The sequence below is a fragment of the Notolepis coatsorum genome (genome assembly GCF_963971535.1).
Source record: "Notolepis coatsorum genome assembly, chromosome: 6".
Lineage (NCBI taxonomy): Eukaryota > Metazoa > Chordata > Actinopteri > Aulopiformes > Paralepididae > Notolepis > Notolepis coatsorum.
The window spans coordinates 28,910,692-29,054,870 of NC_140170.1; the positions used below are offsets into that span (position 1 = coordinate 28,910,692).

Here is a 144,179-nt window from a genome sequence, read left to right on the forward strand (position 1 = left end):
AGTTACATGTTTTACATCCTGACAAGGGGCACAGACTCCCTAGTTACATGTTTTACATCCTGACAGGGGGCACAGACTCCCTAGTTACATGTTTTACATCCCGGACAGGGGGCACAGACTCCCTAGTTACATGTTTTACATCCCGGACAGGGGGCACAGACTCCCTAGTTACATGTTTTACATCCTGGACAGGGGGCACAGACTCCCTAGTTACATGTTTTACACCCTGGACAGGGGGCACAGACTCCCTAGTTACATGTTTTACATCCTGGACAGGGGGCACAGACTCCCTAGTTACATGTTTTACATCCCGGACAGGGGGCACAGACTCCCTAGTTACATGTTTTACATCCTGGACAGGGGGCACAGACTCCCTAGTTACATGTTTTACATCCCGGACAGGGGGCACAGACTCCCTAGTTACATGTTTTACATCCCAGACAGGGGGCACAGACTCCCTAGTTACATGTTTTACATCCTGGACAGGGGGCACAGACTCCCTAGTTACATGTTTTACATCCTGACAGGGGGCACAGACTCCCTAGTTACATGTTTTACATCCTGACAGGGGGCACAGACTCCCTAGTTACATGTTTTACATCCTGGACAGGGGGCACAGACTCCCTAGTTACATGTTTTACATCCCGGACAGGGGGCACAGACTCCCTAGTTACATGTTTTACATCCTGACAGGGGGCACAGACTCCCTAGTTACATGTTTTACATCCCGGACAGGGGGCACAGACTCCCTAGTTACATGTTTTACATCCTGGACAGGGGGCACAGACTCCCTAGTTACATGTTTACATCCTGGACAGGGGGCACAGACTCCCTAGTTACATGTTTTACATCCTGGACAGGGGGCACAGACTCCCTAGTTACATGTTTTACATCCCAGACAGGGGGCACAGACTCCCTAGTTACATGTTTAACATCCTGGACAGGGGGCACAGACTCCCTAGTTACATGTTTTACATCCTGACAGGGGGCACAGACTCCCTAGTTACATGCTTTACATCCTGGACAGGGGGCACAGACTCCCTAGTTACATGTTTTACATCCTGGACAGGGGGCACAGACTCTCTAGTTAAATTTTTTACATCCTGACAGGGGGCACAGACTCCCTAGTTACATGTATTACATCCTGACAGGGGGCACAGACTCCCTAGTTACATGTTTTACATCCTGGACAGGGGGCACAGACTCCCTAGTTACATGTTTTACATCCTGGACAGGGGGCACAGACTCCCTAGTTACATGTTTTACATCCTGGACAGGGGGCACAGACTCCCTAGTTACATGTTTTACATCCTGGACAGGGGGCACATACTCCCTAGTTACATGTTTTACATCCTGGACAGGGGGCACAGACTCCCTAGTTACATGTTTTACATCTCGGACAGGGGGCACAGACTCCCTAGTTACATGTTTTACATCCTGACAAGGGGCACAGACTCCCTAGTTACATGTTTTACATCCTGACAGGGGGCACAGACTCCCTAGTTACATGTTTTACATCCCGGACAGGGGGCACAGACTCCCTAGTTACATGTTTTACATCCCGGACAGGGGGCACAGACTCCCTAGTTACATGTTTTACATCCTGGACAGGGGGCACAGACTCCCTAGTTACATGTTTTACACCCTGGACAGGGGGCACAGACTCCCTAGTTACATGTTTTACATCCTGGACAGGGGGCACAGACTCCCTAGTTACATGTTTTACATCCCGGACAGGGGGCACAGACTCCCTAGTTACATGTTTTACATCCTGGACAGGGGGCACAGACTCCCTAGTTACATGTTTTACATCCCGGACAGGGGGCACAGACTCCCTAGTTACATGTTTTACATCCCAGACAGGGGGCACAGACTCCCTAGTTACATGTTTTACATCCTGGACAGGGGGCACAGACTCCCTAGTTACATGTTTTACATCCTGACAGGGGGCACAGACTCCCTAGTTACATGTTTTACATCCTGACAGGGGGCACAGACTCCCTAGTTACATGTTTTACATCCTGGACAGGGGGCACAGACTCCCTAGTTACATGTTTTACATCCCGGACAGGGGGCACAGACTCCCTAGTTACATGTTTTACATCCCGGACAGGGGGCACAAACTCCCTAGTTACATGTTTTACATCCTGGACAGGGGGCACAGACTCCCTAGTTACATGTTTTACATCCTGGACAGGGGGCACAGACTCCATAGTTACATGTTTTACATCCTGGACAGGGGGCACAGACTCCCTAGTTACATGTTTTACATCCTGGACAGGGGGCACAGACTCCCTAGTTACATGTTTTACATCCTGGACAGGGGGCACAGACTCCCTAGTTACATGTTTTACATCCTGGACAGGGGGCACAGACTCCCTAGTTACATGTTTTACATCCCGGACAGGGGGCACAGACTCCCTAGTTACATGTTTTACATCCTGACAGGGGGCACAGACTCCCTAGGTACATGTTTTACATCCTGACAGGGGGCACAGACTCCCTAGGTACATGTTTTACATCCTGGACAGGGGGCACAGACTCCCTAGTTACATGTTTTACATCCTGGACAGGGGGCACAGACTCCCTAGTTACATGTTTTACATCCTGGACAGGGGGCACAGACTCCCTAGTTACATGTTTTACATCCTGGACAGGGGGCACAGACTCCCTAGTTACATGTTTTACATCCCAGACAGGGGGCACAGACTCCCTAGTTACATGTTTTACATCCCGGACAGGGGGCACAGACTCCCTAGTTACATGTTTTACATACCGGACAGGGGGCACAGACTCCCTAGTTACATGTTTTACATCCTGGACAGGGGGCACAGACTCCCTAGTTACATGTTTTACATCCCGACAGGGGGCACAGACTCCCTAGTTACATGTTTTACATCCTGGACAGGGGGCACATACTCCCTAGTTACATGTTTTACATCCCGGACAGGGGGCACAGACTCCCTAGTTACATGTTTTACATCCTGACATGGGGCACAGACTCCCTAGTTACATGTTTTACATCCTGGACAGGGGGCACAGACTCCCTAGTTACATGTTTTACATCCTGAAAGGGGGCACAGACTCCCTAGTTACATGTTTTACATCCTGGACAGGGGGCACAGACTCCCTAGTTACATGTTTTACATCCCGGACAGGGGGCACAGACTCCCTAGTTACATGTTTTACATCCTGGACAGGGGGCACAGACTCACTAGTTACATGTTTTACATCCCGGACAGGGGGCACAGACTCCCTAGTTACATGTGTTACATCCTGGACAGGGGACACAGACTCCCTAGTTACATGTTTTACATCCTGGACAGGGGGCACAGACTCCCTAGTTACATGTTTTACATCCTGGACAGGGGGCACAGACTCCCTAGTTACATGTTTTACATCCCGGACAGGGGGCACAGACTCCCTAGTTACATGTTTTACATCCTGACAGGGGGCACAGACTCCCTAGTTACATGTTTTACATCCCGGACAGGGGGCACAGACTCCCTAGTTACATGTTTTACATCCTGGACAGGGGGCACAGACTCCCTAGTTACATGTTTACATCCTGGACAGGGGGCACAGACTCCCTAGTTACATGTTTTACATCCTGGACAGGGGGCACAGACTCCCTAGTTACATGTTTTACATCCCAGACAGGGGGCACAGACTCCCTAGTTACATGTTTAACATCCTGGACAGGGGGCACAGACTCCCTAGTTACATGTTTTACATCCTGACAGGGGGCACAGACTCCCTAGTTACATGCTTTACATCCTGGACAGGGGGCACAGACTCCCTAGTTACATGTTTTACATCCTGGACAGGGGGCACAGACTCCCTAGTTACATGTTTTACATCCTGACAGGGGGCACAGACTCCCTAGTTACATGTATTACATCCTGACAGGGGGCACAGACTCCCTAGTTACATGTTTTACATCCTGGACAGGGGTCACAGACTCCCTAGTTACATGTTTTACATCCTGGACAGGGGGCACAGACTCCCTAGTTACATGTTTTACATCCTGGACAGGGGGCACAGACTCCCTAGTTACATGTTTTACATCCTGGACAGGGGGCACATACTCCCTAGTTACATGTTTTACATCCTGGACAGGGGGCACAGACTCCCTAGTTACATGTTTTACATCCCGGACAGGGGGCACAGACTCCCTAGTTACATGTTTTACATCCTGACAAGGGGCACAGACTCCCTAGTTACATGTTTTACATCCTGACAGGGGGCACAGACTCCCTAGTTACATGTTTTACATCCCGGACAGGGGGCACAGACTCCCTAGTTACATGTTTTACATCCCGGACAGGGGGCACAGACTCCCTAGTTACATGTTTTACATCCTGGACAGGGGGCACAGACTCCCTAGTTACATGTTTTACACCCTGGACAGGGGGCACAGACTCCCTAGTTACATGTTTTACATCCTGGACAGGGGGCACAGACTCCCTAGTTACATGTTTTACATCCCGGACAGGGGGCACAGACTCCCTAGTTACATGTTTTACATCCTGGACAGGGGGCACAGACTCCCTAGTTACATGTTTTACATCCCGGACAGGGGGCACAGACTCCCTAGTTACATGTTTTACATCCCAGACAGGGGGCACAGACTCCCTAGTTACATGTTTTACATCCTGGACAGGGGGCACAGACTCCCTAGTTACATGTTTTACATCCTGACAGGGGGCACAGACTCCCTAGTTACATGTTTTACATCCTGACAGGGGGCACAGACTCCCTAGTTACATGTTTTACATCCTGGACAGGGGGCACAGACTCCATAGTTACATGTTTTACATCCCGGACAGGGGGCACAGACTCCCTAGTTACATGTTTTACATCCTGGACAGGGGGCACAGACTCCCTAGTTACATGTTTTACATCCTGACAGGGGGCACAGACTCCCTAGTTACATGTTTTACATCCTGGACAGGGGGCACAGACTCCATAGTTACATGTTTTACATCCCGGACAGGGGGCACAGACTCCCTAGTTACATGTTTTACATCCTGGACAGGGGGCACAGACTCCCTAGTTACATGTTTTACATCCTGACAGGGGGCACAGACTCCCTAGTTACATGTTTTACATCCTGACAGGGGGCACAGACTCCCTAGTTACATGTTTTACATCCTGGACAGGGGGCACAGACTCCCTAGTTACATGTTTTACATCCTGGACAGGGGGCACAGACTCCCTAGTTACATGTTTTACATCCTGGACAGGGGGCACAGACTCCCTAGTTACATGTTTTACATCCCGGACAGGGGGCACAGACTCCCTAGTTACATGTTTTACATCCTGACATGGGGCACAGACTCCCTAGTTACATGTTTTACATCCTGGACAGGGGGCACAGACTCCCTAGTTACATGTTTTACATCCTGACCGGGGGCACAGACTCCCTAGTTACATGTTTTACATCCTGGACAGGGGGCACAGACTCCCTAGTTACATGTTTTACATCCTGGACAGGGGGCACAGACTCCCTAGTTACATGTTTTACATCCTGGACAGGGGGCACAGCCTCCCTAGTTACATGTTTTACATCCTGGACAGGGGGCACAGACTCCCTAGTTACATGTTTTACATCCTGGACAGGGGACACAGACTCCCTAGTTACATGTTTTACATCCTGACAGGGGGCACAGACTCCCTAGTTACATGTTTTACATCCTGGACAGGGGGCACAGACTCCCTAGTTACATGTTTTATATCCTGGACAGGGGACACAGACTCCCTAGTTACATGTTTTACATCCTGGACAGGGGGCACAGACTCCCTAGTTACATGTTTTACATCCTGGACAGGGGGCACAGACTCCCTAGTTACATGTTTTACATCCCGGACAGGGGGCACAGACTCCCTAGTTACATGTTTTACATCCTGACAGGGGGCACAGACTCCCTAGTTACATGTTTTACATCCTGGACAGGGGGCACAGACTCCCTAGTTACATGTTTTACATCCCGGACAGGGGGCACAGACTCCCTAGTTACATGTTTTACATCCTGACAGGGGGCACAGACTCCCTAGGTACATGTTTTACATCCTGACAGGGGGCACAGACTCCCTAGGTACATGTTTTACATCCTGGACAGGGGGCACAGACTCCCTAGTTACATGTTTTACATCCTGGACAGGGGGCACAGACTCCCTAGTTACATGTTTTACATCCTGGACAGGGGGCACAGACTCCCTAGTTACATGTTTTACATCCTGGACAGGGGGCACAGACTCCCTAGTTACATGTTTTACATCCCAGACAGGGGGCACAGACTCCCTAGTTACATGTTTTACATCCCGGACAGGGGGCACAGACTCCCTAGTTACATGTTTTACATACCGGACAGGGGGCACAGACTCCCTAGTTACATGTTTTACATCCTGGACAGGGGGCACAGACTCCCTAGTTACATGTTTTACATCCCGACAGGGGGCACAGACTCCCTAGTTACATGTTTTACATCCTGGACAGGGGGCACATACTCCCTAGTTACATGTTTTACATCCCGGACAGGGGGCACAGACTCCCTAGTTACATGTTTTACATCCTGACATGGGGCACAGACTCCCTAGTTACATGTTTTACATCCTGGACAGGGGGCACAGACTCCCTAGTTACATGTTTTACATCCTGAAAGGGGGCACAGACTCCCTAGTTACATGTTTTACATCCTGGACAGGGGGCACAGACTCCCTAGTTACATGTTTTACATCCCGGACAGGGGGCACAGACTCCCTAGTTACATGTTTTACATCCTGGACAGGGGGCACAGACTCACTAGTTACATGTTTTACATCCCGGACAGGGGGCACAGACTCCCTAGTTACATGTGTTACATCCTGGACAGGGGACACAGACTCCCTAGTTACATGTTTTACATCCTGGACAGGGGGCACAGACTCCCTAGTTACATGTTTTACATCCTGGACAGGGGGCACAGACTCCCTAGTTACATGTTTTACATCCCGGACAGGGGGCACAGACTCCCTAGTTACATGTTTTACATCCTGACAGGGGGCACAGACTCCCTAGTTACATGTTTTACATCCCGGACAGGGGGCACAGACTCCCTAGTTACATGTTTTACATCCTGGACAGGGGGCACAGACTCCCTAGTTACATGTTTACATCCTGGACAGGGGGCACAGACTCCCTAGTTACATGTTTTACATCCTAGACAGGGGGCACAGACTCCCTAGTTACATGTTTTACATCCCAGACAGGGGGCACAGACTCCCTAGTTACATGTTTAACATCCTGGACAGGGGGCACAGACTCCCTAGTTACATGTTTTACATCCTGACAGGGGGCACAGACTCCCTAGTTACATGCTTTACATCCTGGACAGGGGGCACAGACTCCCTAGTTACATGTTTTACATCCTGGACAGGGGGCACAGACTCCCTAGTTACATGTTTTACATCCTGACAGGGGGCACAGACTCCCTAGTTACATGTATTACATCCTGACAGGGGGCACAGACTCCCTAGTTACATGTTTTACATCCTGGACAGGGGTCACAGACTCCCTAGTTACATGTTTTACATCCTGGACAGGGGGCACAGACTCCCTAGTTACATGTTTTACATCCTGGACAGGGGGTACAGACTCCCTAGTTACATGTTTTACATCCTGGACAGGGGGCACATACTCCCTAGTTACATGTTTTACATCCTGGACAGGGGGCACAGACTCCCTAGTTACATGTTTTACATCCCGGACAGGGGGCACAGACTCCCTAGTTACATGTTTTACATCCTGACAAGGGGCACAGACTCCCTAGTTACATGTTTTACATCCTGACAGGGGGCACAGACTCCCTAGTTACATGTTTTACATCCCGGACAGGGGGCACAGACTCCCTAGTTACATGTTTTACATCCCGGACAGGGGGCACAGACTCCCTAGTTACATGTTTTACATCCTGGACAGGGGGCACAGACTCCCTAGTTACATGTTTTACACCCTGGACAGGGGGCACAGACTCCCTAGTTACATGTTTTACATCCTGGACAGGGGGCACAGACTCCCTAGTTACATGTTTTACATCCCGGACAGGGGGCACAGACTCCCTAGTTACATGTTTTACATCCTGGACAGGGGGCACAGACTCCCTAGTTACATGTTTTACATCCCGGACAGGGGGCACAGACTCCCTAGTTACATGTTTTACATCCCAGACAGGGGGCACAGACTCCCTAGTTACATGTTTTACATCCTGGACAGGGGGCACAGACTCCCTAGTTACATGTTTTACATCCTGACAGGGGGCACAGACTCCCTAGTTACATGTTTTACATCCTGACAGGGGGCACAGACTCCCTAGTTACATGTTTTACATCCTGGACAGGGGGCACAGACTCCATAGTTACATGTTTTACATCCCGGACAGGGGGCACAGACTCCCTAGTTACATGTTTTACATCCTGGACAGGGGGCACAGACTCCCTAGTTACATGTTTTACATCCTGACAGGGGGCACAGACTCCCTAGTTACATGTTTTACATCCTGGACAGGGGGCACAGACTCCATAGTTACATGTTTTACATCCCGGACAGGGGGCACAGACTCCCTAGTTACATGTTTTACATCCTGGACAGGGGGCACAGACTCCCTAGTTACATGTTTTACATCCTGACAGGGGGCACAGACTCCCTAGTTACATGTTTTACATCCTGACAGGGGGCACAGACTCCCTAGTTACATGTTTTACATCCTGGACAGGGGGCACAGACTCCCTAGTTACATGTTTTACATCCTGGACAGGGGGCACAGACTCCCTAGTTACATGTTTTACATCCTGGACAGGGGGCACAGACTCCCTAGTTACATGTTTTACATCCCGGACAGGGGGCACAGACTCCCTAGTTACATGTTTTACATCCTGACATGGGGCACAGACTCCCTAGTTACATGTTTTACATCCTGGACAGGGGGCACAGACTCCCTAGTTACATGTTTTACATCCTGACCGGGGGCACAGACTCCCTAGTTACATGTTTTACATCCTGGACAGGGGGCACAGACTCCCTAGTTACATGTTTTACATCCTGGACAGGGGGCACAGACTCCCTAGTTACATGTTTTACATCCTGGACAGGGGGCACAGCCTCCCTAGTTACATGTTTTACATCCTGGACAGGGGGCACAGACTCCCTAGTTACATGTTTTACATCCTGGACAGGGGACACAGACTCCCTAGTTACATGTTTTACATCCTGACAGGGGGCACAGACTCCCTAGTTACATGTTTTACATCCTGGACAGGGGGCACAGACTCCCTAGTTACATGTTTTATATCCTGGACAGGGGACACAGACTCCCTAGTTACATGTTTTACATCCTGGACAGGGGGCACAGACTCCCTAGTTACATGTTTTACATCCTGGACAGGGGGCACAGACTCCCTAGTTACATGTTTTACATCCCGGACAGGGGGCACAGACTCCCTAGTTACATGTTTTACATCCTGACAGGGGGCACAGACTCCCTAGTTACATGTTTTACATCCCGGACAGGGGGCACAGACTCCCTAGTTACATGTTTTACATCCTGGACAGGGGGCACAGACTCCCTAGTTACATGTTTACATCCTGGACAGGGGGCACAGACTCCCTAGTTACATGTTTTACATCCTGGACAGGGGGCACAGACTCCCTAGTTACATGTTTTACATCCCAGACAGGGGGCACAGACTCCCTAGTTACATGTTTAACATCCTGGACAGGGGGCACAGACTCCCTAGTTACATGTTTTACATCCTGACAGGGGGCACAGACTCCCTAGTTACATGCTTTACATCCTGGACAGGGGGCACAGACTCCCTAGTTACATGTTTTACATCCTGGACAGGGGGCACAGACTCCCTAGTTACATGTTTTACATCCTGACAGGGGGCAAAGACTCCCTAGTTACATGTATTACATCCTGACAGGGGGCACAGACTCCCTAGTTACATGTTTTACATCCTGGACAGGGGTCACAGACTCCCTAGTTACATGTTTTACATCCTGGACAGGGGGCACAGACTCCCTAGTTACATGTTTTACATCCTGGACAGGGGGCACAGACTCCCTAGTTACATGTTTTACATCCTGGACAGGGGGCACATACTCCCTAGTTACATGTTTTACATCCTGGACAGGGGGCACAGACTCCCTAGTTACATGTTTTACATCCCGGACAGGGGGCACAGACTCCCTAGTTACATGTTTTACATCCTGACAGGGGGCACAGACTCCCTAGTTACATGTTTTACATCCTGACAGGGGGCACAGACTCCCTAGTTACATGTTTTACATCCCGGACAGGGGGCACAGACTCCCTAGTTACATGTTTTACATCCCGGACAGGGGGCACAGACTCCCTAGTTACATGTTTTACATCCTGGACAGGGGGCACAGACTCCCTAGTTACATGTTTTACACCCTGGACAGGGGGCACAGACTCCCTAGTTACATGTTTTACATCCTGGACAGGGGGCACAGACTCCCTAGTTACATGTTTTACATCCCGGACAGGGGGCACAGACTCCCTAGTTACATGTTTTACATCCTGGACAGGGGGCACAGACTCCCTAGTTACATGTTTTACATCCCGGACAGGGGGCACAGACTCCCTAGTTACATGTTTTACATCCCAGACAGGGGGCACAGACTCCCTAGTTACATGTTTTACATCCTGGACAGGGGGCACAGACTCCCTAGTTACATGTTTTACATCCTGACAGGGGGCACAGACTCCCTAGTTACATGTTTTACATCCTGACAGGGGGCACAGACTCCCTAGTTACATGTTTTACATCCTGGACAGGGGGCACAGACTCCATAGTTACATGTTTTACATCCCGGACAGGGGGCACAGACTCCCTAGTTACATGTTTTACATCCCGGACAGGGGGCACAAACTCCCTAGTTACATGTTTTACATCCTGGACAGGGGGCACAGACTCCCTAGTTACATGTTTTACATCCTGGACAGGGGGCACAGACTCCCTAGTTACATGTTTTACATCCTGGACAGGGGGCACAGACTCCCTAGTTACATGTTTTACATCCTGGACAGGGGGCACAGACTCCCTAGTTACATGTTTTACATCCTGGACAGGGGGCACAGACTCCCTAGTTACATGTTTTACATCCTGGACAGGGGGCACAGACTCCCTAGTTACATGTTTTACATCCCGGTCAGGGGGCACAGACTCCCTAGTTACATGTTTTACATCCTGACAGGGGGCACAGACTCCCTAGGTACATGTTTTACATCCTGACAGGGGGCACAGACTCCCTAGGTACATGTTTTACATCCTGGACAGGGGGCACAGACTCCCTAGTTACATGTTTTACATCCTGGACAGGGGGCACAGACTCCCTAGTTACATGTTTTACATCCTGGACAGGGGGCACAGAGTCCCTAGTTACATGTTTTACATCCTGGACAGGGGGCACAGACTCCCTAGTTACATGTTTTACATCCCGGACAGGGGGCACAGACTCCCTAGTTACATGTTTTACATCCTGGACAGGGGGCACAGACTCACTAGTTACATGTTTTACATCCCGGACAGGGGGCACAGACTCCCTAGTTACATGTTTTACATCCTGGACAGGGGGCACAGACTCCCTAGTTACATGTTTTACATCCTGGACAGGGGGCACAGACTCCCTAGTTACATGTTGTACATCCTGGACAGGGGGCACAGACTCCCTAGTTACATGTTTTACATCCCGGACAGGGGGCACAGACTCCCTAGTTACATGGTTTACATCCTGGACAGGGGCCACAGACTCCCTAGTTACATGTTTTACATCCTGACAGGGGGCACAGACTCCCTAGTTACATGTTTTACATCCTGACAGGGGGCACAGACTCCCTAGTTACATGTTTTACATCCTGGACAGGGGGCACAGACTCCCTAGTTACATGTTTTACATCCTGGACAGGGGGCACAGACTCCCTAGTTACATCTTTTACATCCCGGACAGGGGGCACAGACTCCCTAGTTACATGTTTTACATCCTGGACAGGGGGCACAGACTCCCTAGTTACATGTTTTACATCCTGACAGGGGGCACAGACTCCCTTGTTACATGTTTTACATCCTGACAGGGGGCTCAGACTCCCTAGTTACATGTTTTACATCCTGAACAGGGGGCACAGACTCCCTAGTTACATGTTTTACATCCTGGACAGGCGGCACAGACTCCCTAGTTACATGTTTTACATCCTGGACAGGGGGCACAGACTCCCTAGTTACATGTTTTACATCCTGGACAGGGGGCACAGACTCCCTAGTTACATGTTTTACATCCTGGACAGGGGGCACAGACTCCCTAGTTACATGTTTTACATCCCGGACAGGGGGCACAGACTCCCTAGTTACATGTTTTACATCCTGGACAGGGGGCACAGACTCCCTAGTTACATGTTTTACATCCCAGACAGGGGGCACAGACTCCCTAGTTACATGTTTTACATCCCGGACAGGGGGCACAGACTCCCTAGTTACATGTTTTACATCCTGGACAGGGGGCACAGACTCCCTAGTTACATGTTTACATCCTGGACAGGGGGCACAGACTCCCTAGTTACATGTTTTACATCCTGGACAGGGGGCACAGACTCCCTAGTTACATGTTTTACATCCCAGACAGGGGGCACAGACTCCCTAGTTACATGTTTAACATCCTGGACAGGGGGCACAGACTCCCTAGTTACATGTTTTACATCCTGACAGGGGGCACAGACTCCCTAGTTACATGCTTTACATCCTGGACAGGGGGCACAGACTCCCTAGTTACATGTTTTACATCCTGGACAGGGGGCACAGACTCTCTAGTTACATTTTTTACATCCTGACAGGGGGCACAGACTCCCTAGTTACATGTATTACATCCTGACAGGGGGCACAGACTCCCTAGTTACATGTTTTACATCCTGGACAGGGGGCACAGACTCCCTAGTTACATGTTTTACATCCTGGACAGGGGGCACAGACTCCCTAGTTACATGTTTTACATCCTGGACAGGGGGCACAGACTCCCTAGTTACATGTTTTACATCCTGGACAGGGGGCACATACTCCCTAGTTACATGTTTTACATCCTGGACAGGGGGCACAGACTCCCTAGTTACATGTTTTACATCCCGGACAGGGGGCACAGACTCCCTAGTTACATGTTTTACATCCTGACAAGGGGCACAGACTCCCTAGTTACATGTTTTACATCCTGACAGGGGGCACAGACTCCCTAGTTACATGTTTTACATCCCGGACAGGGGGCACAGACTCCCTAGTTACATGTTTTACATCCCGGACAGGGGGCACAGACTCCCTAGTTACATGTTTTACATCCTGGACAGGGGGCACAGACTCCCTAGTTACATGTTTTACACCCTGGACAGGGGGCACAGACTCCCTAGTTACATGTTTTACATCCTGGACAGGGGGCACAGACTCCCTAGTTACATGTTTTACATCCCGGACAGGGGGCACAGACTCCCTAGTTACATGTTTTACATCCTGGACAGGGGGCACAGACTCCCTAGTTACATGTTTTACATCCCGGACAGGGGGCACAGACTCCCTAGTTACATGTTTTACATCCCAGACAGGGGGCACAGACTCCCTAGTTACATGTTTTACATCCTGGACAGGGGGCACAGACTCCCTAGTTACATGTTTTACATCCTGACAGGGGGCACATACTCCCTAGTTACATGTTTTACATCCTGACAGGGGGCACAGACTCCCTAGTTACATGTTTTACATCCTGGACAGGGGGCACAGACTCCCTAGTTACATGTTTTACATCCCGGACAGGGGGCACAGACTCCCTAGTTACATGTTTTACATCCCGGACAGGGGGCACAAACTCCCTAGTTACATGTTTTACATCCTGGACAGGGGGCACAGACTCCCTAGTTACATGTTTTACATCCTGGACAGGGGGCACAGACTCCCTAGTTACATGTTTTACATCCTGGACAGGGGGCACAGACTCCCTAGTTACATGTTTTACATCCTGGACAGGGGGCACAGACTCCCTAGTTACATGTTTTACATCCTGGACAGGGGGCACAGACTCCCTAGTTACATGTTTTACATCCTGGACAGGGGGCACAGACTCCCTAGTTACATGTTTTACATCCCGGACAGGGGGCACATACTCCCTAGTTACATGTTTTACATCCTGACAGGGGGCACAGACTCCCTAGGTACATGTTTTACATCCTGACAGGGGGCACAGACTCCCTAGGTACATGTTTTACATCCTGGACAGGGGGCACAGACTCCCTAGTTACATGTTTTACATCCTGGACAGGGGGCACAGACTCCCTAGTTACATGTTTTACATCCTGGACAGGGGGCACAGACTCCCTAGTTACATGTTTTACATCCTGGACAGGGGGCACAGACTCCCTAGTTACATGTTTTACATCCCGGACAGGGGGCACAGACTCCCTAGTTACATGTTTTACATCCTGGACAGGGGGCACAGACTCACTAGTTACATGTTTTACATCCCGGACAGGGGGCACAGACTCCCTAGTTACATGTTTTACATCCTGGACAGGGGGCACAGACTCCCTAGTTACATGTTTTACATCCTGGACAGGGGGCACAGACTCCCTAGTTACATGTTGTACATCCTGGACAGGGGGCACAGACTCCCTAGTTACATGTTTTACATCCCGGACAGGGGGCACAGACTCCCTAGTTACATGGTTTACATCCTGGACAGGGGCCACAGACTCCCTAGTTACATGTTTTACATCCTGACAGGGGGCACAGACTCCCTAGTTACATGTTTTACATCCTGACAGGGGGCACAGACTCCCTAGTTACATGTTTTACATCCTGGACAGGGGGCACAGACTCCCTAGTTACATGTTTTACATCCTGGACAGGGGGCACAGACTCCCTAGTTACATGTTTTACATCCCGGACAGGGGGCACAGACTCCCTAGTTACATGTTTTACATCCTGGACAGGGGGCACAGACTCCCTAGTTACATGTTTTACATCCTGACAGGGGGCACAGACTCCCTTGTTACATGTTTTACATCCTGACAGGGGGCTCAGACTCCCTAGTTACATGTTTTACATCCTGAACAGGGGGCACAGACTCCCTAGTTACATGTTTTACATCCTGGACAGGCGGCACAGACTCCCTAGTTACATGTTTTACATCCTGGACAGGGGGCACAGACTCCCTAGTTACATGTTTTACATCCTGGACAGGGGGCACAGACTCCCTAGTTACATGTTTTACATCCTGGACAGGGGGCACAGACTCCCTAGTTACATGTTTTACATCCTGGACAGGGGGCACAGACTCCCTAGTTACATGTTTTACATCCTGACAGGGGGCACAGACTCCCTAGTTACATGTTTTACATCCCGGACAGGGGGCACAGACTCCCTAGTTACATGTTTTACATCCCGGACAGGGGGCACAGACTCCCTAGTTACATGTTTTACATCCTGGACAGGGGGCACAGACTCCCTAGTTACATGTTTTACACCCTGGACAGGGGGCACAGACTCCCTAGTTACATGTTTTACATCCTGGACAGGGGGCACAGACTCCCTAGTTACATGTTTTACATCCCAGACAGGGGGCTCAGACTCCCTAGTTACATGTTTTACATCCTGGACAGGGGGCACAGACTCCCTAGTTACATGTTTTACATACCGGACAGGGGCCACAGACTCCCTAGTTACATGTTTTACATCCTGGACAGGGGGCACAGACTCCCTAGTTACATGTTTTACATCCTGGACAGGGGGCACAGACTCCCTAGTTACATGTTTTACATCCTGACAGGGGGCACAGACTCCCTAGTTACATGTTTTACATCCTGACAGGGGGCACAGACTCCCTAGTTACATGTTTTACATCCTGGACAGGGGGCACAGACTCCCTAGTTACATGTTTTACATCCTGGACAGGGGGCACAGACTCCCTAGTTACATGTTTTACATCCTGGACAGGGGGCACAGACTCCCTAGTTACATGTTTTACATCCTGGACAGGGGGCACAGACTCCCTAGTTACATGTTTTACATCCCGGACAGGGGGCACAGACTCCCTAGTTACATGTTTTACATCCTGGACAGGGGGCACAGACTCCCTAGTTACATGTTTTACATCCTGACAGGGGGCACAGACTCCCTTGTTACATGTTTTACATCCTGACAGGGGGCTCAGACTCCCTAGTTACATGTTTTACATCCTGAACAGGGGGCACAGACTCCCTAGTTACATGTTTTACATCCTGGACAGGCGGCACAGACTCCCTAGTTACATGTTTTACATCCTGGACAGGGGGCACAGACTCCCTAGTTACATGTTTTACATCCTGGACAGGGGGCACAGACTCCCTAGTTACATGTTTTACATCCTGGACAGGGGGCACAGACTCCCTAGTTACATGTTTTACATCCCGGACAGGGGGCACAGACTCCCTAGTTACATGTTTTACATCCTGGACAGGGGGCACAGACTCCCTAGTTACATGTTTTACATCCCAGACAGGGGGCACAGACTCCCTAGTTACATGTTTTACATCCCGGACAGGGGGCACAGACTCCCTAGTTACATGTTTTACATCCTGGACAGGGGGCACAGACTCCCTAGTTACATGTTTACATCCTGGACAGGGGGCACAGACTCCCTAGTTACATGTTTTACATCCTGGACAGGGGGCACAGACTCCCTAGTTACATGTTTTACATCCCAGACAGGGGGCACAGACTCCCTAGTTACATGTTTAACATCCTGGACAGGGGGCACAGACTCCCTAGTTACATGTTTTACATCCTGACAGGGGGCACAGACTCCCTAGTTACATGCTTTACATCCTGGACAGGGGGCACAGACTCCCTAGTTACATGTTTTACATCCTGGACAGGGGGCACAGACTCTCTAGTTACATTTTTTACATCCTGACAGGGGGCACAGACTCCCTAGTTACATGTATTACATCCTGACAGGGGGCACAGACTCCCTAGTTACATGTTTTACATCCTGGACAGGGGGCACAGACTCCCTAGTTACATGTTTTACATCCTGGACAGGGGGCACAGACTCCCTAGTTACATGTTTTACATCCTGGACAGGGGGCACAGACTCCCTAGTTACATGTTTTACATCCTGGACAGGGGGCACATACTCCCTAGTTACATGTTTTACATCCTGGACAGGGGGCACAGACTCCCTAGTTACATGTTTTACATCCCGGACAGGGGGCACAGACTCCCTAGTTACATGTTTTACATCCTGACAAGGGGCACAGACTCCCTAGTTACATGTTTTACATCCTGACAGGGGGCACAGACTCCCTAGTTACATGTTTTACATCCCGGACAGGGGGCACAGACTCCCTAGTTACATGTTTTACATCCCGGACAGGGGGCACAGACTCCCTAGTTACATGTTTTACATCCTGGACAGGGGGCACAGACTCCCTAGTTACATGTTTTACACCCTGGACAGGGGGCACAGACTCCCTAGTTACATGTTTTACATCCTGGACAGGGGGCACAGACTCCCTAGTTACATGTTTTACATCCCGGACAGGGGGCACAGACTCCCTAGTTACATGTTTTACATCCTGGACAGGGGGCACAGACTCCCTAGTTACATGTTTTACATCCCGGACAGGGGGCACAGACTCCCTAGTTACATGTTTTACATCCCAGACAGGGGGCACAGACTCCCTAGTTACATGTTTTACATCCTGGACAGGGGGCACAGACTCCCTAGTTACATGTTTTACATCCTGACAGGGGGCACATACTCCCTAGTTACATGTTTTACATCCTGACAGGGGGCACAGACTCCCTAGTTACATGTTTTACATCCTGGACAGGGGGCACAGACTCCCTAGTTACATGTTTTATATCCCGGACAGGGGGCACAGACTCCCTAGTTACATGTTTTACATCCCGGACAGGGGGCACAAACTCCCTAGTTACATGTTTTACATCCTGGACAGGGGGCACAGACTCCCTAGTTACATGTTTTACATCCTGGACAGGGGGCACAGACTCCCTAGTTACATGTTTTACATCCTGGACAGGGGGCACAGACTCCCTAGTTACATGTTTTACATCCTGGACAGGGGGCACAGACTCCCTAGTTACATGTTTTACATCCTGGACAGGGGGCACAGACTCCCTAGTTACATGTTTTACATCCTGGACAGGGGGCACAGACTCCCTAGTTACATGTTTTACATCCCGGACAGGGGGCACATACTCCCTAGTTACATGTTTTACATCCTGACAGGGGGCACAGACTCCCTAGGTACATGTTTTACATCCTGACAGGGGGCACAGACTCCCTAGGTACATGTTTTACATCCTGGACAGGGGGCACAGACTCCCTAGTTACATGTTTTACATCCTGGACAGGGGGCACAGACTCCCTAGTTACATGTTTTACATCCTGGACAGGGGGCACAGACTCCCTAGTTACATGTTTTACATCCTGGACAGGGGGCACAGACTCCCTAGTTACATGTTTTACATCCCGGACAGGGGGCACAGACTCCCTAGTTACATGTTTTACATCCTGGACAGGGGGCACAGACTCACTAGTTACATGTTTTACATCCCGGACAGGGGGCACAGACTCCCTAGTTACATGTTTTACATCCTGGACAGGGGGCACAGACTCCCTAGTTACATGTTTTACATCCTGGACAGGGGGCACAGACTCCCTAGTTACATGTTGTACATCCTGGACAGGGGGCACAGACTCCCTAGTTACATGTTTTACATCCCGGACAGGGGGCACAGACTCCCTAGTTACATGGTTTACATCCTGGACAGGGGCCACAGACTCCCTAGTTACATGTTTTACATCCTGACAGGGGGCACAGACTCCCTAGTTACATGTTTTACATCCTGACAGGGGGCACAGACTCCCTAGTTACATGTTTTACATCCTGGACAGGGGGCACAGACTCCCTAGTTACATGTTTTACATCCTGGACAGGGGGCACAGACTCCCTAGTTACATGTTTTACATCCCGGACAGGGGGCACAGACTCCCTAGTTACATGTTTTACATCCTGGACAGGGGGCACAGACTCCCTAGTTACATGTTTTACATCCTGACAGGGGGCACAGACTCCCTTGTTACATGTTTTACATCCTGACAGGGGGCTCAGACTCCCTAGTTACATGTTTTACATCCTGAACAGGGGGCACAGACTCCCTAGTTACATGTTTTACATCCTGGACAGGCGGCACAGACTCCCTAGTTACATGTTTTACATCCTGGACAGGGGGCACAGACTCCCTGGTTACATGTTTTACATCCTGACAGGGGGCACAGACTCCCTAGTTACATGTTTTACATCCTGGACAGGGGGCACAGACTCCCTAGTTACATGTTTTACATCCTGACAGGGGGCACAGACTCCCTAGTTACATGTTTTTCATCCTGGACAGGGGGCACAGACTCCCTAGTTACATGTTTTACATCCCGGACAGGGGGCACAGACTCCCTAGTTACATGTTTTACATCCTGGACAGGGGGCACAGACTCCCTAGTTACATGTTTTACATCCCGGACAGGGGGCACAGACTCCCTAGTTACATGGTTTACATCCTGGACAGGGGCACAGACTCCCTAGTTACATGTTTTACATCCTGGACAGGGGGCACAGACTCCCTAGTTACATGTTTTACATCCTGACAGGGGGCACAGACTCCCTAGTTACATGTTTTACATCCTGACAGGGGGCACAGACTCCCTAGTTACATGTTTTACATCCTGGGCAGGGGGCACAGACTCCCTAGTTACATGTTTTACATCCCGGACAGGGGGCACAGACTCCCTAGTTACATGTTTTACATCCCGGACAGGGGGCACAAACTCCCTAGTTACATGTTTTACATACTGGACAGGGGGCACAGACTCCCTAGTTACATGTTTTACATCCTGGACAGGGGGCACAGACTCCCTAGTTACATGTTTTACATCCTGGACAGGGGGCACAGACTCCCTAGTTACATGTTTTACATCCTGGACAGGGGGCACAGACTCCCTAGGTACATGTTTTACATCCTGGACAGGGGGCACAGACTCCCTAGTTACATGTTTTACATCCTGGACAGGGGGCACAGACTCCCTAGTTACATGTTTTACATCCTGGACAGGGGGCACAGACTCCCTAGTTACATGTTTTACATCCTGGACAGGGGGCACAGACTCCCTAGTTACATGTTTTACATCCTGACAGGGGGCACAGACTCCCTTGTTACATGTTTTACATCCTGACAGGGGGCTCAGACTCCCTAGTTACATGTTTTACATCCTGAACAGGGGGCACAGACTCCCTAGTTACATGTTTTACATCCTGGACAGGCGGCACAGACTCCCTAGTTACATGTTTTACATCCTGGACAGGGGGCACAGACTCCCTAGTTACATGTTTTACATCCTGGACAGGGGGCACAGACTCCCTAGTTACATGTTTTACATCCTGGACAGGGGGCACAGACTCCCTAGTTACATGTTTTACATCCCGGACAGGGGGCACAGACTCCCTAGTTACATGTTTTACATCCTGGACAGGGGGCACAGACTCCCTAGTTACATGTTTTACATCCCAGACAGGGGGCACAGACTCCCTAGTTACATGTTTTACATCCCGGACAGGGGGCACAGACTCCCTAGTTACATGTTTTACATCCTGGACAGGGGGCACAGACTCCCTAGTTACATGTTTACATCCTGGACAGGGGGCACAGACTCCCTAGTTACATGTTTTACATCCTGGACAGGGGGCACAGACTCCCTAGTTACATGTTTTACATCCCAGACAGGGGGCACAGACTCCCTAGTTACATGTTTAACATCCTGGACAGGGGGCACAGACTCCCTAGTTACATGTTTTACATCCTGACAGGGGGCACAGACTCCCTAGTTACATGCTTTACATCCTGGACAGGGGGCACAGACTCCCTAGTTACATGTTTTACATCCTGGACAGGGGGCACAGACTCTCTAGTTACATTTTTTACATCCTGACAGGGGGCACAGACTCCCTAGTTACATGTATTACATCCTGACAGGGGGCACAGACTCCCTAGTTACATGTTTTACATCCTGGACAGGGGGCACAGACTCCCTAGTTACATGTTTTACATCCTGGACAGGGGGCACAGACTCCCTAGTTACATGTTTTACATCCTGGACAGGGGGCACAGACTCCCTAGTTACATGTTTTACATCCTGGACAGGGGGCACATACTCCCTAGTTACATGTTTTACATCCTGGACAGGGGGCACAGACTCCCTAGTTACATGTTTTACATCCCGGACAGGGGGCACAGACTCCCTAGTTACATGTTTTACATCCTGACAAGGGGCACAGACTCCCTAGTTACATGTTTTACATCCTGACAGGGGGCACAGACTCCCTAGTTACATGTTTTACATCCCGGACAGGGGGCACAGACTCCCTAGTTACATGTTTTACATCCCGGACAGGGGGCACAGACTCCCTAGTTACATGTTTTACATCCTGGACAGGGGGCACAGACTCCCTAGTTACATGTTTTACACCCTGGACAGGGGGCACAGACTCCCTAGTTACATGTTTTACATCCTGGACAGGGGGCACAGACTCCCTAGTTACATGTTTTACATCCCGGACAGGGGGCACAGACTCCCTAGTTACATGTTTTACATCCTGGACAGGGGGCACAGACTCCCTAGTTACATGTTTTACATCCCGGACAGGGGGCACAGACTCCCTAGTTACATGTTTTACATCCCAGACAGGGGGCACAGACTCCCTAGTTACATGTTTTACATCCTGGACAGGGGGCACAGACTCCCTAGTTACATGTTTTACATCCTGACAGGGGGCACATACTCCCTAGTTACATGTTTTACATCCTGACAGGGGGCACAGACTCCCTAGTTACATGTTTTACATCCTGGACAGGGGGCACAGACTCCCTAGTTACATGTTTTATATCCCGGACAGGGGGCACAGACTCCCTAGTTACATGTTTTACATCCCGGACAGGGGGCACAAACTCCCTAGTTACATGTTTTACATCCTGGACAGGGGGCACAGACTCCCTAGTTACATGTTTTACATCCTGGACAGGGGGCACAGACTCCCTAGTTACATGTTTTACATCCTGGACAGGGGGCACAGACTCCCTAGTTACATGTTTTACATCCTGGACAGGGGGCACAGACTCCCTAGTTACATGTTTTACATCCTGGACAGGGGGCACAGACTCCCTAGTTACATGTTTTACATCCTGGACAGGGGGCACAGACTCCCTAGTTACATGTTTTACATCCCGGACAGGGGGCACATACTCCCTAGTTACATGTTTTACATCCTGACAGGGGGCACAGACTCCCTAGGTACATGTTTTACATCCTGACAGGGGGCACAGACTCCCTAGGTACATGTTTTACATCCTGGACAGGGGGCACAGACTCCCTAGTTACATGTTTTACATCCTGGACAGGGGGCACAGACTCCCTAGTTACATGTTTTACATCCTGGACAGGGGGCACAGACTCCCTAGTTACATGTTTTACATCCTGGACAGGGGGCACAGACTCCCTAGTTACATGTTTTACATCCCGGACAGGGGGCACAGACTCCCTAGTTACATGTTTTACATCCTGGACAGGGGGCACAGACTCACTAGTTACATGTTTTACATCCCGGACAGGGGGCACAGACTCCCTAGTTACATGTTTTACATCCTGGACAGGGGGCACAGACTCCCTAGTTACATGTTTTACATCCTGGACAGGGGGCACAGACTCCCTAGTTACATGTTGTACATCCTGGACAGGGGGCACAGACTCCCTAGTTACATGTTTTACATCCCGGACAGGGGGCACAGACTCCCTAGTTACATGGTTTACATCCTGGACAGGGGCCACAGACTCCCTAGTTACATGTTTTACATCCTGACAGGGGGCACAGACTCCCTAGTTACATGTTTTACATCCTGACAGGGGGCACAGACTCCCTAGTTACATGTTTTACATCCTGGACAGGGGGCACAGACTCCCTAGTTACATGTTTTACATCCTGGACAGGGGGCACAGACTCCCTAGTTACATGTTTTACATCCCGGACAGGGGGCACAGACTCCCTAGTTACATGTTTTACATCCTGGACAGGGGGCACAGACTCCCTAGTTACATGTTTTACATCCTGACAGGGGGCACAGACTCCCTTGTTACATGTTTTACATCCTGACAGGGGGCTCAGACTCCCTAGTTACATGTTTTACATCCTGAACAGGGGGCACAGACTCCCTAGTTACATGTTTTACATCCTGGACAGGCGGCACAGACTCCCTAGTTACATGTTTTACATCCTGGACAGGGGGCACAGACTCCCTGGTTACATGTTTTACATCCTGACAGGGGGCACAGACTCCCTAGTTACATGTTTTACATCCTGGACAGGGGGCACAGACTCCCTAGTTACATGTTTTACATCCTGACAGGGGGCACAGACTCCCTAGTTACATGTTTTTCATCCTGGACAGGGGGCACAGACTCCCTAGTTACATGTTTTACATCCCGGACAGGGGGCACAGACTCCCTAGTTACATGTTTTACATCCTGGACAGGGGGCACAGACTCCCTAGTTACATGTTTTACATCCCGGACAGGGGGCACAGACTCCCTAGTTACATGGTTTACATCCTGGACAGGGGCACAGACTCCCTAGTTACATGTTTTACATCCTGGACAGGGGGCACAGACTCCCTAGTTACATGTTTTACATCCTGACAGGGGGCACAGACTCCCTAGTTACATGTTTTACATCCTGACAGGGGGCACAGACTCCCTAGTTACATGTTTTACATCCTGGGCAGGGGGCACAGACTCCCTAGTTACATGTTTTACATCCCGGACAGGGGGCACAGACTCCCTAGTTACATGTTTTACATCCCGGACAGGGGGCACAAACTCCCTAGTTACATGTTTTACATACTGGACAGGGGGCACAGACTCCCTAGTTACATGTTTTACATCCTGGACAGGGGGCACAGACTCCCTAGTTACATGTTTTACATCCTGGACAGGGGGCACAGACTCCCTAGTTACATGTTTTACATCCTGGACAGGGGGCACAGACTCCCTAGGTACATGTTTTACATCCTGGACAGGGGGCACAGACTCCCTAGTTACATGTTTTACATCCTGGACAGGGGGCACAGACTCCCTAGTTACATGTTTTACATCCTGGACAGGGGGCACAGACTCCCTAGTTACATGTTTTACATCCTGGACAGGGGGCACAGACTCCCTAGTTACATGTTTTACATCCTGGACAGGGGGCACATACTCCCTAGTTACATGTTTTACATCCTGACAGGGGGCACAGACTCCCTAGTTACATGTTTTACATCCTGGACAGGGGGCACAGACTCCCTAGTTACATGTTTTACATCCTGGACAGGGGGCACAGACTCCCTAGTTACATGTTTACATCCTGACAGGGGCACAGACTCCCTAGTTACATGTTTTACATCCTGACAGGGGGCACAGACTCCCTAGTTACATGTTTTACATCCTGGACAGGGGGCACAGACTCCCTAGTTACATGTTTTACATCCTGGACAGGGGGCACAGACTCCCTAGTTACATGTTTTACATCCTGGACAGGGGGCACAGACTCCCTAGTTACATGTTTTACATCCTGGACAGGGGGCACAGACTCCCTAGTTACATGTTTTACATCCCGGACAGGGGGCACAGACTCCCTAGTTACATGTTTACATCCTGACATGGGGCACAGACTCCCTAGTTACATGTTTTACATCCTGGACAGGGGGCACAGACTCCCTAGTTACATGTTTTACATCCTGACCGGGGGCACAGACTCCCTAGTTACATGTTTTACATCCTGGACAGGGGGCACAGACTCCCTAGTTACATGTTTTACATCCTGGACAGGGGGCACAGACTCCCTAGTTACATGTTTTACATCCTGGACAGGGGGCACAGACTCCCTGGTTACATGTTTTACATCCTGACAGGGGGCACAGACTCCCTAGTTACATGTTTTACATCCTGGACAGGGGCACAGACTCCCTAGTTACATGTTTTACATCCTGACAGGGGCACAGACTCCCTAGTTACATGTTTTTCATCCTGGACAGGGGGCACAGACTCCCTAGTTACATGTTTTACATCCTGGACAGGGGGCACAGACTCCCTAGTTACATGTTTTACATCCTGGACAGGGGGCACAGACTCCCTAGTTACATGTTTTACATCCTGGACAGGGGCACAGACTCCCTAGTTACATGTTTTACATCCTGGACAGGGGGCACAGACTCCCTAGTTACATGTTTTACATCCCGGACAGGGGCACAGACTCCCTAGTTACATGTTTTACATCCTGGACAGGGGGCACAGACTCCCTAGTTACATGTTTTACATCCCGGACAGGGGGCACAGACTCCCTAGTTACATGTTTTACATCCTGACATGGGGCACAGACTCCCTAGTTACATGTTTTACATCCTGGACAGGGGGCACAGACTCCCTAGTTACATGTTTTACATCCTGACAGGGGGCACAGACTCCCTAGTTACATGTTTTACATCCTGGACAGGGGGCACAGACTCCCTAGTTACATGTTTTACATCCTGGACAGGGGGCACAGACTCCCTAGTTACATGTTTTACATCCTGGACAGGGGGCACAGACTCCCTAGTTACATGTTTTACATCCTGGACAGGGGGCACAGACTCCCTAGTTACATGTTTTACATCCCGGACAGGGGGCACAGACTCCCTAGTTACATGTTTTACATCCTGACAGGGGGCACAGACTCCCTAGTTACATGTTTTTCATCCTGGACAGGGGGCACAGACTCCCTAGTTACATGTTTTACATCCTGGACAGGGGGCACAGACTCCCTAGTTACATGTTTTACATCCTGGACAGGGGGCACAGACTCCCTAGTTACATGTTTTACATCCTGGACAGGGGGCACAGACTCCCTAGTTACATGTTTTACATCCTGGACAGGGGGCACAGACTCCCTAGTTACATGTTTTACATCCTGGACAGGGGGCACATACTCCCTAGTTACATGTTTTACATCCTGACAGGGGGCACAGACTCCCTAGTTACATGTTTTACATCCTGGACAGGGGGCACAGACTCCCTAGTTACATGTTTTACATCCTGGACAGGGGGCACAGACTCCCTAGTTACATGTTTTACATCCTGACAGGGGGCACAGACTCCCTAGTTACATGTTTTACATCCTGACAGGGGGCACAGACTCCCTAGTTACATGTTTTACATCCTGGACAGGGGGCACAGACTCCCTAGTTACATGTTTTACATCCTGGACAGGGGGCACAGACTCCCTAGGTACATGTTTTACATCCTGGACAGGGGGCACAGACTCCCTAGTTACATGTTTTACATCCTGGACAGGGGGCACAGACTCCCTAGTTACATGTTTTACATCCTGGACAGGGGGCACAGACTCCCTAGTTACATGTTTTACATCCTGGACAGGGGGCACAGACTCCCTAGTTACATGTTTTACATCCTGGACAGGGGGCACATACTCCCTAGTTACATGTTTTACATCCTGACAGGGGGCACAGACTCCCTAGTTACATGTTTTACATCCTGGACAGGGGGCACAGACTCCCTAGTTACATGTTTTACATCCTGACAGGGGGCACAGACTCCCTAGTTACATGTTTTACATCCTGACAGGGGGCACAGACTCCCTAGTTACATGTTTTACATCCTGGACAGGGGGCACAGACTCCCTAGTTACATGTTTTACATCCTGGACAGGGGGCACAGACTCCCTAGTTACATGTTTTACATCCTGGACAGGGGGCACAGACTCCCTAGTTACATGTTTTACATCCTGGACAGGGGGCACAGACTCCCTAGTTACATGTTTTACATCCCGGACAGGGGGCACAGACTCCCTAGTTACATGTTTTACATCCTGACATGGGGCACAGACTCCCTAGTTACATGTTTTACATCCTGGACAGGGGGCACAGACTCCCTAGTTACATGTTTTACATCCTGACCGGGGGCACAGACTCCCTAGTTACATGTTTTACATCCTGGACAGGGGGCACAGACTCCCTAGTTACATGTTTTACATCCTGGACAGGGGGCACAGACTCCCTAGTTACATGTTTTACATCCTGGACAGGGGGCACAGACTCCCTGGTTACATGTTTTACATCCTGACAGGGGGCACAGACTCCCTAGTTACATGTTTTACATCCTGGACAGGGGGCACAGACTCCCTAGTTACATGTTTTACATCCTGACAGGGGGCACAGACTCCCTAGTTACATGTTTTTCATCCTGGACAGGGGGCACAGACTCCCTAGTTACATGTTTTACATCCTGGACAGGGGGCACAGACTCCCTAGTTACATGTTTTACATCCTGGACAGGGGGCACAGACTCCCTAGTTACATGTTTTACATCCTGGACAGGGGGCACAGACTCCCTAGTTACATGTTTTACATCCTGGACAGGGGGCACAGACTCCCTAGTTACATGTTTTACATCCCGGACAGGGGGCACAGACTCCCTAGTTACATGTTTTACATCCTGACAGGGGGCACAGACTCCCTAGGTACATGTTTTACATCCTGACAGGGGGCACAGACTCCCTAGGTACATGTTTTACATCCTGGACAGGGGGCACAGACTCCCTAGTTACATGTTTTACATCCTGGACAGGGGGCACAGACTCCCTAGTTACATGTTTTACATCCTGGACAGGGGGCACAGACTCCCTAGTTACATGTTTTACATCCTGGACAGGGGGCACAGACTCCCTAGTTACATGTTTTACATCCCGGACAGGGGGCACAGACTCCCTAGTTACATGTTTTACATCCTGGACAGGGGGCACAGACTCCCTAGTTACATGTTTTACATCCCGGACAGGGGGCACAGACTCCCTAGTTACATGGTTTACATCCTGGACAGGGGCCACAGACTCCCTAGTTACATGTTTTACATCCTGACAGGGGGCACAGACTCCCTAGTTACATGTTTTACATCCTGACAGGGGGCACAGACTCCCTAGTTACATGTTTTACATCCTGGACAGGGGGCACAGACTCCCTAGTTACATGTTTTACATCCTGGACAGGGGGCACAGACTCCCTAGTTACATGTTTTACATCCCGGACAGGGGGCACAGACTCCCTAGTTACATGTTTTACATCCTGGACAGGGGGCACAGACTCCCTAGTTACATGTTTTACATCCTGACAGGGGGCACAGACTCCCTTGTTACATGTTTTACATCCTGACAGGGGGCTCAGACTCCCTAGTTACATGTTTTACATCCTGAACAGGGGGCACAGACTCCCTAGTTACATGTTTTACATCCTGGACAGGGGGCACAGATTCCCTAGTTACATGTTTTACATCCCGGACAGGGGGCACAGACTCCCTAGTTACATGTTTTACATCCTGGACAGGGGGCACAGACTCCCTTGTTAGATCTTTTACATCCTGGACAGGGGGCACAGACTCTCTAGTTACATGTTTTACATCCCGGACAGGGGGCACAGACTCCCTAGTTACATGTTTTACATCCCGGACAGGGGGCACAGACTCCCTAGTTACATGTTTTACATCCTGGACAGGGGGCACAGACTCCCTAGTTACATGTTTTACATCCCGGAAAGGGGGCACAGACTCCCTAGTTACATGTTTTACATCCTGGTTTTACGTCCCGGACAGGGGGCACAGAATCCCTAGTTACATGTTTTACATCCTGGACAGGGGGCACAGACTCCCTAGTTACATGTTTTACATCCCGGACAGGGGGCACAGACTCCCTAGTTACATGTTTTGCATCCTGGACAGGGGGCACAGACTCCCTAGTTACATGTTTTACATCCTGGACAGGGGGCACAGACTCCCTAGTTACATGTTTTACATCCTGGACAGGGGGCACATACTCCCTAGTTACATGTTTTACATCCCGGACAGGGGGCACAGACTCCCTAGTTACATGTTTTACATCCTGACATGGGGCACAGACTCCCTAGTTACATGTTTTACATCCTGGACAGGGGGCACAGACTCCCTAGTTACATGTTTTACATCCTGACCGGGGGCACAGACTCCCTAGTTACATGTTTTACATCCTGGACAGGGGGCACAGACTCCCTAGTTACATGTTTTACATCCTGGACAGGGGGCACAGACTCCCTAGTTACATGTTTTACATCCTGGACAGGGGGCACAGACTCCCTGGTTACATGTTTTACATCCTGACAGGGGGCACAGACTCCCTAGTTACATGTTTTACATCCTGGACAGGGGGCACAGACTCCCTAGTTACATGTTTTACATCCTGACAGGGGGCACAGACTCCCTAGTTACATGTTTTTCATCCTGGACAGGGGGCACAGACTCCCTAGTTACATGTTTTACATCCTGGACAGGGGGCACAGACTCCCTAGTTACATGTTTTACATCCTGGACAGGGGGCACAGACTCCCTAGTTACATGTTTTACATCCTGGACAGGGGGCACAGACTCCCTAGTTACATGTTTTACATCCTGGACAGGGGGCACAGACTCCCTAGTTACATGTTTTACATCCCGGACAGGGGGCACAGACTCCCTAGTTACATGTTTTACATCCTGGACAGGGGGCACAGACTCCCTAGTTACATGTTTTACATCCCGGACAGGGGGCACAGACTCCCTAGTTACATGTTTTACATCCTGACATGGGGCACAGACTCCCTAGTTACATGTTTTACATCCTGGACAGGGGGCACAGACTCCCTAGTTACATGTTTTACATCCTGACAGGGGGCACAGACTCCCTAGTTACATGTTTTACATCCTGGACAGGGGGCACAGACTCCCTAGTTACATGTTTTACATCCTGGACAGGGGGCACAGACTCCCTAGTTACATGTTTTACATCCTGGACAGGGGGCACAGACTCCCTAGTTACATGTTTTACATCCTGGACAGGGGGCACAGACTCCCTAGTTACATGTTTTACATCCCGGACAGGGGGCACAGACTCCCTAGTTACATGTTTTACATCCTGACAGGGGGCACAGACTCCCTAGTTACATGTTTTTCATCCTGGACAGGGGGCACAGACTCCCTAGTTACATGTTTTACATCCTGGACAGGGGGCACAGACTCCCTAGTTACATGTTTTACATCCTGGACAGGGGGCACAGACTCCCTAGTTACATGTTTTACATCCTGGACAGGGGGCACAGACTCCCTAGTTACATGTTTTACATCCTGGACAGGGGGCACAGACTCCCTAGTTACATGTTTTACATCCTGGACAGGGGGCACATACTCCCTAGTTACATGTTTTACATCCTGACAGGGGGCACAGACTCCCTAGTTACATGTTTTACATCCTGGACAGGGGGCACAGACTCCCTAGTTACATGTTTTACATCCTGGACAGGGGGCACAGACTCCCTAGTTACATGTTTTACATCCTGACAGGGGGCACAGACTCCCTAGTTACATGTTTTACATCCTGACAGGGGGCACAGACTCCCTAGTTACATGTTTTACATCCTGGACAGGGGGCACAGACTCCCTAGTTACATGTTTTACATCCTGGACAGGGGGCACAGACTCCCTAGGTACATGTTTTACATCCTGGACAGGGGGCACAGACTCCCTAGTTACATGTTTTACATCCTGGACAGGGGGCACAGACTCCCTAGTTACATGTTTTACATCCTGGACAGGGGGCACAGACTCCCTAGTTACATGTTTTACATCCTGGACAGGGGGCACAGACTCCCTAGTTACATGTTTTACATCCTGGACAGGGGGCACATACTCCCTAGTTACATGTTTTACATCCTGACAGGGGGCACAGACTCCCTAGTTACATGTTTTACATCCTGGACAGGGGGCACAGACTCCCTAGTTACATGTTTTACATCCTGACAGGGGGCACAGACTCCCTAGTTACATGTTTTACATCCTGACAGGGGGCACAGACTCCCTAGTTACATGTTTTACATCCTGGACAGGGGGCACAGACTCCCTAGTTACATGTTTTACATCCTGGACAGGGGGCACAGACTCCCTAGTTACATGTTTTACATCCTGGACAGGGGGCACAGACTCCCTAGTTACATGTTTTACATCCTGGACAGGGGGCACAGACTCCCTAGTTACATGTTTTACATCCCGGACAGGGGGCACAGACTCCCTAGTTACATGTTTTACATCCTGACATGGGGCACAGACTCCCTAGTTACATGTTTTACATCCTGGACAGGGGGCACAGACTCCCTAGTTACATGTTTTACATCCTGACCGGGGGCACAGACTCCCTAGTTACATGTTTTACATCCTGGACAGGGGGCACAGACTCCCTAGTTACATGTTTTACATCCTGGACAGGGGGCACAGACTCCCTAGTTACATGTTTTACATCCTGGACAGGGGGCACAGACTCCCTGGTTACATGTTTTACATCCTGACAGGGGGCACAGACTCCCTAGTTACATGTTTTACATCCTGGACAGGGGGCACAGACTCCCTAGTTACATGTTTTACATCCTGACAGGGGGCACAGACTCCCTAGTTACATGTTTTTCATCCTGGACAGGGGGCACAGACTCCCTAGTTACATGTTTTACATCCTGGACAGGGGGCACAGACTCCCTAGTTACATGTTTTACATCCTGGACAGGGGGCACAGACTCCCTAGTTACATGTTTTACATCCTGGACAGGGGGCACAGACTCCCTAGTTACATGTTTTACATCCTGGACAGGGGGCACAGACTCCCTAGTTACATGTTTTACATCCCGGACAGGGGGCACAGACTCCCTAGTTACATGTTTTACATCCTGACAGGGGGCACAGACTCCCTAGGTACATGTTTTACATCCTGACAGGGGGCACAGACTCCCTAGGTACATGTTTTACATCCTGGACAGGGGGCACAGACTCCCTAGTTACATGTTTTACATCCTGGACAGGGGGCACAGACTCCCTAGTTACATGTTTTACATCCTGGACAGGGGGCACAGACTCCCTAGTTACATGTTTTACATCCTGGACAGGGGGCACAGACTCCCTAGTTACATGTTTTACATCCCGGACAGGGGGCACAGACTCCCTAGTTACATGTTTTACATCCTGGACAGGGGGCACAGACTCCCTAGTTACATGTTTTACATCCCGGACAGGGGGCACAGACTCCCTAGTTACATGGTTTACATCCTGGACAGGGGCCACAGACTCCCTAGTTACATGTTTTACATCCTGACAGGGGGCACAGACTCCCTAGTTACATGTTTTACATCCTGACAGGGGGCACAGACTCCCTAGTTACATGTTTTACATCCTGGACAGGGGGCACAGACTCCCTAGTTACATGTTTTACATCCTGGACAGGGGGCACAGACTCCCTAGTTACATGTTTTACATCCCGGACAGGGGGCACAGACTCCCTAGTTACATGTTTTACATCCTGGACAGGGGGCACAGACTCCCTAGTTACATGTTTTACATCCTGACAGGGGGCACAGACTCCCTTGTTACATGTTTTACATCCTGACAGGGGGCTCAGACTCCCTAGTTACATGTTTTACATCCTGAACAGGGGGCACAGACTCCCTAGTTACATGTTTTACATCCTGGACAGGGGGCACAGATTCCCTAGTTACATGTTTTACATCCCGGACAGGGGGCACAGACTCCCTAGTTACATGTTTTACATCCTGGACAGGGGGCACAGACTCCCTTGTTAGATCTTTTACATCCTGGACAGGGGGCACAGACTCTCTAGTTACATGTTTTACATCCCGGACAGGGGGCACAGACTCCCTAGTTACATGTTTTACATCCCGGACAGGGGGCACAGACTCCCTAGTTACATGTTTTACATCCTGGACAGGGGGCACAGACTCCCTAGTTACATGTTTTACATCCCGGAAAGGGGGCACAGACTCCCTAGTTACATGTTTTACATCCTGGTTTTACGTCCCGGACAGGGGGCACAGAATCCCTAGTTACATGTTTTACATCCTGGACAGGGGGCACAGACTCCCTAGTTACATGTTTTACATCCCGGACAGGGGGCACAGACTCCCTAGTTACATGTTTTGCATCCTGGACAGGGGGCACAGACTCCCTAGTTACATGTTTTACATCCTGGACAGGGGGCACAGACTCCCTAGTTACATGTTTTACATCCTGGACAGGGGGCACATACTCCCTAGTTACATGTTTTACATCCCGGACAGGGGGCACAGACTCCCTAGTTACATGTTTTACATCCTGTATAGGGGGCACAGACTCCCTAGTTACATGTTTTACATCCTGGACAGGGGGCACAGACTCCCTGGTTACATGTTTTACATCCTGGACAGGGGGCACAGACTCCCTAGTTACATGTTTTACATCCTGGACAGGGGGCACAGACTCCCTAGTTACATGTTTTACATCCTGACAGGGGGCACATACTCCCTAGTTACATGTTTTACATCCTGGACAGGGGGCACAGACTCCCTAGTTACATGTTTTACATCCTGGACAGGGGGCACAGATTCCCTAGTTACATGTTTTACATCCCGGACAGGGGGCACAGACTCCCTAGTTACATGTTTTACATCCTGGACAGGGGGCACAGACTCCCTTGTTAGATCTTTTACATCCTGGACAGGGGGCACAGACTCTCTAGTTACATGTTTTACATCCCGGACAGGGGGCACAGACTCCCTAGTTACATGTTTTACATCCCGGACAGGGGGCACAGACTCCCTAGTTACATGTTTTACATCCTGGACAGGGGGCACAGACTCCCTAGTTACATGTTTTACATCCCGGAAAGGGGGCACAGACTCCCTAGTTACATGTTTTACATCCTGGTTTTACGTCCTGGACAGGGGGCACAGAATCCCTAGTTACATGTTTTACATCCTGGACAGGGGGCACAGACTCCCTAGTTACATGTTTTACATCCCGGACAGGGGGCACAGACTCCCTAGTTACATGTTTTACATCCTGGACAGGGGGCACAGACTCCCTAGTTACATGTTTTACATCCCTGACGGGGGGCACAGACTCCCTAGTTACATGTTTTACATCCCGGACAGGGGGCACAGACTCCCTAGTTACATGTTTTACATCCTGGACAGGGGGCACATACTCCCTAGTTACATGTTTTACATCCCGGACAGGGGGCACAGACTCCATAGTTACATGTTTTACATCCTGACAGGGGGCACAGACTCCCTAGTTACATGTTTTACATCCCGGACATGGGGCACAGACTCCCTAGTTACATGTTTTACATCCCGGACAGGGGGCACAGACTCCCTAGTTACATGTTTTACATCCTGGACAGGGGGCACAGACTCCCTAGTTACATGTTTTACATCCCGGACAGGGAGCACAGACTCCCTAGTTACATGTTTTACATCCCGGACAGGGGGCACAGACTCCCTAGTTACATGTTTTACATCCTGGACAGGGGGCACAGACTCCCTAGTTACATGTTTTACATCCTGGACAGGGGGCACAGACTACCTAGTTACATGTTTTACATCCTGGACAGGGGGCACAGACTCCCTAGTTACATGTTTTACATCCTGGACAGGGGGCACAGACTCCCTAGTTACATGTTTTACATACTGGACAGGGGGCACAGACTCCCTAGTTACATGTTTTACATCCCGGACAGGGGGCACAGACTCCCTAGTTACATGTTTTACATCCTGACAGGGGGCACAGACTCACTAGTTACATGTTTTACATCCTGGACAGGGGGCACAGACTCCCTAGTTAAATGTTTTACATCCCGGACAGGGGGCACAGACTCCCTAGTTACATGTTTTACATCCTGACAGGGGGCACAGACTCCCTAGTTACATGTTTTACATCCCGGACAGGGGGCACAGACTCCCTAGTTACATGTTTTACATCCTGGACAGGGGGCACATACTCCCTAGTTACATGTTTTACATCCCGGACAGGGGGCACAGACTCCCTAGTTACATGTTTTACATCCTGACAGGGGGCACAGACTCCCTAGTTACATGTTTTACATCCCGGACAGGGGGCACAGACTCCCTAGTTACATGTTTTACATCCTGGACAGGGGGCACAGACTCCCTAGTTACATGTTTTACATCCCGGACAGGGGGCACAGACTCCCTAGTTACATGTTTTACATCCTGGACAGGGGGCACATACTCCCTAGTTACATGTTTTACATCCCGGACAGGGGGCACAGACTCCCTGGTTACATGTTTTACATCCTGGACAGGGGACACAGACTCCCTAGTTACATGTTTTACATCCTGGACAGGGGGCACAGACTCCCTAGTTACATGTTTTACATCCTGGACAGGGGGCACATACTCCCTAGTTACATGTTTTACATCCTGGACAGGGGGCACAGACTCCCTAGTTACATGTTTTACATCCTGGACAGGGGGCACAGACTCCCTAGTTACATGTTTTACATCCTGGACAGGGGGCACAGACTCCCTAGTTACATGTTTTACATCCTGGACAGGGGGCACAGACTCCCTAGTTACATGTTTTACATCCTGACAGGGGGCACAGACTCCCTAGTTACATGTTTTACATCCCGGACAGGGGGCACAGACTCCCTAGTTACATGTTTTACATCCTGGACAGGGGGCACAGACTCCCTAGTTACATGTTTTACATCCCGGACAGGGAGCACAGACTCCCTAGTTACATGTTTTACATCCCGGACAGGGGGCACAGACTCCCTAGTTACATGTTTTACATCCTGGACAGGGGGCACAGACTCCCTAGTTACATGTTTTACATCCTGGACAGGGGGCACAGACTACCTAGTTACATGTTTTACATCCTGGACAGGGGGCACAGACTCCCTAGTTACATGTTTTACATCCTGGACAGGGGGCACAGACTCCCTAGTTACATGTTTTACATACTGGACAGGGGGCACAGACTCCCTAGTTACATGTTTTACATCCCGGACAGGGGGCACAGACTCCCTAGTTACATGTTTTACATCCTGACAGGGGGCACAGACTCACTAGTTACATGTTTTACATCCTGGACAGGGGGCACAGACTCCCTAGTTAAATGTTTTACATCCCGGACAGGGGGCACAGACTCCCTAGTTACATGTTTTACATCCTGGACAGGGGGCACAGATTCCCTAGTTACATGTTTTACATCCCGGACAGGGGGCACAGACTCCCTAGTTACATGTTTTACATCCTGGACAGGGGGCACAGACTCCCTTGTTAGATCTTTTACATCCTGGACAGGGGGCACAGACTCTCTAGTTACATGTTTTACATCCCGGACAGGGGGCACAGACTCCCTAGTTACATGTTTTACATCCCGGACAGGGGGCACAGACTCCCTAGTTACATGTTTTACATCCTGGACAGGGGGCACAGACTCCCTAGTTACATGTTTTACATCCCGGAAAGGGGGCACAGACTCCCTAGTTACATGTTTTACATCCTGGTTTTACGTCCCGGACAGGGGGCACAGAATCCCTAGTTACATGTTTTACATCCTGGACAGGGGGCACAGACTCCCTAGTTACATGTTTTACATCCCGGACAGGGGGCACAGACTCCCTAGTTACATGTTTTGCATCCTGGACAGGGGGCACAGACTCCCTAGTTACATGTTTTACATCCTGGACAGGGGGCACAGACTCCCTAGTTACATGTTTTACATCCTGGACAGGGGGCACATACTCCCTAGTTACATGTTTTACATCCCGGACAGGGGGCACAGACTCCCTAGTTACATGTTTTACATCCTGTATAGGGGGCACAGACTCCCTAGTTACATGTTTTACATCCTGGACAGGGGGCACAGACTCCCTGGTTACATGTTTTACATCCTGGACAGGGGGCACAGACTCCCTAGTTACATGTTTTACATCCTGGACAGGGGGCACAGACTCCCTAGTTACATGTTTTACATCCTGACAGGGGGCACATACTCCCTAGTTACATGTTTTACATCCTGGACAGGGGGCACAGACTCCCTAGTTACATGTTTTACATCCTGGACAGGGGGCACAGATTCCCTAGTTACATGTTTTACATCCCGGACAGGGGGCACAGACTCCCTAGTTACATGTTTTACATCCTGGACAGGGGGCACAGACTCCCTTGTTAGATCTTTTACATCCTGGACAGGGGGCACAGACTCTCTAGTTACATGTTTTACATCCCGGACAGGGGGCACAGACTCCCTAGTTACATGTTTTACATCCCGGACAGGGGGCACAGACTCCCTAGTTACATGTTTTACATCCTGGACAGGGGGCACAGACTCCCTAGTTACATGTTTTACATCCCGGAAAGGGGGCACAGACTCCCTAGTTACATGTTTTACATCCTGGTTTTACGTCCTGGACAGGGGGCACAGAATCCCTAGTTACATGTTTTACATCCTGGACAGGGGGCACAGACTCCCTAGTTACATGTTTTACATCCCGGACAGGGGGCACAGACTCCCTAGTTACATGTTTTACATCCTGGACAGGGGACACAGACTCCCTAGTTACATGTTTTACATCCCGGACAGGGGGCACAGACTCCCTAGTTACATGTTTTACATCCTGGACAGGGGGCACAGACTCCCTAGTTACATGTTTTACATCCCGGAAAGGGGGCACAGACTCCCTAGTTACATGTTTTACATCCTGGTTTTACGTCCCGGACAGGGGGCACAGAATCCCTAGTTACATGTTTTACATCCTGGACAGGGGGCACAGACTCCCTAGTTACATGTTTTACATCCCGGACAGGGGGCACAGACTCCCTAGTTACATGTTTTGCATCCTGGACAGGGGGCACAGACTCCCTAGTTACATGTTTTACATCCTGGACAGGGGGCACAGACTCCCTAGTTACATGTTTTACATCCTGGACAGGGGGCACATACTCCCTAGTTACATGTTTTACATCCCGGACAGGGGGCACAGACTCCCTAGTTACATGTTTTACATCCTGTATAGGGGGCACAGACTCCCTAGTTACATGTTTTACATCCTGGACAGGGGGCACAGACTCCCTGGTTACATGTTTTACATCCTGGACAGGGGGCACAGACTCCCTAGTTACATGTTTTACATCCTGGACAGGGGGCACAGACTCCCTAGTTACATGTTTTACATCCTGACAGGGGGCACATACTCCCTAGTTACATGTTTTACATCCTGGACAGGGGGCACAGACTCCCTAGTTACATGTTTTACATCCTGGACAGGGGGCACAGATTCCCTAGTTACATGTTTTACATCCCGGACAGGGGGCACAGACTCCCTAGTTACATGTTTTACATCCTGGACAGGGGGCACAGACTCCCTTGTTAGATCTTTTACATCCTGGACAGGGGGCACAGACTCTCTAGTTACATGTTTTACATCCCGGACAGGGGGCACAGACTCCCTAGTTACATGTTTTACATCCCGGACAGGGGGCACAGACTCCCTAGTTACATGTTTTACATCCTGGACAGGGGGCACAGACTCCCTAGTTACATGTTTTACATCCCGGAAAGGGGGCACAGACTCCCTAGTTACATGTTTTACATCCTGGTTTTACGTCCTGGACAGGGGGCACAGAATCCCTAGTTACATGTTTTACATCCTGGACAGGGGGCACAGACTCCCTAGTTACATGTTTTACATCCCGGACAGGGGGCACAGACTCCCTAGTTACATGTTTTACATCCTGGACAGGGGGCACAGACTCCCTAGTTACATGTTTTACATCCCTGACGGGGGGCACAGACTCCCTAGTTACATGTTTTACATCCCGGACAGGGGGCACAGACTCCCTAGTTACATGTTTTACATCCTGGACAGGGGGCACATACTCCCTAGTTACATGTTTTACATCCCGGACAGGGGGCACAGACTCCATAGTTACATGTTTTACATCCTGACAGGGGGCACAGACTCCCTAGTTACATGTTTTACATCCCGGACAGGGGGCACAGACTCCCTAGTTACATGTTTTACATCCCGGACAGGGGGCACAGACTCCCTAGTTACATGTTTTACATCCTGGACAGGGGGCACAGACTCCCTAGTTACATGTTTTACATCCCGGACAGGGAGCACAGACTCCCTAGTTACATGTTTTACATCCCGGACAGGGGGCACAGACTCCCTAGTTACATGTTTTACATCCTGGACAGGGGGCACAGACTCCCTAGTTACATGTTTTACATCCTGGACAGGGGGCACAGACTACCTAGTTACATGTTTTACATCCTGGACAGGGGGCACAGACTCCCTAGTTACATGTTTTACATCCTGGACAGGGGGCACAGACTCCCTAGTTACATGTTTTACATACTGGACAGGGGGCACAGACTCCCTAGTTACATGTTTTACATCCCGGACAGGGGGCACAGACTCCCTAGTTACATGTTTTACATCCTGACAGGGGGCACAGACTCACTAGTTACATGTTTTACATCCTGGACAGGGGGCACAGACTCCCTAGTTAAATGTTTTACATCCCGGACAGGGGGCACAGACTCCCTAGTTACATGTTTTACATCCTGACAGGGGGCACAGACTCCCTAGTTACATGTTTTACATCCCGGACAGGGGGCACAGACTCCCTAGTTACATGTTTTACATCCTGGACAGGGGGCACATACTCCCTAGTTACATGTTTTACATCCCGGACAGGGGGCACAGACTCCCTAGTTACATGTTTTACATCCTGACAGGGGGCACAGACTCCCTAGTTACATGTTTTACATCCCGGACAGGGGGCACAGACTCCCTAGTTACATGTTTTACATCCTGGACAGGGGGCACAGACTCACTAGTTACATGTTTTACATCCTGGACAGGGGGCACAGACTCCCTAGTTACATGTTTTACATCCCGGACAGGGGGCACAGACTCCCTAGTTACATGTTTTACATCCTGGACAGGGGGCACATACTCCCTAGTTACATGTTTTACATCCCGGACAGGGGGCACAGACTCCCTGGTTACATGTTTTACATCCTGGACAGGGGACACAGACTCCCTAGTTACATGTTTTACATCCTGGACAGGGGGCACAGACTCCCTAGTTACATGTTTTACATCCTGGACAGGGGGCACATACTCCCTAGTTACATGTTTTACATCCTGGACAGGGGGCACAGACTCCCTAGTTACATGTTTTACATCCTGGACAGGGGGCACAGACTCCCTAGTTACATGTTTTACATCCTGGACAGGGGGCACAGACTCCCTAGTTACATGTTTTACATCCTGGACAGGGGGCACAGACTCCCTAGTTACATGTTTTACATCCTGACAGGGGGCACAGACTCCCTAGTTACATGTTTTACATCCCGGACAGGGGGCACAGACTCCCTAGTTACATGTTTTACATCCTGGACAGGGGGCACAGACTCCCTAGTTACATGTTTTACATCCCGGACAGGGAGCACAGACTCCCTAGTTACATGTTTTACATCCCGGACAGGGGGCACAGACTCCCTAGTTACATGTTTTACATCCTGGACAGGGGGCACAGACTCCCTAGTTACATGTTTTACATCCTGGACAGGGGGCACAGACTACCTAGTTACATGTTTTACATCCTGGACAGGGGGCACAGACTCCCTAGTTACATGTTTTACATCCTGGACAGGGGGCACAGACTCCCTAGTTACATGTTTTACATACTGGACAGGGGGCACAGACTCCCTAGTTACATGTTTTACATCCCGGACAGGGGGCACAGACTCCCTAGTTACATGTTTTACATCCTGACAGGGGGCACAGACTCACTAGTTACATGTTTTACATCCTGGACAGGGGGCACAGACTCCCTAGTTAAATGTTTTACATCCCGGACAGGGGGCACAGACTCCCTGGTTACATGTTTTACATCCTGGACAGGGGACACAGACTCCCTAGTTACATGTTTTACATCCTGGACAGGGGGCACAGACTCCCTAGTTACATGTTTTACATCCTGGACAGGGGGCACATACTCCCTAGTTACATGTTTTACATCCTGGACAGGGGGCACAGACTCCCTAGTTACATGTTTTACATCCTGGACAGGGGGCACAGACTCCCTAGTTACATGTTTTACATCCTGGACAGGGGGCACAGACTCCCTAGTTACATGTTTTACATCCTGGACAGGGGGCACAGACTCCCTAGTTACATGTTTTACATCCTGACAGGGGGCACAGACTCCCTAGTTACATGTTTTACATCCCGGACAGGGGGCACAGACTCCCTAGTTACATGTTTTACATCCTGGACAGGGGGCACAGACTCCCTAGTTACATGTTTTACATCCCGGACAGGGAGCACAGACTCCCTAGTTACATGTTTTACATCCCGGACAGGGGGCACAGACTCCCTAGTTACATGTTTTACATCCTGGACAGGGGGCACAGACTCCCTAGTTACATGTTTTACATCCCGGACAGGGAGCACAGACTCCCTAGTTACATGTTTTACATCCCGGACAGGGGGCACAGACTCCCTAGTTACATGTTTTACATCCTGGACAGGGGGCACAGACTCCCTAGTTACATGTTTTACATCCTGGACAGGGGGCACAGACTACCTAGTTACATGTTTTACATCCTGGACAGGGGGCACAGACTCCCTTGTTACATGTTTTACATCCTGACAGGGGGCACAGACTCACTAGTTACATGTTTTACATCCTGGACAGGGGGCACAGACTCCCTAGTTAAATGTTTTACATCCCGGACAGGGGGCACAGACTCCCTAGTTACATGTTTTACATCCTGACAGGGGGCACAGACTCCCTAGTTACATGTTTTACATCCCGGACAGGGGGCACAGACTCCCTAGTTACATGTTTTACATCCTGGACAGGGGGCACATACTCCCTAGTTACATGTTTTACATCCCGGACTGGGGGCACAGACTCCCTAGTTACATGTTTTACATCCTGACAGGGGGCACAGACTCCCTAGTTACATGTTTTACATCCCGGACAGGGGGCACAGACTCCCTAGTTACATGTTTTACATCCTGGACAGGGGGCACAGACTCACTAGTTACATGTTTTACATCCTGGACAGGGGGCACAGACTCCCTAGTTACATGTTTTACATCCCGGACAGGGGGCACAGACTCCCTAGTTACATGTTTTACATCCTGGACAGGGGGCACATACTCCCTAGTTACATGTTTTACATCCCGGACAGGGGGCACAGACTCCCTGGTTACATGTTTTACATCCTGGACAGGGGGCACAGACTCCCTAGTTACATGTTTTACATCCGGACAGGGGGCACAGACTCCCTAGTTACATGTTTTACATCCCGGACAGGGGGCACAGACTCCCTAGTTACATGTTTTACATCCCGGACAGGGGGCACAGACTCCCTGGTCATGTTTTACATCCTGGACAGGGGGCACAGACTCCCTAGTTACATGTTTTACATCCGGACAGGGGGCACAGACTCCCTAGTTACATGTTTTACATCCTGGACAGGGGGCACAGACTGCCTAGTTACATGTTTTACATCCTGGACAGGGGGCACAGACTCCCTAGTTACATGTTTTACATCCTGGACAGGGGGCACAGACTGCCTAGTTACATGTTTTACATCCTGGACAGGGGGCACAGACTCCCTAGTTACATGTTTTACATCCTGGACAGGGGGCACAGACTCCCTAGTTACATGTTTTACATCCTGGATAGGGGGCACAGACTCCCTAGTTACATGTTTTACATCCTGCACAGGGGGCACAGACTCCCTAGTTACATGTTTTACATCCTGACAGGGGACACAGACTCACTAGTTACATGTTTTACATCCTGACAGGGGACACATACTCACTAGTTACATGTTTTACATCCTGACAGGGGGCACAGACTCCCTAGTTACATGTTTTACATCCCGGACAGGGGGCACATACTCCCTAGTTACATGTTTTACATCCTGGACAGAGGGCACAGACTCCCTAGTTACATGTTTTACATCCTGGACAGGGGGCACAGACTCCCTAGTTACATGTTTTACATCCTGACAGGGGACACAGACTCACTAGTTACATGTTTTACATCCTGACAGGGGACACAGACTCACTAGTTACATGTTTTACATCCTGACAGGGGGCACAGACTCCCTAGTTACATGTTTTACATCCCGGACAGGGGGCACAGACTCCCTAGTTACATGTTTTACATCCTGGACAGGGGCACAGACTCCCTAGTTACATGTTTTACATCCTGACAGGGGGCACAGACTCCCTAGTTACATGTTTTACATCCCGGACAGGGGGCACAGACTCCCTAGTTACATGTTTTACATCCCGGACATGGGGCACAGACTCCCTAGTTACATGTTTTACATCCCGGACAGGGGGCACAGACTCCCTAGTTACATGTTTTACATCCCGGACAGGGGGCACAGACTCCCTAGTTACATGTTTTACATCCTGGACAGGGGGCACAGACTCACTAGTTACATGTTTTACATCCTGGACAGGGGGCACAGACTCCCTAGTTACATGTTTTATATCCCGGACAGGGGACACAGACTCCCTAGTTACATGTTTTACATCCTGGACAGGGGGCACAGACTCCCTAGTTACATGTTTTACATCCCGGACAGGGGGCACAGACTCCCTGGTTACATGTTTTACATCCTGGACAGGGGGCACAGACTCCCTAGTTACATGTTTTACATCCTGGACAGGGGGCACAGACTCCCTAGTTACATGTTTTACATCCTGGACAGGGGGCACAGACTCCCTAGTTACATGTTTTACATCCTGACAGGGGGCACAGACTCCCTAGTTACATGTTTTACATCCTGGATAGGGGGAACAGACTCCCTAGTTACATGTTTTACATCCCGGACAGGGGGCACAGACTCCCTAGTTACATGTTTTACATCCTGACAGGGGGCACAGACTCCCTAGTTACATGTTTTACATCCCGGACAGGGGGCACAGACTCCCTAGTTACATGTTTTACATCCCGGACATGGGGCACAGACTCCCTAGTTACATGTTTTACATCCCGGACAGGGGGCACAGACTCCCTAGTTACATGTTTTACATCCCGGACAGGGGGCACAGACTCCCTAGTTACATGTTTTACATCATGGACAGGGGGCACAGACTCACTAGTTACATGTTTTACATCCTGGACAGGGGGCACAGACTCCGTAGTTACATGTTTTACATCCTGGACAGGGGGCACAGACTCCCTAGTTACATGTTTTACATCCCGGACAGGGGGCACAGACTCCCTAGTTACATGTTTTACATCCTGGACTGGGGGCACAGACTCCCTAGTTACATGTTTTACATCCTGGACAGGGGGCACAGACGCCCTAGTTACATGTTTTACATCCTGGACAGGGGGCACAGACTCCCTAGTTACATGTTTTACATCCTGGACAGGGGGCACAGACTCCCTAGTTACATGTTTTACATCCTGGACAGGGGGCACAGACTCCCTAGTTACATGTTTTACATCCTGGATAGGGGGCACAGACTCCCTAGTTACATGTTTTACATCCTGGATAGGGGGCACAGACTCCCTAGTTACATGTTTTACATCCTGACAGGGGACACAGACTCACTAGTTACATGTTTTACATCCTGACAGGGGACACAGACTCACTAGTTACATGTTTTACATCCTGACAGGGGGCACAGACTCCCTAGTTACATGTTTTACATCCCGGACAGGGGGCACAGACTCCCTAGTTACATGTTTTACATCCTGGACAGAGGGCACAGACAACCTAGTTACATGTTTTACATCCTGGGCAGGGGGCACAGACTCCCTAGTTACATGTTTTACATCCTGACAGGGGACACAGACTCACTAGTTACATGTTTTACATCCTGACAGGGGACACAGACTCACTAGTTACATGTTTTACATCCTGACAGGGGGCACAGACTCCCTAGTTACATGTTTTACATCCCGGACAGGGGGCACAGACTCCCTAGTTACATGTTTTACATCCTGGACAGGGGCACAGACTCCCTAGTTACATGTTTTACATCCTGACAGGGGGCACAGACTCCCTAGTTACATGTTTTACATCCCGGACAGGGGGCACAGACTCCCTAGTTACATGTTTTACATCCCGGACATGGGGCACAGACTCCCTGGTTACATGTTTTACATCCTGACAGGGGACACAGACTCACTAGTTACATGTTTTACATCCTGACAGGGGACACAGACTCACTAGTTACATGTTTTACATCCTGACAGGGGGCACAGACTCCCTAGTTACATGTTTTACATCCCGGACAGGGGGCACAGACTCCCTAGTTACATGTTTTACATCCTGGACAGAGGGCACAGACAACCTAGTTACATGTTTTACATCCTGGGCAGGGGGCACAGACTCCCTAGTTACATGTTTTACATCCTGACAGGGGACACAGACTCACTAGTTACATGTTTTACATCCTGACAGGGGACACAGACTCACTAGTTACATGTTTTACATCCTGACAGGGGGCACAGACTCCCTAGTTACATGTTTTACATCCCGGACAGGGGGCACAGACTCCCTAGTTACATGTTTTACATCCTGGACAGGGGCACAGACTCCCTAGTTACATGTTTTACATCCTGACAGGGGGCACAGACTCCCTAGTTACATGTTTTACATCCCGGACAGGGGGCACAGACTCCCTAGTTACATGTTTTACATCCCGGACATGGGGCACAGACTCCCTGGTTACATGTTTTACATCCTGGACAGGGGGCACAGACTCCCTAGTTACATGTTTTACATCCTGGACAGGGGGCACAGACTCCCTAGTTACATGTTTTACATCCTGGACAGGGGGCACAGACTCCCTAGTTACATGTTTTACATCCCGGAGAGGGGGCACATACTCCCTAGTTACATGTTTTACATCCTGGACAGGGGGCACAGACTCTCTAGTTACATGTTTTACATCCTGGACAGGGGGCACAGACTCCCTAGTTACATGTTTTACATCCCGGACAGGGGGCACAGACTCCCTAGTTACATGTTTTACATCCTGGACAGGGGGCACAGACTCCCTAGTTACATGTTTTACATCCCGGACAGGGGGCACAGACTCCCTAGTTACATGTTTTACATCCCGGACAGGGGGCACAGACTCCCTAGTTACATGTTTTACATCCTGGACAGGGGGCACAGACTCCCTAGTTACATGTTTTACATCCTGACAGGGGGCACAGACTCCCTAGTTACATGTTTTACATCCTGGACAGGGGACACAGACTCCCTAGTTACATGTTTTACATCCTGGACAGGGGGCACAGACTCCATAGTTACATGTTTTACATCCAGGACAGGGGGCACAGACCCCCTAGTTACATGTTTTACATCCTGGACAGGGGGCACAGACTCCCTAGTTACATGTTTTACATCCTGGACAGGGGGCACAGACTCCCTAGTTACATGTTTTACATCCTGGACAGGGGGCACAGACTCCCTAGTTACATGTTTTACATCCTGGACAGGGGGCACAGACTCCCTAGTTACATGTTTTACATCCTGGACAGGGGGCACAGACTCCCTAGTTACATGTTTTACATCCTGACAGGGGGCACAGACTCCCTAGTTACATGTTTTACATCCTGGACAGGGGGCACAGACTCCCTAGTTACATGTTTTACATCCCGGACAGGGGGCACAGACTCCCTAGTTACATGTTTTACATCCCGGACAGAGGGCACAGACTCCCTAGTTACATGTTTTACATCCCGGACAGGGGGCACATACTCCCTAGTTACATGTTTTACATCCCAGACAGGGGGCACAGACTCCCCAGTTACATGTTTTACATCCCGGACAGGGGGCACAGACTCCCTAGTTACATGTTTTACATCCTGGACAGGGGGCACAGACTCCCTAGTTACATGTTTTACATCCTGGACAGGGGGCACAGACTCCCTAGTTACATGTTTTACATCCTGGACAGGGGGCACAGACTCCCTAGTTACATGTTTTACATCCCGGACAGAGGGCACAGACTCTCTAGTTACATGTTTTACATCCTGGACAGGGGGCACAGACTCCCTAGTTACATGTTTTACATCCCGGACAGGGGGCACAGACTCCCTAGTTACATGTTTTACATCCTGGACAGGGGGCACAGACTCCCTAGTTACATGTTTTACATCCCGGACAGGGGGCACAGACTCCCTAGTTACATGTTTTACATCCTGGACAGGGGGCACAGACTCCCTAGTTACATGTATTACATCCCGGACAGGGGGCACAGACTCCCTAGTTACATGTTTTACATCCTGACAGGGGGCACAGACTCCAGGTAATAATGTTAACCACAGTAGCTACAGTAGGTACCATCATGCCAGTGCAGGTAATAATGTTAACCACAGTAGCTACAGTAGGTACCATCATGCCAGTCCAGGTAATAATGTTAACCACAGTAGCTACAGTAGGTACCATCATGCCAGTCCAGGTAATGATGTTCTATTTCATACTGGCTTCCGCTCAGCATCATTCTGCACTAACCTCACTTCGTGCACAGCACTGAATAAAAATCCACAATGTACCTTTACATACCGACATCCGTCTGGCCACACCCCTATCCGCTTACCTTCATAAGCAGGTGTGTGGTCACCTACTCGTCTCCTTCTTCACTTTCACCACAAGGAAGTGCCTGGTATATACCCCACTTGACGAGAAGAAAGTTGATAGGAAAATAGAAGACGGGAAGATACGTTGACATTATATCTTTATTTTCTCTCTCACTATTTTCGAGAAAATACGGCGATATTGTCTTCGTCACTGGAGTGTCTGGAAGATGATGATCATTCTGACCTTCACCGGCTTTTTCATATTAGGGGCTCACGCTGCTGATATACTCCCCAACTGCAGTCCTCCTTGCTGCGGCTGGATGGGTATTGACCCTCCGGTCATACAGCTGGACTGTGGGAAGCACCGGCTGTTGTGAGAAACTGGGTTGCTTCCGTGTTGGGTGAGTACTGTTTTGCTTGCGAGCGCTAGTTGTCTGTTAACGCTATGGGGGTTAGCTGACAATTTTATGAAAGCCGACCCCGGACTGGGGTCCTCTGCTCGGCTTCTTAAGCGGCGGACGAAGGATCTTGGTCTGACGCCCATGATGGTCAACCTAGTGGGCCGCGACCGAGACCTGGTTAAAACACGGGATTCGCTGGACGAGCGGATGCTTCTCTGTCCCGTACAGGCCCCATCTTTCACATGAATGTGGAAGTACACCCTAAAGCACGAGGAAAAGTGGGCATGGATCTTCATTATCGGGAATTCCATGCTCAAGTCGGCTGCAGCCCGGATGGGAATTGTGCCGGCTCCGCTGTATGTCTGGTAAATCACAGTTGAAAACTGTGTTGACATTTCTTTTTCTCTTCCCTCTTAGGATGGGGAGGGACTTGGACAGTGGCCTGTCTGAAGTGTGGCTTGTTATGTCGTTGTGTACAGTTCAGGTGATAGCTGCTTAGCTGGCGTGCTAGTTGTGGCCTACTGTGTTAGCCAGTCAGCTGTTAGCTGCGGCGCTAGCTCGTTGTGTTTACTAGGCTAGTAAACGTTAGCTTGTTGCTATCAGTCGGACGGCTGTTAGCTTAATGCTACACTGTTGAAACGTTACTGTGACTATAACATGCCTTAAACACTCTGACTACGACGTCATCTTTGACAGAGGATGTTAGTCGACCCTACACCCGGGTGCCAGTGCCAGCGAGGACTTCGTCAACATGGAGAACGGCGGCTGGGTGGCGTAGCGGACATACCCTCGTCACCAACGCAGGAGATGCTGGGTTCGACTCTGTGTCCCGTTAACCAGTGTTGCAGTTCTCTCTGCCTGCGCTCAGGGTGAAGGTAGGAGTCCTGACAGGACTTTAAACACTTCTTCTTTTCTTCCCTTCTAAATGTTTTGTAATAACGATGTTTCCAAAACATGTGTTGCTGCAATACATTGAGGATACGACGCGTGTTGTGTGTGAATTGTCTTGTCACTGGTATAGCTTCTCTCTCCATAGTAAATTGGCGTTGTTTTTTACATGTGTAAAAATGAACTGGTTGGTTGTGATGAGAACATGTGTGTTCATGTAACGTTGTACCATGGGTGAACTCACAACTAAGAGGGTTAGTTAAACCTGTGAAGCTATGCTTAGTGACATGTGATTGAGGAATGAATCTTTTCTCAGCCTGTGATGACAATGAACAGCATGTTCACATATTAACAGGGGTACCTGTTCAACTTGGTCGTATCAAGGGTAAGATAGGAGGGGTGACCCCCCGGTTCCCTGGGGCTTCCCCCCCACTCCTCTCAGACATGTTTGGTTACAATATATTGTGTCACTGTGTTTGTGGGGATACGATGTAACCCTCAGCTTAAGTTGCTGGGGTTGTGCTTCCGCTTGAGAAACTATTTTTTCCTAAAGAAAAGGTTGTTTGGTCACTTATCATGTGTGCTTAGCGAGGTCTGTGGCCATTACATAAACGAGGACTTGTGTCTTCTCTCGTTATGAAAAACGGCGTTCCTCTGTAGTAAGAGTGTACTTTGCCATTTTTTGTTGTGATGAAGGGTTGTGTGTGTCGTTGTGATCTACAACTGGGTTAGGTTGGTCCACAGAAGCACATGTGTAAGTCTGGACCGGGGCTCTTAAAGGGGCCCTCTCTGTTCTGTGTTTTTCCTTAGTAAAAATCAGATAGCAGGTTAGCACATGAGCTATGTGAAGCTGTTAGATGCTGCATGTAGCATGCTATAACTGTGTCATGCTCTACTTTGTCATTACATCGTATCAGGGGTGAGGGGTCGTAAAGGGGTGAACTGGTAATCCTTTCCTCCCATTTTCTGATTGGTTAGGGGTTAAAACCCCCTGTCCTTCAAGGTTCCTGTCACGTTGCTGTTCGGCACATTACAGGGTGGGGGGGGAGTTTCCTGATCCCACGCCCTGAAAAATTGGGCGTGTGCACCGCGAAAATGTCCCCGCCATAGAGTACGTCACTGAGCGCGTCTCTATTGGTAAGACTACCGTGAGTTGTTCAGGTCCATGTTATGGATCTGTTTCAGGGAGTTGTCAGAGCTCCTCCTCACGGAGCTCCTCCTCAGGGAGAAGTGCCTTCTGTGAGTTCGGACTCTCCTTCCCAGTGAGGGAGCCTCCTCAGAGTTTCAGAGCCTCCTCCTCAGATTGTCAAGGTGAGTAGAACTTCAAAAAGGAGTTCTGCTCTATTGTGTGTGTATTCGATTCAATTCGATTATTGAGTGTGTATTGGTTCAGTGCCTCCTCCTCGGAGAACCCTAACCCAAGTGTTACATAGCTCAATGTTGCAATATTTCTTTTAAACTATACAGCTTGCGTGGGAAGTCTCTCTGAGGATTCCCGTCTCCTCTCTGTGGTGAGGGTGGCGGGATGTAAGAATGTAAACAATTTTTACCCTCGGCCGCGTCACGTGGGATTCATGTCAGTCGGTGTTTCTTTCTTTTTAATAATAAAAAGAGTGAAGAATATGAAGCACGACAACTCCTTGTCGTTCTCCCAGGCGACTTGAAGGACCAATGTCTGGTGTCTGGTTAGACTATCCATTGATGTGTTTGGGTCTCGACGCGTACATAGTGCTGGCTCGGGGTGTTTTCTGATAAGAATCACGCAGGAGGCTAGTACGCCTTGGTTGCTCGTTATTAAAACAGCGTTTTTATAGGGCAACTGGGATGGGAGATTTAAATTTTTTTTCCTCTTCCGAGCGCCTGTTACTGGGTCTCGATGGATTCTTGTTCATATCTGGGGGATGTTAACAGAATAGATCAGAACATAGGTGGGCCACTGAGCGCGGTACAAATGGGACCGTCTGCGTGGCGCCCTCTTTTCATGTTTTAGATCGACACGCATGCCTACCCCCTCCCCTGGAGTGGGGATGTCGGTGTGGTTAGGGCACGGGACTGGTTCTGGTCGCGCTGGTCCAGGTCAGTTAACCCGTTGTCCGCCGGGGACGCAGATCTGCTGTTCTGGTACCCTGAGGGACTTGTGCCTTTTTCGGGGGGAAAAATGCCGGGTCGGCCCGGGTGTCACAGGGTTGGGCGTTATGGAGACCCTTTGTTGGGTACATCTTTCAAGTTTCAAGTTTCAAGTTTCTTTAATAGTTGTCTTAATAGTTGTCATACAGAAGTACAGAATACTTTTATACAAAATGCTTCTTACTGTTACGCTCCAGAGACTGTGCAAGACAAGATAAGTATGAAATAAAATAACATAGTATAGCATGTAAATTAGAAGTAAAAAATGAGGTCACAGTGTTCAGTATAGACATATGTACAATGTTCGATGCAGAATAGACGTAACTGAGTTACCATATAATATACAATATACTATGCAGTGTACTAATATACAATACTATATAGTGCAAGGCAAAAATGGGATGAGGTGCAATTTAGGTACAATTTACAGTAGGTGTACGAGTTGTAGTGCAAATCCTTTATCAATAAATATAAAGTGTGTTTGTGTGATCTAAAGTGTGGAGAGTGGGTGCTGCAGTGTGTTGTTTGTTTAAGTGAGTGTTTGCGTGTGGATGTGTGTGCTGTGTGCATTTGATGGTTGTTGCATAGTGTTTATTGTTCGTTTAGCAGCCTGATGGCCTGGGGATAGAAGCTTCTTCTGAGTCTTTCTGTGCTCGCCTTAAGACTCCGGTATCGCTTGCCTGACCGCAGCAGTTCAAAGAGGCAGTTGTTCGGGTGGCTGGAGTCCTTGATGATTCTCTTAGCCTTCCCCCATGTTGTACCCTGCGCTATCATAAAGGGGCTGGTTCTCCATTCTTTTCGCTCCTCTCTCACGCATGGCGAAGAGGGGGCTGTTGGGGTGGTCTTCTGGACCTCCTCTGGTAGCCCTGTGTGCTTCCCGAGCCGCCGGGCCCGGTCCGAAGTTGTGTTTCGTCGACCCGTAGGCCTGGAATAACCCTTTTTTGAAAACTGAAACACTTGTACTGCGGTGTAGCCGGTGTATACCCGCAGGTGTGTTTTGGAGTTTTTTCTTGAGGGGTTATAGGAACAACCACCGCCTGTGGTACCAAGAGGGTGGTTGATTCCCTGGTGTGTTGGAGCAGAGTCAACTCCCGGGTTACCCGGTTGAGTGTGCCCCTGCACGTTCATGACGTCTGCCAATCGTGTCAGCCTTCTCTGCCTCAACCCCTCTGGGTGGGGGTTTTTGGTGGAGGCTTTGTCATGGTGTGCAACAATGCCAGCATACGCCCTTTTCAGCCGGGGTGCTGTTTTCAGTTGACCCCTTTGGCGCCTGTCTCGTCCGCAGTGCTCCAGGCTCGGGTCTAAAGCCTGCTGCCTGGTTTAAGGGATCGACCCCTCTGGGGTCGTCTCCCCTGTGCGCTACCTGCTTCCGTTATGGTTAGCCTTTTGAGTGCTTCAAGTTACAGCCATGATGACTGCCTGTGTTGCAGGGTCAGTGTGCTAGGCGGCGTACTAGTGGGGGGGAAGGGCCCGCTCTTGGAGGGGCCCTGTCCGAATACGCTGGCGATGTGGGGGGCGATGTCACTAAGTGACCGCCTGGTGAGGTCTTGATGCTTGGCGTCATTGACCTCTCCGGGCCCCCTTTTTCCAGAGGATCCAGTCCCTTCAGTGGGTCTGGGTCTTCCTTCGCGCTCCGCTGCTACGGCCTTGCCACGGGGTTGAGTTTGCTCTTGAGGGTTGTTCCTTCCGTTCGTTCCCTGGTGGCATGCGGGTTGTGCGTGTGCGTAGTCGTGGGGTAAAGCCACGGCACCCTGTGCATTGAGTTGCTCGAGTTTCTCTTTGCACGGTCGGATCCGTCTCCCTCCCATCCTCCAATAGGGAGGGTATCCTCCATTAGGGAGGGTCGGGGGGCTCGGTCCTCTCCGGTCTGATGGTTGTGGGGGGCCTCAGAACATTTTTCGAGCTTCTGGCTCCCGCTCAGCTCCTGTTGTGCAGAATGACGCTGAGCGGAAGCCAGTATGAAATAGAACGTAAGGTTATGTATATAACCAAGTTCTATGAATACTGGTGACGCTCAGCGTCAGGACGCCACTGCGGCCCTTGACCTCGCCTTGTGGTGAAAGTTTGGGAAGGAGGCAAGTAGGTGACCACACACCTGCTTATGAAGGTAAGCGGATAGGGGTGTGGCCAGACGGATGTCAGTATGTAAAGGTACATTGTAGATTTTTATTCAGTGCTGTGCACGAAGTGAGGTTAGTGCAGAATGACGCTGAGCGTCACCAGTATTCATAGAACTTGGTTATATACATAACCTTACGTTAACCACAGTAGCTACAGTAGGTGCCATCATGCCAGTCCAGGTAATAACGTTAACCACAGTAGCTACAGCAGGTACCATCATGCCAGTCCAGGTAATAATGTTAACCACAGTAGCTACAGTAGGTACCATCATGCCAGTCCAGGTAATAATGTTAACCACAGTAGCTACAGTAGGTACCATCATGCCAGTCCAGGTAATAATGTTAACCACAGTAGCTACAGTAGGTACCATCATGCCAGTTCAGGTAATAATGTTAACCACAGTAGCTACAGTAGGTACCATCATGCCAGTCCAGGTAATAATGTTAACCACAGTAGCTACAGTAGGTACCATCATGCCAGTCCAGGTAATAATGTTAACCACAGTAGACAGTAGGTACCATCATGCCAGTCCAGGTAATAATGTTAACCACAGTAGCTACAGTAGGTACCATCATGCCAGTCCAGGTTATAATGTTAACCACAGTAGCTACAGTAGGTACCATCATGCCAGTCCAGGTAATAATGTTAACCAGAGTAGCTACAGTAGGTACCATCATGCCAGTCCATGTAATAATGTTAACCACAGTAGCTACAGTAGGTACTAGGGCTGTACCGAATGCTTCGAAGCTTCGATCATAATGTCGACGTTCAAATTCTAAATCAACATTAGAATTTTATAATTTTTAATTTTTTTATTTTTTTTTGTCTATTCAATCTGTTTAAACCAATGGGGGTTTTCTTCACAGTTGCAGTTAAAGATTAGGCTACACTAATATACTATAAGACGTCACCATCACTTTCATACCAACCGTGCCCTTATTGGATTATTTATATTGACGAAACTGATGAGTTATATTCATTAAAGAAAGTGTATTTGTAAGTGTACATATTTAAAAATATGTAAATACTTTTTTTTTTATGAAGTAAATTCTTTTTGTAGACATTCTTGTTCGAATACTTCAATCGAAGCTTTGAATGTTAAAAAATGACATTTGGTACAGCCCCATTGACAGCTATGACCTTACCTGCTACACTTAGGGTACCTGTCTAGATAAACCCAACTTCCTTTATACTTACCGGTCATACTTAGCTATATAAAGGAATTTAAAATAAATATTTCATGTCAAAAAAGTTTTTTACTTTCGTTTTTCTCCCCCCCCCCCCCCCCCATACTAGCTCTTGCCCCCCCTGTGCCCCCTTGTTTAAAAGTTCCTAGAATCGCCAGCTAACCTGATAACAAGATAAACGTACCTGAAATAGGTGCTGCAGCCACACAGGATGGCCTTGTGGGCGTTAAACTCAGTGCTGTTGACTTTAATAACCACATCACAGAACCTTCCCTCCAGACGCAGGTCATTAAGGATTGTACAGGACATTGTTTCCTTTTCCATGTGTTGATTTTTAAATTGTATCTACAGAATATATTCAAGCTTACAGACAAGTAGCCGGAAACAACAAGTGAGATCGTCACTTGTCTTCTGAGAACTGAGATCTTCTGAGAGAATTGTTGAATATACTGTACACAAATGTTCTAGAATGTTTGATTTGACATCATACTGTGACATCATACTGTGACATCACAACGGAACATGTTGAATAGATACACAAATGTTCTAGAATGTTTGATTATGACATCATACTGTGACATCATACTGTACCATCATGCAAGTCCAGGTAATACTGTTAACCACAGTAGCTACAGTAGGTAGGTAATAATGTTAACCACAGTAGCTACAGTAGGTACCATCATGCCAGTCCAGGTAATAATGTTAACCACAGTAGCTACAGTAGGTACCATCATGCCAGTCTAGGTAATAATGTTAACCACAGTAGCTACAGCAGGTACCATCATGTCAGTCCAGGTAATAATGTTAACCACAGTAGCTACAGTAGGTACCATCATGCCAGTCCAGGTAATAATGTTAACCACAGTAGCTACAGTAGGTACCATCATGCCAGTCCAGGTAATAATGTTAACCACAGTAGCTACAGTAGGTACCATCATGCCAGTCTAGGTAATAATGTTAACCACAGTAGACAGTAGGTACCATCATGCCAGTCCAGGTAATAATGTTAACCACAGTAGCTACAGTAGGTACCATCATGCCAGTCATCATCCATCTATCTATCTATCTATCTATCTATCTATCTATCTATCTATCTATCTATCTATCTATCTATCTATCTATCTATCTATCTATCTATCTATCTATCTATCTATCTATCTATCTATCTATCTATCTATCTATCTATCTATCTATCTATCTATCTATCTATCTATCTATCTATCTATCTATCTATCTATCTATCTATCTATCTATCTATCTATCTATCTATCTATCTATCTATCTATCTATCGATCGATCGATCGATCGATCGATCGATCGATCGATCGATCTATCTATCTATCTATCTATCTATCTATCTATCTATCTATCTATCTATCTATCTATCTATCTATCTATCTATCTATCTATCTATCTATCTATCTATCTATCTATCTATCTATCTATCTATCTATCTATCTATCTATCTATCTATCTATCTATCTATCTATCTATCTATCTATCTATCTATCTATCTATCTATCTATCTATCTATCTATCTATCTATCTATCTATCTATCTATCTATCTATCTATCTATCTATCTATCTATCTATCTATCTATCTATCTATCTATCTATCTATCTATCTATCTATATGTTACGATGGAGGTAGGTAGAATACAGTTTTGCAGAAGGGAAAGGTATGGAGGAGGCAGAGACGAGGATTGAAGCTTGGAGAGGGAGTTTACTGTAGAATCCAGTGCAATACAAAGAACATACAGAAACTACTAAACAACCTACTCAACAAAACAACAAACACTAACACTTACTATAGGATGACAGCACAATACGGTGTGGACAGGAAACGGGGAAGAAGACAGGAGGAATGTCGCCACAAACATCTCAGCAACCACAGGCAATAAATACAGCTCCTAATTAACGTTAATTAGTAATGGACGACAGCTGGGGGGAGAAGGCATAAGAACTAATACAACAATCAACACAAAGGAACTAGAACTATATAACACAGAATCAGAGATACAAACACAGAGACCAACCTAAACAGCTAACAATTGTAATATCAACAAACAATGTAATGACAGCATACTGTTAAGAATATTTATCATTACAGTGTGTATCGATTGTTTGTGACCACTAGAGGGTGGTAGACCAATGTTGGGTGGAGAGCCAATGTTGGGTGGAGGGCATTGCCCACTGTTGGGTGGAGGGCACTGCCCAATGTTACCATCCTGCCCAGTCCAGCCAGGACCGGGCCTAGGATCGTGACAGTACCCCCCCCCCTCAACGGGGGGCTTCCAGACCCCCGAAAACAACATCCATAAGCAGGTGAGGGAGGAAGCCGGAACCCCGGAGAGGACCCAGGGAGAGGACCCGAAGAAGAGGGACCGGGAGGCTGAGCGAAAAACCCAGGCCCGACGAGGAGGGGTGGGGACGGGCACCGAGACCCGGGGAGGGGGGCAGAACCTGAGAATAGAGGTCCGACGAGGGGGGGTGGGGATGGGCACCGAGACCCGGGGAGGGGGACTGGACCTGGGAACAGAGGCCCGACGAGGGGGGGTGGGGACAGGTGTAGAAGCCCGGGAAGGGGAGCTGGCCCCCGGGGTCGGATCCCGGACGAGAGGCCCTCTAGCCGGAACGGAGGTGCGGCGGCGACGACCCCCGGAGCAGGATCCCACGCAGGCCCCGGCGAAGACCCCAGCGAAGACCACGGCGAAGACCATGGCGAAGACCACGGCGAGGACCAGGACGCCGATCACGGCGCAAAGCTGGACCAGATGGGGAGCCAGGATCCGTCGAGGATCCGGGAGCCGGCACGGCAGCCGGACCAGGTGTAGAGGTCGGGCAGGGCGTGGAGACCGGACCGGTCTCTGCGGCGAGGCGTGGTGTAGGATCCGGGGATGAGGAGCCAGGACCCAGAGCAGAGGCTGGACTGGGCGTGGAAGCTGGACCAGCTGTGGAGGCCTTGCATCTTGGGTAGAAGGAAGAAAAAACGCGGCTTATTATATTGTTATTATTATATATATATATATAACAACGTGGTGTACAAGTTGTTTAGCGAGAGGATGGTGGTAATCGGCTTCAATAGAACAACTCGCCTCCGCTGATCTGGAGGGCTCGCAGTCCACACACAGACACACACACACACGCGTGTGCGCGCACACACGGGCTCGCAGCCACACACACATTTCCAATAGACGAGCGCTCTTTTCGACCGCGTGACATTTTTCAGAAAGTTCGGTGCGCCTGACAGATTGCTATGTGAACGCAGGCGAACCAAATGAAGAATGCAACAATATTGCAACTTCACCACCAGAACCGCACCGAGTCCACCAAAACTATATGTGAAAGCGACCTAAGTGCATGTCTATGGCTTGGGGGAAACATGCACTTAGAATCACCAGAAAGGCTTTCGAAATAGTGAAATGCCATGTTGGCCTCAATATTTTCAAAACAAATTATATGAAAAGGTTATGAAATGAACAAGAATGTGATCAAATATTTAATAAAAACGCATACATTTGATCGTAGAAATCCGTTTGTTTCCCCAATACCAAGATGGCGGCGGTGTCGTGCCGTCAGAGTGTCTTCGAGAATCCTGCTAAATCAGCGTTTCCCAAACTCTGGGTTGCGGACCCGCCAATAAAAATTAAAAGAAATAAAAAAAATTTAAATGTATTTATTTTTATTTTTTTATAAAAAAGCTGTAGATGTGTTGATTCAGTTTGGCACCACATACTTATGTGAATCTCGGTTTTCTACTCTAGCATACATGAAAAACAAATACAGAAACAGACAAATGCTCAGCATGACCTCAGAATAGCACTTTCAAAAACCAAGCCCAGAATAGATCTGCTGGTTGAAAACTTCAACCAGCCACATACCTCTCATTAGATTTCATTGTGCCATAGATGAAATATTATACCCCTTCTAGCATGATGTCAGGTCAGTAGAATTTTTAAATAAGTCAGTACAAATTAATCAGAATGTTGCTCAATGTTGGGGTTTAAGGTTGAGGGACGGAGGGAGGGGGTAAGAAATGGAGAGTTGAAAAAGGTGAGAAATAGAAAGGAGAGTAGAACATGTTTGTTCATTTAAAAGTGTTACAAAATTGTATGTATATGTTATGAGGTGGTGAGCAACTTAACATTACACTCTGATTATTGCTGTGATGTAATTTTATAATTAAATAAATACATTTCATATACATTTGAAATGCATGGTTTGTTGTGTTCTTTATCAGTAGTTTATAAATGTATGTTATGGCAATTCATTTTTTTTATCCACTTTTTCTCCTTATTTTTCTATTTTTCTCCCATCCCAATTTCGTATTGCCAATTCTCCCCTTCAATTCTCCCCTCCCCTGTCTTGAACGTTGCTAGATTATGCCTCTCACTGGCCGGCTGTAGTGAGGATAGAAGCCTTGCATCACATGTCCCCTCTGGTACACGAGGAGGCAGCCTGTCGCATTTTTTCACCAGACAGCGCGGACTCTCAATGGTGAGGAGTAACGCATGGGAGGCTCACGCTGCCCCCGATACTTCCTGTCTCTGCTGTACAGGCGTCACCCAACCGACCTGTAGGAGTTGCTGTCAACAACGTCCACAAACAACCAGATATACCCAATGTAACTGCCCCCCGGCTTGGTGGTGAAATAAAGATGCGGTTATGTTCCGTACAGGTGCTTTTATTTATTTTTTCTTTTTCTTTTGCATTTTAGCATAGCATCACTGTAGCTTTTCTTTGGTAGTTGTCATTGCACCGTAGTTGTACATGTTGTGACGGTTGCATCGTTTTCTCCGTTTGCACCGTGAAAACTGTGACAGTCAAAATACAAACATACACAATTAGTTATATTGTTCACAGTTCAATATTGTTCACAACAAAGCACCTAACGTGTTCAAACAAACATTTGAATTTAATGATATTAAGGGTGAACTCGTCTTCCATAATAAAGGCATTTAAGGAAACTAATGATAAATAGTAACGTTACTTGTTCGACCGCAGGTGCGACTGATTGGAACCTAATCAGTCAGTGCACCACTTTACATGTCTACCACACATAAATATAGAACTCTTCAACAACAATAATAATAATAATAATAATACATTTTAGTGTTCGACGTACCTTATTCCGCTTTACCAAGGGGTGTTAATTACTGGAGTAAGGTATAAGTAGTAAGTATATAATTCGCTGCCTGCTCCGTCGTTGTCTCTGAGTTACTTCCTGCCTTGGTCACACAGGATGCTGTGACCTTTATACTATAGAAAAGACGAGCTCTGCCCCCATGTGGACACGAAATGAAAATGCACAAGCGGCACTGAAATATTCTTTTCTTAAATAGAAAGCTCAGTATTCTGAGCTAAGAAAGAAAAGTCGATCATCTAGACCAACGTAAATTAAAGCTTACTGATAATAAAGATGATAGGCATATTTACCCTTGGCGGTCAGTTACACTCCCACCAAATCCTGCTATAACGGATAAGCATAATTTAGAAACAATTAATTTAGTCATGCAGGATTTCTTTTTAGATTTCACATAACAGATCAAAATAATACAACACTACAACTCTATACTCTCTATACTAATTACTCTCGAGGAGGAGTACCAATTTCTGGATCGGTCGCTCGAGGACTGAAGGTCTGGTAGAGTGATCTTTCCGCTCCCCAGTCTGTATTTTTACTCGACGTACTAGACCGTCGCTCTCTTGAGTGGCTTCGACGACTCGACATAGTTGCCACTGGCTTATTTTTTTTTTTAAACTTTGGCCATTCCCCTGGCTCTTTTTAGCGTTTATCGCATTTACTCTGGTCAAGAATGACCGACAGAAACAGGCTGAAGGGGTACAGATGGGGGGGAAGACACTCTGGGAAAGGCACGGCTGCAGTCCGGGATTCGAACTCGCTAAACCCCAGATCCGTGACGAGCACGGTTGTCCCCGGCGCCGAAATAGCGCTCGAGGTACGTGGTGAGCTACTGGAGCTCCCCTTTTGCCACTGGCTTCTTGGCAGGTTACTGTCCTTGAGGATGACTATGTCGTTCACCTTGAGGTTACGCCGTGGTACGTGCCACTTCTGACGTGTGGAAATGTTCAGGAGGTATTCCTTCTTCCAGCGGCTCCAAAATTGTTCGATTAGGTACTGGACTCTGCGCCATCTCTTGGTTGCATACATGTCCTCTTTAACAAATCTCCCAGGGGGTGGAAGAGCAATTTTAGACTTCATCATGACGAGATGGTTTGGTGTTAAGGGTTCTAGGGCCATGGGGTCGTTGATACCATCTACTGTCAGTGGTCGGCTGTTTACAATAGCTGTAGCTTCATAGAAGAGTGTTCTAAGGGAGGCGTCATCAAGTCTGCCTGGACACAGAGCGATAGTGGCGTTCAGCACATTTCTTACTGTCATGATTTGACGTTCCCAGACACCACCTGCATGGCTGGCGGATGGAGAGAAGGCTTGCTGCTGGACGAGCTTGATCACTATTTCGGCAGCTCTTTCTCATTCTTCGACTGTCACCAGTTCGGTGTTGTGTACTTTTCCCGATCCCAGCCTCTTGATTCTTGCAACTACTTTCAGGATCTTTGACCATGAAGAGATCTGATTTAGGCGAATTAGAATGTCTGTACAATTGTTAACTTTGGTTGTGAAAGCTTGGACAGCCTTAACCTCAGGATCGCCAACGAGTAGGTCTGCGAAAGGGTTCAGTTTGGGATGTACTTCTTGCTCCCAGAGAAATGTAGGACCTGACATCCAGTTTTTTGAAGGAATGTGAGATGCCTGAAGGCCTCTGGAGGCATGATCTGCCGGGTTCTCTGCTGTTTCGATATAGTGCCATTTACTTGGGTCAGTGTTTTCTCTTATCAGTTGGACTCTGTTCGCGATGAAGGAGGACGTCTTTGTGGTTAGAGTTGAATTTGTGGAGGCGTAGGCCTCCTCGTTTGCACAATTTTTGTGCCTCGATCAGTTTCTTGGCCTCTTCGACTGATGAAACGCTGGCTAACCCATCATCAACGTAGAAGTTCTTCTCAATGAAGGCTGAGGCTGCTGGGTAGTCTTCTCTATGTTGGTGTGCCATGTACCTTAGGCCGAAGTTGGCACATCCAGGAGATGAAGCAGCTCCAAAGAGGTGAACTGCCATCCTGTATTCCTGTGGTTCTGTTTCCAAATCACCTTCCTTCCACCACAGGAACTTGAGGTATTTTCGAGAGTCAGGGTGGACGAAGAACTGGTGGAACATTCTTTCCACGTCGCAGATTATGGCCACGTCTTCCTTTCTGAAGCGGCATAGAACTCCTATTAGGGAGTTAATTAAGTCGGGACCGGTCAATAGACAGTCATTTAGGGAAACTGCACATAATTTAGCTGAGCAGTCAAACACGACCCTTAGCCTGCCAGGCTTTTGAGGGTGGTAAATGCCATGATGACGACGTTAGCTGCTCGTTTTCGCTCGGCTGGGAACGTTAGCTTGATGCTATCAGTTAGCCTAGAGTTAGCTGTTAGCTTGTGCTACGACCATTGACATTAGCCGTGAGAATAGCAGGCTTTAGAGTTTTGTGCAGAAAGATCAGCTAGCTTAACGTCAGCGTGCTGAGGTGCCAAGGCAACGCGTCGACGTCACCAACGAACCGGCCAATGTGCGTGAAGATATCTTCCGGTCACGTGTGTTTTCAAAATAAAAGCACGTGAGTGGTTTGTAGTCAAGACCCCAGATTGATTGATTGATTGATTGATTGATTGATTGATTGATGCAGAATGGGTACAATACAGTACAGCTCAATACAAACAATTGTTAAGGGGATGCAGACCAGAGAAAGACTTTCGTCTTGTTTACATCAGGGTCCCCCATTTTCAATTCATCATAACATATATGACATACATCACATACAGATAGACAGTACTGCTACATCTATACATTTATGACATATCAGAGTACAAAAATAGTCTAAAAAGAGAGTATATACATTTCAGGGGGAATAAACTGTACATTGGAGGAGGTGGGGTGGGGGGTTGGGTAGGTGGGGTGGGGGTGGGGGGGGGCATGATCAGATTAGACTAGATTCAATTTATCATTGTTTTTGCAAAGGATTTACGATTTGCCCATTATCTGCTATTGTAGCCCAGTTAGAGCCTGCATGGAAATTGTAGCTAGCTCAATACTGGACCGATCAGTGAACTGACGGTCTCTACAGGTACATAGTAGACAGACCGCAAATAGGGTATAAGATCCTAAATTGCAAAGTTATCCTTTTAAGTAAGCTTAATGGCCAAACAAGAGTCAACAGTTTACTTGATGGAAACCATTGAAGGTCTCATCTACTCAGAAACATGTTTTTTTATGGTTCACTCTTGCAGGCATGACTTTGACTATACAGATTTATTTTTATTTGTGCAGAAAGTCACCAAGGCACCCTTTTCACATGTTCCCCTGTAGAGGGAGAGCTTCTCTGTACTTCCCTGAAATCTGAGTTGCATGTGTGATGTCACTAATAGGTCGAACCTATCATGGTCCAATATATGGTAACTTGACAGCGCGTTCGGTCGCTCCTCATCAACTTGTAAAGCCGCAAATGAATCATGTGACCAAATCATATATACTGTATACTGTATGGTGTTTGGGGTCTAGTTAGGTGAAAAAGTCAGGACCAATCAGATCCCAGGCAGCAGATTCAGTCAGATTCTTCAACCTTTATTTCTCCAGGCAGGTGGTTTGAGTGGCAGCGTCATGTTTCTGATGATGCTCCGTGTTTATTATAAAGTATGTTTGACCACAAAGGGTGAAAGGTCACTGTGTGTTTGGCTGGTCCTTAAGTATTAACTAGTTCTTGCAGTTCCTTTGAATATTGAATATATATTGAATATATATATATAAAACATTGAACTTATACACCGAGCATCTCCTATATTAAACTGATGCTCCTCTACCTCAGTCCTGACTGAGGAAGAGACGCCTCACTGATGTTCCTCTGCTTACCATCCCCCTCCCCTCTAGAAATGGAGAAACCTGAAGATAATCTGGTGACATTTTTTATTTTTTTTTAATTATTATTATAAATTTGTTTGCCAATCAAAGTCGACTATCCAAATCCTTATTTGGGGACAGCCCTAGTGGGCACTGATGTCAACAACAACACTACTGAAGCTAGCACGGCACTCTGTGAGAATTCGTTTTCTACCCTCAAGAAGACAAGGCCAATTTAATTCAGTTGGCATTTGAGAAGGACTTAACAAAAAAGTTCAGGAATGAGTGGAGGGGCAGTGTTTTAAGAAGATTTCACTCTGTCCCCAAACGCCGCTTGCTGCTCTACTAATGATGGTGAGTAGCCTGTGGAGGAATTTTGTTTGCTTTTTTATGCACCTTATTTTTGTCAGTTCAGTTCAGTTTGTCAGTGAATTCAGAAGTGTTGAATAAATGGAGACTTTTCAAAGATATAGAATAGAATAGAACTGTATTATCCTGAGGGAAATTTGACACTGCAAATCACTCAACATTAAACATTTAGACAGAACAAGTCACGAATAAGAATAACAAAACAAATGGCCTAAGAATAGAATAAAATTAATTAGAATAAAAATAGAATACTGGGCCCTCATTTGTCAACGTGGCGTACGCACAGATATGTGCTTAACCCGTGCGTACGACCATTTCTAAGCAAAGTGTGGGATTTATCAATTTGAACGTGAACTTGACTTTGTGCTTATGTCTACGCACAGCTCTGAGCATGATTAGCTGACGCCCAGTGGTAGAATATCGTTACTACGGCATATGCGCTCCTCAGTTCATGCATTAGTTTCAACGCGGAAATAAGCTTTCGTGCATTACTCCTGACACTGGCGCGTGTTTTGTATGAACCGTAATTCATTATAGTTCATTGTGAAATAGCGACAGTAGTGTAATTATAATGGGCTCATGCGCGAACAAGAGGTTGGCTTGCTTGTTTGGCAGGGGGGGCAGACGCAGAACACCTAGTGTAACTGCCGCCATGTCATAGTGTAATTCAAGTTAAGCTTCAGTATGATGTCATATAGTAGAACCGGTTAGAACAGGCTAGAACCTTCCAGAACTGCGCTCCACAGTGTATAAATAGAGAGAACTTACAAGGGTTCTCTCTCTCATTTCTCAACCACCATCAACCACCTAGCCCCTTTCGTGACTGTGATGCACCGAGTGAATCCACAATCACTTGCTCCTCAATAGGAAACCAACCTAGATTTACCCTGAATGACTGGTTCTGACCGAACCGTTCGTTATACAAGAATCACAGAGACGTTTCAAAGGTACTCACAGTTGCAGGAGGGTTTCGGACAGAGATACGGGATGGTTTGAAAGCTCGGCGTTGCTAATAAACATTTTAAATATTTTTTATAAACTGGTCAACACTGCATTATTTCCGGCGTTGTGTGCATGATGCGCATGCGCTGTGATCACACCAGGCAGCCAACGCCGGAAATAATGCCGTGTTGACCAGATTATAAAAAATATTTAAAATGTTTATTAGCAACGGCGAGCTTTCAAACCATCCCGTATCTCTGTCCGAAACCCTCGTGCAAATGTGAGTACCTTTGACATTTCTCTGTGATTCTTGTATAACGAACGGTTCGGTTAGAACCAGTCCTTCAGGGTAAATCTAGGTTGGTTTCCTATTGAGGAGTAAGTGACTGTGGATTCACTCGGTGCATCAGTCACGAAAGGGGTTACAGAACACCCACCGGCCACCTCCACCAAACGCGATTAAATATTGTTTCAAATAAAAAGCGACATACTATTATTTTGTGTCATGTTTCCAAATAAGATTGGCCACAACGAAATGCTTTCTACTTCAATGTGTTGGTTAGAATAGATTACCTCGCTCCGTTGAAACTTCACTGAGACTAACAAAAGACAGTATTTTAATAATAATAATAATAACAATAATAATAATAGAGCTTCATTTTATATAGCGTCTTTCAAGAGACCCATGCAAGGTCGCTTTACATAGATAGGGGGGGGGGAATAACAAAGTAATAAACATAGTGGACAGACTATGTAAATATGATGATGGGATTTAAGTTCATGTTTGTATTTATCACATAGGCAGGCTACACATGGCGTATAGGCTACATCATACATGGCAGTGAGATTCATTGTTCTTTTATATGCTCTCGTATTATTGTTTATATAGGCTACCCAATACTGACATCAAAATAGATTGTATGCCTCTAGAAATCATATGCAGCAGGTAGAAAATGTACGGAAAATCCGTCACGATTTGAATACAATTGAGGAGAACTTTAATCCCTGGGTATTAATCGAACAAAACGGAAAAAGGCAGTCATATTCCAGCATGGGCTTTATTAGTTAATATGGTCTTTAAGAGATATCATATCACCGTACGTGTACATGTCTGTCAGCCTGTCTCGTATTTCTCCATAACACGAAATTCCCTCGGGTCAGTCCATTATTTCACATCCCATGGGGGTGTTTCATGACCATATATAATCGGGGCGGTTCTGGTATGCAAATACTTAAAACCATGCACAAGCTCAAGCTTAGGAGCAAGGTGATATTTATGAAGACAGGTGTGCATAGGACCTGTGTACGCACGTGTGATAAATCCAGTTTTTTTTGTGCGTGCACACATTCTAAATTCTGTGCTTACGTGTGGAAATAGAAGGTTTTCTAAGAAAACTTGATAAATGAGGGCCCTGAAGTCTACAGTAGGTGTAATATTGCACAATGCTGTTTAAAATCCCAGTCATCATAAATCACTGGTCACGGCGTAGTCCACAGGAGTCTGGTGGCAGGTTTCGCCGGGGCGCGAATGCCTGTCATCTGTGCCCACTGTCACAACCACCCAGTAAACTAGGACCTAAGGCTATCAAAATGGCCTTGTTAAATGCCCGTTCTATAGCTAACAAATCTTTCATCCTAAATGATTTCATTACGGCCAAAGATTTGGACTTTTTCTGTCTCTCAGAAACATGGCAAAGGTCAGAGGAATATGTATTTTTAAATGAACTGTGTCCGCCAAACTTCTCTTTTACCTGTGCCCCCAGACCCCCCCGGTCAAATGCCACCACCAGTCGCGTAGGAGGCGGCTTAGCGCTGGTGCACAAGAACTGTTTTTCCTCCAGGGCTGTGCACACAGCTCCTTTGAACTTTTAATCACCAAAGTTGGGTACACCGACCCATTTTATTGTATTTTAATTTATCGACCCTCTGGTTTTAATAGTTATTTTTTGACAGATTTTTTGCGATTTTCTAACCTCTGTAGGCCGTAGCCCTCCGAGTCGACCAGATACTGGAAGCCGCGGCCGCGCCGCCGCACGCCCAGCAACTCCCGGACCACGTAGGCCGGGTGGTCGTCTATCACCAGCGGAGGAGGGGGCTCTGGAGCAGGGGGAGACAGGGGACTGGAAACCACCGGTTTGAGCTGGGAGACATGGAAGGAAGGGTGAATGCGCATATGGGGGGGAGCTGGAGCTTGACAACAGAGGGATTAATGAGGGACAGGATCTTGTAGGGCCCCACGAAACGGGGGGGTTAGCTTTCGTGAGACGGATTTGAGTGGCAGGTCCCGAGACGAGAGCCATACCATCTGACCTGGTGGGGTCCGGTGGCGGTCGGCGAAGCGCCGGTTCTGGTCCGCAGTCCGGAGCAGCGCAGCCCTCGTCTCCTCCCAGATCGTCCTGCAGCGACTGAGATGGTCCTGTACTGACGGCACGGCGATCTCCTCTTCATGGGCAGGGAACAGCGGGGGTTGGTAGCCCAAAGATGACTCAAAGGGGGACTGACCTGTGGCCGCCGAAGAGAGGGAATTGTGGGCGTATTCCACCCATGGCAGGAAGGCGCTCCAGCCGGAGGGGTCCCGGGCTGTCACGCAGCGGAGTGCGGATCCCAGGTCCTGGTTGGCCCGCTCCGACTGGCCGTTGGTCTGAGGGTGGAACCCGGAGGAGAGGCTGAACGTGGCCCCCAGAGCCCGACAGAAAGCCCTCCATACCTGGGATATGAACTGAGGGTCCCTGTCGGAGACGATGTCAGCTGGGATCCCATGGAGCCGGAAGACGTGGAGTACCATCAGGTCAGCAGTCTCTGCAGCAGAGGGGAGTTTGGGGAGAGCAACGAAGTGCACAGCCTTTGAGAAACGGTCAACAATGGTGATGATGGCAGTGTTACTGTGTGAGAGGGGAAGGCCGGTGACGAAGTCCAGGGCGACGTGTGACCAGGGCCGACCGGGGACTGGGAGTGGACGAAGGAGTCCGGCGGGCGGTCGGTGGGAGGCCTTCGCACGAGCACACACGGTGCACGCCAGGACGAAAGCGCGGGTGTCCTCTCATGGTGACCCACCAGAAGTGCCTCTTCAGCAGAGACAGTGTCCGGTCGATCCCCGGGTGGCACACGAACCGGGAAGCGTGAACCCACTTGAGCACCTGGGAGCGGACGAGGTCAGGGACAAAAAGCCGGTTAGGTGGACCGTTACCTGGGTCCGGCTGGGCACGCTGTGCCTCCCTGACGACGGACTGGATCTCCCAGGTGGCGGTGGCCACCAGACAGGAGGTAGAGAGGATGGTGTCGGGGTGTGTGGACCCCTCCTCAGGGACGAACTGCCGGGAGAGGGCGTCTGGCTTGGTGTTCTTGGAACCAGGCCAGTAGGTCAGGGTGAAGTTAAACCTAGCGAAGAACAGCGCCCAGCGAGCCTGGCGAGAGTTCAGGCGCTTGGCCGTTGAGACGTAGGCGAGGTTCTTGTGGTCCGTCCAAACCAGGAAGGGGACCTCCGATCCCTCCAGCCAGTGCCTCCATTCCTCCAGGGCTAGCTTGATCGCCAGGAGCTCCAGGTTCCCGATGTCGTAGTTGACCTCGGCTGGGGTTAGGCGGCGTGAGAAAAAGGCGCAGGGGTGCAGCTTCTGGTCGGTGGCAGAGCGCTGGGAAAGAACCGCCCCTACTCCGGTGCAGGAGGCATCCACCTCCACCACGAACTGGCGGGACGTGTCTGGCTGGACGAGGATGGGAGCGGTGGTGAAGCGCCGGCGCAGCTCGGCGAAGGCGGAGTCCACTGCGTCGGACCAGACGAAGGGCACCGAAGGCGAGGTGAGTTGGGTGAGAGGCGCCGCGACCAGGCTGTAGTCCCTGATGAAGCGCCGATAAAAGTTGGCAAATCCCAGGAAGCGTTGGAGCTGTTTAACGTTGGTGGGACGGGGCCAGTCGGACACCGCTCTGATCTTCTCGGGGTCCGCCCGGATCTTGCCGCCCTCTATGATGTAGCCAAGGAAGCTGATGGAGGAGACGTGGAACTCACACTTCTCCGCCTTGACAAACAGCTTGTTCTCTAGAAGACGCTGGAGGACCCGGCGGACGTGCTGGACATGCTCCTCCATGGAGCGGGAGAAGATCAGGATGTCATCTAGGTAGACAAATACGGAGCGGTGGAGGACGTCACGGAGAACGTCATTGACGAGGGCCTGGAAGACAGCAGAGGCGTTGGTCAGACCGAAAGGCATTACCTTGTACTCGAAGTGGCCGAGTGGTGTCTTGAAGGCCGTCTTCCACTCGTCTCCTTCCCGCATGCGGACAAGGTGGTAGGCGTTCCTGAGGTCCAGTTTTGTGAAGATGGTGGCACCTAGCAGGGGCTCAAAAGCAGAGTCGATTAAAGGTAGGGGGTATTTGTTTTTTACCGTGATGTTGTTGAGACCCCGGTAATCGATACAGGGGCGAAGGGAACGATCCTTCTTGGAAACGAAGAAGAATCCTGCGCCGACAGGAGAAGAAGAGGGGGTGATTATGCCCGAGGCCAGGGATTCGTGAACGTACTTCTCCATTGATTCTCTCTCTGGGCGCGAGAGTGAACAGGCGACTAGCGGGGAGTTCATCCAAAATACTGCTGCAAGACTGCTAACCAGATCAAGCAGAAGGTGTCACATTACTCCAGTTCTGGCCTCCTTGCACTGGCTTCCTATACATTTTAGAATTAATTTCAAAGTCCTGGTGCTCACTTTCAGAGCTCTGCACGGCCAGGCACCAGAATATTTAACTGACCTGCTGGAACCATATGTGCCCAGCAGGACCCTGAGGACAGCTGACCAGGATCTGTTGGTCATTCCGCGCACCAGGCTGATCACCAAAGGTGACAGAGCCTTTCAGTCTGTAGCGCCTAGACTCTGGAATGCCCTTCCTCGTGGCCTAAGAGCTGTATCGTCTGTTGACATTTTTTAAAATCAGCTAAAAACATTACTGTTTAAACAGGCATTTGGGTAATGTTTGAGCTTCTCCTTCAGGTATAGAATATGTCTTTTGTTTTGTTTTGTTTCTCTGTGATGCATTGTGTTTTGTTCTGTCTTATCTCTTGAATGGTTCTTGCTTTTTATTTAATTTAATTTAATTTCTGCTGTATGTAAAGCACTTTGTGAGTTGTCTCTGTGAGAAGTGCTATATAAATAAACTTTACTTACTTACTTACTTACTTACTTACTTACTTACTTACTTACTTACTTACTTACTTACTTACTTACTTACTTACTTACTTACTTACTTACTTACTTACTTACTTACTTACTTACTTACTTACTTACTTACTTACTTACTTACTTACTTACTTACTTACTTAAAAGGTAAGAGTCCAGGGCCCTCATTCATCAAATGTGTGCGTAGAACTATTCTATTTCCACACGTAAGCACGGAATGTAGAACTAGTGTACGCACAGGGAAGTCGGGATTCATCACACACTGCGTACGCAGGCTCTATGCTCCTCCGTGTTGATGAATACCACTTTGTTCTACCGTCAATGCTCGTGCATGATTATCCATATATGGTCATGAAAGTGAGGAAACACCCCCCATGGGATGTGAAATAATGGACTGACCCGAGCGGTACTCTGAGAAACTCCACGGAGAATTCACTGCTGTCGAACCAAGAAGACACTATCGCGTATTATGGGATAAATAAAAGGCGGATTTGTAAACGGTGATGTCAGATATCAACGGCTTCCTAAGACCATTGCTGCAATTCTGCCTGGACAGCTCAAAATACTAATAAAGACTGTTCGTTGACCACTGTTTGGCGTTGGTTGTGTGTCATTATAACCGTGCTGTAATATGAATGCCTTTATTAGTTGTGTTCGATTGGCTATATGATTTTTAGAGGCATCTATTTTGTTGTCGGCTAATAAAGACCGCGCTGGAATATGACTGCCTTTTCCCGTGTTGTTTGATTAATACCCAGGGATTAAAGTTCTCCTCAATTTGATTCCAAATCGCGATGGATCTCTCGTCAAGTTTCTACCTGCTGCATATGATTTCTAGAGGCATACTACAATCCATTTTGATGTCAGTATTGGGTAGCCTACATAAACAATAATACGAGAGCTATACAAGAACAATGAATCTTACTGCCATGTAGCAGATACGCCATGTGTAGCCTGCCTATATGTGATCAATACAAACATGAACTTGAATTCCATCATGTCTGTGTGCGGGTCACTGCGGGAACTCACAAGGCTGTTGTCACAATGTAAATAAGAACGTGCACTGAAAAGTTACAGTATGTAGTTGATTGATCATTTGTATGACAGTCAGTAAACCCTTGCAAAAAGTATCCGTTTTATTTAATGAATTGAAAACATTCAGCATCACCTTCCTCCCGGCATCCAGCAATAACATGTATCAGGCAGATGCGCATCGCAACATTGACTGAGTGGAATCCCTTTCTATTCACATAACTGCATTTGTGATGGAGCTTTGACAGCTACAGTAACAGTCTATTGGTCGATCCATCTCCAATATCACGATGGACCGTGCCGCGGTGGCAAAGACCCGAGGGTGGAGAGGATCTTGAATGAATTCCATCATCATATATATATGTTGTGTGTCTGTCCACTATGTTTGTTACTTTGTTATTCCCCCCCCCCTATCTATGTAAAGCGACCTTGGGTCTCTTGAAAGGCGCTATATAAAATGAAGCTATTATTATTATTATTGTTATTATTATTATTATCATCACATCTGTGCGGGAGCTCACAAATAGACTGTTAGTCTCAGTGAAGTTTCAACGGAGGTCATCTATTCTAACCAACAAATTGAAGTAGAAAGCATTTCGTGACCAATCTTATTTGGAAACATGACACAAAATAATTTGCTTTTTATTTGAAACAATATCTAATCGCGTTTGGAGGTTGGTGTTTTGCGTCTGCCCCCCGTGCCAAACAAGCAGGCCAACCTCTTGTTCGCGTGTGAGCCCGTTATAATTACACTACTGTCGCTATTTTACAATGAACTATAATGAATTACGGGTCATACAGAAGTTGAACACTAATGCACGGAAGCTTATTTCCGCCTTGAAACTAATGCAGGACTGAGGAGTGCTTATGCGTAGTAACGATATTCTACCACTGGGCGCGAGGTACGCCTGGTCTGACCTGTGCGTAGATGTAAGCACGGAGTCAAGTTCAAATCGAAATTGATGAATCCCACTCTTTGCTTAGAAATGATCGTACGCACAGGGTAAGCACAGATATGTGCGTAGAACACGTTGATGAATGAGGGCCCAGGAAGATGGTAACTGTCATTCTGTGCTCAGTGATGCAGTGAGGCATAGTGATGCATTGTATAGTCTGATGGCTGTCGGAATGAAGGACTTCCTGTGCCGTTCAGTGCTGCATTTAGGTAGTGTGAGCCTGTTTTTGTATAAGTGAATGTTCTTAAGATAGAGAGAAATTAGATTTTTCAATTGCCTCTGCTGTTTAGTTCAGCACTGTGGGCAGCGCCAAGCAAGCCACAGCACCGCTGTCCCAGCTGAAACGTATAAAAGGGAACCTGTGTTGAAAAACCATTGTGCCCCCCCGAGAACATTTTATGCCCCCCCACTAATTTGTTACTGCAGCCTGGTCTGATCACCACCATTAGACAGCCAGGCCATTGAGCTAGGCTAGCAGTGCCCTCTACTCTACAGCATATTGGTTCATTCATTTACCTAGATTTGAAAGATAATGTTGTAGCTATATGGTTGCAGACTTGTCAATATTCAAATCCTTCAGTCAGGAGTCAGAAGGAGAAAAATTAAGACATTCTTTCCTCACATTTCTTTCTTTTTTTGATCCACTTTTTCTCCCCATTTTCAATTTTTCTCCCATCCTAATTTCGTGTATCCAATTCTTCCCTCCCTTGTCTTGATCATTGCTAGACTATGCCTCCCACAGGTCGGCTGTAGTGAGGACAGAAGCCTTGCATCACGTGTCCCCTCCGGTACACGAGGAGGCAGCCTGTTATTACCCTCGTTATCTGCTTGTTACGACCCTGGCTCAGAGGGAAGCAACATAAGGGGGACACAGACACCAACGGTCAAGTTTAAACCAAAAGGTTATATTTATTACTATGTCTAGCACAAAAAAAAGGTCAATGTGGTGGAAGGGAGGGTGACACTGCTCCTACAGTGTCTTCCAGCAGCAGTGTGTCAAGTCAAGTCAAGTCAAGTCAAGAGTTTTAATTGTCACGGCATAGAAGTATACAATGAAATGCGGGTGGTCTTTCCCGCGACAATGTGCAATACAGTGGTACAACATATAATAGAATCCAATAACAAAACAACATTGTGCAATAAACAGGTAACAGGTAACATGGTGTGACATCTCGGTATCTGTACATAGTTATTTACAGAGCATATAGGACATGCAGCATGTGTGGGGCGGGGGTGGGCCTTTTGAGCCCAGACAGGCAGCTTCCCAATTAGCAGCTGATTGCTGCAACACAGGAGACAGTGGCAAACAGCCTGGCACGTAACATCCCCACCCTTAAAATGGTTGCCCAGGAGGCAACCACCATAAAATAGCATCTGAAACACAAAACAATCATTAATACATCATTCAACTATACAAAATATTGTGACCCATTAATTGTCAGGGGCCACTACCACAACAGTGATAAAGGGTCGGCCCCTGTCGAACACGACCCTCAACCTTGTCGAATGCTCCCCACCGTGGAACATTCGACAATGTTGTCCAAAACAAAAAACAACACTGTCCCGACTCTCGGGCAAGCGAGACCTCACAAAAGGTTCCTCCACTACGGTATTTGGCTGGAGTGGGGCAGGCTCATCCTCCACTGAGGCGTAAGGCCTAGGACCCCATCGACAAACCAAGACCTTATCACACATAAGCCCCATTTCAACAGGCCTCTCCACCGATACCGACCTCTCAAAAAGAGACTGCAAACCAAAATCAATATGAGAGCTAAGCTCACTGCACTCAGCAGGACAGAACACAGGAAAACAAAAATCATCATAGGTCTCTGGTACCACCACAGCGCCCATATCCATTCCTCCTGGCACTGGCAGCTCAGGAGACTGTAAATCGTGAACATCCAGAGTAGGATGCACCGCCTCAGGTACGTCCTCACCGTCCCTGGAACAAGGCAACACATCAGTCACAAAAGCATTTGGAATACCATCCAAAGTGGCGTCACAAAAAATAACATTGTCACGATCAAAATGGTTGCTACTCATCAGACCAGGTCATGAAGGCCGCTCCTGCTGTACAGGACACAGGTAACTAGGTTGACTAGCATACCTAGCATACCCAGTGCCTGGCAGAGAGTCTGTGTGGACATGTGAATCAATATCAGAATCATCAACTGACATACTGGGATCATCCCTGCCTACAAGTGAGACATCATGAACAGTAGAGCTACTGTGGGAAGGCTGGCAGCCTAAGCCAGGCCTTGTAGCCTCTTAAACTAGAACGGTGCCACATGAAACATCAGAAACACTAACAGAAATGGTGCCACATGAATCAGCAACATTCCTCATAGCATCCTTCCCAATCTCATCCTCCAATTCGTCCGTGGCCTCAGCCACCGTACAGGCTGGGAAGACCTCGAGACACTGTGCTGCTAGATCATCTCCTGCCACATGCGTATCCGGCACGCATGTCACCTTCGGTTCCACCACCGGGCCTGACACTAGGGCACAATCAAGAAAAACATTATGCAGAGGTACATCCACAGTGTGCATTCCAAAATTCTCAACAGGGTCACTTTTCAATTCAACAAAAAGAACGTGTCACTAAGTGTAACGTCACAATTTGAGTTATCAACATCATGGCTGTCACTTCTGTCCTTTGACATTGCCCGTGTTACAGCACACACAGGGAACACTCCTGGATGTCTCTGTGCCAGCCCATCAGGGACCTCAGAAACCACAGGGATGGGTATTACAACTGGAGTAGCCAGCACTTTGCCACCAGCCAAATCATTCCCTAGAATGAAGGACACACCTTTTATGGGTATGTGAGAACATACCCCCACAACAACATTGCCTGATACTAAGGGAGAGTTGAGTGTGACCTCATGCAAAGGTGCATCCACAAAACCTCCTCCAAAGCCTTGAACAATGGCATCGGAATGCAATGAAGACTTTTCTGAAAATGGCAAAATCCCATCCAGAATGAGGGACTGAAAAGCTCCTGTATCTCTCCATATTGTTATAGCCTGCTTTGACTCTAGTGCATCAGTCAGGGAAACAAATCCATCATAAATGTTGAGGAGCCCTCTAGCTCTTTGTCCGCACCTTTGACACACCCCCATCACCCTCTAAAGTCGGCATAGGTGTTCTGCTTACGGTTTCTACCAGAGCCACAGTTTTGACACAGGGCACCCAGCAACGATATGACCAGGCTCCTTACAGTAGAAACGTATAACTCCCTCTGGGAATGCACCAGCAGAACCACCATGTCTAGGAGTTGAAGCAAACTGACCAGTAGACACAGGTTTTGGGAAACGGACCCCCTGAAAAGGACGCCCTACCCCTGGACTCAACACGGTATTCCTCTACAAAGACGGATTTGTGTGTCAACACAAACTCATCAGCCAAGACAGCAGCGTTGCCTATCTTCAATACCTTACGCTCGTTTAGATGAGTGGAAACGTTATCAGGAACACAGTTCTTAAATTCCTCTAGGAGAATCAACTGTCTAAGCTGCTCTTTTGACTCTGCCTTCTGAGAGGTGCACCATCTATCAAACAGGTTCTCCTTCTCTTTTCCAAATTCAACATACGTTTGTCCCTCCGACCTGCGATAGCCTCTAAAACGCTGACGATAGGCCTCTGGGACTAACTCATAAGCCCTCAATATGGAAGCTTTAACAAGCTCATAGTCAGCACTTTGTTCAAGGGACAGAGAAGTATACGCCCAGGCCGTACTAGGCCACTTCAACGTGGTTGCCACCGGTTCAAAATGGTGAAAGTACCTATCCACATCCTTCTCCAAAAAAGGAGGCACCATTCTAATATTTTTGCTGACATCAAAAGCGGAACGCGACTCCGAATGCACATAACCCGCCTGCAAGGCAGCATGCTTAAATACAAGCTCCTTCAGCGCACGTTCATGCTCCAGCAACATTTGTCTCTCCTTAAGCTCACGCTCTTGTTGTAGCTGCTCACGCTCTTGTTGTAGCTGTTGTTCCTTAAGCTCACGCTCTTGTTGTAGCTGTTTTTCCTTAAGCTCACGCTCTTGTTGTAGCTGTTTTTCCTTAAATGCTAACTCTCTAAGCCTCCAATCAATGGCAACACCTTCCACCACACCAGAGAGTTGTGGAGACACCTCAGACAAAAGAGGCTCCTCCACCTTCGCCACAAGCACACGCTCCTCAATGAGTACAGCCCTCAAAGCATCTAAGGCAGTTGTTTTTAAATGTTTCTCACTGGCAGTAAGCTCAATATCATAGTGCACAGCAAGCTTCAGAAGTTGCTCTTTGGTAAACCTCTCCAACAGCTCATCAGAAGGGTCACCAATAAAATCCTCTATGGTAGCCATCCTTACTGTACCAGTCACCACAAACTACACACTTTACAGGTTGGTACCAAGAGTTGCCAGAGCTCAAAACCACCCTAGCATACACATAATTATTTGAAGAACCACTAAAAAATAACTACTAAGAACCACCAAGAACCACTGAAGAACCACAAAGAACCACGAAGAACCACTAAAGAACCACTAAAGAACCACTGAAGAACCACGAAGAACCACTGACGAACCACGAAGAACCACGAATAACCACAAAGAACGAACCACTGAAGAACCACTGAAGAACCACGAAGAACCACTGAAGAACCACTGAAGAACCACTGAAGAACCACTGAAGAACCACGAAGAACCACTGAAGAACCACGAAGAACCACGAATAACCACAAAGAACGAACCACTAAAGAACCACGAACAACCACTAAAGAACCACTGAAGAACCACTGAAGAACCACGAAGAACCACGAAGAACCGCTGAAGAACCACTGAAGAACCACGAACAACCACTAAAGAACCACTGAAGAACCACTGAAGAACCACAAAGAACCGCTAACGAACCATGAAGAACCACGAAGAACCACTAAAGAAGAAGAACCACTGAAGAAGAACCACTGAAGAACCACTGAAGAACCACGAACAACCACTAAAGAACCACTGAAGAATCACTAAAGAACCACCGAAGAACCACTGAAGAACCACGAACAACCACTAAAGAACCACTGAAGAATCACTAAAGAACCACCGAAGAACCACTGAAGAACCACGAAGAACCGCTGACGAACCATGAAGAACCGCTGACGAACCATGAAGAACCGCGAAGAACCACTAAAGAACCACTGAAGCACCCCTGAAGCACGGCTGAAGCACCCCTGAAGCACCCCCCGAAGCACCGCTGAAGCACCCCTGAAGCACCCGTGAAGCACCCCTGAAGCACCCGTGAAGCACCCCTGAAGCACCCCTGAAGCACCCCTGAAGCACCGCTGAAGCACCACTGAAGCACCCCTGAAGCACCGCTGAAGCACCCCTGAAGCACCCGTGAAGCACCCCTGAAGCACCCCTGAAGCACCCCTGAAGCACCCCCGAAGCACCGCTGAAGCACCCCTGAAGCACCCGTGAAGCACCCCTGAAGCACCCATGAAGCACCCCTGAAGCACCGCTGAAGCACCACTGAAGCACCCCTGAAGCACCGCTGAAGCACCGCTGAAGCACCGCTTTAGCACCCCTGAAGCACCCCTGAAGCACCGCTGAAGCACCCCTGAAGCACCCCTGAAGCACCGCTGAAGCACCGCTGAAGCACCCCTGAAGCACCGCTGAAGCACCGCTGAAGCACCCCTGAAGCACCCCTGAAGCACCGCTGAAGCACCGCTGAAGCACCGCTGAAGCACCCCTGAAGCACCGCTGAAGCACCCCTGAAGCACCCCTGAAGCACCGCTGAAGCACCACTGAAGCACCGCTGAAGCACCCCTGAAGCACCCCTGAAGCACCCCTGAAGCACCCCTGAAGCACCGCTGAAGCACCCCTGAAGCACCCCTGAAGCACCGCTGAAGCACCGCTGAAGCACCCCTGAAGCACCCCTGAAGCACCGCTGAAGCACCGCTGAAGCACCCCTGAAGCACCCCTGAAGCACCCCTGAAGCACCGCTGAAGCACCGCTGAAGCACCCCTGAAGCAACACTGAAGCACCCCTGAAGCACCCCTGAAGCACCGCTGAAGCACCCCTGAAGCACCCCTGAAGCACCCCTGAAGCACCGCTGAAGCAACACTGAAGCACCCCTGAAGCAACACTGAAGCACTCCTGAAGCACCGCTGAAGCACCCCTGAAGCACCCCTGAAGCACCGCTGAAGCACAGCAAATGGCACACGGCAAATGGCAAATCATACAAGAGAATCAACGCCCTTCAAAACACAAACCAAGTGAGGCAAACCCCTTATAATCTGATATGACTACACATAGCTTCTAACATCTACACTGCAGTTAATGAAGGACTGCCAGGCCCACCACAGTCTAAACTAAAAAATAAAACTTACATCAGGCCCTAACACACTAACTATATTTTCTGGCACCCTAACCTACCTATACTGAAAGCTAAAGCACTGTAGACCTAACCCTCTTCAACCACACCTGCTACCAGCCAAAGATCATATCGACCACAAACCCGTCAAGTATATGGTATGGTACAAGACAAGTAGATGGTACTAATCTAGGGTGACCAGATGCAAAAAGTCAAAAAGCAGGACAACAGTAAGATTTTGGTGGGACAAAGTGGGACAAAGTGGGACAAAGTGGGACAAAGTGGGACTGATAGATAATGTAAATTTTTTTATTCAAATAACTGGTCTTCACCGAATAGATAAAGGTTAAATCTAAATAAATACAAATTAAATACAGAATTATATCTCTCCACATTCATCTTGGCACTGGCAGCCGGCTTGTTACCACCTAACATCTGTTTTAAATATTCAAACTTTATCACTTGACAGGAATGTCTTGTGTTCTATATTCCCTGTTAACACAGAACTAGGGAACACTAATACAACAAAAACAAAACAAATAATACAAATAAATTGTGTTTCTCTATTAGAATAACTATGGATAACTATGGATGTAGCTTTTGTACGACCACACGATATTTTTTTTGCAATATCCGAGTCTGGCCAAATGACAGGAGCTAGCTTGCTACCACTGTCGGCTGACCTGTATGAATGGGAGTGTTGTACAGTGTGATAGATGCTTGTTATCTCTGCTGCAGTGACCTTGTCTGTCTGGCTATCATTTTTTGGTTTAAGAAGAAACATATCCATAGATCTGGATGTTTCTTTTTGGTGAGCCACTTTCATGTGAGACTCACATCCACTGTGGCGCTTCAAGTCGTATTCTCCTCCATGAGCAATTGAAAACGAACTATGACACAAAACACAGAAAGCTCCCTGAGGATCGGCCTCACCCAGCATGTGTTGTTTGCCAGTCTTGGTTGTAACTGCAGGTCTGTTTCTTTTGACTGCTTTCCATCTTGATTCATAGTTCGCTTGTAATGTTGTTGTGTTTTCTTTTTTGACAGCTCGCTAAACGTTGACAGTGCGCTACATTTTGACAGCGCGCTAAATTACTATAACCAATCAGATCTGCGATATGAGGTAGCGTCACGACTCTCACGAGCTGAGCGCTAAATTACTACCTAACCAATCAGATCTGCGATATGAGGTAGCGTCACGAGCAGAGCAATGTGTGTGGACAAGAGGCGGGTTGCTACGTTTACTGTAGGGAGGGGCTTTTAGACCAATGTTTTTTTTTTTGCTTTGAAAAGAGGGACATCCTCTCAATATGTGGGACGCGGGACATTCGGTCAAATGGTGGGACAGTTCAACCAAAAGTGGGACACCTGGTCACCCTATACTAATCCCTTCTATGACTGCCACAGGGTTAAGTGGTACACAGGAAGCTAAAAACAGCCAGAAAATAATGAAACTACCTACATGTGTGTCCACTAAACTAAATATTTTAACAGCATACAAGTAGTCAAATCAAATTATAAAGTAAGGGCATACTCACCTGTTTGAAGACCGGCTCAAGCCCCCGCGTTACACAACACCTGATCACTAACCAAACTATAGCACCAAGACACACCACTCAAGATAAAAAAAACACTTTTTTTTTACCAAAGGCAATTGCCTACTCAAATAAGTCTAGGAGTATATGTTTTCCAAATTCAATCCCGGACGAGCGCCCAATATGTTACGACTCTGGCTCAGAGGGAAGCAACATAAGGGGGACACAGACACCAACGGTCAAGTTTAAACCAAAAGGTTATATTTATTACTATGTCTAGCACAAACAAAGGGTCAATGTGGTGGAAGGGAGGGTGACACTGCTCCTACAGTGTCTTCCAGCAGCAGTGTGGCAGCATGTGTGGGGCGGGGGAGGGCCTTTTGAGCCCAGACAGGCAGCTTCCCAATGATTGCTGCAACACAGGAGACAGTGGCAAACAGCCTGGCACGTAACACTGCTTGAGTGTCCGGTTGTTGGTTTTCGTTAGCGACAGTAGCAGCCTATCAACACCAGCCATGGGAATACTGTTTTCTAAATTGGGGAGGCTTTTAATCGTCAAGGTAAGAGGATTTTAAGTCATGGTATCCATAAACTTCAATCGGTTCGGATCCTTTCATGACTGTAGGGAACTGTAGGGAACTTGAGGGTACAAGTCTGACCCACTTCCAGTGATGAAGCTAAGTTAAGCTAACGGAGCGGGCGTTCCCTAAGCCTAACGCACGCACAGAGACAACAAAGGTATGTATCTTCTTGTCTAACTCCAGGGAAGATGGCAAATAAGCTAATTTCCCAAAATGTTGGCGTTAATTATCCAATCAAAATAGGCTATTTGAGTTTATAAAAGCCGGGTAGTGAGATGGAGCGCACTTGATTGATTGGCATTCACGTCGTACCACATTGTGTTGACAGCCTTGAAATCCAATCAGAGAATGGTGCCAGCTAATGCTACGGAACTGCAGCTGGACCCTATTGCCATCTAATGTTCTAGATTTTTCTGTCATCATCTCACCACTGAGACTGACTGTGTGCAATTTGCCTTGAAAGAGACTGACATCGAGAATAAGATCTGTATTCAATTGTTCATGAACTTATTGTGCATCGTTTGATCGTTTTTTTTATCTTAGTTGAAGTAGTGTAATTGACGTGAACGTGCCGTCTTGGACTCTATAAGCTAACTTGTTGTAGCGTGAGCTAATCGAAACGTTCACCCAGAGGAAGAAGAAGAAGAGGAAGATGGGATAGGTGCCAACAGCTTTGATGAGTGCACTGCTTTGGCAATCGCTTGGGTGACTGTCTGAGTGTGTGAGGATTGGTTAGTTGCCGCCACACGCTCTTCTGAGGTACGGTGCTGATTGGTGCATTCCCCGCCACACGCTTTTTGACCGATTGCCAATTTCATCACGCAGCTGTCATAGTTTGTGATTAGCACCCCAGAGGGCTTTATATACCTGGACCTTCTTTCTATCGATGTCGGGTCGTTTTGGAATACAACTGCTTTTGCCTGCTTTTTCCCCGTTGCTGTGCCTCGTCTACTTTCCCTCCAGGACTTTCTGTGGAGATCCGCTGATGAGAACCTTGTTCCCCGTTTGGAGCTGCGCCTCGTTTACCCGCTTTACGCGTTTGCGCTTGGGTGAGTTGGAACCAAACCCCTCTGGATTATTCTGTCTGTGTGTGTGACGAACACCGAAGATTATCATTTTTGCTTGCACTGGACTCAGTTGAAGTGTGTGTTTAGAAGAGACACTGAAGATATCATTTCTGTTTGCACTAAACTTAGCTAAATTGTGTGTTGTGGAGAACACTGAAGATTGTCACTGTTCATTGGTTCTGGACACAGCTAAGGGAGGAGGGAACCACACTGCCTCTGGGTTTCGTTGGACTGTTATTGATATCTCTCTCTCTCTCCGTTTTCCACCTCGAGTTAAAGCTGGGAGTATCTGCAGAGCCGCTACAACGTCAAATACCGATTCCCCACCGCAATCACCAGGAGGATCTGCAGAGCCGCAGAGAACTCTGCTGATGGCAGTCTCCCTTGTTGTTTCATAATTGTTACTTTACCCCTTTTGTGACTCTGTAAATAAATACGCCCTAGTATTTGGCTAACTCTGAACTTCCTGTCTGTGCCGTGCGTTTGAGGTCGGTGTCAAACCCTAACAGAGTGACCACCTGTCGGAGTCGGAGTCCCGAAAATGGAACGTGTGTCACGCATCAACAGAACAATGTTTAGTGGATTTCGACAGCATCCTCATGCAAATTAAGGATAGATTAAATCACAAAAGACTGCTGTTTGTTGCATTGCCTGATTTGCAACTGTTTGCAAGCAGACGAGGTCATTGAACGTTTCATCAGAAAATATCGAAGGATGGATTTAATTTACAAGTGATCAGATGGGAGGGACACTTCCTCGTAAAGAAGTACATGAAATGGTGGATTTAAAATATATATATATATATTGGGCCGCTGTGTCCAGTGTGTCAGTGACGTGTGTGTGGCTGAAATGCGTGTGTTTACTTTCGAATTACCCACGTAATTGTCCTTGTGTTACATAAAACCCATCTGTGGCCTCGTGCAGAGGAAGGTGGTAAATACATGTTAGATATTCCAATGTACAGTTTTGCTTGTACAGTTGTACAAGCATGTACCACCATTGACCCAGAATGGTCTGTTTTATTGAAATCGTCACAGCAGTATAGTTTGTTTATTACTGGGCAACATTATCACGTCTCATGGCTTCTCGTATCATTGTTATGCTGATGATACTCAACTCTTCCTCTCCTTCCCTCCCTCAGATATCCACGTCTCTGAGCGGATCTCGGCCTGTCTGTCCGACATCTCCGCCTGGATGACGACCAACCACCTCAAACTGAACCAAAGCAAAACAGAATTTCTCCACCTGCCGGCCAAATCCTCCCCCCTGACCGACCTTTCCATCATAGTCGAGAATGCAGCTGTGACCGCGTCTCCGACCGCCAAGAACCTTGGTGTTGTCCTCGACGACCAGTGGAACTTCTCTGCTCACATCGCAGCGACAACCAGAACCTGCAGATTCCTCCTGAGCAATGTCAGAAGGATCCGCCCCTTCCTGACAAAAGAAGCCATCCAACTCCTCGTCCAATCAACAGTCATCTCCCGCCTCGACTACTGCAACGCACTGCTTGCTGGCCTCCCGGCCACTGCCACCAAGCCTCTTCAACTCATTCAGAACGCAGCGGCCCGCCTGATCTCAAACCTACCGAAGTCGGCCCATGTCACCCCACTTCTTAGGGACCTGCACTGGCTCCCCATTGCTGCACGAATCCGCTTCAAGGCCCTCGACCTAGCATACCGTGCGGCAAAGGGAACCGCTCCCGCCTACCTCCGGTCAATGGTCTCTAACTACACACCCTCAAGACCCCTACGCGCTGCATCTTCTGGCCGCCTCAGACCTACTCCTATCCAAGCTCCGGGAGGGTCATCAAGAAGTCGCCTATTCTCAGTCCTTGCCCCACAATGGTGGAATGAACTACCCACCCCAGTTAGGACAGCCGAAACCTGTCCAATCTTTCGCCGTCGACTAAAGACGCACTTCTTCAACCATTATCAGATTTCTTTTTTAAATAAATAAATAAAAGATCTAATCCTAAGTAACCTTACTGTCATGCACTTGTCCTAATAAACTAACCTACGCTGTAACACGCAACACTTTGATGAACATTGTTACTCAGCTAGAGTTGTACCCTTCCTGATGACTTGTCGTACAGAACTTGTAAGTCGCTTTGGATAAAAGCGTCAGCTAAATGACTAAATGTAAATGTAAATTCCACAGGATAAACTATACTACCTAACTATTCCAATAGCACTGCTGGTTTAATTAAGCATTAGATCACGAGACAGAGTGGGTTATAGAAATTAGATCACGCCTATGGGTGGTTGTTAGGCCCGAGGTGCAGCCGAGGGTTGTTAGACACCCATAGGCGTGATCTAATTTCTATAACCCAATCTGTCGTGTGATCTAATGCTTTTATACAATGGCCGATGTCATCCAACCTTATTGCTATACAATAAACACACATTAATTGAAGATTTATTGACAAAACCATCCGCAGATAAAGTAGTTCCCAAAAAAAAAAAATAGAAGTTGCCTCCTTGTGGAAGCAGCTCGGAAGTGCAACTGTCTCTCAACTAACACATCCAACTGTTCTCAGTAACACATCCAACAAACTAACACATCCAACTGTTCTCACTAACACATGCAACAAACTAACACATCCAACTGTTCGCACTAACACATCCAACAAACAAACACATCCAACTTCTCCCTTTTTTTTTACCTACTTTCTATAGAACTTCATTCTTAGATGCTTCTATAGAAAGTAGGTTAAAAAAATGTCTTTGCCCTATAGGAAGAAAAAAATAAGTTTTCTTTGCCCTATAGGAGGTCAATTTCTTTTTTAACCTACTTTCTATAGAAGCAGCTGGGAGGTGCGCTGTTTTAAGTGATTGTGGATTATTGAATTGATTGATTGATTGATTGATTGATTGATTGATTGCAAATTGTATTACTGTCCGAGTGTCCGCCTTGTTTCCAACTGGTTAAGCTTGGGCACTCTTTCAAAGTCGCCCTCTTTCGAAGTTGGTTATGCTTAGAGTTTGGAATCAGGGCTGGTGGTCTATCGCCCTGCTCTAAAGACAAACTAAGCATAACCAACTTCGAAAGAGGGCGACTTCGAAAGAGTCGCCAAGCTTAACCAGTTGGAAACAAGGCGGACAGTAATACAATTTGCAATCAATCAATCAATCAATTCAATAATCCATGCTCACTTAAAACAGCGCACCTCCCAGCTGCTTCTATAGAAAGTAGGTTAAAAAAAAATTTAATAAAATTTGCAATCAATCAATGAATCAATTCGCGCAATATTTATTTTGTTCCACAATGACTCATGACCCACCAATTACATAATCCAACATTGTTTAAGAAACGAACACATTCGCCGTGACAGAATCGTTTTTGATTGAGTCGTTATGACCCTATCAACATATCCATTCGTAAGGTTATTGTCCGCCATCTTGCTTTCACTTCTAAATCCACGACTGGCGGAGTGATCGTAATTCGGTTGTGGGCGGGTTCTAGGACCACGAGCGTGGGGTTATGACAAATAACCACGTGTAACTTGACTGTTTTGGCCAATCAGAATCGAGAAATTTGCATGCCATTGTTTAAGTATAGATATCCTCCCTCCAATTAGTAGCAATTAGCTTCTCAAATATCTGTTTACATGTTTAAGGAAAAATATGAAACGGTCATGAATTACCATTGAAATCCAATAGTGTTAAATGAAAATGACTTAGAGTTGAAAACGGTGCTGTAGTGTGCAGGTGGGAGGAGCTCTGAGACTCAGTTCTGAGTCCATTTATGAACCACATGAGAGAAAAGCTAGAGGTCACACAGGCTTAAGACAGCTGCCTGCTGTTTATTCTTTTGACTGTTTCTTTCTTTTCTTCTTGATGTTTTTATTATTTTTATATGTTGTTGTTGTATATGTTGTATATGTTGTATATGTTGTTGTTGTTGTTGTTGTTGTTGTTGTTGTTGTTGTTGTTGTTGTTGTTGTTGTTGTTGTTGTTGTTGTTTAAAAGAAGACTTGCTGAATCTAATAAATGGTTAATAAAAAAAACAATAACTTCTTTGAGCAAGGTACATCAATATTTTGTAAACATATAAAAAAGAAAATATGAAAATATTTAGTTTTTCAGTGGGCTTAAACCACTACACCTTGTATTCAAGATCCTTATATTTAATGGTTATCGTGTGCAGTATCACAGTTAATAAAACCATAACACATCATTCGCCAGGCCAATATACAGATTACAAAACATACATTCAAAACTAAAAATCTCTAGAAAATCTAGTAAATGTACAAACCAATGAGCTTCTAGATAGACACTAGAAAATATATGCAGCCAGTATGAGCTTCTAGAGAGACAGTAGGATCTATCAAATATCAAATATACACAGGGTTCCTTCTGGGTTTAGATGTCCACGTTTATTTAGTAAGAATAAAAGAACAAAAGACAAAATGCACAATATTCAATGAATTGTAGTGGGTGCTATGGACATACTTCACCATTAGATTGTTTTGATGTATTGATGGGGCACTGTCACTTTAATGAGGTTAGTTTTGGGGGTTGGGCTTAGAGAAGACGCGCTGGTGGAATGTCATTGATAAAATGTTTGGTGACGAGGAGCTGTGAGAGTTTGGCACGGCATAGATCTGACAGCTGTCACTTGTGCTAAAAAGATAATAAATTACACACTACTTGGTGTTGTCGCAAGATAGAAATTGTGCGTCTCTCCTTTCCGACGATTTCTACATTGGTGACCCTGTTATACGTTTTGAAGACGCTTCCGCGGCAACATGTCTACGAACGCAGTTTCACTGAAATTACCTGAGTTCTGGGAGTCGTCAGCCTCGACATGGTTTGCGCAAACGGAGGCACAGTTCGAGCTGCGTGAGATTACCGCGGATACCACAAGATATTATTATGTGGTGTCAGCCCTGGGAAGTTCGACAGCCAGCAGAGTGGTGAGCCTCCTCAAGAACCCTCCGGCTCGAGATAAATATCTCACGATCAAGTCTCATCTGTTAAAGACATTCGAACTTTCCGATACCTTGCGGGCCAGCCGGTTGTTTTCTTTGCAAGGGCTCGGTGATAGCAAGCCATCGGAGCTCATGGATAGGATGCTGGATTTATTGGGAGAGCACAAGCCTGATTTCCTTTTCATGCAACTTTTCCTGCGTCAGCTGCCTTCTCCGGTTCGGGCCGCTCTGGCCAACACCACTATAGACGATTGCCGCGCTCTGGCCGAGGAGGCTGATACGTTTTTTTTGGCTGGTCAACAGCACTGTGCAGCGGCAGTTTTCCCAACCCAAGCCTTTGTTTCACCGCCGGGAGACTGGAATATCGCCGCCGCAGCGACAGCCCCTCGCCAGCAGCATGACGCGGACGCGGGGCTGTGTTATTATCATGCACGGTTTGGACCTAAAGCCAAGCAGTGCCGCCCGCCGTGCAGCTTCAGTGGGCCGGGAAATGCCCAGGCCGGCGCTCGTTAGTGGCCATGAGCGTCAGTCAGGCTGGCAGGCTACTGTTTGTCCAGGACACCATCTCCGGGCGGCGTTTCATGTGCGACACGGGCGCGCAGAGGAGCTGGTTAAGCTTGGCGACTCTTTCGAAGTCGCCCTCTTTCGAAGTTGGTTATGCTTAGAGTTTGTCTTTAGAGCAGGGCGATAGACCACCAGCCCTGATTCCAAACTCTAAGCATAACCAACTTCGAAAGAGGGCGACTTCGAAAGAGTGCCCAAGCTTAACCAGTTGGAAACAAGGCGGACACTCGGAGTTGGAGGTGGCAGTTCCCTCCGTACAGGACCATCTCGACCGGTGCCGTCGGGTCTGGGAGATCACCAGGACTGCGCTGCTCCAGTCATCGGAGCGCGGCAGTCGTGGGGCTGACCGGCGCCGGGTCCCTGCGCCGACGTACCACCCTGGGCAGAGGGTGTGGCTTTCCGCAAAGGACCTTCCGCTTCGGTCCTCGGCCAAGAAGCTTAACCCCCGGTTCGTCGGTCCTTTTGAGGTTCTGAGGTACTCAGTCCGGCGGCGGTGAGTCTTAAGCTTCCTGCGTCCATGCGCATTCACCCCGTTTTCCATGTGTCCCGGGTTAAGCCTGTCTATTTCAGTCCCCTGATGCCTCCTGCTCCGGAACCGCCTCCTCCCGTGATGGTGGACGGTCACCCCCAGTTGCAGGTCCGCCGGTTGATGGGCGTTCGACGGCGGGGTCGGGGGTTCCAGTACCTGGTGGACTGGGAGGGGTACGGCCCGGAGGAACGGAGCTGGGTCTCCCGCCGGCTCATCGTGGATCCCAGCCTGATCACCGACTTCCATTGTGCCCATCCGGACGGGCCGGGTCGGGCTGGTCGCCGGGTGGCTCCCGTGGAGGGGGGGGGGTACTGTGAGGATTGGTTCGTTGCCGCCACACGCTCCTCTGAGGTACGGTGCTGATTGGTGCATTCCCCGCCACACGCTTTTTGAGCGATTGCCAATTTCATCACGCAGCTGTCATAGTTTGTGATTAGCACCCCAGAGGGCTTTATATACCTGGACCTTCTTTCTATCGATGTCGGGTCGTTTTGGAATACAACTGCTTTTGCCTGCTTTTTCCCCGTTGCTGTGCCTCGTCTACTTTCCCTCCAGGACTTTCTGTGGAGATCCGCTGATGAGAACCTTATTCCCCGTTTGGAGCTGCGCCTCGTTTACCCGCTTTACGCGTTTGCGCTTGGGTGAGTTGGAACCAAACCCCTCTGGATTATTCTGTCTGTGTGTGTGACAAACACAGAAGATTATCATTTTTGCTTGCACTGGACTCAGTTGAAGTGTGTGTTTAGAAGAGACACTGAAGATATCATTTCTGTTTGCACTAAACTCAGCTAAATTGTGTGTTGTGGAGAACACTGAAGATTGTCACTGTTCATTGGTTCTGGACACAGCTAAGGGAGGAGGGAACCACACTGCCTCTGGGTTTCGTTGGACTGTTATTGATATCTCTCTCTCTCTCCGTTTTCCACCTCGAGTTAAAGCTGGGAGTATCTGCAGAGCCGCTACAACGTCAAATACCAATTCCCCACCGCTATCACCAGGAGGATCTGCAGAGCCGCAGAGAACTCTGCCGATGGCAGTCTCCCTTGTTGTTTCATAATTGTTACTTTACCCCTTTTGTGACTCTGTAAATAAATACGCCCTAGTATTTGGCTAACTCTGAACTTCCTGTCTGTGCCGTGCGTTTGAGGTCGGTGTCAAACCCTAACAGAGTGACCACCTGTCGGAGTCGGAGTCCCGAAAATGGAACGTGTGTCACGCATCAACAGAACAATGTTTAGTGGATTTCGACAGCATCCTCATGCAAATTAAGGATAGATTAAATCACAAAAGACTGCTGTTTGTTGCATTGCCTGATTTGCAACTGTTTGCAAGCAGACGAGGTCATTGAACGTTTCATCAGAAAATATCGAAGGATGGATTTAATTTACAAGTGATCAGATGGGAGGGACACTTCCTCGTAAAGAAGTACATGAAATGGTGGATTTAAAATATATATATATATATATTGGGCCGCTGCGTCCAGTGTGTCAGTCTTGTGTTACATAAAACCCATCTGTGGCCTCGTGCAGAGGAAGGTGGTAAATACATGTTAGATATTCCAATGTACAGTTTTGCTTGTACAGTTGTACAAGCATGTACCATTGACCCAGAATGGTCTGTTTTATTGAAATCGTCACAGCAGTATAGTTTGTTTATTACTGGGCAACATTATCACGTCTCATGGCTTCTCGTATCATTGTTATGGTGATGATACTCAACTCTTCCTCTCCTTCCCTCCCTCAGATATCCACGTCTCGGAGAGGATCTCGGCCTGTCTGTCCAACATCTCCGCCTGGATGACGACCAACCACCTCAAACTGAACCAAAGCAAAACAGAATTTCTCCACCTGCCGGCCAAATCCTCCCCCCTGACCGACCTTTCCATCATAGTCGAGAATGCAGCTGTGACCGCGTCTCCGACCGCCAAGAACCTTGGTGTTGTCCTCGACGACCAGTGGAACTTCTCTGCTCACATCGCAGCGACAACCAGAACCTGCAGATTCCTCCTGAGCAATGTCAGAAGGATCCGCCCCTTCCTGACAAAAGAAGCCATCCAACTCCTCGTCCAATCAACAGTCATCTCCCGCCTCGACTACTGCAACGCACTGCTTGCTGGCCTCCCGGCCACTGCCACCAAGCCTCTTCAACTCATTCAGAACGCAGCGGCCCGCCTGATCTCAAACCTACCGAAGTCGGCCCATGTCACCCCACTTCTTAAGGACCTGCACTGGCTCCCCATTGCTGCACGAATCCGCTTCAAGGCCCTCGACCTAGCATACCGTGCGGCAAAGGCAACCGCTCCCGCCTACCTCCGGTCAATGGTCTCTAACTACACACCCTCAAGACCCCTACGCGCTGCATCTTCTGGCCGCCTCAGACCTACTCCTATCCAAGCTCCGGGAGGGTCATCAAGAAGTCGCCTATTCTCAGTCCTTGCCCCACAATGGTGGAATGAACTACCCACCCCAGTTAGGACAGCCGAAACCTGTCCAATCTTTCGCCGTCGACTAAAGACGCACTTCTTCAACCATTATCAGATTTATTTTTTAAATAAATAAATAAATAAAAGATCTAATCCTAAGTAACCTTACTGTCATGCACTTGTCCTAATAAACTAACCTACGCTGTAACACGCAACACTTTGATGAACATTGTTACTCAGCTAGAGTTGTACCTTTCCTGATGACTTGTCGTACAGAACTTGTAAGTCGCTTTGGATAAAAGCGTCAGCTAAATGACTAAATGTAAATGTAAATTCCACAGGATAAACTATACTACCTAACTATTCCAATAGCACTGCTGGTTTAATTAAGCATTAGATCACGAGACAGAGTGTGTTATAGAAATTAGATCACGCCTATGGGTGGTTGTTAGGCCCGAGGCGCAAATAAGTTTTCTTTGCCCTATAGGAGGTCAATTTCTTTTTTAACCTACTTTCTATAGAAGCAGCTGGGAGGTGCGCTGTTTTAAGTGATCGTGGATTATTGAATTGATTGATTGATTGATTGCAAATTGTATTACTGTCCGATTGTCCGTGTTACGACCCCTGTGAGTCTAAGGGTAAAGGCTGTAACATAACAGTTGGTTGATAGAAATGATGGACCAGGTTTGTAAACAACAATGATATTTATTGAAAGATGCAAAGGAAGCACATGTAGCTCAGGGGTGAGCCCAGGCCAAAACAACAAACAAACACCACTATACTCCAAATAAACACAATCTAATCTATGGTAAAAGAGATTACATTACCTAAACTACTCTTACCTAACCAAAACAGGAGAAAACAATATCCAAAGGAAATGGCAGCTCACCCCATCTGTGCTTCCTGAGAAAGGAGGAGAAAAACACATTAATGATACATACAACAAAATGGAAACATAACAAAACAATCTATAGGTAACAATGCTCTCTCTGCGGCCATACAATCACAAAGGCACTTTCACTATTACAAAGGCCTATAAACAAAAAGGGATATTATCAAAGTACAATGCCACAAAATAACACTAGGCCTCATGCCAGAGAGAGAGAAAGACTGAAGGGAGAAAACCATGTTTTAACAGGTGTGGGGTGATCCATGATTGGGGGGTGTGGATTGAGTGTTGGAGTCTGGAAAGCCAACCACCAATCACTGCTGTGTTGCAATAATGGAAGGATTGGCCTGGCAGGGACCAATGGGGAAGGGAACAATGGCTGGAGGGAGGAAAGAAAAATGGAGAACACACACACATGGAGACACACACTGGGGAATATATACATTGGGATGTAACACCCCCATACATAAGACAAAAAACATGCCTACATAAACTACCAACTAAACATGTTTTTTTTTTCTTCTTTAACAACGAGATAACATCCCCGAGATAACATGCACTCCAAAACAAAGAGCTATAAAAAAAACTAGCAGCAACATAAAACGAGTCCACAGCAACATAGACCGAGTAGACAGAAAAAATAGATCAAGTCGACAGCAATATACAGTAGAACGAGTCGACAGCAACAGACAACGAGTCGACAGCAACAAAGATTTCAACTACGAGACAGAGCATCCGCCAACACATTATCAGACCCCTTCTTATGCTTTATGCTGAGGTTATAATTTTGCACTATGAGCGCCCAACGCATGAGGCGCTGATTGTGGTTGTACATCCGCGACAGAAAAACCAATGGGTTGTGGTCGGTGTATACTACCACCGGTAATACGCTCGAACCGACATACACCTCAAAATGTTGCAACGCATACAACATAGCCAAAGTCTCCTTCTCAATAGTGGAATAGTTTAGTTGATGTTTGTTAAATTTCCGGGAGAAATAACAAACCGGGTGACTGACACCATCGTGATCTTCCTGTAATAACACCCCTCCAGATCCCACCCCGCTGGCATCCACCTCCAGCTGGAACGGCAGGGAGAAATCTGGAGCAGAGAGAACAGGGGAACTGCATAAGAGAGCTTTAACACTATCAAATGCATTTTGACAATCAGCTGTCCAAATGAATGGTTTGGACGGGCTACACAGGCTAGTGAGAGAAGTGACGACAGAAGAAAAGTTCCGGCAAAAACCACGGTAATACCCAGCCATCCCAAGGAATCTACGCAATTCCCGCCTAGTAGTAGGCACTGGAAAAGTTGTGATTGCAGATATTTTTGCATCCACCGGACGCACTTGGCCTTGTCCTACCTGCTTACCAAGATAGGTAACCGTAGCCTTGCCGAACTCACACTTGGCAAGGTTAAGGGTCAGGGAGGCTCCAGCTAAGCGGTCAAAGACAGTTTGCAAGGTTGTCATGTGGTCACGCCAGTTGGTCGAATAGACAACCAGGTCATCGAGATAGGCATTACAATTTGGAACACCAGCCAGGACTAGGGTCACCAGTCGCTGGAAAGTGGCCGGGGCATTACGCATTCCAAAAGGCATTACAGTATATTGCAAAAAATTGTCAGGAGTAACAAACGCCGAGATTTCCGAGGCACGGGGGGTCAAAGGGACCTGCCAGTAACCCTTTAACAAATCTAGTTTGCTAACATAGGTGGCAGATCCAAGGTTGTCAATACAATCTTCCATGCGGGGCAGTGGGAAGGAATCAGGCACGGTGACAGCATTTACCTTTCGGAAATCAGTACAAAATCTAGGAGTTCCATCCGATTTGGGAGCTAACAAGCAAGGTGAACTCCAGGGACTGCAACTTGGCTTGGCTAAACCATGTTTTAACAAATAGTCAACCTCCTGTTGCATCATGGCCCTCTTGGTGATGTTAACACGGTATGCATGTTGCTTGATAGGCACAGCATTGTTAACTTTAATATCATGGGCCAATACAGAAGTACAGGAGGGAACATCACCAAACAGAGCCATGTAGGCCTGAATCAAATTTGTGATGTCCTCTCGCTGCTCCTCAGGTAAGTGTGCTAAGTGAGTGGGCAGGTTCAATAACATCTCAGTGTTGGACAATCTAGCACCCTGATGGGCTGCATTGCGCAACTCCAAGCCATCTACGTCCTCACCACTAATGTCAGGAGAGTCCGGAACTATTGGAGTTGAGGCAACAGCAGAGACGGCCAGTCCGGCTGTCTGGTCTGAGGTCTTCACCTGCACACTATCTCTGGAAAAATATGGTTTAAGCATATTGATGTGGCAAACACGAGAGTGACGTTTACGATCAGGGGTGCGAACCACATAGTCTGTATCACTTATCTTCTTGTCTATTGCATACGGTCCGGAAAAACGAGCGGAAAGAGCAGAACCAAGGATAGGTAACAGGACTAGAACCTTATCACCTGGCTGGAAAGATCGAGAAACAGCTTTCTCGTCATAGTGCCGTTTCATAGTTCTCTGGGAAGAAGAGAGTGCTTCTCTTGCGAGAGAGCACGCCTGATGCAGTCGCTCTCGAAACTGGCTAACAAAATCTAGAACATTAGTGGGTGTGCTGGCACCCTTTGACATGAACCGTTCTTTAAGAACTTTCAGAGGCCCTCTAACAGTGTGCCCAAAAACGAGCTCAGCAGGACTGAAACCAAGAGACTCCTGCATGGTCTCTCGCGCAGCAAATAGAACAAGGGGGACACCCTCATCCCAATCTTTCTCTGTGTCTAAGCAATATTTACGCAGCATGGACTTTAAGGTCTGATGCCAACGTTCTAGAGCCCCCTGAGTTTCAGGGTGGTAGGCACTGGACACTATATGTCGGATACCCAGGGACTGTAACACTTGCTCAAATAACCTAGACAGGAAGTTGGTGCCTTGGTCCGTTTGTACTACCTTAGGCAGTCCAAACGTGGAGAAGAACTTCGTCAAAGCCTTAATTATTACAGGCGCTGTAATTCCGCGAAGAGGGATAGCCTCAGGGAAACGGGTGGCGGTACACATTATTGTCAACAAAAACTGATTGCCGGCTTTGGTCCTTGGCAACGGACCAACACAGTCAACTATGACATGTTCAAATGGTTCACCGACCGCTGGTATAGGACAGAGGGGAGCAGGTGGAATTACCTGGTTTGGCTTTCCGGTGATCTGACAAGTACTACAGGTACGACAGTACTGTGCTACATCGGACTTCAAACCGGGCCAAAAGAAATGTTGAAGTATTCTGTTGTATGTTTTAGTGACTCCCAAGTGTCCAGACCAAGGGTGGTCATGGGCCAAGAACAGTACATGCTGACGATAAACTGCAGGGACAACAATCTGATAAACAGTGCTCCAGTCTGGTACCTGATCTGGTAGCCCTATCTCCGATTGTGCATGCTCTGCCAGTCTAGTACCATGGGACCTCCATGTACGCATCAAAACTCCTTCATCCACAAAATAAGAATGCAACTCTCTCCTCTGTTCCGTTTCAAGAGAAGAGAAACATTTTGCAAGAGAAGGGTCAGCCTTCTGGGCAGTAATTAGCATTTCACGAGTAACGGGTAACTTCAAAGCGTCGGAACTAGTTACAGTTGTCTGTGGGGGTACCTTACTATGAGTCGGTGGTTTGTCAGCTGTATCAGAAGTTGGAGCCAGCAACTCCTCCCTGACAAAGGCTGAAGCAAAAACAGAGTCAGACAAATTAATTTCATCACCTCTCTTTTTCAATTGAGCCCGAGTGACAACACTTGCAGAAAAAACTTCAGGGAAGTTCTGTGACAAGTCATCAGGCAGAGAATCTGTGTCTGGGTGATCCAACACTTCCAGCACAGCGTTCACCTGTCCTCCAGCTAAATCATTTCCCATGATAAAGGAAATGCCTTTAACTGGCAAGGAAGGTCTCACCCCTATTTTAAAGAAACCAGTGACCAAATCAGATTGTACATGAATACAGTGTAACGGGGCTGGCACGAAACCCATCTCAATACCTTGAACTAGGACACTAGAACCACAGGAAGATTTCTCAGACAGAGGTAGTACATCAGAGAGGATAAAGGATTGTGAGGCTCCAGTATCTCGTAAGATCTGAACTGTACACTGATCTTTTGGATCCCCTGTCAAGGAAACTAAACCCTTGGAAGTAAATGGCCTGAAACAAGGATCGAGAACATCCTGATCATTGTGCATCTGTTGATCGGAATCAGGTGCCATTTTAATCAGACCAACCCCTTTGGGTTGTCTAAAGTTCTGAGAGGACGGTTGCTGCTTACGTTTCAATGTTAAACAGTCAGAAATAACATGACCAGATTTATGACAGTAGTAACATGTCCGCTCCTCTTTTGAGCGTGGAGGTGACATTTTTGGTCGGGGGTGTGTGAATTCTGAATGGTTGGGGACAGAAGGTCTCTGAGAGAAATCATGGGGGAGAAACGAGTCACGCCTATCAACAAACACAGTTTTATGGGTTAGCGCAAACTCATCAGCTAATACAGCAGCTTCCTGCAGAGTGGACACTTTCTGCTCACTCAGGTAAATTACAATACGCTCTGGCAAACGATTCTTAAACTCTTCTAATAGAATGAGTTCTCTGAGAGAGTTAAGATCTGAGGCCTTGCTTGCTGCACACCATTTATCAAAGAGAGTTCCCTTCTCTCTAGCAAACTCTACAAAGGTCTGGTTGACAGCTCTCTTGTGACTGCGAAACCTCTGCCTATAAGCTTCGGGCACAAGCTCATATGCACGAAGGATGGCAGCCTTCACAGTATCATACAATAGACTATCTTCTAGGGAAAGTGTTGAACAAACCTCTTGGGCTTTACCAGTCAATTTGCATTGAAGCAACAAAGGCCAGACCTCTCTTGGCCAGCGCAATGAAGCAGCAATACGCTCAAACACATTAAAATAAGTATCAACTTCTGTCTCTCGGAACGGAGGCACCAAAGCAATGTGTTTACTTATATCAAAAGTGTGTGATGAATAAGCTGTGGAGGAGGACATACCCGGGCCTTGTGGAGGAGTCGGTGTAGCAGAGTTGGATTCACTCCTTAGGACTTCCAGCTCCAACCTCCGCAGTCTGAGCTCTTTTTCCACTTCATGCTCAAGCTCCAACCGACGAATGTTAACAGCCCTTTCATTTTCTGCCTCAAGCTCCATTTTACGAAGCCGATACTCCGCCTCACGTGCTTGTGCCTTCTCCTGAGCCTCCATCTGGAGACGTGCTATTCTAACCTTGACCTGGGCCCCTTCTCGAGACCCAGTTGACACAGGAGAGGTCAAGTGAAAATGTGGCAATGTGACGTTCACACCTGCCTTTTCAGCACCATGGGCTTGCTCCTCAGAAGGCTGTGCTTCCGTAGGTTCACCAGGAGGACTTGCATGTTCATCAGAGACCGCAGGTAAAACAAGCGTCCCCTGCTCCAACAGCTTATCTACCACAAGACACCTGATATCCTGTTTAAGATGCTTTTGTTGAACCGAGAGTTGAAAATGTGTGGCAATCTCCACTAAGTCTGCTTTGCGGCAGCTATCTAGCGCTTCCCAAGTAGGATTGCTCAAGAATTTCCCCAGATCAAAAGTACTAACTGCCATTATTTTTTCTTACACAAATGCCATTTTTACACAAAGTAATTAATAACTATACAAGTGTAAACAAACACAGTTCACCAAATCCATCAACCAACAATTGAACACGGGTTATAAAATCCAGGCAGAGCCCCCATTTATGTTACGACCCCTGTGAGTCTAAGGGTAAAGGCTGTAACATAACAGTTGGTTGATAGAAATGATGGACCAGGTTTGTAAACAACAATGATATTTATTGAAAGATGCAAAGGAAGCACATGTAGCTCAGGGGTGAGCCCAGGCCAAAACAACAAACAAACACCACTATACTCCAAATAAACACAATCTAATCTATGGTAAAAGAGATTACATTACCTAAACTACTCTTACCTAACCAAAACAGGAGAAAACAATATCCAAAGGAAATGGCAGCTCACCCCATCTGTGCTTCCTGAGAAAGGAGGAGAAAAACACATTAATGATACATACAACAAAATGGAAACATAACAAAACAATCTATAGGTAACAATGCTCTCTCTGCGGCCATACAATCACAAAGGCACTTTCACTATTACAAAGGCCTATAAACAAAAAGGGATATTATCAAAGTACAATGCCACAAAATAACACTAGGCCTCATGCCAGAGAGAGAGAAAGACTGAAGGGAGAAAACCATGTTTTAACAGGTGTGGGGTGATCCATGATTGGGGGGTGTGGATTGAGTGTTGGAGTCTGGAAAGCCAACCACCAATCACTGCTGTGTTGCAATAATGGAAGGATTGGCCTGGCAGGGACCAATGGGGAAGGGAACAATGGCTGGAGGGAGGAAAGAAAAATGGAGAACACACACACATGGAGACACACACTGGGGAATATATACATTGGGATGTAACACCCCCATACATAAGACAAAAAACATGCCTACATAAACTACCAACTAAACATGTTTTTTTTTTCTTCTTTAACAACGAGATAACATCCCCGAGATAACATGCACTCCAAAACAAAGAGCTATAAAAAAAACTAGCAGCAACATAAAACGAGTCCACAGCAACATAGACCGAGTAGACAGAAAAAATAGATCAAGTCGACAGCAATATACAGTAGAACGAGTCGACAGCAACAGACAACGAGTCGACAGCAACAAAGATTTCAACTACGAGACAGAGCATCCGCCAACACATTATCAGACCCCTTCTTATGCTTTATGCTGAGGTTATAATTTTGCACTATGAGCGCCCAACGCATGAGGCGCTGATTGTGGTTGTACATCCGCGACAGAAAAACCAATGGGTTGTGGTCGGTGTATACTACCACCGGTAATACGCTCGAACCGACATACACCTCAAAATGTTGCAACGCATACAACATAGCCAAAGTCTCCTTCTCAATAGTGGAATAGTTTAGTTGATGTTTGTTAAATTTCCGGGAGAAATAACAAACCGGGTGACTGACACCATCGTGATCTTCCTGTAATAACACCCCTCCAGATCCCACCCCGCTGGCATCCACCTCCAGCTGGAACGGCAGGGAGAAATCTGGAGCAGAGAGAACAGGGGAACTGCATAAGAGAGCTTTAACACTATCAAATGCATTTTGACAATCAGCTGTCCAAATGAATGGTTTGGACGGGCTACACAGGCTAGTGAGAGAAGTGACGACAGAAGAAAAGTTCCGGCAAAAACCACGGTAATACCCAGCCATCCCAAGGAATCTACGCAATTCCCGCCTAGTAGTAGGCACTGGAAAAGTTGTGATTGCAGATATTTTTGCATCCACCGGACGCACTTGGCCTTGTCCTACCTGCTTACCAAGATAGGTAACCGTAGCCTTGCCGAACTCACACTTGGCAAGGTTAAGGGTCAGGGAGGCTCCAGCTAAGCGGTCAAAGACAGTTTGCAAGGTTGTCATGTGGTCACGCCAGTTGGTCGAATAGACAACCAGGTCATCGAGATAGGCATTACAATTTGGAACACCAGCCAGGACTAGGGTCACCAGTCGCTGGAAAGTGGCCGGGGCATTACGCATTCCAAAAGGCATTACAGTATATTGCAAAAAATTGTCAGGAGTAACAAACGCCGAGATTTCCGAGGCACGGGGGGTCAAAGGGACCTGCCAGTAACCCTTTAACAAATCTAGTTTGCTAACATAGGTGGCAGATCCAAGGTTGTCAATACAATCTTCCATGCGGGGCAGTGGGAAGGAATCAGGCACGGTGACAGCATTTACCTTTCGGAAATCAGTACAAAATCTAGGAGTTCCATCCGATTTGGGAGCTAACAAGCAAGGTGAACTCCAGGGACTGCAACTTGGCTTGGCTAAACCATGTTTTAACAAATAGTCAACCTCCTGTTGCATCATGGCCCTCTTGGTGATGTTAACACGGTATGCATGTTGCTTGATAGGCACAGCATTGTTAACTTTAATATCATGGGCCAATACAGAAGTACAGGAGGGAACATCACCAAACAGAGCCATGTAGGCCTGAATCAAATTTGTGATGTCCTCTCGCTGCTCCTCAGGTAAGTGTGCTAAGTGAGTGGGCAGGTTCAATAACATCTCAGTGTTGGACAATCTAGCACCCTGATGGGCTGCATTGCGCAACTCCAAGCCATCTACGTCCTCACCACTAATGTCAGGAGAGTCCGGAACTATTGGAGTTGAGGCAACAGCAGAGACGGCCAGTCCGGCTGTCTGGTCTGAGGTCTTCACCTGCACACTATCTCTGGAAAAATATGGTTTAAGCATATTGATGTGGCAAACACGAGAGTGACGTTTACGATCAGGGGTGCGAACCACATAGTCTGTATCACTTATCTTCTTGTCTATTGCATACGGTCCGGAAAAACGAGCGGAAAGAGCAGAACCAAGGATAGGTAACAGGACTAGAACCTTATCACCTGGCTGGAAAGATCGAGAAACAGCTTTCTCGTCATAGTGCCGTTTCATAGTTCTCTGGGAAGAAGAGAGTGCTTCTCTTGCGAGAGAGCACGCCTGATGCAGTCGCTCTCGAAACTGGCTAACAAAATCTAGAACATTAGTGGGTGTGCTGGCACCCTTTGACATGAACCGTTCTTTAAGAACTTTCAGAGGCCCTCTAACAGTGTGCCCAAAAACGAGCTCAGCAGGACTGAAACCAAGAGACTCCTGCATGGTCTCTCGCGCAGCAAATAGAACAAGGGGGACACCCTCATCCCAATCTTTCTCTGTGTCTAAGCAATATTTACGCAGCATGGACTTTAAGGTCTGATGCCAACGTTCTAGAGCCCCCTGAGTTTCAGGGTGGTAGGCACTGGACACTATATGTCGGATACCCAGGGACTGTAACACTTGCTCAAATAACCTAGACAGGAAGTTGGTGCCTTGGTCCGTTTGTACTACCTTAGGCAGTCCAAACGTGGAGAAGAACTTCGTCAAAGCCTTAATTATTACAGGCGCTGTAATTCCGCGAAGAGGGATAGCCTCAGGGAAACGGGTGGCGGTACACATTATTGTCAACAAAAACTGATTGCCGGCTTTGGTCCTTGGCAACGGACCAACACAGTCAACTATGACATGTTCAAATGGTTCACCGACCGCTGGTATAGGACAGAGGGGAGCAGGTGGAATTACCTGGTTTGGCTTTCCGGTGATCTGACAAGTACTACAGGTACGACAGTACTGTGCTACATCGGACTTCAAACCGGGCCAAAAGAAATGTTGAAGTATTCTGTTGTATGTTTTAGTGACTCCCAAGTGTCCAGACCAAGGGTGGTCATGGGCCAAGAACAGTACATGCTGACGATAAACTGCAGGGACAACAATCTGATAAACAGTGCTCCAGTCTGGTACCTGATCTGGTAGCCCTATCTCCGATTGTGCATGCTCTGCCAGTCTAGTACCATGGGACCTCCATGTACGCATCAAAACTCCTTCATCCACAAAATAAGAATGCAACTCTCTCCTCTGTTCCGTTTCAAGAGAAGAGAAACATTTTGCAAGAGAAGGGTCAGCCTTCTGGGCAGTAATTAGCATTTCACGAGTAACGGGTAACTTCAAAGCGTCGGAACTAGTTACAGTTGTCTGTGGGGGTACCTTACTATGAGTCGGTGGTTTGTCAGCTGTATCAGAAGTTGGAGCCAGCAACTCCTCCCTGACAAAGGCTGAAGCAAAAACAGAGTCAGACAAATTAATTTCATCACCTCTCTTTTTCAATTGAGCCCGAGTGACAACACTTGCAGAAAAAACTTCAGGGAAGTTCTGTGACAAGTCATCAGGCAGAGAATCTGTGTCTGGGTGATCCAACACTTCCAGCACAGCGTTCACCTGTCCTCCAGCTAAATCATTTCCCATGATAAAGGAAATGCCTTTAACTGGCAAGGAAGGTCTCACCCCTATTTTAAAGAAACCAGTGACCAAATCAGATTGTACATGAATACAGTGTAACAGGGCTGGCACGAAACCCATCTCAATACCTTGAACTAGGACACTAGAACCACAGGAAGATTTCTCAGACAGAGGTAGTACATCAGAGAGGATAAAGGATTGTGAGGCTCCAGTATCTCGTAAGATCTGAACTGTACACTGATCTTTTGGATCCCCTGTCAAGGAAACTAAACCCTTGGAAGTAAATGGCCTGAAACAAGGATCGAGAACATCCTGATCATTGTGCATCTGTTGATCGGAATCAGGTGCCATTTTAATCAGACCAACCCCTTTGGGTTGTCTAAAGTTCTGAGAGGACGGTTGCTGCTTACGTTTCAATGTTAAACAGTCAGAAATAACATGACCAGATTTATGACAGTAGTAACATGTCCGCTCCTCTTTTGAGCGTGGAGGTGACATTTTTGGTCGGGGGTGTGTGAATTCTGAATGGTTGGGGACAGAAGGTCTCTGAGAGAAATCATGGGGGAGAAACGAGTCACGCCTATCAACAAACACAGTTTTATGGGTTAGCGCAAACTCATCAGCTAATACAGCAGCTTCCTGCAGAGTGGACACTTTCTGCTCACTCAGGTAAATTACAATACGCTCTGGCAAACGATTCTTAAACTCTTCTAATAGAATGAGTTCTCTGAGAGAGTTAAGATCTGAGGCCTTGCTTGCTGCACACCATTTATCAAAGAGAGTTCCCTTCTCTCTAGCAAACTCTACAAAGGTCTGGTTGACAGCTCTCTTGTGACTGCGAAACCTCTGCCTATAAGCTTCGGGCACAAGCTCATATGCACGAAGGATGGCAGCCTTCACAGTATCATACAATAGACTATCTTCTAGGGAAAGTGTTGAACAAACCTCTTGGGCTTTACCAGTCAATTTGCATTGAAGCAACAAAGGCCAGACCTCTCTTGGCCAGCGCAATGAAGCAGCAATACGCTCAAACACATTAAAATAAGTATCAACTTCTGTCTCTCGGAACGGAGGCACCAAAGCAATGTGTTTACTTATATCAAAAGTGTGTGATGAATAAGCTGTGGAGGAGGACATACCCGGGCCTTGTGGAGGAGTCGGTGTAGCAGAGTTGGATTCACTCCTTAGGACTTCCAGCTCCAACCTCCGCAGTCTGAGCTCTTTTTCCACTTCATGCTCAAGCTCCAACCGACGAATGTTAACAGCCCTTTCATTTTCTGCCTCAAGCTCCATTTTACGAAGCCGATACTCCGCCTCACGTGCTTGTGCCTTCTCCTGAGCCTCCATCTGGAGACGTGCTATTCTAACCTTGACCTGGGCCCCTTCTCGAGACCCAGTTGACACAGGAGAGGTCAAGTGAAAATGTGGCAATGTGACGTTCACACCTGCCTTTTCAGCACCATGGGCTTGCTCCTCAGAAGGCTGTGCTTCCGTAGGTTCACCAGGAGGACTTGCATGTTCATCAGAGACCGCAGGTAAAACAAGCGTCCCCTGCTCCAACAGCTTATCTACCACAAGACACCTGATATCCTGTTTAAGATGCTTTTGTTGAACCGAGAGTTGAAAATGTGTGGCAATCTCCACTAAGTCTGCTTTGCGGCAGCTATCTAGCGCTTCCCAAGTAGGATTGCTCAAGAATTTCCCCAGATCAAAAGTACTAACTGCCATTATTTTTTCTTACACAAATGCCATTTTTACACAAAGTAATTAATAACTATACAAGTGTAAACAAACACAGTTCACCAAATCCATCAACCAACAATTGAACACGGGTTATAAAATCCAGGCAGAGCCCCCATTTATGTTACGACCCCTGTGAGTCTAAGGGTAAAGGCTGTAACATAACAGTTGGTTGATAGAAATGATGGACCAGGTTTGTAAACAACAATGATATTTATTGAAAGATGCAAAGGAAGCACATGTAGCTCAGGGGTGAGCCCAGGCCAAAACAACAAACAAACACCACTATACTCCAAATAAACACAATCTAATCTATGGTAAAAGAGATTACATTACCTAAACTACTCTTACCTAACCAAAACAGGAGAAAACAATATCCAAAGGAAATGGCAGCTCACCCCATCTGTGCTTCCTGAGAAAGGAGGAGAAAAACACATTAATGATACATACAACAAAATGGAAACATAACAAAACAATCTATAGGTAACAATGCTCTCTCTGCGGCCATACAATCACAAAGGCACTTTCACTATTACAAAGGCCTATAAACAAAAAGGGATATTATCAAAGTACAATGCCACAAAATAACACTAGGCCTCATGCCAGAGAGAGAGAAAGACTGAAGGGAGAAAACCATGTTTTAACAGGTGTGGGGTGATCCATGATTGGGGGGTGTGGATTGAGTGTTGGAGTCTGGAAAGCCAACCACCAATCACTGCTGTGTTGCAATAATGGAAGGATTGGCCTGGCAGGGACCAATGGGGAAGGGAACAATGGCTGGAGGGAGGAAAGAAAAATGGAGAACACACACACATGGAGACACACACTGGGGAATATATACATTGGGATGTAACAGTCCGTGAAGTCACCAACGGGGCTATTCTATTCTGATTAATCAGAATCTAATCTTCTAATCTACTCTGCGTTGTGTCTATTCCTTAAAAGCCCTATTGTACTTTAAAAAACCAGGAAATGGTTTTCAAGGCAATCAGCAAAAAGACGGCGGTTTGAAGAAAGAGTCAGCGAGAAGATTTAATGTAAGAATCCGGTTTTAATGGGATCCCAAAGTCAATTACAACCAAAAGATTTTAATGAAAGAACAATGCAATGATTTCTAATGGTTGCACTCTCTATGCCGAGGGATCATTAGAAATCAGACTAAAATTCACTTAAACTAAAAAGCATCTCTCTCGGCTCCTTCTCGTTGATTCGATGGTGTTCGTCTCAATGCGTCGCCCGTCCTTTCGTCCAGTAGGGGGAAGAAGATTGTGTTGCTCCGTGTTGTTTGTTTGTTGTGTTTTTCTCTCGCTCTGAACCGCTTACTTTAAAGACTAAACTCCTCCCCCCAGCATTACGTCAGGAAGGGCGGACTTTTCTATGAGAGAGAGAGCTTCCAATTGGAGGACTAGTGTTTGTTGCCGTTTTTAGCCTACCCACACTTTTGGTTGGCTGAATCTAGGTAACAGCCTTTTTGAGTAGGCCTATACCGGAATGTCCTTTTAAGGTCATACTTAACAGCTGCCGTTGGCAGTTGGCAATTGGGGGAAGTAGTCACGATAAGGCTTAAGGGTCGGGTGTCAACCCCATGGTTTCAGCCAGCTAAAAGTCTTCTGTAAATATCGGGGTTGGGTGTCACCGGCCATTCCTTTGTTTAAGTGGAGATGGTCAACAGCCATTTCTATAGTCTATTGTCGTTGAGTTTCGGCCTGTTGTTGTGTTCTATGTGTCACTATGTTGTGTCACTATGTGCTAATCCAAACTATATCCCCTCCCCTCCGCCTCTGCAGGAGAAGGGTGGAGACCCTCGTGGACTAGAATGTATGCTGTAATGCTTTACCCTGTTCACCAACGATGCCTGGCGGACGACAGCTCCTGTACATGTATACATTTTGCTTGGGAATCTACCACAGGTCCCCGGTTTGGGGATTCTATATCCCCAATATTCTTGTTAGTATTTTCTCAATCAAACTGTTCGTACATTGTACAAATACCTTAACCTTTTAACTGTTTAGCCAAATCACATAAAAACCAAATATTTAAAGAATCCTTCTAACGCACAGTTCATATTTGTTAGTGCCAAAATGCTTTCAACACCCGCGTTAGTTCACTCACACAATTAACGATTATCAGTTAGTTGAAGTTGACCCAATTTTAAGTTCACTCACACAGTTAACGATTATTAGTTAGTTGAAGTTGACCCAATTTTTCAGTTATTCAAAGTTGACTTCCGTCTAGGTCCGTCTCTTTATACAAAAAGAACATCGGACCAATTACCAGCTTTTTGCTATACTTATGTGTAGTTAACCAAACATGTCTGTTTTGTGCGGCTAACTCTGAAAGAAAAGACTATTGCATCGCATTAAAATTAAACATTTCTAATAAAGGAGAGAGCTCAAAATCAAAAGTCAAAAATATATACACGCTCTCTCCATGGACTTATCATTTAGCTTCTCCTCACACTTTTTCCTATGTGTACCTTAGAGGTTTCTTAATAACTCGTTGCGGTCGAACTTGTTGCGGTCGAGGATCTCTTTCCGGGCTTGTGCTAAGCACGGTTCCCTCCGGTCCTTTTGGTACCCCATCCAAGTCCACAGAGGAGAAATCATTATGTTCCAATTCATACTCCTCTCCTCTGTCTGGCTCCTGTAGGAATCCCTCATCCCCTACCGGTGGCCAATCGTGTTGCCCTCTGTCTGGTTCCCCATAATCGTTCGCATCTTCTTCTTCGTTTAGGGGTTGCGCCGCGCCGGTTTCATCGTCCGCATCCTCTCCTTCGTTTAGCGGTTGCGCCGCCCCGGTTTCTTGCTCAAGGGCCCGTGGTTCAGATTCCCATTATTGGCCCATATCTACAGATTTTACGCAATGCGAAATATGAAACCACATCGGTGATCCTTCAACCTGTAAAGCCCTTTCAGTGGCTCGGACGACTTTGTATGGCCCTTCCCGTCGCGCGCCATACCATTTACGCCTAAATACTTTAACATAAACGTAGTCGCCCGGTATGATTTGAGGTGTACTCGGCCTATTCACCTCCTCCCCGGTTTCATGCTCCTGTCTACTGGAGACATGATCCAGAATATTTTTGTGGATCTTTGACATGTATTTCACGTACTGCGCATATCATTGTCCAGGATGTCCAAACTTGGACATTTGCCTGTCGCGCGCAAGCCTGGTACTACCATGCAATGACCTAACATCATTTAGTGCAGTGTCAAACGCAGACCGCGAATTTCGCTCGACCGACACGCCATCAATGCTAATGGGAGAGCGTTTAGCCAATTCAAACCTGTGTGTTGACAGATCTTAACCAATTTGTTTTTTAGTGTCCCGTTCATGCGTTCCACCAACCCCTGGCTCTGCGGATGATAAACGGCCCCCAATCGCTGTTTTACGCCTAAATGTTGGAGTATTAAACGTACAGTTTTGTGGACAAATTCTTTTCCATTGTCCGAACTGATTCAGTCCATTATTCCGAAACGGGGACACACCTCTTGGCATAAGAACTTGGCCACTGATGCTGCATCCTTGTGCCGGGTGGCGCACGCCTCCACCCACCTTGAAAAACGACAGACAACGACAAGAATATATCTCTTCTGATTAATTGGTTTAATCATGTCAATGTAATCAATTACAAGGTCTCGCATTGGGCCATTGGGCGTGGGGATATGCCCTGGTGACACACTAATCCCCTTACGTATATTATTTTTCAAACATACCGTAAATCTCTGTATCACATGATCAATTTGACTGGTTAAATCTGGCGCCCAAAAGCCATATTCTCTGATTTTTCTCCTTACCTCTCCCCGATGAGCATGACAGAAGCCATGCGCCGTGTGAATCAGCAGTCCGACCAGGCCAGCAGGAGCCACCACAAATCCACCGTGGCTGCGCTATAAACCTAAATCATCCTGACTAGCCCCCCTGGTTATCCAGAGGTTCCTTTCTACCTGACTAGCCTCCTCCTGGAAAGTCAAAACATCCTTGTAAGTTATCTTGTCCTCTAACTCAACCTCGTGTGTGATAACCAAGACCTTACCTGCCCTGTCAGCGCCTGTCACTTCCTTGGCAGCTTTATCTGCTCTTTTGTTTCCTCGAGTTATTTTGGACTCGTCTGACTGATGAGCAGCACAATTGATTATTGCAATCTGCTTTGGTTTCATAATTGCTTCTAACAACTGTTTAATCTGACTACAATGTTTTATGGCGCTTCCATTGGCTTTCTTGAATCCTCTCCCTTTCCACACCATGCCAAATAAGAATGCTGTTCCGTGTGCATATGCCGAGTCGGTATGAATATTTACAGTTCTGCCCTCTGCCATTTTACATGCTTCCGTCAGCGCGACCAATTCTGCTAGCTGGGCTGAGCAGGGTTGTGCTAAAGCTTCTGCCTTTTCTACCACAAACCCTTCGCCCTGTGACCTTATCACGGAGTAGCCTGCTTTTAGTCCCTCACCAACTCGATAACAAGAGCCGTCAGTCCATAGTTCCAGATCTGGACTGCTAAATGGAAAGGCCTGCAAGTCTGCTCTGAGTTTAGAGTACCTCTCGGCTTTGGCCACACAGTCGTGAGGTTCTCTATCCTCAGGCATAGGGATGTCCGCTGCCGGGTTCGTTATGGAACACCTGACCAGTGTCACATCTTCCTGTTCCAAAAGCCTGTAATAATGTCTAATGCGAGGCATCGTTAGTGCATATTTACCGGACTCCAACAGACTATTTTTTTTTTTTTTTTTTTAATCTTTCTTCCCCTCCTTTTTCCCGATTTTTCTCCCATCCCACCCTTCCTGGTTGTTGCGTACTTTCCCCTACTGTTGGTCCGTGAGACCGGAGACTGTCACATGCTTTCCTCCGACGCATGTGCAGCCTGGGGCAGGCCAACCTGGCCGCGCAGGTTCTCACCGGGGAGAGTGTAGCGTGTGGGAGGCCACACTATCTCTCCTCAGTTCCAACCCTCGCTGAGCAGGCGCCCCGACCGAACGGTAGGGGTCGCTGTCCACAACGCCCAGGACCCACCCTTCAGCTTTCCCACCCCCTGATACAGCCAATTGTATCAGTGTGAGAGGCCAGCCAAGCTGATAGCAACGCCGGGAGCTGGATTCGAACAAGCGAATCCTAGTGTCTCCCGGTGTTGGTGACGAACGTAATGTCCGTCTGATCGTCTGCACACAGTATCAGATCATCCATGTACTGAATGACCCTAGAGGTCAATATTGTATCCAACCTGTCTAAATCCTCCCTTAGGATTTTGTTAAATATGTGTGTCGAATGCTTTAGTCCCTGAGGGATTCTAGTATACTCATAATGCAAATTTGTATAGGTAAAACCAAGAAAATGCTGGCACTCCTTGCTCAAGGGTACACTAAAATATGCACTACACAAATCTATAACCGTAAAGTATTCAGCTTTCGATGCGATAAATGTCAATAGCACATGGGGGTCAGGGACATCCGCGGGATAGTCAAGTAAAACCTCGTTGACAGCCCTCAAATCGTGTATCAACCGGTACGAGGTATCAGGTTTCTCCACGGGTAGCAACGGCGTGTTGCTCCGGGGATTAGTTGTTTTCTGTAGGACTCCCGCTGTCAAAAGTCCTTTGATTTGTGGCTCGATTCCAGCCACCGCTTTCTCCTTCAGTGGGTACTGATTTTTCCAAGGCAGGGTGGCCCCCGGTCTAAGCTCCACTCTCACAGGTTGGGCGGACTTGATTAATCCAATGTCAGTGCTGTTTTTTGACCACAGCTTCTCTGGCACCGCCTTCATCATGTCCTCCTGGAGGCTCAATGCGTTGGGGAATTCTCCCATTGTCTCTTGGGATAATTGCACAGTTTGGGGGCGACCCATCCCTGTGCCTTGGACCATGATCTTAATAAACCTTTTGTCGGGGCTTATCCAGATCAGTTTGTTTTCTTTCATCTGTTCAAATTTAATTCCTTCCGCTTCTTTCATCATCTCGCCAATGTGCTGCTGATCGCACGAGTTGGCTACCTTTAAAGTCACATGGGGAACACTGTCCGCAATCTCGTGTTCTTTATGCAGATATTCGCTCCGTGCAATACGTACAGTAGCGCTGCTCCTTGCGGCCCCAATATGATATTGGTAGCATTAAGCTGTACTTTGTCTGGTTGCACACTCAGCCACTCCTTAGCCTGTGACGAGTCTGCATCTTTATGGTATTGCAGAGTGCAATGATATGGTGTCTTTGGATCACTTGCTTCAGGCATGTTGGCGGTGATAAATGTCTCCCATTGCAAGGCTGAACCAAGCAACTCTTGGTCCAGTCCCCCTAGACAATAGATTTCCGGTGGTTGGCTATCGATTCTCTACACCATCTGATAGTAATGGTCTTCTCGTACATTTATCACACAACCATCCGCTGTACATTTAATGTCCATTCCCAGTAACCCCAGCCCATCTCGGCCAAGTAAGTTAATGGGTGAACTTTCTGAGACCAGCATGGGAAGAGTCGCTTCCCTGCCTCGATATCTCAGGGTCACAGGGTCGGTCACCGGCGTCAGCTGTTTTACTCCCTCAAATCCAATTGTCCGTACGTATCGACCGGACATGGTTAGGTGCGTCGCGTCTTGGGGTTGCACTACCGTGTAGGCCGCACCGGTGTCTGCCATCATCTCGACAGATTTGTCATTCACCGATACGCAAACAATAGGCTCCTCCCTTAAAGACGACACTGACAGCTGACACCTCCCCATTGGACTCTCTGGGCCTCTTCAGAGTGATTCGTCTGGCCCTCTTGATGGATTCACCGGGCCATAGTTCTCACTAGGGTGTTGGCCTTGGTTTGGGCCTTGGTTTCCATTCTGGGTCTGGCTTTGGTTTGAGCCTTGGTTTCCATTCTGGGTCTGGCTTTGGTTTGAGCCTTGGTACCGCCAATTTCCACCTCTTCTGTTCCCCCCTCGAGGGCCTCCTCCTCTGGATTGATAGTCCTGCTCACAGTCTCTTGAAATATGTCCGAGATTCCTGCACGGCCAGCACTCAATTTGCCGAGCTTTGGTTCCATTCGCGCCCCCTCTTCTGCCTCCACCTTGTCCCCGTGACTGCCAAGGTGTTCCCCTTGGATTTTGTAGTTGTTCTGGCGCAGGACCCCCCTGGGTCCCCGACTGAGCCTGTCTCTGGTCATTTGGTTCCCCGTTGGAGCCCATCTCCCCTCTTGGTTGTGGGGACTGGACTAAGGCTTGGAGGTATTCCACTATCTTTCCTGCATCGGTTGGCTGTTGATACAGGATCCTTCGGTGTTGTTCCGTATCCTTATCCTTTTTGTTTTGCTCCCTCTTCCGATATAGGTCAACTTGATGGGCCACATTATCGGTATAATAGTTTAGGGGGAGACTTGACAGAGACACCACCTCAGCCAGTTTTTGCCTCACCTCCATGGGGAGGCCGTCTTCAATCTTTCCTCTTAGCACGGCTTCATGCAGGGGGTCCCGTTCTACATCCTGACCAGTTGTATCCTTCCAGGCGGCGTAGGCTTGTTGTACGAACTTCCTAGGGTGGGTGTCCCCCAAGGTCCCAATGTGGATTTGGTCTGGGTGCATCTTGGTCGGATAGGTTTCTCGGAGGGCCAGCCACAGTACTCCCCTGTGCCGTGCGAACAGGTCCGCATCCTGCGCTCCAGTCCCCACATGGTTTCCCATGGCCGCCTTCTCCAGTATTTTGTCCATGCCTTCTTTTCCCATCATGGTTGACAATAGTTCTTTTATATCCCCCATCGCCAGCTCTTGTCCGATCATCAGTTCCTCCAATTTGGCAATCCACGGATTGGCCCCATTCTGGAGGGGCGGCAATTTCTCAGATACTTGAGTCATGTCGGACGCCTTCCAGGGGTGATATTCCAAGTCCTGTCCTCTTATTATCACGGGAGCTATCTTGACGGGGGCCTGGTTGTGAGATTGCTGACTTCTCGTCTGTGATCTGGTCATCATTCCATCCCTCACAGCCTCTTCTATCTTCTCGAGGACCTTTTTCTGCTCTTCTTTTTCGGCTTGCAAGGCCTGTCGTTTTTCCTCAACCTTTTCCCATATCCCGCTGATCGTTTTATAGTCCTCCGTCTCTTTGTCCTCTGGATTGTCTTTGGCGTTTACCCGCACTTCTATTTCAACATGATCATTGTTCAATCCCAAGAGCTCCTGGTCTATTCCTGTCAGAACGTCCTTTATCCTTACCATCTTCTCGACAAGTTCAACAACAGAGATTTGTAAATCAGATTCCTTACCTCTTAGTGCTGGTTCGGATTTTCCCTCTTGTCTTCCCGTTTCTGTTGGTGTCTTACCTCTCGTGGATGTTTCGTGTTTCTTTATCAGCTCCCACTCGGCTAGCGTGCTACCAACCGGGGAACTGTTTATTTTTCATACCGGCTGGAATCACTTGAGGGGAGGCGACCTCTTTGATACTCGCTCTGGCAGTCAGACGAGTCTTGGGTGGGGCCGTGTCTTTCCATTATCTTTTCCCACTTTTACCGCTTTACCATCTCCTCATATTTGCTTTGTCCTTCCACTTTAGCCAATTGGATCTGCCTGGCTCCTTCCGACAAATATCCAGTCTTTTCCCCTTGACGCTGTGAGGGCACATATCCCCTTTCTAAACGAGTCGAGGGTTGAATGTCTCGTGGCCCAGGTGTCAGGTGAATTTCTGTTCTTGCTTGTCCCGTCTCCTTATTCCCCCGATCGTCTGTTAAATGATAAGGGCTGCTCATTTCTATTATAGGCAGAATAGGGTACACTCGTTCCCCATTCCTACTGTCATATGGTGGGGGTGCTAAAGCTCCCTCAACTCTTACCTGTTCTACTCTTGGGTGGGACACTGGGGTGAGTGAGGCTACCTGAGCTGCACTTTGGACGATGACAGTTGTTGTGTTAGGGGCCAGGGGAGTTATGGTGACCGGGGCTACCTCCTCTCCTGGTTTGGCCGCTTCATTGACAGTTGCACTGCCCTTCCTGTCACTATTTCTCCTCTCTGCCTCCCGTGCGTAAGATTCTATCATCGTAGTTTCTTGCAAAAATGTCTTTGCCCTTGCCTTTTCGTCCCCGTGGTATTTGTATGTCTTGATTAGCATTCTTATGTCAGCTATTAGCTCCAAATCAAAAGAACCTTCGATAGGCCAAGGGTTCGTAAGATGTTTCCATCTTTTATTCCATTTCGTCGATACTTTATCAGCTTTTGCCAAATAATATGGGTTACCTTTTGTGTGGTGGTGTTCATTGGCAATAATCTGTACTGGACTTTCTTCTATCCAACCAATTAGGGTCGACTTATCTGAGTGGGTTGCTGCTTCCATTTTCCTATATGAGATATTTTTTCCCATTTACTAGAGTTCCCCTTTCCTTTTGATTTTGTAACAATGGTAATAGGCAAAAAAGTGTTTCCTGTATTCCCTGTCTAAATGTAGGTGTCTATGCTTTTTGTGACTGACTCCTACTCGGACAGCCAATAGTGGCACTGCAGGCCCTACCTATTCTCTTCTGTCCCTTTTCCACCTGAAATTCCTATTCTTACCTGATTTGTGGTGTTCCGCGTGTCCAATCGAACTGCTGGAGATCAGAGCACACAATGACAACAGTTCTTGTTAATTTATCAACTGGACTTGTACTTTACTCTGTCTATACAATCAAATTTTTGAGAGGTTCTTTTCATTCACTGTATGAGTATCTTTTTACTTCCTTCATACAATTTTAAAAACGCGATATTTGTAATTGATACATGTGTGGGATGTCGGCAGTTTCTACTCCCTGATTTTCTTCCCGTTCGATCTCCGTCAACACACTGGGTTCCTATTTTTGTCGAATTTCGGCTCTCCTCTATTTCTGCTTGATTCCACTCCAATTCTGATATCCCTCGGGAAACAAAAACATCTTGATTAGTCTTTCATTACATACATTCTTTCATATTCTTTCCATTATTCAGTACCAATCCCCCCAGGGGACACTCGTCATCCAGACTCGTGTCCACCAGAGATAATCTAAAGAATGCATCGGACACCGCGCCCCGCACGCTGTGAGGTGTCGGCCCCTGTTTTCTGAAGAGTCCATAACAGACCCTCCACAGAGGTCAGAACACACCCCACCACAGGTACAAAGCAGTCAGCACCCAAGCATCTTATCCCACCATTCAAGCTATTATCCCCAGAATCCAGTGCCCTGCCGGACGGCCATGCATAACCAACCGGACCCAACACCGAACTCTGGGTACACAGCTCCACATAATACAGTCATCACTCACGTACCTACTATGGGAAAAACAAAATTGCATACACATCCACACACTCGTTCAGGCACGTCCCCTACCCCACACCTTGGCCCTCCCGTTCCCCAACCCAGAATGTCCACCACCCAGATCAGAGAACAGCCGCCAGCGCGTACTCCGGGTACCTTGGCATCAACGGGACGCCCACACCCACCCGGCCTCCCTCCGCGTCATCCCTCACTATCATCATAGCAAACGCAGGTGCAGTCGAGCAGTGTGACCTCTCAATCGCAGGACCAGCCGCGCAGAGAGTCCTGAACATATACATAACACACACTCTGATCACAGTCACACAGACAACTATAACTGCAAACATCACCACGGCATAAAGCAGATACTTAACAACAGACCACCCCACATAGCCCAATTGTCCATGACCCCAGACATCCCATGAGTCCTCCCGAGGGTCATGCATATCCCTAGTAATGTTCTTCAAATGCTCAATTATAGCTGGCAAACCCCCTTCATCATTGGCTGGTATGAATGTGCAGCACTCCTGACCAATCAACGCACACGTGCCCCCCGACTCCGCCAATAGGAAGTCCATAGCTGCTCTCGTCTGCAACTCCATCAGTCGTAAGGACCGTAATTCCTGAGCCTCCAGGCCCAAGCCCCTCGCTGTCGTGGCAGCCATATCCTCAAACAATTTGGCCAAATGATCCAGTTCCCCCATGTTTGCATATGCCCCATACCAGGGAAACGCCACCCTAAAGAAATGGTCCGCATCCCGTCTCTTCCTTGTCTTTGGAAACGCCGGCAAAACATCAGACACCCTCATAGCCGGTACTAAGTAACCCAACGCACATCTTCCCCTCCAGTCAATCGGCAACGAGGCATACGCAAAATCACCACAAATCCAAAACGCCCCAGGTGGAGCTGGCGCCTCTGAATCCTTGCCCCAGACCCCATTATCCCCCAGGCAGCCGTCCAAGTACCCCACGATTTTACCACTCGATTTACCCTCCACACACTTCTCAAACCCTGCTGACCTATATGCTATCGGAATGGGGCCAGTGTCTAACAGCCCTCCTATCTTCATCTTATTCTTCATTGATCCCAGCCCCAAATACCTCTCAATCCTGTCCTGCCCCACCCCGTTACATAGGTCAGGGGTAGGCAAATCCCTTAACACGTTGGCATGACACTTCGTTATAGGGTGTGCAATCAGAGGAAGGCCCGCGGCTGCCGCCTGTGGGGACAGGCCGCACACATAGCAATCTGATCTATTAGCCATCTTTGCCACCGCCTTTGCCATCCCCAAAAAAAGATTACCGTGATGGTCCGGCAGTGACCGTTTACCCACTATCACCACCTCTGGCAGCTCAGGGTGTCGGAGTGGAACATATAGCATCACGCTAGCCAACATACACAACCAAACCATTGATATAGCACACCCCAAAAGCATCCGCCTACTACTTTCACTCAAACCAGGAACCATGTTGAGTGTTCCGTCCTCCTCCGGGTTCCTCCTTCACCGGCGCGTGTCCTAATATGTCCTGCAATCCCCACAAACAACAACATGTCTTTATAACAACACGCCCCACCGCCAACAGCCTACTGAAGTGAGGACCCAAACTCAAAACAGAGAAGCAGGACGCACCGGAACCCCTGAAGGGTAGGAGAGAGGGCGTAACGGAACTACAGGGAGGTCAAGAGAGGAAAGGGCCAGGGGGGAAACATGTAAGTCCGGGCAGGTTTAGGGAGAGCCCCGCCAGGTAGGCAAGACTAGTGTAGGCCTGGGAGGCTAGGGGGTAGATGTAGGGGATACTAGGGAGGGAGCGGCTAGGGCTTCGGAAAGAGGAATCTAGGGAAGGTTAGAGAATTAGGAGAGAGGGGTAGGTTCCTTGAGCCCTACTGGTGTGAGGGGCGGGGGGAAACGATGGGAAGGGCGGGGGTCATTCCTATTCCCCAAGTCCTCTATTCAGCCCAACGAGACATACCCCGTGATTCATAAAAATTATGGAACGTTTTAACATAAGACCCCCCACCCCATGCCACTTATGTAAACCAACAATAAGCCTCACGAAACAGTGTACTTGGCAGCGCATTTCACTGTAACTTCCCCCAGTGTGAGGAAGGAGGGGGGAGAGAGAGAGGGAAAGTAAGAGAGAGAGAAAGGGAAAGAGGGAGGGAGAGAAATAGAGGGGGGGGAGAGAGGAGGTGGGGGGGGTAGGGAGAGAGAGAGGGAGAAAAAGGAGGGGGGGCAGGTGGTGGGGAGGGAGGGAGGGAGGTAGGGAGAGAGGGAGGTAAGGGGGGGGGTAGGGAGAGAGAGAGGGAGAGAGAGGGGGGGACAGGTGGTAGGGAGGGAGGGAGGGAGGGAGGGAGGGAGGGAGGGAGGGAGGGAGGGAGGGGAGGGAGGGAGGGAGGGAGGGGAGGGAGGGAGGGAGGGAGGGAGGGAGGGAGGGAGGGAGGGAGGGAGGGAGGGAGGGAGGGAGGGAGGGAGGGAGGGAGGGAGGGAGGGAGGGAGGGAGGGAGAGAGAGAGGAGGTAGGGAGAGAGAGAGAGGAGGGGGGTGGTAGGGAGAGAGAGAGAGGAGGGGGGGGTAGGGAGAGAGAGAGGGCAGGTGGTGGGGAGGGAGGTAGGGAGAGAGAGAGGGCAGGTGGTGGGGAGGGAGGTAGGGAGAGAGAGAGGAGGTAGGGAGAGAGAGAGAGGAGGTAGGGAGGGAGAGAGAGGAGGGGGGGGTAGGGAGAGAGAGAGGGAGAGAGAGAGATGAGGGGGGATGGTAGGGCGGGAGGGAGGGAGGTAGGGAGAGAGAGAGGAGGTAGGGAGAGAGAGAGAGGAGGGGGGGGGGGGTAGGGAGAGAGAGAGGGAGAGAGAGAGAGGAGGGGGGGGGGGTAGGGAGAGAGAGAGGGCAGGTGGTAGGGAGGGAGGGAGGGAGGTAGGGAGAGAGAGAGAGAGAGGAGGTAGGGAGAGAGAGAGGAGGGGGGGGTAGGGAGAGAGAGAGGGAGAGAGAGAGAGAGAAGAGAGAGAGAGGAGGGGGGGTAGGGAGAGAGAGGGAGAGAGAGAAGGTAGGGAGAGAGAGAGAGGAGGTAGGGAGAGAGAGAGAGGAGGGGGGGTAGGGAGAGAGAGAGAGGGAGATAGGGAGAGAGAGAGAGGAGGTAGGGAGAGAGAGAGGAGGGGGGGGTAGGGAGAGAAAGAGAGGGAGAGAGAGAGAGAGAGGAGAGAGAGAGGAGGGGGGGGGTCCTAAACGAGGGACATATTTCTAACCATACTGCCAACGTAATAAAGCCACACACTACATTAACGAACTGCACCAGCTAAAACACCTCCTGTATCTGCCCCAGGACGGGAGTCCAAATGATGCCTCCACCGCCCCCTAGCGCAGTTCCGACCACATCGCTTTGAAAAAATAAATCCCTTACAATGGTTACCCCTCGCCTCGTCTAAAATGGCGACCACGGCGCTCCACCTAAGATGGCCGCAAATCGCGAGACTTCCCGAGAATCTCATCCAGCCGAGTCAGCAGCAGGACGGGAGCCCCAGGTCTGAATCTGGCGCCACCTAGTGTACTTTTAACCACATCTTAATTCCATTCTACTCGCTCGCTTCACACACCACACATATAGTCCTTTCAAACCAGTGCGCATGCGCGAATCTCTCATACGGCCTACTCATTCCCCACGCATTCAGCATTCGTACTAACATTAGCCAATACTGCAAATCACACAACGCATTCAACATCAATGACAATTCAGTTGCACTGTAATATCATCCCATTCACAACATACAGTATTGAATAACCCTAGCGAGCCACGACGAGATAGCTTCATAGCTACGACTATAGCATGTAGCTAGTTTAGCCGCTTGTCTACGACCAGCGGCCTACTACACCTTATAGCCTACGAGCTACGACGAGTACAAGCTTCGACGAGTACGAGCTTCGACGAGTACGAGCTTCGACGAGTACGAGCCTCGACGAGTACGAGCTTCGACGAGTACGAGCTTCGACGAGTACGAGCTTCGACGAGTACGAGCTTCGACGAGTACGAGCTTCGACGAGCACGAGCTTCGACAAGCTGCTATAACATCAAAGCAACTTTAATCTCAACATAAGCGCCAGTGTACAGATTTAATCCCTTATTTCATTAATCAATGTACAATATAACAATAAGTCCTTGTCATGTCAAACATTCCTAACCTCTAACAGTCATACACACACATATTATTGATACAATTCAAACACCATTCAGATTTTTATTTCATGCCATTGTCATGCCGACACTTCAATTCGCGAGACGCGCATCAAACACTCTCGCCGGCCGATTGAACTAATCAATATGATAACAGTGTTATGCACCCCAACGCCTCATTCTATACCCTTCCCCGAGAGCAATATATATGAGGTACAATCCTATCAACCCCAGCTTGAACTGAGCGTCCTACGTATTTCGTCATTATTACGGCTTGTACTCACCTATTTTCAGGTTCCGATGTGTCGAATTTCTCCGGTCGCTGAGCGATGTCCAGTGTCACCGTAAAAAGAAAAATCTAAATCAAGGACGCTTCTCGTTCTTGGTTAACGGCACCACTTTTGAAGTCACCAACGGGGCTATTCTATTCTGATTAATCAGAATCGAATCTTCTAATCTACTCTGCGTTGTGTCTATTCCTTAAAAGCCCTATTGTACTTTAAAAAACCAGGAAATGGTTTACAAGGCAATCAGCAAAAAGACGGCGGTTTGAAGAAAGAGTCAGCGAGAAGATTTAATGTAATAATCCGGTTTTAATGGGATCCCAAAGTCAATTACAACCAAAAGATTTGAATGAAAGAACAATGCAATGATTTCTAATGGTTGCACTCTCTATGCCGAGGGATCATTAGAAATCAGACTAAAATTCACTTAAACTAAAAAGCATCTCTCTCGGCTCCTTCTCGTTGATTCGATGGTGTTCGTCTCAATGCGTCGCCCGTCCTTTCGTCCAGTAGGGGGAAGAAGATTGTGTTGCTCCGTGTTGTTTGTTTGTTGTGTTTTTCTCTCGCTCTGAACCGCTTACTTTAAAGACTAAACTCCTCCCCCCAGCATTACGTCAGGAAGGGCGGACTTTTCTATGAGAGAGAGAGCTTCCAATTGGAGGACTAGTGTTTGTTGCCGTTTTTAGCCTACCCACACTTTTGGTTGGCTGAATCTAGGTAACAGCCTTTTTGAGTAGGCCTATACCGGAATGTCCTTTTAAGGTCATACTTAACAGCTGCCGTTGGCAGTTGGCAATTGGGGGAAGTAGTCACGATAAGGCTTAAGGGTCGGGTGTCAACCCCATGGTTTCAGCCAGCCAAAAGTCTTCTGTAAATATCGGGGTTGGGTGTCACCGGCCATTCCTTTGTTTAAGTGGAGATGGTCAACAGCCATTTCTATAGTCTATTGTTGTTGAGTTTCGGCCTGTTGTTGTGTTCTATGTGTCACTATGTTGTGTCACTATGTGCTAATCCAAACTATATCCCCTCCCCTCCGCCTCTGCAGGAGAAGGGTGGAGACCCTCGTGGACTAGAATGTATGCTGTAATGCTTTACCCTGTTCACCAACGATGCCTGGCGGACGACAGCTCCTGTACATGTATACATTTTGCTTGGGAATCTACCACATCCGCCTTGTTTCCAACTGGTTAAGCTTGGGCACTCTTTCGAAGTCGCCCTCTTTCGAAGTTGGTTATGCTTAGAGTTTGGAATCAGGGCTGGTGGTCTATCGCCCTGCTCTAAAGACAAACTCTAAGCATAACCAACTTCGAAAGAGGGCGACTTCGAAAGAGTCGCCAAGCTTAACCAGTTGGAAACAAGGCGGACAGTAATCAAATTTGCAATCAATCAATCAATCAATCAATCAATTCAATAATCCATGCTCACTTAAAACAGCGCACCTCCCAGCTGCTTCTATAGAAAGTAGGTTAAAAAAAATTTAAATAAAATTTGCAATCAATCAATCAATCAATTCGCGCAATATTTATTTTGTTCCACAATGACTCATGACCCACCAATTACATAATCCAACATTGTTTAAGAAACGAACACATTCGCCGTGACAGAATCGTTTTTGATTGAGTCGTTATGACCCTATCAACATATCCATTCGTAAGGTTATTGTCCGCCATCTTGCTTTCACTTCTAAATCCACGACTGGCGGAGTGATCATAATTCGGTTGTGGGCGGGTTCTAGGACCACGAGCGTGGGGTTATGACAAATAACCACGTGTAACTTGACTGTTTTAGCCAATCAGAATCGAGAAATTTGCATGCCATTGTTTAAGTATAGATATCCTCCCTCCAATTAGTAGCAATTAGCTTCTCAAATATCTGTTTACATGTTTAAGGAAAAATATGAAACAGTCATGAATTACCATTGAAATCCAATAGTGTTAAATGAAAATGACTTAGAGTTGAAAACGGTGCTGAAGTGTGCAGGTGGGAGGAGCTCTGAGTCTCAGTTCTGAGTCCATTTATGAACCACATGAGAGAAAAGCTAGAGGTCACACAGGCTTAAGACAGCTGCCTGCTGTTTATTCTTTTGACTGTTTCTTTCTTTTCGATGTTTTTATTATTTTTATATGTTGTTGTTGTATACTGCCCTGTCAAGGCTAACCGCAGTAACTCGAAAAAAGTCAAAATTGAGTTGTGAGTGTAATTGACCATGTCAATAAATGTTTTATCTTGTGACCAAGTTTCAGATGTTAATGTCGCTCAGTTTTGGAGATATGGGGTTTTAAAAACTGCAGTAACTACAAAATCACACTCAAAACCCAGGCAGACCGCAGTAACTTCCAAACAGTGAAAAATGGCTTTAAAGTGTTTTGACTTGCCATCCAAAATGTGTTATAGGTAGATAGATGATAGTACCCATATTTAACATGTATTAATTAAGTCATCTTTAGGCATACAAAAATATGACATAATTATTTTAATTAACCCCAAAAAAGCAGATACTGCACTCTGCTGCACGATTTCCTTAAATAATTATACAGGTAATGTACAGGCAAAGTGCAGTAACTTCAAATACAATGTTGTTTTCCTTCCAGCTTTCATAACTTAACCTAGCCATTTTGAAAATGAAATTTAACACCTGAATATATTGGAATGATGATGATCCAAAAAAAATGGCTAGGTTAAGTTATGAAAGCTGGAGGGAAAACAACATTGTATTTGAAGTTACTGCACTTTGCCTGTACATTACCTGTATAATTATTTAAGGAAATCGTGCAGCAGAGTGCAGTATCTGCTTTTTTGGGGTTAATTAAAATAATTACGTCATATTTTTGTATGCCTAAAGATTACTTCATTAATACATGTTAAATCTGGGTACTATCATCTATCTACCTATAACACATTTTGGATGGCAAGTCAAAAAACGTTAAAGCCATTTTTCTCAGTTTCACTGTTTGGAAGTTACTGCGGTCTGCCTTGACAGGGCAGTATATGTTGTTGTTGTTGTTGTTGTTGTTGTTGTTGTTGTTGTTGTTGTTGTTGTTGTTGTTGTTGTTGTTGTTGTTTAAAAGAAGACTTGCTGAATCTAATAAATGGTTAATAAAAAAAACAATTACTTCTTTGAGCAAGGTACATCAATATTTTGTAGAAATATAAAAAAGAAAATATGAAAATATTTAGTTTTTCAGTGGGCTTAAACCACTACACCTTGTATTCAAGATCCTTATATTTAATGGTTATCGTGTGCAGTATCACAGTTAATAAAACCATAACACATCATTCGCCAGGCCAATATACAGATTACAAAACATACATTCAAAACTAAAAATCTCTAGAAAATCTAGTAAATGTACAAACCAATGAGCTTCTAGATAGACACTAGAAAATATATGCAGCCAGTATGAGCTTCTAGAGAGACAGTAGGATCTATCAAATATCAAATATACACAGGGTTCCTTCTGGGTTTAGATGTCCACGTTTATTTAGTAAGAATAAAAGAACAAAAGACAAAATGCACAATATTCAATGAATTGTAGTGGGTGCTATGGACATAATTCACCATTAGATTGTTTTGATGTATTGATGGGGCACTGTCACTTTAATGAGGTTGGTTTTGGGGGTTGCGCTTAGAGAAGACGCGCTGGTGGAATGTCATTGATAAAATGTTTGGTGACGAGGAGCTGTGAGAGTTTGGCACGGCATAGATCTGACAGCTGTCACTTGTGCTAAAAAGATAATAAATGACACACTACTTGGTGTTGTCGCAAGATAGAAATTGTGCGTCTCTCCTTTCCGACGATTTCTACATTGGTGACCCTGTTATAAGTTTTGAAGACGCTTCCGCGGCAACATGTCTACGAACGCAGTTTCACTGAAATTACCTGAGTTCTGGGAGTCGTCAGCCTCGACATGGTTTGCGCAAACGGAGGCACAGTTCGAGCTGCGTGAGATTACCGCGGATACCACAAGACATTATTATGTGGTGTCAGCCCTGGGAAGTTCGACAGCCAGCAGAGTGGTGAGCCTCCTCAAGAACCCTCCGGCTCGAGATAAATATCTCACGATCAAGTCTCATCTGTTAAAGACATTCGAACTTTCCGATACCGAGCGGGCCAGCCGGTTGTTTTCTTTGCAAGGGCTCGGTGATAGCAAGCCATCGGAGCTCATGGATAGGATGCTGGATTTATTGGGAGAGCACAAGCCTGATTTCCTTTTCATGCAACTTTTCCTGCGTCAGCTGCCTTCTCCGGTTCGGGCCGCTCTGGCCAACACCACTATAGACGATTGCCGTGCTCTGGCCGAGGAGGCTGATATGTTTTTCTTGGCTGGTCAACAGCACTGTGCAGCGGCAGTTTTCCCAACCCAAGCCTTTGTTTCACCGCCGGGAGACTGGAATATCGCCGCCGCAGCGACAGCCCCTCGCCAGCAGCGTGACGCGGACGCGGGGCTGTGTTATTATCATGCACGGTTTGGACCTAAAGCCAAGCAGTGCCGCCCGCCGTGCAGCTTCAGTGGGCCGGGAAATGCCCGGGCCGGCGCTCGTTAGTGGCCATGAGCGTCGGTCAGGCTGGCAGGCTACTGTTTGTCCAGGACACCATCTCCGGGCGGCGTTTCATGTGCGACACGGGCGCGCAGAGGAGCGTCTTGCCGGCTTCTAGAGTGGACATCCTATCCGGCAGACACGGACCCCCCATGGAGGCCGCCAACGGCACCCCCATCAACACATACGGCACCAGGTATGTTGAAATGTGTTTTAGTGGCCAACGGTTTGGCTGGGACTTTATCACAGCTAATGTAGCCGTCCCTCTTCTAGGCGCTGATTTTTTGTGTGATTATGGACTGTTAGTGGATGTTAAAAATTGCCGCTTAATTGATGCCATTACATTCTGCTCTTATGCTGGTGCGCTTGGGGGTGCAGACTCCATCAGACTCTCTAGCATGCTCTCCGCCGCAGATGAGTTTCAACACCTTCTCGCCGAGTTCCCTGGCCTCACGCGGCCCACGTTCTCATCATCTACAGCCAAGCATGGAGTGGAACATCATATCGCCACGACCGGCCCTCCGGTCTATGCCCGGGATCGGCTCCTCGACCCGGTCAAGCTCAGCATTGCCAAGGCAGAGTTCGAGAACATGGAACGCCTCTGCATTGTCCGTTGCTCTGACAGCCCATGGGCCTCCCCCCTCCACATTGTCCCCAAGCCGGGAGGCGGGTGGCGCCCGTGTGGGGATTACCGCCGGCTCAACGATGCTACGACGCCGGACCGGTACCCAGTCCCACACATTCAGGACTTTTCTGCCCGCCTTTCAGAGAAATTAATGTTTTCCAAGATGGACCTTGTGCGTGGGTATCATCAGGTGCCCGTCCAACCGCTGGACGTCCCCAAAACAGCAGTCATAACTCCATTTGGACTATTTGAGTTTCTGCGCATGCCATTCGGCCTCAAAAACGTTGCACAGACGTTCCAGCGCCTTATGGACTCTGTGCTACGAGACTTGGATTTTATTTTTGTATACTTGGATGATATCCTCATAGCCAGCGCCTCTAAGGCTGAGCACATGTCCCACCTCAGGATGCTTTTTGAGCGGCTAAATGAGCATGGACTGATAATCAACCCGGCCAAATGCCAGTTTGGGCGGTCGACCATTGACTTCCTGGGGCACAGAGTCACTAAAGAGGGAGCGGTCCCTCTTCCCATGAAGGTGGAAGCGGTGATGGATTTTCCCCGGCCGCCCACGGTTAGGTCACTGCAGGAGTTTCTCGGAATGATCAACTTTTATCACCGCTTTATTCCCCAGGCAGCTCGGATTATGCAGCCTTTGTATGAGGCCCTTAGGGGTAAAGCGCCAAAACATGCTGTCGACTGGTCTGCAGAGAGAGACAAAGCTTTTCTGGATGCAAAGGCTGCCCTGGCCAACGCCACCATGCTGGCACATCCTTCCTTTAAGGCCCCAATCTCCATCACCACCAGGCCCACTCAGATTTTGCCGTGGGCGCAGTGTTTGAACAGTGGGTAGGCGGGGCTTGCCAGCCGCTCGCTTTTTTCAGCCGCCAGTTAAGCCCCAGCGAGCGGAGGTATAGCACCTTCGATCGGGAGCTCCTCGGCCTCTACCTATGTCTCAGAGTTCACTACTGACATTCAACATGTGGCAGGTAAAGCAAACCTTGTCGCAGACTGCCTCTCCCGGGCTGTAGCGGGCGCCATCCACTTGGGGCTGGATTACACCGGTATGGCGGCGGACCAGGCTACCAACCCTGAAGTGCAAGATTTCAGGTCAGCCACCTCAAGCCTGCGGTTGGAGGATGTGGTTTTTGACAGCGCTGGCACCACACTCCTGTGTGATGTCTCTATGGGACAGCCCCGCCCCATCATTCCCACAGGATGGAGGCGGCGTGTTTATGACGCTGTTCACGGCCTCTCCCACCCGGGAAAGAAACCTACGCAGAGGCTAGTGTCCGCCAAGTTTGTCTGGCCTGGGCTTAGAAAAGATGTAAGAGACTGGGCTGACTCCTGTTTGGAGTGCCAGCGCGCTAAAGTGTACCGTCACACCAAGGCCTCCCTGCAGCATTTCCCTGTACCTGAAAGGAGGTTCGACCATGTGAACGTTGACCTAGTGGGCCCCCTGCCCCCCTCACACGGCTTCAGTTACCTCTTTACTATGGTAGACAGGACTACCCGTTGGCCAGAGGCAGTTCCACTGTCAGGCACGACGTCCGCCGAGGTGGCCAGGGCCTTTATTGGAACCTGGGTCGCCCGGTTTGGCACTCCAGCCGACCTCTCTTCAGACCGGGGCCCACAGTTCACGTCCGAGCTCTGGAACACGGTCGCCAAGAGCCTGCGCGTGAAGCTACACCGGACTACGTCATACCACCCGCAGCCCAATGGGTTATGCGAGCGCTTTCACCGCTCAATGAAAGCAGCACTTCGGGCCAGCCTTACTGACAGCGGCTGGGTCGACTGGCTCCCGTGGGTCATGTTTGGTCTCAGGACGGCCCCCAAGGAAGACCTTCAGACCTCCTCGGCTGAGCTGGTTTACGGTCAGCCTCTGCGGGTGCCAGGGGATTTCATCCCTAACATTACTGCCCCCTGGTGTGTAGCCCAGCAGCGGACAGCACTTCTGGAGAAGGCTAAGGTATTCACGCCGGTCCCCACCTCACAGCACGGCCTTCCCCGGTCGCACGTCCCTACAAGTCTGCAGTCAGCGGAATATGTTTTCATCCGTCACGATGCCCACCGGGACCCCTTGAAACCTCCATACGACGGTCCGTTCCGTGTCCAGGAGGCTGGAGACAAGTACTTTGTTGTGGACATGGGCGGGAAGCTGGAACACATTTCCATAGACCGCCTTAAACCGGTTCATGTGGACTTGGGCAAACCTGTTGGACTGGCCCAGCCCCCACGGCGGGGACGACCCCCTACCTTGCCCCGTCTTCCGAGTAAGGCCCACGAGACCCCCTCGCCACCTATCCTGTGCCCGAGTGGCCGTAGGGCCCTTAAGGTTTTCCCTACAGCGGCGCCGGCCGCTACAGGGGTCAGGCGGAGCCGTTATGGCAGAGTTCTCCGCCCTCTTGTTCATTGACTTCTTTTGTTATGATGAATTCTGGGGGGACGTATGTAGTGGGTGCTATGGACATAATTCACCATTAGATTGTTTTGATGTATTGATGGGGCACTGTCACTTTAATGAGGTTGGTTTTGGGGGTTGGGCTTAGAGAAGACGCGCTGGTGGAATGTCATTGATAAAATGTTTGGTGACGAGGAGCTGTGAGTTTGGCACGGCATAGATCTGACAGCTGTCACTTGTGCTAAAAAGATAATAAATTACACACTACTTGGTGTTGTTGCAAGATAGAAATTGTGCGTCTCTCCTTTCCGACGATTTCTACAGAATGGTCATTTTTCCTAAGCGAAGAGACAGACCCAAATCCCACAGTAATGACCAAAATAACCAAAGGTGATCAAATACAAATACAATTGTTGCATATTGTTGTCCAACCTACCCAGAGTATGAAAATAAAGAGTTTGACTTCCCCACATGCAAAGGAACAGAGGTATTGAAGATGGGAATCAAATATGTGAATATGCAAATATCCAATCAAACAAACTTTGATGGTGGCTATAAACTGTGTCCCTCAGAACAATGATAGAGTGACTGAGTGAATGTAACTCCTAATGACCTCATCTTTCACAACTCAGCATCTTCAAGATCAATTTAAATCCAAACCCCTGGGTAGAGGAGCTGTGAATGTCACTGATCTCTACTTCAGCTCACAAAACTCAGCCTTCCCAGAGTAATATACATAAAGTCCAGGATAGAGAGGCTGAGTGAATGTGGTGTTGACTCTGTGCAGGAGGGTCATTGTGTCAGAGACGCTGTAGAAGGACAGAGTACCTGCCCTGTGATCCAGGTACACTCCTATTCTGGGGGACTGGGGGCCCGGTACTGTTATGCTCTTGTTATTGTGGAAGAAGCTGTAATCTCTTTGTGTGCACAATAAAGCCCAGGATTTGGAATTTAATCCAAATCCACAGTCCTCCCCGGTGCCTGTTCTACTAATGTCTTTGTAGGAGGCTGCTACAGAAACCCCTCCACTCCACTCCACCTCCCAGTAACAGCGTCCAGTCAGACCTTCTGTACCCAGAACCTGAGAACATCCAATAAATCTTTCTGGGTGATTAGGATATGACTGCTCTTGCTGCATCACTGTTGCTTTTCTGTTCCCCTTAGACAAAGACAGTTCTGTGTTTGCTGTGTTTGGGTCCAGTGTGATCTGAGAGGAATATTGTAAGAAGTCAGCTCTGGTCTTGGGCTCTGGTGGCAGTAAAACATTAACTGCATTCACTGTTGTTGATATTCTGGGCCACTGCTCTTTCAGAACGTCCTCTAGTTTGTCTCTCAGCTCAGACACGACCTCAGTCACATCTGCAAAGTACAGGAGAGGAAGGACACTGATGCTGGGTAAGTCTGTAGACTCACTGGGACTGGAGAGGGGGGGGTGACTCTGTAGAAAGTGGATGTGGTCCTCTGTGTGTGAGAGCTGCTCCAGCTCAGTGGCTCTCCTCCTCAGGTCCGCTATCTCCTGCTCCAGTATCTTCTGCAGTTCTTCAGCCTGAGTCACTGTGGTCCTCTGTCGGGCTCTGATGACCTTCTTCAGCTCAGAGCGCCTCGTCTCCAAGGAGCGTATCAGCTCAGTAAACATTCTCTCACTGTCCTCCACTGCTTTATCAGCAGAGTGATTGAGAGAATCAACAGCCTGTTGGGCGTCTTTGAGTCGCTTCTCTCTCTCCTGGACTTTCTGCTGACGAGAGCAGGTGTTCTCCAACTTCTCCTGAAGCCGTGTGGAGGCTTTGACCAGCTTGTGTTGCTTTAACGGAGCTACAGTATAATGAGGCTGGAGGTGAGTTTCACAGAAAGAGGTCAGACATACCAGGCAGGACTTGAGGGCTTTCTGCTTTCTCCCAGTGCAGAAATCACAGGTCACATCTGCAGGTCCAGCATAACAGTGATCAGGAGGAGCAGCTTGGAGTCCTGTCTTCATTAGTTGTTCTATCACTTCAGCCAGCATGTTGCTTTTCTTCAGAACAGGCCTCGGAGTAAAAGTCTCCCTGCACTGGGGACATGTGTAGATCCCCCTCTGATCATCGTGATCCCAGCAGTCTTTAATACAGCCCATACAGTAGCTGTGTCCACAGGGAATAGTTACCGGATCCTTCAGTACATCCTGACAGATACAACAGCAGAACTGGTCCCGGTACAGAACTTGCTGCGCCATTTTATTCTACAAAGACAACGACACTCTAAGTTTTGTTTTCTCAGGAAGAGTGAACTCTGATCGTGTGGGTGGGAGGGGCTTCAACTTCAGGGTGAAGACGGGGACCAACATGGCGGCAGCGTGATCCTGTGGTCAGGAGACATACTGGTTTATCATACAGTACATACTGGTTTATCATACAGTACATACTGGTTTATCATACAGTACATACTGGTTTATCATACAGTACATACTGGTTTATCATACAGTACATACTGGTTTACAGTACATACTGGTTTATCATACAGTACATACTGGTTTATCATACAGTACATACTGGTTTACAGTACATACTGGTTTATCATACAGTACATACTGGTTTATCATACAGTACATACTGGTTTATCATACAGTACATACTGGTTTATCATACAGTACATCAGGGTTTCCGTTAGAAAAAATTGTTGCCGGTCTCCGTGACCTGCAAGATTTCAATCTACCGGACAAATGAGATTAACTCCGGTCATAGTTTATTGAGCTTTAAAACAATTGATAGGCAGGCTATATAAAGAATGTCATCCTCAAGGCATGTAGATTTATAATATTATTACTTAAATCTAGGCTACTTTTGCGTATACAGTCATTAATATATTCCAAATAAAATAAGTCCCTCGATACTCCGTGCTGCTGCTGACTTGAAATAAAATAGACCGCGTATGTGGGCAGTCGGTCCGACACTAAACAGCAGTCTGTTATAATCACATTTTTATGAGCTAACGAATTCCGTTATATTGGACATTTGTATTAATTATATCAAGCGAAGAACTGAGAAAGCAGAGAGACGGCAACATTATCGTGGTTTGCGTGACGACTCTCTCCACCTCGCAACGACTTATTTGCAAAGATGGCGCTGCAGAGCAGCTGATTCAGCTGTTATTGGCTCTTTTCTGGGAACCGCACAGCAGCGCCCCCCACCCAACATTGGCTGAAAATGGCTGAATTGGAGTACTGCTGGAATACTGCATTGTGCTGCTGCTGCTCCGGCTCTGCAGCTTCACAAAAGTTCGCACACCCAGCACTAAGCTCTCGCTGACAACGTCGTTGTCATTATTAGAAGCAACGAGGAAACAAATGTAATGATCGTTTCGTTCATCGCATAGGCTATTTAATTTTAGCCTATTTTAATACAATTCAAATAATCAAATTGTGCTTAGACTCAGGGAATTATTTTCACCGGACATTAAGACCGGAGAGATTAAATATGTCGGACTTCAACAGATTTTGCCGGTCAAATACCGGTAATTACCGGCTAACGGAAACGCTGCAGTACATACTGGTTTATCATACATACTGCAGCTACATTATTTAATATTATTTCTATTATTTTAGCTTAAAATGTCAGCAACAGCGTCATGTTGCATATTTCATTTGTTAGTCAGAAAGTGAGGAACATCTGATAGACGTGTTATTGTCGATTACGTGATGATCGGTCCTCTGTTCCTCTGTGTGTGTGTGTGTGTGTGTGTGTGTGTGTGTGTGTGTGTGTGTGTGTGTGTGTGTGTGTGTGTGTGTGTGTGTGTGTGTGTGTGTGTGTGTGTGTGTGTGTGTGTGTGTGTGTGTGTGTGTGTGTGTGTGTGTGTGTGTGTGTGTGTGTGTGTGTGTGTGTGTGTGTGTGTGTGTGTGTGTGTGTGTGGGTGTGTACCTATACACTGTACTTAAATAAAGAAGTTATTTGGACTTACTCTTGTGTTTGCTATTTTATTGAAATTATATTTTTCAGTGGCAGGAAATAACAGCAGATGGCTTTACATCCCGGACAGTTACATGTTTTACATCCTGGACAGGGGGCACAGACTCCCTAGTTACATGTTTTACATCCCGGACAGGGGGCACAGACTCCCTAGTTACATGTTTTACATCCCGGACAGGGGGCACAGACTCCCTAGTTACATGTTTTACATCCTGGACAGGGGGCACAGACTCCCTAGTTACATGTTTTACATCCCGGACAGGGGGCACATACTCCCTAGTTACATGTTTTACATCCTGGACAGGGGGCACATACTCCCTAGTTACATGTTTTACATCCTGGCCAGGGGGCACAGACTCCCTAGTTACATGTTTTACATCCCGGACAGGGGGCACAGACTCCCTAGTTACATGTTTTGCATCCTGGACAGGGGGCACAGACTCCCTAGTTACATGTTTTACATCCTGGACAGGGGGCACAGACTCCCTAGTTACATGTTTTACATCCTGGACAGGGGGCACAGACTCCCTAGTTACATGTTTTACATCCCGGACAGGGGGCACAGACTCCCTAGTTACATGTTTTACATCCTGGACAGGGGGCACAGACTCCCTAGTTACATGTTTTACATCCTGGACAGGGGGCACAGACTCCCTAGTTACATGTTTTACATCCTGGGCAAGGGGCACAGACTCCCTAGTTACATGTTTTACATACTGGACAGGGGGCACAGACTCCCTAGTTACATGTTTTACATCCTGACAGGGGGCACAGACTCCCTAGTTACATGTTTTACATCCTGGACAGGGGGCACAGACTCCCTAATTACATGTTTTACATCCTGGACAGGGGGCACAGACTCCCTAGTTACATGTTTTACATCCTGGACAGGGGGCACAGACTCCCTAGTTACATGTTTTACATACTGGACAGGGGGCACAGACTCCCTAGTTACATGTTTTACATCCTGGACAGGGGGCACAGACTCCCTAATTACATGTTTTACATCCTGGACAGGGGGCACAGACTCCCTAGTTACATGTTTTACATCCTGGACAGGGGGCACAGACTCCCTAGTTACATGTTTTACATCCCGGACAGGGGGCACATACTCCCTAGTTACATGTTTTACATCCTGGACAGGGGGCACATACTCCCTAGTTACATGTTTTACATCCTGGCTAGGGGGCACAGACTCCCTAGTTACATGTTTTACATCCCGGACAGGGGGCACAGACTCCCTAGTTACATGTTTTACATCCTGGACAGGGGGCACAGACTCCCTAGTTACATGTTTTACATCCCAGACAGGGGGCACAGACTCCCTAGTTACATGTTTTACATCCTGGACAGGGGGCACAGACTCCCTAGTTACATGTTTTACATCCTGGACAGGGGGCACAGACTCCCTAGTTACATGTTTTACATCCTGGACAGGGGGCACAGACTCCCTAGTTACATGTTTTACATCCTGGACAGGGGGCACAGACTCCCTAGTTACATGTTTTACATACTGGACAGGGGGCACAGACTCCCTAGTTACATGTTTTACATCCTGGACAGGGGGCACAGACTCCCTAATTACATGTTTTACATCCTGGACAGGGGGCACAGACTCCCTAGTTACATGTTTTACATCCTGGACAGGGGGCACAGACTCCCTAGTTACATGTTTTACATCCTGACAGGGGGCACAGACTCCCTAGTTACATGTTTTACATCCTGGACAGGGGGCACAGACTCCCTAGTTACATGTTTTACATCCCGGACAGGGGGCACAGACTCCCTAGTTACATGTTTTACATCCTGGACAGGGGGCACAGACTCCCTAGTGACATGTTTTACATCCCGGACAGGGGGCACAGACTCCCTAGTTACATGTTTTACAAACTGGGCAGGGGGCACAGACTCCCTAGTTACATGTTTTACATCCTGGACAGGGGGCACAGACTCCCTAGTTACATGTTTTACACCCTGGGCAGGGGGCACAGACTCCCTAGTTACATGTTTTACATCCTGGGCAGGGGGCACAGACTCCCTAGTTACATGTTTTACATCCTGACAGGGGGCACATACTCCCTAGTTACATGTTTTACATCCTGACAGGGGGCACAGACTCCCTAGTTACATGTTTTACATCCAGGACAGGGGGCACAGACTCCCTAGTTACATGTTTTACATCCTGGACAGGGGACACAGACTCCCTAGTTACATGTTTTACAACCTGGACAGGGGGCACAGACTCCCTAGTTACATGTTTTACATCCAGGACAGGGGGCACAGACTCCCTAGTTACATGTTTTACATCCTGACAGGGGACACAGACTCCCTAGTTACATGTTTTACATCCTGACAGGGGGCACAGACTCCCTAGCTACATGTTTTACATCCTGACAGGGGGCACAGACTCCCTAGTTACATGTTTTACATCCCGGAAAGGGGGCACAGACTCCCTAGTTAAATCAAATCATAAATCAAATCAAATTTATTTATAGGGCCCAACAACACACGTTAATGTCCCCATGGGCCGTACAGGTCTTCTTTAAACAAGTCAAGAAGACAACATAACAATAAGTCAAGAACAGAACAAGAACACCATAGGGTCCAAACATTTTTTAGATGAATGCAAATAAATGAAAGAATGCAAGCACTCCCAGACATACCCCACGCGAAGGTAAGGAAAAACTCACTAAAACCTAACAATAGGGAAAAAAAGCTCCACAGGCAATGTGGAGGAGAGAAACCTTAGAAGGGCCGTTCAAGGGGGGATCTCCCTTCTTAGATGTCGGTGATAGTAGTGTTGCAGACGGACAGTTGGTAAGCATGCACTCATGTGTGTGGTGAGACACAGATGAGTGCATGCAATAGCAACTGTACATTTTGAAAAATTGAAGATAGAGCTAATAGCGATAGCAACTGAACATTTTGAAAGATTAAAGATAGAGTTGATAGCGGATCTATTTGAGGCACATCCCGGACAGGGGGCACAGACTCCCTAGTTACATGTTTTACATCCTGGACAGGGGGCACAGACTCCCTATTTACAACTCTGACTGCTGGGTGTAACAACTCTGACTTCTTGCTAACAGTAAGAAGCATTTTGTATAAAAGTATTCTGTACTTCTGTATGACAACTATTAAAGAAACTTGGGTAAGTGAACTGGGGACAGTCAAGCTGCCCTTGAGCAAGGCACTACTACACCTTTCTAAAAACTTGTGAAGTGTTACAGCCAACTAGTGACACTGGTTATTATGACATCCTGTTCTTATGTTAATTATATATGATCTTGAGGAATGTCTGTATATTCTTCCTCCCACTTGTGTAAAAATATATCTGTTTTAAATCTAGGCATATGTTACTGTATGCGTCTAGATGTGATAGGTATGTATATATATCTGTATATATCTGTATATATATATATATATATATATATATATATATATATATATATATATATATATATATATATATATATATATATAAGCGTATAAGACTATTCATGCAGGAAGTGTATTCATGTATTGTACACTACACAGGCCATTCTCTTCCATCGAAATACTGCAGGGCCTTTTCCTAGAACATGCAGTAAGGGAGTTACCCTTAAGAATGTGACCTTGAGAGACAGCTCCGAGCGAGACGAGCACAGAGATGAGAGCAGAAGAGAGAACTGGCCTTAAACTACAAAATACATATATGATGTGTGATCAATCAGTGTTTAAAGTATATGAGTACTGTATTGTACATGTATATGTATGTATATCTGTATATATCTGTATATGTATGTGTTAGGCTATGTACTGTATATTACGGCAGTCTGCCTCGTCTTCTTCTCTTACTGTCAGAACGAGAGAGGCCCATGTAGTAAGGGAGTTAACCCTTGCAGTGAGGAAGCAGAACAGACATGCATACATGTTTAAATGATGTAATGGGGTTTTTCCCAGAAGAAAGTAATCTGTTACTTCTCCAGTAGATGTAACGACTAGAAGGGGAGGACTCCATCCTTACTATGTGTGTTGTGTGTTGATTGGATGGTAAAAATGACATCACAGTATTTAGACCAATAGCAATATGATGCTGGATCGATATAAAAATGACTGCTCCTAATTCGAGAGCTCAGTTTTTTCAGATTTTGCTTGCAGACACTTTCTTCTAGCGGCCGATACCGTAAGGAACGGAATCGGCCTATTTTTCAAAGTAGAGTCCCCCGGACAAAAGTTTTTTAGCTCATTTGCTCTTTTGCTCAAAATGACAAAGAGAGTTTTTTTGCTATGAGACAGATTTTTCAGATGATCAGATTTTACAGAGTTGTTGCGATGCAGGATTTTGCTTTGGCAGGCACAAGCCGTGTTAGGCCTTTGCGATCTTTAGAGACGAGATGTTTTGTTTTTATAATTATTTTTAACTGGATTGGACATTTCCAATACAGTCTCTTTTGTAACCTTCAAAATAAAAATGATTTTTTTATAATTATCCATTGAGTTCGAGCACTGCTTTCTGCCAGCAATGGGCCACAATGCTGGCCGACGCCCTGATTTCCTCTAAGGTGACTATGTCCTATGGTACAGATTGAATCAATTGATGGTTAATGCTGTTCAGCTAAAGTTATATATTATATATATATATATGCTATTGGCAGTAGTAAAACTTATTAGACGGTGAAGTAATATCACCAAGCTTGCAAATAATGATTACGTGTTAGTACGCTAATATGGGTTCTTTCGTAAAATGATGATAATGATGATAACAATGATAATAATGATATTATTGTTATTATAGGCATATAAGAGTTCTCCTAGACATACATTCGGTTTATTACAAACAAGAAGAGATTAACAACTCTTCATGCTTACATTTCATATCAACTGGATATAACTAGACCAGTGACTATGAAGTAAACTTGACAGAAATAGTAATTGACTCGAGAACTTGGCGAGTTTAGCACCTCGCTGGGGGATATCGAGCGGCCAAAGGGTTATATCTCAAGTAAGTGATCTGAGATAATTAGAGACAAGCCCATCGGCTCTTAACAAAACTCTGTGGAAGTATTATTGTTTTAATGATTAGGCTACTCTACTGTATGTATAAATCACCTTTAATATTTCTAATCATGCAGGAAACCATTGTTGTTCCACGTTGAACACTGTAGCCCTATTTTCAGAAATTTCGCCTAAAAGTACATGCCCAAGTAAATGGAAGATTGCTCCACTTCTACAAGGTCAATTTGCATGTTCTTGGTATCTAGGAACATCTATGGACCTGGGGAAATGTATTCCCAGTGTCAGAAATATTGTGTCTGTTACTAGGCATGAGTAAATTGTGATGAAACAAAGGAGAATATAAATTATGGTTTTTATTTGTGCATATTTGCAGATGCTAACATTGAGGTTCTTCTGAAAAACGTCCACTGAGCTCATTCACCACCTTCTTGAGACGAGTGTAAACATCTAAGCAAATGAATAAAGGGAAGATGATTAAACAGAAGGATTTGTAGATACAGTAATAATTATAATCCATTTGAATTATACATAAAACATTTAATTATGAATGAATTACCTTATTATGGCCAAATCATACATCTATGGATAGGGTAAAAGCTCCTATTTCCAATGGCAGTGTTTAATATGGATTTTGTCATTTCCTCACAGTTTTATGATAAAAGAGAGATAGAATTTACAATATTCCAATACATTCTTATTGTCTGTAAATCTTCATAACATCGGTAAACAAACGTAGTGCTGAGAATATACACTTTGAATGCTGTTTTGATAGGGTTATGGTCTTTACTCTTGGCTACATTAGAAAAAGAAACACAACATTAATTAGTACGGTCTGTATTGATCGATTATGATACAACAGCAGGCCCCCTACAGTTGAACAGGTTAACCACAGTAGCTACATGTAGGTACCATCATGCCAGTCCAGGTAATAATGTTAACCACAGTAGCTACAGTAGGTACCATCATGTCAGTCCAGGTAATAATGTTAACCACAGTAGCTACAGTAGGTACCATCATGCCAGTCCAGGTAATAATGTTAACCACAGTAGCTACAGTAGGTACCATCATGCCAGTCCAGGTAATAATGTTAACCACAGTAGCTACAGTAGGTACCATCATGCCAGTCCAGGTAATAATGTTAACCACAGTAGCTACAGTAGGTACCATCATGCCAGTCTAGGTAATAATGTTAACCACAGTAGCTACAGTAGGTGCCATCATGCCAGTCCAGGTAATAATGTTAACCACAGTAGCTACAGTAGGTACCATCATGCCAGTCTAGGTAATAATGTTAACCACAGTAGCTACAGTAGGTGCCATCATGCCAGTCCAGGTAATAATGTTAACCACAGTAGCTACAGTAGGTACCATCATGCCAGTCCAGGTAATAATGTTAACCACAGTAGCTACAGTAGGTACCATCATGCCAGTCCAGGTAATAATGTTAACCACAGTAGCTACAGTAGGTTAGGGTGACCATATTTTGATTTCCAAAAAAGAGGACATGCCCCCCCAGCCTCGAGATACTTAATGATACTCAGGCATGCGTTGCTCATGGGACGACTGGTTGCAATATGTTTTAATGACGCCGCGCGCGCGCTCCCGCGCATGCACATAGATGTTCCCTCGCATAGCACAGACTAAAGACAGTGCCTAATTGCCTCTACAAATGGAATGTAACACATTTCATTCACAAGTTTTGTGTGAATGTATCTGAGAACGTATTTGAACACACCTGACAACCGGCCATATTATGAATGTGAATGTGCGCAGCATATAGGCAGGGGAGATGAGATGAGGCGCGCGTTAACCCTTTCACTGCCACACTACAGAAGCGCTTAGTAATGCTTCGCCTCAACTCCGTTTCTGGTCGAACTAGTGAGCGAATCTTTAATATTTTTTTTGATTCATATTCAGAGGTAATTCGTCGAGATATTTCTAATTGGTATTTATCAAAAATAAATATTAGAAATATGGTCAAACAACATTTCGAACCGCTGAGCGCTTCGTAACGTTTGCCTCAACGCCGTTTCTGGTCGAACTAATGAGCGAATCTTTAATATTTTTTTTGATTCGTATTCAGGGGTAATTCGTCGAGATATTTCTAATTGGTATTTATCAAAAATAAATATTAGAAATATGGTCAAAACAAACATTCATCCGTCTTTTTCGATGAAAAACTCCGTGGGGGTGGGGGGGGTGACTCGGGGAGCGAGTGAATTTTCAAGACAGAACCTTCGCCTCAACTCCGTTTCTGGTCGAACTAGTGAGCGAATCTTTAATATTTTTTTTGATTCATATTCAGAGGTAATTCGTCGAGATATTTCTAATTGGTATTTATCAAATATTAGAAATATGGTCAAAAACAACATGTATCCGTTTCTTTCGATGAAAAAACATTTTTTTTCAATAAAAACTGACGTGGTATCAAACAAACACTAATTTAAGTGGTTAAAATTCGAAAATATGTGTAATTTTTTACAGATATCTTGAGAATAGGCTATGAATGTTAAACATGGGTAAAAAAATGTTTTAAAAATAGTAAACAGTTAAAATTATATGGCTTTAAACTAGTGCTGTCAGGCGATTAAAAAAAATAATCTAATTAATTACAGGATTTGTAATTAATTAATCTAATTAATCGCATTTTAATCGCATAACCATTTTATGCCTGATATTCTATATTCTATAATCATATTTCAAATTGCATGTGTCCAGATGGCAGAATTCAGTACTGTATCTACAAAACCTTCTGTTTAATCATCTTTCATCTATTAATTTGCTTAGATTTTTCAGGTCTGGTCAATTTGAGCATAGTGTTATTCACAGTCAAAGATAATTTTTTTTTTTTATTTATATTCTCATTTGGTTCATTACAATTTACTCAAGCCTAGTAACAGACACAGTATTTCTGACACTGGGAATACATTCCCTGAGATCCATAGATGTCCCTAGAATCAGATACCAAGAACATGCAAATGGACCATATAAAAAAAAGTCTGTAATGTGTATTCTACGTTATTATGGAATGAATGAGATTAAAAAAAAATGTTATAAAAAAAAAAAAAAAAACTTTTTTTTTGTAATTAATTTTGAGTTAATTTTCATAACGCGATAATTTGCTGTGTAATTAATTAATCTAATTAACGCGATAAACTGACAGCCCTACTTTAAACATGATGTATCTTTTCCTCTCCCTTAAGCCCAGTGAGCTCCCTCATCGTTAGGACAGCACAAGGGTTAACCTTTCACTACCACACTACAGAAGGTTAACCTTTCACTACCACACTACAGAAGGTTAACCTTTCACTACCACACTACAGAAGGTTAACCTTTCACTACCACACTACAGAAGGTTAACCTAATTGTTGTGTCTTTCACTACCACACTACATGTATTTACATCTAAATGCTTCTGGAGAGGCCATCAGAACATTGAACATTGACTTTAGCATGTCTATTTTTATCTCGTGTTATTTTAAATGCTAATAAAATCTTGAAACTTGATTAAGTTTCTTGTTTATTATCAGGGTCCCTTTCACTACCACTACCAGTCACCAGACTCATTGTAATAACAAAGAGCCTCAGACTGGAAAGCTGCCAGGTGTTAATTGCCCTAGAGAGAGGGGGGCCATGGATTACAATGACTTCTGGGTAGTGTTGTAGTTGTTTCACTATTGTCACTGAATAGCCTGCTCGTCTCTTGAAGGCTATTATCTCTGAATACGTTTTGTGATAATCACCATGAATCATAGGAAGTAGCTTGCAAAGTATCCCACCAAAATGTTCAAGTGATGGCTTATTTTGAAGGTATGAATCTGTACTTTCATAATATGTAAAAAAAAAAATGAAGATCCCTCAACATGACCCTGAAGTCCATACCTGGTCACATATATGAAATAATAGAAAATAGAAAATCCTGTTAACAAATATCTTTTTCAGACAAATCGTTTTTTTTGCCATGTTTCAATGAGATATTATGCAATGGTTTCTGCTGTCTCATTTGGTGTATTTAACCTTGATTCATTTTGTTTGCATGCCACCCATCTTCCAGTCAAAGTACTATTATGATTGGGAATATTGTCACTGCTCCGTGGTTACTCCTGTCTGTAGAAACACCACAGTACTGGATTTGATTTGAGTGCTTCATCAATCGAGTCGAGTGGGGCGCTATAACACATTGGCTTCGGATTTAGTGCGCGCACTAGTGAACTTCGCCTCCCATTTGTTCCGACGGGTCGGTACATTTGGAATTTCTTCTGCAGTTCATCTGTAAAAGTACATTCTTTGGCATTGTGAATGTGAGCTGCGCTCCACTCTGTCCCCTCTGCGTGTATCCTTTCTCGTCCTCAGTTTGTGTGTGAGTGTAGTTGTAGAGCTGTAGAGAATACCGTAGTATTCTGTGCAATGCGCCAGTCAATTTAAGTATATGCAAACGGTCCGTGAAAGCCGGACATTTTCATGCATTTATAACCCCCCCCCGGACGGCCCGGACAGGGCGTGAAAAGAGGACATGTCCGGCCAAAAGAGGACGTTTGGTCACCCTACAGTAGGTACCATCATGGCGGCACGGTGGTGTAGTGGTTAACACTGTCGCCTCACAGCAAGAAGGTCCAGGGTTCGATTCCCGCTTGGGGACCAGGTTTCCATGATGCCAGGTACCCAGGTGGGGTATCTCCCAGGCCTTTCTGTGTGGAGTTTGCATGTTCTCCCCGTGCTCGCAAGGGTTTCCCCCCCGATAAGATAAACCCAATGGAAAAACATGCACAACAACAGATCGCTAACGCTGTGGCGTCCTTGACGAAGACGGACAGGAGAACTTGGATTGGTCCCCTGGCGCAGCTCACGTTGATGCCTGTCTGCTCCCGGCTGCCCTTGGGGGGGGGAAGGACAACGGGATGGGTTAATCGCAGAGACAAATCGCATCGGCGATCCTAAAGAGACAATGCATGCGTGCGTGTGTGTTCCGGTGTGTGTGCTATACTAACCGCTGTGTGTACCACTAAAACATTGAGTGTCGTTGCATGCCGAATAAAGACCTCTGCAACAGGTCCTGCATTATAAAAAAAAAAATCATGCCAGTCCAGGTAATAATGTTAACCACAGTAGCTACAGTAGGTACCACCATGCCAGTCCTGGTAATAATGTTAACCACAGTAGCTACAGTAGGTACCATCATGCCAGTCCTGGTAATAATGTTAATCACAGTAGCTACAGTAGGTGCCATCATGCCAGTCCAGGTAATAATGTTAACCACAGTAGCTACAGTAGGTGCCATCATGCCAGTACAGGTAATAATGTTAACCACAGTAGCTACATTAGGTACCATCATGCCAGTCAAGGTAATGTTAACCACAGTAGCTACAGTAGGTACCATCATGCCAGTCCAGGTAATAATGTTAACGATAGGTTATGTAGATAACCTAGTTATATTAGTATTGGCTAAGCGTCCCGCTCTGAGCCTTACGAGATACTTCTATCTCCTGTGATACCTAATGTATCTCCCACGAATAAAAAACACATGCACCCCACCTGTATGGGGCCCCGCCCCTTATGGTGGCACCACCCATATAACCATGACTCTGGTCATGAAACACCCTTCCTCGCCAAAAACCCGTCCCAGGAAAAGATCCCTCAAGAGGGAACTCAGGGCGCGCAGAGCGGGACGCTTAGCCAATACTAATATAACTAGGTTATCTACATAACCTATCGTTATATTTCGTATTGCATCGCGTCCCGCTCTGAGCCTTACGAGATAATGGGGAAGAGCGGGCGCGAGACCCGACAGATGTACCCCCTGAGGACCCGTAAGCCCACATCAAGGGGTGCGGGGAGCCCTGTCACCCCATCCTTCCTAACGAAGGGGGGGCGCAGTCAACTCCACCTGAATGCGAACAAGAGGGAGCCAGAACCCCTTGAACACACCGTACAGGCGGAACCACGTGTGACTCAACACACTGCGGCCCATACCCATACACTCCTGCTACCCGACCAAAGGACGGGAAGCAGGAAAGGCCACAGACCCCAGAACCGCCTGGGAGACAGAACCCCCGGTCATGTCCACGAGGTAAAACCTTACAAAGGGGCCCGGTGAGGACCATGAAGCTGCAGCACAGATGTCCTCCACCGAGGCCCCACCCAGGAGAGCGGCAGAGGCAGCCACCCCACGAGTGGAGTGCGCCCTGACGCCCCCAGGGGGATCCTGCCCAGCCAACGTGTAGCAGAGGGCAATACCCTCGCACAACCAACGGGACAGGCGCTGCTTCGACAGTGCCTTACCAGCACGAGCCCCACCGTAACAGACAAAAAGCTGGTCGGTAACCCTGAAGCCCTGAGTACGGCTGAGGTAAATCCCCAAAGCACGGACTGGACATGACAGGTGAAGGCCCGCATCTAATTCACTAGCGTGAGGAGGAGGACGAAAAGCCTGAACCACAATATCCCGGGAGCGGAAGGAACTCCGGATATTCTTAGGCACGAAAGCAGGATTAGGTCGCAGAGTGGCACCGCAATCGGTCCGAAAAGACAGGCACTCTGGACGTACCGAGAGAGCACAGAGCTCACCCACGCGTTTAGCGGAAGTGACAGCCAGTAGGAATGCGGTCTTGAAAGACAGCCGTTCCAACGGCGCCTGCTCGAGCGGCTCAAACGGGGCCAAGGACAACCGACCGAGGACCAATTGAAGATCCCAAGTCGGAGCCAAGGAGCGTTGCACCGGCTTAACGCGTCGAGCGCCAAGCAGGAAACGCTTCACAAGAGGGTGGCTGAACAAAACAGTCCCCTCAAAACCCTCATGACAGGAGGATATAGCTGCCGCATATACCCTCACTGTCGAAGCCGACAGCCTACCAAGAAGAGACTGGAGATAACCCAGAACAGCATCCAGGGGGCAGGAGACTGGGTCCCAGCCCCCCCCCTTACACCATTCTTGGAACGCACGCCACCCGCCCGCGTAAACCGCGACAGTGGAGGGAGCATGCGCACACCGGATGGTATCAACCACTGCGGGATCCATCCTCTCCAGACTCACCCTCCCACCAGCCACACCACCAGGCGTTGACCCAACACCGGAGGCTGGACAAGCACTCCGTTGTGCGGCGAGAGGGCCGTCGCTGACCACGGAATGACCCAAGGAGGAGCGACCAGAAGCTGGATTAAGACCGGGAACCACACTGACGTGCCCCGGTCCGGCGCGACCAAGATCACCGTCCTGCGCTCCCTCCGTATCCGCTCCAACAGCTGACTCAACAGCTGTACAGGAGGGAAGGCGTACAGAAGACCGGGCGGCCATGGAAAGGTCGAGAAGGCATCCACCCCCAAGGGGGGATGATCCGCTCGACTGAGCGAGAACCACAAGGGGCACTTGTGAGAACGTCGGCACGCAAACAGATCTACCGAGGCCTTCCCGAACCGATACCAGATCTGTCCGACTATGTCGGGGCGGAGTTCCCACTTGTCGCGACGAGGACCGCCCCGAGACATTATATCCGCCGCCACATTTTCCGTACCAGGAACGTGGAGCGCCCGCAGACTGCGCAGCCTGCGGGATGCCCATAGCAACAGTTCGCGCGCCACCCGGAGCAGGCGGGCGGAACGAGTCCCACCCTGCCTGTTGATATACGCCGCCGCCGTCACATTGTCCGTCCTGATCAAAACGTGTTCGCCTACCACCAGGTGGCCGAGCCGTTTGAGGACCAGGAGGACCGCCTTCAACTCCAACACATTGATATGCAGGACAGCCGGGTCGGCATGACCCGTCCAGCTGCCCCCCACTGCGTGGGTCCGAAACGCCCCTCCCCAACCTGTGAGAGAGGCGTCGGTGAAAACCGTGACGTGGGAGCCACTGCTGCCCATGGGGACCCCAGCGGAGAGGATACCCAGCCTCCCCCAGTGGGCGAGATCCCCCCATATCGACAAAGGAACCGTCAACCGTCTCCCTTTGCCCCACACCGGATCTATTCTCAAAGAGAGAAACCACCTCTGTATCCGCCTCATAAAGAGGAGGCCAAGAGGAACCACCGTGTGGGCCGCCGACATAAGGCCCAGCAGACGCATCACCTGCAGCGCCGTAACCGTCCCTCCCAGACGGAAACCCCCGAGCGCGTGACGGAGATCCCCCCGACGCTGCTCCGAGAGGGTTGCAAGCATGGGCTTCGACCTCAATGTCAAGCCCAAGTACTCCACCTGTTGACTGGGAAGAGGGGTACTCTTCTTCCAATTCACAGCAAAACCCAGGCTGGTGAGGAATTCCACCACCAGTCGAGTATGAGACCTGGCAACCTCCTCTGAACGGCTGAGGAGCAGAATGTCGTCGAGATAGAACAGAACTCGTATCCCCCGACGACGTAAAGGCCCCAGAGCAGCCGCCACGCACTTGGTGAATGTGCGGGGAGCCAGAGAATAACCGAACGGCATTCTGTGGTACTCGTACGCTACGCCCTGAAACAGGAACCGTAGGAACTTCCTGTGAGGAGGGAAAATGGGTATGTGAAAATACGCATCCTTCAGGTCTATGGAGGTGAACCAGTCCCCCCTCCTGACAGCAAGCAGAAGGAGTCGGACGGTCAACATCCTGAACGGTCTCACTACAATCAACCGATTGAACATGGACAGATTCAGTATAGGTCTGACCCCCCCAGTTTTCTTGGGCACCAGAAAATAACGGGAGTAGACGCCTGACATTGCGTCCTCTCTCGGGACAACAACGACGGCCTGCTTCGCCAACAGAGATTGGATCTCGTCGGCCAGGGCTGTCACCGCGCCCGACCCTAACAATAGGGTCGGCACCAAACCTGAGAACGGAGGATGGGGCCGCGCAAACTGCAAAACCAGCCCCGCCTCTAACGTTCTCCTCATCCACCGATTCAAGGGACATTCCCGTCGCCATATGTGAATATAATCCCACAGCACCCCCGCCGTCAACTGACGCTGGGCCGCAAGGAACAGCAGATAATTGGCCCGGTCCCCCCCGTCGTGCAAAGCACCCAAGGGGGGACCCCGACAGAAAGGGCCGGTTTGATACGGGAGGAGCGGTCATCAAACTTGTGGACACACACTCACCCCCTGAACACCCCTCCAGCACACGCTGAGGAGCCGTTCCGCAGCCAGACACGCAAGGCCTGAGGACCCCATGGGCTCCTACACGCCGGAGCCCTGCAGTGATATTGCTACCACTCAAATCACGCCAGCCTCTCCTTTGCAGACCACTGCCGGTTTGACGGGAGTGGGAGGCAACAGCGCGATACCCCGCCTGGCGAGGGCGAAGCCGGGGTAACCCCTGCTGAGCATTCAACAGAAGAGGCACCGAGTCCCCCTGCTGACCACTGGAGCTAGTGGCAGCTGTAACACCAGGTTCCACCCACCCACAACCTGCGGTGTAGGAACCACGCGACGACGGAACATTCTCACGGACAGACCCAGGCTCAGCCATCAACTGGGTGTCAGCCCCTGTCTCCATGAGAAGTGAAGAATGGGGCCGCATACGCTTCAAAGAAGGTTCGCGGCCCGCAGCCAAAGGAGAACACTCAGAGCCCCGCTTCTGAGGGTAACAGAAAGCGGACTGAACGGGGAGCGGGCTGCTCGCGGCAAAATGACGACGGGGTGGTTTACCAACCCCGAAATCACCCAAAATGGCCGATCCCTCGGCCGCCAAGACTGTCGGCCTTGCGAAACCCTGTCGATTCTCCAACCAGGGCACCACTGGCGGGGGAAACATGGCCGCCTGTCGAGGATCTCGCCACAGTCGTTGACGAGACCGTGCTCCCACCCCTGGCTGCACAGCGTGAGGCGGTGTAGGACCCGAATCAAAAACCGCCTGCGCCTCCACAGAACGCCCAAAAAGACTATCTGTGGAAAAAGGAGTCGTGAGGAGAGAAAACCTATCCTCTTCCCCAAGAGGAGACTGCTCCAACCAAACATGCCTAACAACCAAAGTCGATAGCATCCGAATCCTCCCCGCAGTTATAGCTTGCGACTGAGTCAAGATCTCTATAACACCACAAACATGAATCACGTTCATAGTGTCGGTTGGACCCAAAGACCTACAACCCGACGCCATCTTGGATAGGAAAGTAGCCAGCTGAGCCACAACACTGGCCGCCGCTAAATGCCATCCTGCAGCAGTATACCACTCATTCGTCCATACTGCCACCCTCCGAGCCGACATGCTATCAAGCAACGGCCGGGCGGAACGTCGTTCATCCCCGCCTGGGCACAAAAAAGAAGCTACCTGGCTACTTAGCCAAGGTACCCCCGGGCTGCACCCCGTCGTCAGCCCCTTCACCCGCAAAAAAGGTAAATAGAGCTCAGCGAACCCCCCCACACCCACCACCGACTGACCTTCATCAATGAAGCTGGCAAGAGGAGGGAAAAGCGGAATCCCGCGGCGGGGATTATTAGACATTCCAGCGTCAACATCAGCGTTAGCAGAAGAAGCAGCAGTAGCATTAGCATTAGCAGTAGCATTAGCATTAGCGTCAACAGCATGTTCCAGGATCGCCAAGACATCGGCCACTACAGTGGAACGATCGCCAAGCCGCCCCGGCCCTGGTGCCGAAACATACTCCACAGCACGACCAACACCGACATTGACGCCTACTGACACAGACCTCACCTTTGTACAAGCCGACCCGTTAGCCAAACCTTGTACGCTGCCCCTCGGTCCGTCGCCGTCAGCCGAG

The 144,179-nt window shown here is 47.8% G+C and overlaps 1 protein-coding gene across 1 annotated transcript; it reads right to left on the reverse strand.

Annotated features, from left to right (window-relative positions):
- Nucleotides 1-123,544: 123,544 nt before the first annotated feature.
- Nucleotides 123,545-126,774, reverse strand: LOC311229423 (E3 ubiquitin/ISG15 ligase TRIM25-like; the record flags this gene model as incomplete). Its single annotated transcript, XM_084315506.1, has 2 exons — nt 123,545-123,579; nt 125,532-126,774. The coding sequence occupies 2 exons, from the start codon at nt 126,772-126,774 to the stop codon at nt 123,545-123,547; spliced, it is 1,278 nt and encodes a 425-aa protein (XP_084171632.1).
- Between the last annotated feature and the right edge of the window lie 17,405 nt (nt 126,775-144,179).